The sequence below is a fragment of the Mixophyes fleayi genome, chromosome 4 (genome assembly GCF_038048845.1).
Source record: "Mixophyes fleayi isolate aMixFle1 chromosome 4, aMixFle1.hap1, whole genome shotgun sequence".
NCBI classification, from domain to species: domain Eukaryota; kingdom Metazoa; phylum Chordata; class Amphibia; order Anura; family Limnodynastidae; genus Mixophyes; species Mixophyes fleayi.
The window spans coordinates 21,140,150-21,284,328 of record NC_134405.1 but is presented as its reverse complement, the minus strand read 5'-3'; the positions used below and the strand labels follow the sequence as shown (position 1 = coordinate 21,284,328).

The 144,179-nt window shown below is 42.9% G+C and overlaps 2 protein-coding genes and 1 gene segment (V, D, J or C); 1 reads left to right on the top strand and 2 right to left on the bottom strand.

Annotated features, from left to right (window-relative positions):
* Nucleotides 1-66,220: 66,220 nt before the first annotated feature.
* On the bottom strand, nt 66,221-79,827 carry LOC142149707 (T-cell receptor alpha chain V region RL-5-like). The segment is given in 7 exon segments: nt 66,221-67,077; nt 67,234-68,109; nt 69,028-69,068; nt 70,850-70,884; nt 72,611-72,733; nt 79,029-79,385; nt 79,639-79,827. Coding segments are annotated over 6 exon segments (717 nt in total).
* A 15,664-nt stretch (nt 79,828-95,491) lies between these two features.
* LOC142149551 (vomeronasal type-2 receptor 26-like) lies at nt 95,492-122,012 on the top strand. The gene is made up of 8 exons (XM_075204881.1): nt 95,492-95,523; nt 96,189-96,277; nt 100,074-100,187; nt 112,513-112,594; nt 113,808-114,099; nt 119,370-119,597; nt 120,882-121,005; nt 121,087-122,012. Exons 1-8 carry the CDS (start codon nt 95,492-95,494, stop codon nt 122,010-122,012), a joined length of 1,887 nt encoding a protein of 628 aa, XP_075060982.1.
* A 12,189-nt stretch (nt 122,013-134,201) lies between these two features.
* Nucleotides 134,202-144,179, bottom strand: part of LOC142149550 (extracellular calcium-sensing receptor-like) — an 11,971-nt gene continuing 1,993 nt past the window's right edge. Inside the window, exons 3-6 of the mRNA XM_075204879.1 lie at nt 140,215-141,051; nt 135,409-135,636; nt 135,195-135,318; nt 134,202-135,115 (exon numbers count right to left, since the gene is read on the bottom strand). Of these exons, the coding sequence (XP_075060980.1) occupies nt 134,202-135,115; nt 135,195-135,318; nt 135,409-135,636; nt 140,215-141,051 (2,103 nt within the window). The remainder of the gene's footprint in view (nt 135,116-135,194; nt 135,319-135,408; nt 135,637-140,214; nt 141,052-144,179) is intronic.

Here is a 144,179-nt window from a genome sequence, read left to right as displayed (position 1 = left end):
TGTTCAGTCATTTATACATCTATATTGTGCATATTACTGTGGATCAAAGTCAAGGTGCCCGTGTATATATTGTGTTACAGTCTCTCCCCGTGCACCTCCTCACATATATATTCAGTGGTACAACTTGCTAGTGGCAGACCACTGACTCCTGTTTACAGTTTCGCCCGTTCCAGTATCCTCTCACATAGCAGTGGTACAACTTGCTAACGCAGACCACTGACTCCCCGGATACCTCCACTTGGATTCCATTCCTTCACTCAGACAGCGGTACAACTTGCTATCCGCAGACCGCTGACTCTCATCACCTCCTCGTTTCTGTTGGACATTCCTCCTCACTATAGCAGTGGTACAACTTGCTACCGCAGACCACTGACTACCTTCACGTGTCCTTTGTCCATACAGTTCCTCGTGTATTACTACTTCCATATTGCCAGTGCTGCTAGTCATAGACTTTCCTGAGCATCTCATCATCTGCTATTTCCTGTTCCGTGATCACCCTGCTACCAGAGTACCATATTACCACCTATACTGCTCTGGTAAGCCTATCACCTGGTGATCCCTGGGTAAAGACTCCTAGTGCCCGTGACAGTAAGATCAGGCCATGACAGACCCAGATACGGAACCTACCGCTAAAGAGATGCTGCAGCATCTGGTCAGCCGTGTGGAGCAACAGGATGCTCGCCAACAGCTGTTACTTCAATGTTACCAATCTTTAACCTCCCAAGGAACATCTGGACAGACCGTTACAGCTAATGTTGAAGCTCCTGTGCTTTCCTCCGTTTCCCCAGTGCCATCCCAGGTGTCTACAGTTCCTACGCTACACCTGCCTACTCCGTCAAAATATGACGGGGACCCCAAAACTTGTAGAGGTTTCCTTAACCAATGTTCAGTCCATTTTGAACTTCAACCTCAAAATTTTTCTACCCATCGTTCCAGAGTGGCCTATCTTATCTCATTGTTTTCTGGACAAGCCCTGGCTTGGGCCTCCCCTCTGTGGGAGAGAAACGATCCAATTCTACAAGATAGTGCCAAATTCATTTCCACGTTCCGAAGTGTGTTCGATGAACCAGGTCGTGTGACCTCCGCTGCTTCCAGCATTCTTCGTTTGCGACAAGGCTCCCATACAGTAGGACAGTATGTCATTCAATTTAGGATCTTAGCCTCTGAACTTCAGTGGAACTCTGAAGCATTAGTTGCCGCCTTCTGGCAGGGGCTTTCCGATAAAATTAAGGATGTACTGACTACCCAAGAACTTCCTTCGTCACTAGAAGATTTGATCTCTCTTTGCCATCGTGTAGATATGAGATTTCGTGAAAGAGAGTCTGAGAAAACAACGGTTGTCAAAGCACCTCTTTGTTCTAACCCTCAATTTCGTCCAGCTCCATCCTCTGCGATTCCCATGGAGATAGGACGTTCCAAATTATCTTCAGAGGAGAGGAAACGAAGAGTAAAGAATAGACTCTGTATCTATTGTGCTGATTCCACGCATATGCTCAGCTCTTGCCCTAAGAGATCGGGAAATGCCAGGCCCTAACTAGTTCTGGAGAGGTGAAGTTAGGGTCCCTGGAGTCCTCTCCATTGTCTATGAAATCTAAAGTCTGCGCTTTCGATGTTACGATTTCCTTTGCTACCAAATCCTTTGAGTCACAGGCATTGATTGATTCCGGAGCAGCAGGAAATTTCATTTCTAAATCACTAGTGAATCAATGGTCCCTACCAGTGATCACTTTAAAAACACCCATTACTGTGACGGCTATAGATGGATCACGCCTCATCAATGGTCTCATCACCCAGAGTACGTCTCCAGTAACCCTTCAGATTGGTGTACTACACCATGAAGAAATTTCGTTTTTAATTCTTCCAGTTACGACAAGTCCGATTGTCTTAGGCCTTCCATGGCTTCAGTGTCACTCTCCCCAGATTGACTGGCGCACCCCTCAAGTTACGTCTTGGGGGTCTGAATGTCACCATCATTGCCTCTCTCAAGTTATTCCTCTTAAAGTACAGCAATCTTCCATCTCATCTTCCTCCCCGGGACTCCCTCCTCAGTATGCTTCATATGCCGATGTGTTTGATAAAGCTCAGTCTGAACGTCTTCCTCCTCATCGTTCTTGGGATTGTCCGATCGACCTTCTACCTGGCAAGACTCCTCCCAGGGGTCGGGTCTATCCTCTCTCGTTACCTGAAACTCAAGCCACATCTGAGTACATACAGGAGAATCTCCAGCGTGGGTTCATTCGACCTTCCACCTCTCCCGCTGGAGCTGGGTTCTTCTTCGTCAAAAAGAAGGATGGATCATTACGCCCTTGTATAGATTTTCGTGGACTCAACGCCATTACTATCAAGAATCGGTATCCCATTCCGCTGATCACTGAGCTATTTGATCGCATCAAGGGAGCTCGGATATTTACTAAGTTGGATCTTCGTGGTGCCTACAATTTAATTAGAATCCGTTCCGGTGACGAATGGAAGACCGCGTTTAACACCAGAGATGGGCATTACGAATATTTAGTAATGCCCTTCGGGCTGTGTAATGCCCCCGCGGTTTTCCAGGGTTTCATCAATGAGATCTTTCGGGACTTATTATATGTATGTGTCGTTGTCTACCTGGACGACATATTGATCTTCTCACAGGACCTGCCTTCTCATCACCAACATGTGGCAGAGGTCCTCTCCAGACTACGGAAGAACTCGTTGTTCTGTAAATTGGAGAAATGTTCATTCGAGTTACCCCAGATTCCATTCTTGGGGTATATAGTTTCCGGAGTTGGCCTGAAGATGGATCCAGACAAAGTAAATGCTGTACTACATTGGCCTCAGCCAACTACTCTTCGTGCCATCCAGCGTTTTTTAGGTTTTGCCAATTACTATAGACGCTTCATTCAAGACTTTTCATCCATTGCATCTCCCATTGTGGCCCTAACTCGGAAAGGGGCTAATACTAAGCAATGGTCATCTGAGGCTCTCCAAGCCTTTCAAATCCTCAAAGAGTCCTTCTCGTCTGCTCCCATTCTGCGACAGCCTGATGTGACACTCCCCTTCTTCCTAGAAGTAGATGCCTCTAATGTGGGCTTAGGAGCTATTCTCTCCCAACGCTCGGAGCAACAAAAATTACATCCTTGTGCCTTCTACTCTCGGGGTCTTCTGCCCGCAGAGAAAAATTATACTATCGGGGACAAGGAGTTGCTGGCCATCAAAGCTGCATTAGAGGAATGGAGATACTTGTTGGAAGGAGCTCGCCATCCGGTGACGATCTTCACGGATCATAAGAACTTGTCATATTTGCAATCTGCTCAATGCTTGAACCCTCGTCAAGCAAGATGGTCTCTTTTCTTTTCCCGTTTTGAATTAATTATAACCTTCAAACCAGCCGCTAAGAACAAGAAAGCTGACGCTCTATCTCGAGCTTTTGTGACGTCCTCTGATGTAGAAGAGGTTCCCAACCATGCTATTCTAGACCCCAAATGTATTTCTCTGGCTGCTTCATCCACCAAAATGCTACCATTTGGGAAGACCCTCGTGCCTCCTACTCTGAGGAGGAAAATCCTTTCGTGGTACCATGCCTCTCGTTTTTCTGGACACGCCGGTGAACACAAGACCTTTGAGATTCTCTCTCGTAGTTACTGGTGGCCTTCAATGAGGAGAGACGTCAAAGAGTTTGTTGCTTCCTGTGATTTATGTTCTCAGTTCAAATCCTCCCGCAGAACTCCAGCAGGGTTGCTGCGACCACTACCCATTCCGTCCAAGCCTTGGACCCATATTAGTATGGATTTCGTTACTGATTTGCCACCAAGTAAGAATCACAATACTATTTGGGTAGTGGTAGACAGATTTTCGAAGATGGCTCATTTCGTCCCTCTGTCCGGTTTACCTTCCTCGTCTACTCTGGCTGAACATTTCATTAAAGAAATCTTCCGCATCCATGGATGTCCATCTGAGATTGTGTCGGATAGAGGAGTACAATTCGTTTCCAGATTCTGGCGGGCCCTTTGTAAAACCTTGGGCATACGATTAGCACTCTCATCTTCTTACCATCCGCAATCTAACGGACAAACAGAACGAGTCAATCAAGATCTTGAGACCTTTATTAGGATGTTCTCTTCAGCCAACCAAGACAACTGGGTAGAATTGCTCCCTTGGGCTGAATTCGCCCATAACAACATGTACCATGAGTCATCATCCAAAACTCCATTCTTTGTGGACTACGGTCACCATACGTCTTTTCCGGAATTTCCTGCCCTCCCGCCCACCCAAGTTCCTGCTGTGGAGACTGCTTGTCAGACCTTCAAAAATATCTGGTCTCAGGTCAAAACCTGTTTAAAGAAGTCATCTAACAAATATAAGTCTTTCGCAGATAAGAAGAGGCGGGCTATTCCACCACTAAAAATTGGAGATCGTGTCTGGTTATCTACCAAAAATATTCGTTTGAAGGTTCCATCTATGAAATTCGCCCCTCGTTTTATTGGTCCATATAGGATCATTCAAGTTATCAATCCAGTATGTGTTAAACTTCTTCTTCCTAAGAATCTTCGGATCTCCAATGCCTTCCATGTGTCCTTGCTCAAACCTCTCATCATCAACCGTTTCTCGACTCCTCCCTCAGCACCGCAGCCAGTTCAAGTTCATCAGGAGGAGGATTTCGAGATTACTGAGGATTTGGATGCAAAAATTTCGCGAGGAGTCCTCCGTTTCCTCGTTCATTGGAAGGGCTTTGGTCCTGAGGAGCGCTCTTGGATCAAAGCTGAAGATCTTAATGCTCCTGCCCTTTTGAAGAAGTTTTATTCCAAAAATCCGGACAAACCCGGTTCCAGGCGTTCTGTGCCCACCTTTAAAAGGGGGGGTACTGTCACTCACCGGACCGTGAGTGCCTCTTCCCGGACATTTAGGAACCGTGGCCGTCCTCCATCCTGAGGGACTGCGCATGCGCAGCCCTTTCCATACCTCCAGTGTATGTTCCTTTAACTAAATTGGCAGATCAGGCAACCTCCCTATATTAAGCACCTGTGGTCAACACCACGTGGCCTGATCTTGGAGTCTCATTCCCCATGAGTCTCTGAAGGTGTTCCTGTGTTTCCTCGTTTATTCAGCCCAGCTGATTCCTGTGGTTTCCAAACCACTTCTACCGCTGTGGTTTCCTAACCACTTCTACTACTGTGGTTCCCATACCACTTCTACCATCTACTGTGTTTCATCGTGACTGTGAGCTGATTCCTATCCGCTGCCTCCGTGCACTACAGTCTTCTAAGCACTTCAACTCTACCATGTATCATTGGGACTGTTAGCTGATGCCTATCCGCTGCCTCCGTGCACTACAGTCTTTCATTCACATCCACTCACCTGTTCATGATTGTGACTGCCAGCTGATTCCTATCCGCTGCCTCCGTGCACTACAGGCTTCAACCTGCAACCCGTCTGTGTTTCATCATCGTGACTGCTAGCTGATTCCTATCCGCTGCCTCCGTGCACTACAGTCTTCAACCTGCAACCCGTCTGTGTTTCATCATCGTGACTGTTTGGCTGATTCCTATCCGCTGCCTCCGTGCACTACAGTCTTCAACCTGCAACCCGTCTGTGTTTCATCATCGTGACTGCTAGCTGATTCCTATCCGCTGCCTCCGTGCACTACAGTCTTCAACCTGCAACCCGTCTGTGTTTCATCGTGACTGTTTGGCTGATTCCTATCCGCTGCCTCTGTGCGCTTCAGTCTTCAGCCCTTGTCAACTCTTCCGTGTTTCCTTGAGTCTGCTGCCACTATTGCTACCCGCTACTCTCCGTGACCAACTGTTCCAGTTCAACTCTGCTCCGGTGTCCCATCGTTACTGCACCTACTGGTTGTTATTGGCTACCTCCGTGTTCCCGCAGAGACCCGCTGCTGTTACTTCTCAGCGCTACTCATCCATCTACTACTGATCCGCTCTCCACGCCTTCCTGTGTTCCCTGCTGGTCTACCTACCTGTGCGCTGCACCTGCTAGACCACCGCTTCACCCATCCAGGGACTTTGGATCCTGCCGGCCTCCTGCCCTTCAGGTATCTCTGCACTCCTGTGTGACTGCCTTCTCCTGAACCACGGTATGCATACTTCCCATTGACTGTGCTGTGTATTGCATACCTTGCTGGACTGTGTTGGTTCTCCTCTGGAGTGTACTATCCGCTGAGTCTATTGCCATCATTGACTGTGTTGGTTCTCCTCTGGAGTGTACTATCTGCTGACTCTATTGCCATCATTGACTGTGTTATCTCATGCTGGATTACTTCAAGAGACTTTCTACATTGGCAGTGTTGTTCAGTCATTTATACATCTATATTGTGCATATTACTGTGGATCAAAGTCAAGGTGCCCGTGTATATATTGTGTTACAGTCTCTCCCCGTGCACCTCCTCACATATATATTCAGTGGTACAACTTGCTAGTGGCAGACCACTGACTCCTGTTTACAGTTTCGCCCGTTCCAGTATCCTCTCACATAGCAGTGGTACAACTTGCTAACGCAGACCACTGACTCCCCGGATACCTCCACTTGGATTCCATTCCTTCACTCAGACAGCGGTACAACTTGCTATCCGCAGACCGCTGACTCTCATCACCTCCTCGTTTCTGTTGGACATTCCTCCTCACTATAGCAGTGGTACAACTTGCTACCGCAGACCACTGACTACCTTCACGTGTCCTTTGTCCATACAGTTCCTCGTGTATTACTACTTCCATATTGCCAGTGCTGCTAGTCATAGACTTTCCTGAGCATCTCATCATCTGCTATTTCCTGTTCCGTGATCACCCTGCTACCAGAGTACCATATTACCACCTATACTGCTCTGGTAAGCCTATCACCTGGTGATCCCTGGGTAAAGACTCCTAGTGCCCGTGACACACAGGCTCAGGTGAGTGTTGTTCATGACATAATCTAAAAATCAAATAATCACCAATGCACATAAATGAAATAAAATGAGTAAATCTAAATAATAAAAGAAGAGTAAGTTTGATTGTTTGTAAGCGAATATATTCGACACTGTTTCTGAGCCTTCAGCTGGATGGATTTGGCACAAAATTTTCACAGTCTGGTAACATTGAATCCCAGAAGACATTCTAGGGGATTGAGGTCCAATTGGTGTACGCTGGGCAGAACTTTGACCTGGGGAGACTGTTCTGGGCCTTGAACTGGATGGAATTGGTTTGTTTGTCTGGCTAAGCATTTGGACTCCCCTGCTCCGATTGGGATGGAACCAGCGCGAGGTGGTCCAGTTGGATCCTTGCCAGGTTTTAGGAGGGATAAGGTCCTGGTGGGACCTTCTGTTTGTGTACACTGGGCAGAACTTTGACCCAGGAGCCCTGTTCTGAGCTTTCCACTGGATGGATTTGGAAAAAAACTTCACAGACTGGTAACTTTGGATCCCAGAAGACATACTTGTAGGTTGAGCTTCCGGTTGGACCTCTCGTTGCTGTACGTTGGCCAGAATTTTGACCCGGGGAGCCTGGTCTGGCCTTCCACTGGATGGGTATGGTTTGTTTGTCCTTCTGGTTGAGGTCCAATTTGCCAATTGGTGTACACTGGGCAGAACAATGACCTGGGGAGACTGTTCTGGGCCTTGCACTGGATGGAATTGGTTTGTTTGTCTGTTTGGCTAAGCATTTGGACACCCCTGCACCAATTGGGATGAAACCAATGCAAGGTGATCCAGCGGGATCCTGGCCAGGATTTAGAGGGGTTAGGGTCCTGGTCGGACCTCTCGTTGGTGTACGCTGGCCAGAACTTTGATCCGGAAGTCTGTTCTGAAACCTTCCACTTGATGGATTTGGACGAAAACTTCATAGACTGGTAACATTGGATACCAGAAGACATAGTAGTGGGTTGAGGTCCCATCAGTGTATGCTGGTCAGAACATTGACCCGGGAAGTCACGGGCTGACAAGGGGGTAGTCGTCTCAGATAGGGACGATTATATTAAAGAGTCTCTTAGAGAGCTGCAGGATGTTCAATTTTATCAAGTCCTTCACAAGGATCCGACTAGACTTTTTTAGTCTGAATTACAGAATATGTTGGATTTGGCTCTCACTGAGGGGGTGATGACAAAGACAATTTATAGTTTTCTCTTCACTGAGCACCCCATTAAACCAGTTTTTTATTAATTACCAAAAATTCACAAATCCCTTACCACACCACTGGGGTGAACTATTATTTCTTTAACTTCTAATCTATCTAGTTATGTTGTCCACTATCTTCAAGGCTGTGTTGTCTCCCAGAGAGCATATATCAGAGATATGATGCATGTTTTAAATATAATGGAAAATATTACTTGACATCTGGGGATGGGATTTCTTACCATGGATGTACAAGCCCTTTATGCACATATTCCACTCTCTACGGGTATCCCATTCCGCTGATCACTGAGCTATTTGATCGCATCAAGGGAGCTCGGATATTTACTAAGTTGGATCTTCGTGGTGCCTACAATTTAATTAGAATCCGTTCCGGTGACGAATGGAAGACCGCGTTTAACACCAGAGATGGGCATTACGAATATTTAGTAATGCCCTTCGGGCTGTGTAATGCCCCCGCGGTTTTCCAGGGTTTCATCAATGAGATCTTTCGGGACTTATTATATGTATGTGTCGTTGTCTACCTGGACGACATATTGATCTTCTCACAGGACCTGCCTTCTCATCACCAACATGTGGCAGAGGTCCTCTCCAGACTACGGAAGAACTCGTTGTTCTGTAAATTGGAGAAATGTTCATTCGAGTTACCCCAGATTCCATTCTTGGGGTATATAGTTTCCGGAGTTGGCCTGAAGATGGATCCAGACAAAGTAAATGCTGTACTACATTGGCCTCAGCCAACTACTCTTCGTGCCATCCAGCGTTTTTTAGGTTTTGCCAATTACTATAGACGCTTCATTCAAGACTTTTCATCCATTGCATCTCCCATTGTGGCCCTAACTCGGAAAGGGGCTAATACTAAGCAATGGTCATCTGAGGCTCTCCAAGCCTTTCAAATCCTCAAAGAGTCCTTCTCGTCTGCTCCCATTCTGCGACAGCCTGATGTGACACTCCCCTTCTTCCTAGAAGTAGATGCCTCTAATGTGGGCTTAGGAGCTATTCTCTCCCAACGCTCGGAGCAACAAAAATTACATCCTTGTGCCTTCTACTCTCGGGGTCTTCTGCCCGCAGAGAAAAATTATACTATCGGGGACAAGGAGTTGCTGGCCATCAAAGCTGCATTAGAGGAATGGAGATACTTGTTGGAAGGAGCTCGCCATCCGGTGACGATCTTCACGGATCATAAGAACTTGTCATATTTGCAATCTGCTCAATGCTTGAACCCTCGTCAAGCAAGATGGTCTCTTTTCTTTTCCCGTTTTGAATTAATTATAACCTTCAAACCAGCCGCTAAGAACAAGAAAGCTGACGCTCTATCTCGAGCTTTTGTGACGTCCTCTGATGTAGAAGAGGTTCCCAACCATGCTATTCTAGACCCCAAATGTATTTCTCTGGCTGCTTCATCCACCAAAATGCTACCATTTGGGAAGACCCTCGTGCCTCCTACTCTGAGGAGGAAAATCCTTTCGTGGTACCATGCCTCTCGTTTTTCTGGACACGCCGGTGAACACAAGACCTTTGAGATTCTCTCTCGTAGTTACTGGTGGCCTTCAATGAGGAGAGACGTCAAAGAGTTTGTTGCTTCCTGTGATTTATGTTCTCAGTTCAAATCCTCCCGCAGAACTCCAGCAGGGTTGCTGCGACCACTACCCATTCCGTCCAAGCCTTGGACCCATATTAGTATGGATTTCGTTACTGATTTGCCACCAAGTAAGAATCACAATACTATTTGGGTAGTGGTAGACAGATTTTCGAAGATGGCTCATTTCGTCCCTCTGTCCGGTTTACCTTCCTCGTCTACTCTGGCTGAACATTTCATTAAAGAAATCTTCCGCATCCATGGATGTCCATCTGAGATTGTGTCGGATAGAGGAGTACAATTCGTTTCCAGATTCTGGCGGGCCCTTTGTAAAACCTTGGGCATACGATTAGCACTCTCATCTTCTTACCATCCGCAATCTAACGGACAAACAGAACGAGTCAATCAAGATCTTGAGACCTTTATTAGGATGTTCTCTTCAGCCAACCAAGACAACTGGGTAGAATTGCTCCCTTGGGCTGAATTCGCCCATAACAACATGTACCATGAGTCATCATCCAAAACTCCATTCTTTGTGGTCTACGGTCACCATACGTCTTTTCCGGAATTTCCTGCCCTCCCGCCCACCCAAGTTCCTGCTGTGGAGACTGCTTGTCAGACCTTCAAAAATATCTGGTCTCAGGTCAAAACCTGTTTAAAGAAGTCATCTAACAAATATAAGTCTTTCGCAGATAAGAAGAGGCGGGCTATTCCACCACTAAAAATTGGAGATCGTGTCTGGTTATCTACCAAAAATATTCGTTTGAAGGTTCCATCTATGAAATTCGCCCCTCGTTTTATTGGTCCATATAGGATCATTCAAGTTATCAATCCAGTATGTGTTAAACTTCTTCTTCCTAAGAATCTTCGGATCTCCAATGCCTTCCATGTGTCCTTGCTCAAACCTCTCATCATCAACCGTTTCTCGACTCCTCCCTCAGCACCGCAGCCAGTTCAAGTTCATCAGGAGGAGGATTTCGAGATTACTGAGGATTTGGATGCAAAAATTTCGCGAGGAGTCCTCCGTTTCCTCGTTCATTGGAAGGGCTTTGGTCCTGAGGAGCGCTCTTGGATCAAAGCTGAAGATCTTAATGCTCCTGCCCTTTTGAAGAAGTTTTATTCCAAAAATCCGGACAAACCCGGTTCCAGGCGTTCTGTGCCCACCTTTAAAAGGGGGGGTACTGTCACTCACCGGACCGTGAGTGCCTCTTCCCGGACATTTAGGAACCGTGGCCGTCCTCCATCCTGAGGGACTGCGCATGCGCAGCCCTTTCCATACCTCCAGTGTATGTTCCTTTAACTAAATTGGCAGATCAGGCAACCTCCCTATATTAAGCACCTGTGGTCAACACCACGTGGCCTGATCTTGGAGTCTCATTCCCCATGAGTCTCTGAAGGTGTTCCTGTGTTTCCTCGTTTATTCAGCCCAGCTGATTCCTGTGGTTTCCAAACCACTTCTACCGCTGTGGTTTCCTAACCACTTCTACTACTGTGGTTCCCATACCACTTCTACCATCTACTGTGTTTCATCGTGACTGTGAGCTGATTCCTATCCGCTGCCTCCGTGCACTACAGTCTTCTAAGCACTTCAACTCTACCATGTATCATTGGGACTGTTAGCTGATGCCTATCCGCTGCCTCCGTGCACTACAGTCTTTCATTCACATCCACTCACCTGTTCATGATTGTGACTGCCAGCTGATTCCTATCCGCTGCCTCCGTGCACTACAGGCTTCAACCTGCAACTCGTCTGTGTTTCATCATCGTGACTGTTTGGCTGATTCCTATCCGCTGCCTCCGTGCACTACAGTCTTCAACCTGCAACCCGTCTGTGTTTCATCATCGTGACTGCTAGCTGATTCCTATCCGCTGCCTCCGTGCACTACAGTCTTCAACCTGCAACCCGTCTGTGTTTCATCGTGACTGTTTGGCTGATTCCTATCCGCTGCCTCTGTGCGCTTCAGTCTTCAGCCCTTGTCAACTCTTCCGTGTTTCCTTGAGTCTGCTGCCACTATTGCTACCCGCTACTCTCCGTGACCAACTGTTCCAGTTCAACTCTGCTCCGGTGTCCCATCGTTACTGCACCTACTGGTTGCTATTGGCTACCTCCGTGTTCCCGCAGAGACCCGCTGCTGTTACTTCTCAGCGCTACTCATCCATCTACTACTGATCCGCTCTCCACGCCTTCCTGTGTTCCCTGCTGGTCTACCTACCTGTGCGCTGCACCTGCTAGACCACCGCTTCACCCATCCAGGGACTTTGGATCCTGCCGGCCTCCTGCCCTTCAGGTATCTCTGCACTCCTGTGTGACTGCCTTCTCCTGAACCACGGTATGCATACTTCCCATTGACTGTGCTGTGTATTGCATACCTTGCTGGACTGTGTTGGTTCTCCTCTGGAGTGTACTATCCGCTGAGTCTATTGCCATCATTGACTGTGTTGGTTCTCCTCTGGAGTGTACTATCTGCTGACTCTATTGCCATCATTGACTGTGTTATCTCATGCTGGATTACTTCAAGAGACTTTCTACATTGGCAGTGTTGTTCAGTCATTTATACATCTATATTGTGCATATTACTGTGGATCAAAGTCAAGGTGCCCGTGTATATATTGTGTTACAGTCTCTCCCCGTGCACCTCCTCACATATATATTCAGTGGTACAACTTGCTAGTGGCAGACCACTGACTCCTGTTTACAGTTTCGCCCGTTCCAGTATCCTCTCACATAGCAGTGGTACAACTTGCTAACGCAGACCACTGACTCCCCGGATACCTCCACTTGGATTCCATTCCTTCACTCAGACAGCGGTACAACTTGCTATCCGCAGACCGCTGACTCTCATCACCTCCTCGTTTCTGTTGGACATTCCTCCTCACTATAGCAGTGGTACAACTTGCTACCGCAGACCACTGACTACCTTCACGTGTCCTTTGTCCATACAGTTCCTCGTGTATTACTACTTCCATATTGCCAGTGCTGCTAGTCATAGACTTTCCTGAGCATCTCATCATCTGCTATTTCCTGTTCCGTGATCACCCTGCTACCAGAGTACCATATTACCACCTATACTGCTCTGGTAAGCCTATCACCTGGTGATCCCTGGGTAAAGACTCCTAGTGCCCGTGACACACAGGCTCAGGTGAGTGTTGTTCATGACATAATCTAAAAATCAAATAATCACCAATGCACATAAATGAAATAAAATGAGTAAATCTAAATAATAAAAGAAGAGTAAGTTTGATTGTTTGTAAGCGAATATATTCGACACTGTTTCTGAGCCTTCAGCTGGATGGATTTGGCACAAAATTTTCACAGTCTGGTAACATTGAATCCCAGAAGACATTCTAGGGGATTGAGGTCCAATTGGTGTACGCTGGGCAGAACTTTGACCTGGGGAGACTGTTCTGGGCCTTGAACTGGATGGAATTGGTTTGTTTGTCTGGCTAAGCATTTGGACTCCCCTGCTCCGATTGGGATGGAACCAGCGCGAGGTGGTCCAGTTGGATCCTTGCCAGGTTTTAGGAGGGATAAGGTCCTGGTGGGACCTTCTGTTTGTGTACACTGGGCAGAACTTTGACCCAGGAGCCCTGTTCTGAGCTTTCCACTGGATGGATTTGGAAAAAAACTTCACAGACTGGTAACTTTGGATCCCAGAAGACATACTTGTAGGTTGAGCTTCCGGTTGGACCTCTCGTTGCTGTACGTTGGCCAGAATTTTGACCCGGGGAGCCTGGTCTGGCCTTCCACTGGATGGGTATGGTTTGTTTGTCCTTCTGGTTGAGGTCCAATTTGCCAATTGGTGTACACTGGGCAGAACAATGACCTGGGGAGACTGTTCTGGGCCTTGCACTGGATGGAATTGGTTTGTTTGTCTGTTTGGCTAAGCATTTGGACACCCCTGCACCAATTGGGATGAAACCAATGCAAGGTGATCCAGCGGGATCCTGGCCAGGATTTAGAGGGGTTAGGGTCCTGGTCGGACCTCTCGTTGGTGTACGCTGGCCAGAACTTTGATCCGGAAGTCTGTTCTGAAACCTTCCACTTGATGGATTTGGACGAAAACTTCATAGACTGGTAACATTGGATACCAGAAGACATAGTAGTGGGTTGAGGTCCCATCAGTGTATGCTGGTCAGAACATTGACCCGGGAAGTCACGGGCTGACAAGGGGGTAGTCGTCTCAGATAGGGACGATTATATTAAAGAGTCTCTTAGAGAGCTGCAGGATGTTCAATTTTATCAAGTCCTTCACAAGGATCCGACTAGACTTTTTTAGTCTGAATTACAGAATATGTTGGATTTGGCTCTCACTGAGGGGGTGATGACAAAGACAATTTATAGTTTTCTCTTCACTGAGCACCCCATTAAACCAGTTTTTTATTAATTACCAAAAATTCACAAATCCCTTACCACACCACTGGGGTGAACTATTATTTCTTTAACTTCTAATCTATCTAGTTATGTTGTCCACTATCTTCAAGGCTGTGTTGTCTCCCAGAGAGCATATATCAGAGATATGATGCATGTTTTAAATATAATGGAAAATATTACTTGACATCTGGGGATGGGATTTCTTACCATGGATGTACAAGCCCTTTATGCACATATTCCACTCTCTACGGGTACCCATGCTGTATAAGAAGCCCTCAGGCATGGAGGGAACATCTCTGGGAGACACCAGGACTTTCTTTTGGAAGCAATTATGTTTATTTTAACTATTTTTTATTTGAATCCACGTTTTATTTACAGATGCTTGGAACAACCATGGGCACCAGGTTTGCCCTGAGTTTTGCCAACATTTATATGGGGGCACTTGAAGATCACCATATATGTGGTGGCTGCTTCAGGGCAAATCTGGTATTCTATGTTGTATAGATGATCTCAATATTTGGGATTGGGGTTTAGAACTAGCTTTAGAATTTGTCACTTACTTGAATCCCAACACATTTAATTTCAAATTTACTCACCAGTTTAGTTATACTTCCGTCAATTTTGTGCACATCACCCTTTCAGTGGATGAAGATAACAAGATAGTATCAACTAATTATAATAAGCCGGCAGATTCTAGCTCTTACTTACACAACAAATGTGGACACTTTAGTCCTTGGATTAATAATATCCCAAAGGGACAGATGTGTAGAATCAGACGCAACTGCACTCTGGACAAGGACTTTATTTTGCAAGCTGATATCATGTATGAGAATGTTTTTGGGAGAGGTTATCCCAATCAGTTATTAGATGAGAGTTAGCACTTAAACAAGAACAACATAATATGTTGGTCCCTAATAAGAAGAACAAAGAGGGCCCGAAATCAAGAGATTCTCTTCTGTTTATCTCCAAATTTAATGATGAAGAGGATTGTTTGTAATAATTATAAGGTCCTACTACAAGTTCCTATCATGAATACCATTCTGGATATAAAAGCAAAAGTTGTTTATAAGAAAAATAACAATCTAAAAAACTTACTTGTTCCTATTATATTGAAAAAGCAGGTTAAGTTTAATAAAGATGTCTCTTGGTTGCATCTAGGCCATAAGGGTATTTCAATTGCAATAAAAAAGATTGTTTGACATTCAAATTTGTCTCAAATGGGATGTGCAAGGTTAAATCTCTGGTGAATGAGTCGGAATATCCTATTTCCCAATTTATCAACTGTGAGATAACTTATGTGTTCTACCTGCTGTAGTGCCATTGTGGTCTCCAGTACGTAGGGAGAACCACTTGTTCTCTGAAAACACATTTTAGGAAACATAGGGTCAATATTTTGAAGAATTTGTCAACCTGTAATCTATCTAGGCACTTTTCTGAGAGACATAATTGTAACCCCATGGGTTTGAAAGTATTAAAAGTCGAAAGTTTTGGTCTAACTATGAGAGGAGGAAATAGACAGGCTCAGACTGGCCTGCAGGGGAGCTGGGCTATGCACCGGTAGACCCTGTTGCGTTATAGCCCCACGCCCTCAATTGTTAGGGTGGAGCTAACAGAATAGCGTACTCCTGACTCGAGTCCCGAACACTTCCATCAAACACACTACCGCGCAGGTGCAGAGAGTCGCGCCTGGGCTCTCTGCACCTGCAGGGTAGTGTGTTTTTCACTTCAAGCGAAGGCGATGAGAAGAGAAGCCCATGGAGGAGGAGTTCCGGATATCCAGCCGCCCAGAGGAGCATGAAGGAAGGACGCAGGAGTCATTTCTTTGCACAGGTTAGTAACTAAAGGTGCAGCCAGCATGTCATTTCAGAGAAGGATGAGGAGAGAAGAATGAGGGATATCGTGGAATGAGGCATGTGGTATGAAAGAGGGTTATGTGGTGAGGGATGAAGTATGAATGAGGCATTGGGTATGAAAGAGGAATATGGGGTGTGGCATGAGGGATGAAATAGGGATGAAGCATGAGGGATGAAAGAGGGATATGTGATGAGGTATGAGGTATGAAAGAGGGATGAGGCATGAGTGTGAAGGGGGTCCAAAGCAGCATGGCAGAGTGTGAAGGGGGCCAAACAACATTGCAGAGTGAGAAGGGGGGCCAAAGCAGCAAGGCAGAATGTGAAGGGAGGCCAAAGCAGCATGGCAGAGTGTGAAGGGGGCCAATGCAAGAGAAGAGAAGAATGAGGGATATAGTGGAATGAGGCATGTGGTATGAAAGAGGGTTATGGGGTGAGGGATGAAGTATGAATGAGGCATGAGGTATGAAAGAGGAATATGGGGTGTGGCATGAGGGATGAAATAGGGATGAAGCATGAGGGATGAAAGAGGGATATGTGATGAGGTATGAGGTATGAAAGAGGGATGAGGCATGAATGTGAAGGGGGTCCAAAGCAGCATTGCAGAGTGAGAAGGGGGGCCAAAGCAGCAAGGCAGAATGTGAAGGGAGGCCAAAGCAGCATGGCAGAGTGTGAAGAGGGCCAAAGCAGCATGGCAGAGTGTGAAGGGGGCTAAAGCAGCATTGCAGAGTGAGAAGGGGGACCAAAGCAGCATTGTAGAGTGTGAAGGGAGGCCAAAGCAGCATTGCAGAGTGAGAAGGGGGGCCAAAGCAGCATTGCAGAGTGTGAAGGGGGGGCCAAAGCAGCATGGCAGAGTGTGAAGGGGGGCCAGAGCAGCATGGCAGAGTGTGAAGAGGGGCAAAAGCAACATGGTACAGGGTGATGAAGGGGGGGCCAGAAGAAGGGGGAGCTAAAGCAGCATGGTACAGTGTGATAAAGGGGGCTAGGAGAAGGGTGGAGCAAAAGCGGCATAGAGGGCGCAGTGTGATCATAAGTGGGCACAGCATGGTGATGAAGGGGCACAATAATGTGTGTGTGATGGCACAGCGGGCTTGTCGCAATGTAATGTGTGTGTGTGTGTGGTAGGTGGTCGCTAACTAATGGATACTATTTTGTTTGTGGGGTGATGATAGGGCAATTTAATTTAATAGCAGGGACTATTAATTTAAGATTAGTGAGTGGTTTTGGGGCTATTAATTGAATGTGGGGTTGAGTTTGAGGAGCATCAGGTTTATTTATTAAATGTGAATATGAATTATTTAATGGCAGTGAGGGTTGCAGGAAATGGGAATTATATGTAAATGCTATTAATTTATTGCTGGGCTGTTTGGAGGGAGGAAAATAGGTTTATTTATTAAATGGGAATACTATTACTTTAATGTTGGGGCTGGAGGAAGGCCTAAGAATTAATCGTGGGTCCTATTGATTTAACGTCAGGGCTGGTTGGAATTTTCTGAATGTATAAAAGAAAAAAGGGAACACTCCTAGATCTGTATTTAGAGGAATTATTGGATGCTTTAACGGGTAATATAAATATCGATATTCATAAGAAGAGGATATTATAAATAATCCATTACAATTTCAATATAGGCCAGGAGGTAAATTCAAAACTCTTATTTTGTACAATAAGGATAATGTAAGCAATGAAATAACAAAATAGACAGAGAAAAATAGCTGCCCTCTGTCGAATTTGTGTGTACCAATCCAATAACAGGAAAAAACAAAACTTTAAAGGAAATTTGGGCGCTTATTTTCTTGTCTATACTTCACACCAACAACACAATGTAATAAAAACAACAATTAAATTAATATAAGACATGATAAACTATCAATCTATATTGCCTCAACTCAATCTGTAAGCTGGACATATATTAAGAGGATTTTTTGGGAACAGTGTTTGAAGGACACCAATCATAAAGTCTGCAATCAGTTAGTAGTGGGATTTATACTGAAGTTTATTCTCCAGAGATTCTCGGCTCCTTTGTTTAACCAATAAGGATTTAATCTGGAGTGTGCACCTTCGGATCACTACTTAATTGGAGTGAGATTTTTAACAGAAACAGTGCTGTTTTGCTATATAAGGTGGAATGTTATTTGTTATAATGATAGTTTATCATGTTTTATATTAATTTAATAAAGTTGTTTTTATTACATCGTGATTGGTTGGTATGAAGTATAGACAAGAAAATAAGCAGCCTCATTTCCTCTAAAAAAATTTAAATGTACCCAATTTTTTTCCCCGATAGAGCCCCCAACATTCCAGGATCCAGACAAGCCGCAACTAAAGAAACCAGCAGCCACAGGTGGTGAAAGTGGCAAGAAAAGGTAGGAGAGAGCAGGACAGTCTGTCAAATGTTCTGATTCCAGTGGGACAATACCGATTTTTGATGACTGTTTTGCCCAATCTATGGGGCAGGTCAAGACTGTGTACTCTTCATATACACACTGCATTCTTTATATACTACATTATGGTGCTAGCTGTCCTTCGTGGGCCCCCTCTAGTGTCTGGTCTCGTCTCTATTATGGCTGGCCACACCCCCTCTGGTCAGCCCCTAGCATTGGGCCCTTCATGCCCCAGTCCAACAATGGAGATAGATATAGGAAACTTTACAGGGGAGAAATATTGTGGATGTTTAAACTCCAGACCTTACATCCAGGGGGTCTAAAAGAGACCATGGAGTTTAATGATTGGTATCATTGATAAATATTTATGCATGGAGTAACCCAACATTAATGTGGGAGCTACTGAGGATCCCCCTAGAGGTTATTTCTCATTACAACTGTTGGATAGGTGGAGATTTTGCAAATATTAAATTAATTGTTAGATATGTTTTAAAGAAGGTTAAGATTGTCTTTTATCTATATGTTTTTGTATTTATTTATTCCTTGATAATATAAATTTTACATGGGGAATCTCATGCTACAGTTGAGATCGTATCTGCATATTTCATTTTAGGTGTTAGGTGTTGCATTTATTGATTTTTTAGGTCAGCTGAATAGAAATGTTAGAATACTGTAAAGTTAGATATAATACATAAATGTAAAATAAAGTCACAATATACATAATACACATTTTTTAGTATAATTTATATCTATTGTAGTAATTGTTATATGTAAGGAGGGAACATTGGGTTGCAGCTGCTGTTATACATACAGAAGCTTAAGTTATTAAATATAACACGTTTAATATTTGTTTTCCTTTATGTGTGCTATTAGTATTTTCTTGGTTGATATTTTATTTATTATATTATTAGTCTTTTTACATAATTTTCAGACTTTGGATCTGGAATCGAGGCTAGCAATCAACGATGACACCTGTGATATACCTATGAATGGTGCTTCCCTTCCCTATTTAAGAATAGTCTACTGGACACTGACCATATAGCTTGAAAAAGTCCACATGAAATGGATGAAACGCGTCGCTTTTATCATGCCTAAAGCTATTGATTAAATCACAGGTCACCGATCTCGATCTACAGATTAAATAGGTGCACCTGCAGGAGTTGACTGCAAACAAATCGGAGTTCACAAGAAGTTTGCTAGCAGTCGATGATTCGGTTCAGCTTCTCAACATATGGATGAGTCCTCCATACGGTACTGATCACACGGACGATTCCATTTTTAAACACTTGCTTGAAATTTCTACATATGGTGAGTCTTCCGCTACGTCCTGAATATTGATATCTGTCTGAGAGGTCTGCAAACAAATAATCATTGCCACCCGATACTATTGGCTTTTCATACTAGTACACAATATTGTTATAACTGGAACCTTATTATACCAATTTCACTGATGGAACCTAGGATTTTTGGAGACCTGGATTATATATTAACATTTCTTTATCCGTTGTACTTATGGAGCTGAGAGAATACGATTGGTGTCTTAGTAGATCCTTTGTTTTTTTTATATGATAAACTTATTGTTGTTTTTATCTTTCGTTTCTGTTTTTTGCATGTATAATAGTTTTACAATTTGTGATTTTATTATCAATAGAATAAATGTTTTTATTTAATTTTTGCTTCTGTATGTTCCCAAACACTGATATCAGCAGTCATTTGTATCACTTTATTCTCTTATTATTTATATGTGTGGGTAGTGCCTGATTATTTAGGCTCGGACTATTTGAGTACCCTCTGCGCAGTTCTTTCTTTTTTCACGTATGTAAAAGAGTGTGGTTTATGTAGCTATTGTTGTACGCTGCTGTTTATGGCCAAATCTTCAGGCACAGCAATTTTCCCCCAAAATCTTTAAGATTATAGGCGCAGTCATGGGGCCTGATTCATCAAGGTACGCAAATGCATACGCATCTGTTTTTCATACTTTAAGTAACGCAAACCGTTATATTTGCGTTGGAGTTTCAGATTAAGTTGACTTTGAGTGCCGTATCTGCTCTGTTTGCGCTGCGTATGTGGTGTTTTACGTAGCTCAAGTCCCGTTTAGCAGATGCGTATGCGTTTGCGTACCTTGATGAATCAGGCCCATGATTATTGCTGAAATCCTAGACCTCCCCTGCACTAATGATGTTAAACTCATTGCACATTGACCTGCAAACAACATGTAATGTACCGCAGTTACTATTGGATGATGGAAAATAAATCGGGTGCACTATGGTTTTGTTAGATACTAGTTCCACACTCAGGAGAGCAGACAGGTAGGAGCATAATACTCTTACATAAAGTTGGGATTCTGTGTTAACTGAATAATTAAGCTGGATGTGTCACCAGTGATGAGTTAAGATTACTATAGGCCCTGGGCTTTCACCAAACTGTTGGGCCTTACCACTACCTGAGTACCAGCATATCGATAACATAAATTAACATTATCATTGGTTGAGCAAAAAAATTGAGTGGAAGGATTGTGACTTCTTAACCGGCATATAAAACCAGAAACGTGGCACTGTACAGTTATCTTTACACACATGATACAAACACTGAGATTTACAATCAACAAATGCACATAGAAAAGCAATCTCTGCAAACTTGGGAGTTGGGTAGACTGCATATATGCATTATGTGCATAACGGAAAGAAAAATTTGTTTTTACTTCAATATTTTTATTGAAATTTATATCTAATATTGAGGATACAGAAAACAAGATAGGGGATGGGGGAAGTTACATAAAACAGACAGGGAAAAAGGGGGGAAAGAACACAATAGTGTAATCACATCAAACAAAACCTATGACTAAAGAGGAAATCTCCGCCGGGAAAATCCCCCGTTTCACACCAGCGTTGTACAGTTGTTCAAGGATGGGAAGTAGTTCCTCTTGAAAGGTGGTGAAAAAATATTTATATACAGGGTGCCAATATTCTTGTCCATAGCTGTTCCTGGTCTGGAAGGCTGTCCAGAGGGTTCCGGTCGTGGTAGATGGATGGATGGAGACAGATGAGAGTGTTAAATGAAATTTAAAAGATATGAGAAGTGAAAATGCAAGATATAACCATGGAAAGAGATCTGGTGTATATGTAAGGGAAATACAGGGTGTAGACGTAATGGGTAAGGTTAATAAATGTGGGTATATGTGTATTGTGAGATAATGAGGATGTGATACAACATCGTGGCACTGCTATTGAGTCTTGGAGATCGGAGCTTATTACTCACTAATGTGCTGAGGACAACCTTCCAGATAGAGAAACAAGACCAACACCAACTGCACCCAGCAAACCTACAGTCACTCCAGCAAGATCTCCATAGCAACAGCAAGCAAAGTGCTATCTTTTATACTAGTTTACTAGGTGGAGGACCAGTGTTGTAGCGCACACCACACTTCACTAAACTCAGTCCATAGGTGTATCCTATAACAATAGTCTCGCAGTGTCTGACATTTATATTGCACTTCAGATTATGTCCGTCTGTCTTCTCTACGGTATCACACTGTACAGCTCCACTTCCTGGTAATGCTGAGGATGGAGCTTCTGGGCATTTTCTTGACATTCTGAGTACGAGTAAAGAGAGTTCTCCATGGTGTAATGATGCTTCTCTGTACTCTGCTAAAATATTCATCACATTATCAATATGACAGAGAACAAATAACTTGTATAGTCACGAATGAACATACTGACACAGTCACAGCCGGTAAAGGTGAAGCTACAGATATAATAGGTGTTACAATGGACAGTGAACAGCAGGGGAGTCCAGAGCCTCATTAATACATTTTCATTTTCTTCTGATTTCAGGCAGAGCTGTGTTACTTGTACAGTATGTACAAACTAAATATATTCTGTTATAAATAGTGGTCGAAGTGGCAATATGGAAAATGTAATGGGAATGTAAGTGAATGGATGATGATTGTTTTTCCATCAAAGCAGTAGAAGATGTGGCAGTATGTCAGACCACCGTATACACCCCCACTTCCACCACTGGCTATAAATCATATGCAAATATTCTATGGAAATGTATTTTCTTAACACATGTCATTTATACAGAAAATTAGCATAATAAAATGGAAATACATTATAATCATTTCAAAGCTGAACAAGAGTAAAGGAAACTGATTCAGAGTGCAAGGTAACAATCGCCACAATTTTCTGTTCATGAAACAGCGCTCAGTCAGAATTACATAGAAGAGAACAAAGAATGCTGTTCCCATTTCACACCATTGATTCCGTTGTTAAAATGGACCATGCAGTGCTTTGGCAACAGGAATCACTCTGGTGCGACATGTGAAGAGAATTTCCCATTCCCTTAAGGTTAGGCTGATTAAGCTTATCCTCGATTTAGAACACCGCATTACAGTTCCTAAAACTGCAGCATCGTAAAACGCTCATGTGATCTTACCTTTAACCAGGGCCCCAGATGAGAAAGGGTTGAATATATATTAATTCAAACACATGTTAATAGTAACTAACCCTGCTCACATGGATCAGATACCAGTGCCCGGGTTTCCTGCAATTACCTCTTTAACAGTTAACTTCTTGCTGCCAATAGTAGCAGAATTATCAATTTGTGACTGACCAATCAGTGCTCTGGACATGGGATGGAATTTACTATTAAAAAAAATTTGACCATTGGTAGGCATACATCTTTTAAATACACTGTACAGTATTACTACATATTTACTGTGCATTTTATACATATACAGACCAGAAAACAATGCTACCTGGAGTAAATCTGAACTGCGGAGACCATTTTGTCTTCTGTCTATAGATAATAATACAAAAAGTGGAGTGAAAGATGGGGTTCAAATGAAGTACAGATCCTGGTGCATTAAGATCATGTGAATAGCTGTAAAAAATAGTAGTAAAATTAAAATATAGCCAAATCTATTTAGTTAAATTGCTGTTTATGCAATCAAATAAAACAAGTTAGCGCTTCCACAGTGTAAAACTGTTTCCAAATGTTATTAAAAACAAGTTAAGACAAATTCACACATACCAGAGATCAAGGGCTATATTTACTAAAGTGAAAAAGTGGAGATGTTGCCTATAGCAACCAATCAGATTCTAGCGGTCATTTTGTAGAATGGACTAAATAAATGACAGCTAGAATCTGATTGGTTGCTATAGGCAACATCACCAATTTTACAAACCCACAGTTTAGCAAATATACTCCCAAGTGTTTTCAAGCATGAAGCAACGAAAGCAGTGTTTTCTCTATTGATCTGGTGGCATGCTCCACCTGGTTTATCGTAGAGTAAACTTTGTTGTAAGCCAAGCCCTTCGAAGTCGATTAAGAAACGTGAAGAGGACTTGGCTTACAACATTATGGAAGTGCCCCATTGTTTTGTTTGATTTTTAGAGTGTCCATTTGGAGATCGAGTATAGAGGGTAGGGCGCAGGGATCATGATCAACTTACACTTTTACATTGCCTGCTGGAGAAGAATAATCGTGGTGACTCGGAGCACATCTGATGACTTATGAAGAGACAATAATAGCTGCATGTGCAACCTTGACACAATATCTGGCTTAAAATCATACAATATTCGAAATGATCAGCAACAGGTACATGACTCAATAACACTTGAAGACTTGTCATGTAGAGAGGGAAAACTTTGACACAGTGCATCAAGAAGAAAAATAACTACTCAAAGCAGATATTGACCAAATATTACTCCCTATCCACCATCCCCCTAATGACCAGCATGATGCGAGGTTGGAGTCTCTCGGCCTGATTCATTAAGGAAAGTTAAGCGTAAGTAAGGCAAAACCATGTTGCATTGGAGAGGGAGGTAAATTTAAAATGTGATGGAAGATTTATATTTGGGGTAGGGCACGTCCTAAATCAACTTTAATCAGTGTACCAATAAGCTATGAAGTGTTTGTGTGCCAGATGAAAAAACAGCCAGTATGTGCACTTCTTGCATTGAAACATGGTTTTGTCCAGAAAACTTGAGTAAGGAAACTTACTCAATTTTTTTGCTTAACTTTCCTTAATGAATCAGGCCCTCTGACACTTGGGGTATATTTGGAAGTGACAAATCTGTTCTCCAAGAGTCTCCACCTGAACCATCAGTGAGATAAGGTTTTGTGGCACCTACCAGCTTATGAGGCCCAGGAGTTAGTGGTAAACACTTGCCTGACTGTACAGTGACTGGATTGGGTGGTAACTATTGATGAAGGACATGCATGAATACTTTAGGCTACTGTGTCTACCCTGTGAAGGTAATAAATTAATTACAGAGATGGCAGTTGTTCTTTGATGGAAAAGATGTATGGGGCTGAACTACGTGGAGGGGGCTTTTAAAAAGTTTTGCTCTATGACCCAATAACTGCTAGTTATACCTTTACCTTAAAATTTTGTTTTTGCGTTAACACTGAGGGTAGCGTCATGTCCTAGATAAATTCACTGTATTGGGTGGGAACTGTAAGAATACAGAGATGAAGGTTACAGTGGGTCCACCTAGAGAGTCACTCATATCTTACATGTCAGCCCTTTCCTTGAAAATGTTCCATTGATCTCACTTAATGCCCCACCCGCCCTGTCTCCATGGTCCATTCATTAAAACACTTGGCAAAGTTTTGAAGATTACAGCTCTTTCCTGAACCTTAACACACAAGGATATTTTCCTGATACAGATAGCGATCATCTCAAAGCCAACAGAGATGCTACAAAACGTGCTCCAAGCACAATCATTAGTAAAGTCAAAGTGTTGTACTTTGTCTTCAGATCTTACTTTCAAAATCGTTTTGAGTATGAGGTATTATACTTTACTTTTAGAACCATTATGATTAGAAGACTCAGGTGTTCCTAATGTAATGAAATTGTAGTAGGACATTGAACTGAAACCCAAACTTGACAGAGAAAATCACAGTTTTGTATTAGTTTGTAGGTACTGGATGCAGTTGCCATATATGAGGTATTGCACCAGAGTACACACAAAAATTTTATATACGCAATGTTATGTTTAAATACATCTTTTACCTGGTGTCAAAAAATCGGTGTAGATGATAGGGCCCCTGCAACAGGTGACAAAAATAAGAGATTAATTTAACCATTCAGAAAACTAACAAAATCGAATATCTAATATGGCTTTGGCTGGGCAGAACCTTATGGGGCAAACGTTGTTTCAATCTCTAATGTCCGTTACTAAAAGAGCAGAAATGGAATGAACAGAGGGGGGGGGGGACATTCAATGACCTATATTGGAACCTTTGTGTGACAATTTTGGCCATTGGCCTCACAGGGGACGGAACATATTCAACATTATACGGTCTATGTATTAAGACAAACATGGAGGAAAGAGCTGCGCATTCCCACTATTTCTTACATATTTCATGTTGGACAGCTGCTTTGTGAGGTCAGAGGAGCGAGGGCGCACACACGGTAATGTGCTGAAATCTTCTGTTACCTCTGTCTTAGAGCATGGACTTCCATGTTGTAACACTCCCAAAAGCATCTTTCATCAAGACATAGGCAACTGACACAAATGTCATGTATTCTGATAATATATGCATTTCATTAGAAATTGCCAACCCAATAAAACATAGATTAATAAATGCCACACTTCAAACCTTTAACTTTTTTGACAATTTACATTTAATTCTCTTTATTTTCTCCTTATCACTATTTACCACCTTTTTATCATCTATTTGTATTTTTAAGACTTTTAATACAAATATATAAAAAAGGCTTATTATTATTATAACTTATTTATAAAGCAATGCAAATTGTTGCAGCACCATACAATGGGGGGAGAGCAGATAACATAAAGTAACACAATGAACAGACAACCTACATAGTACATAGATAGTACAAAGCATATATCAGTTATATAGAAGGGCAGGATAACTGCCAGTGACATGGTGAACAAAAGAGAAATGAGTTGCATAGTAGAGGGGTTGGGGGTATGGAGGAGGGAAAGGTGCAAACAGTGAGCATTCAACCCTGAAGCCAGCCTGTGATCAGGAGCATGGGCAGAACAAACAGGGTCAGAGCACTGAAGGCAGTGACTAGGAGACTAGGTAGAAGGTGCCAAGGTGAGTAGGAAATAAAATTTAGGAAAATGCGAGGAAACTGGTCGTGTGTGCGTTCAATGTAGAGGGGAGTGGCAGACACAAAGAGGGTGGCACTTAGGGAGGGAGTAGGTGTACGTTGGAGAAGTAAGGGATGAGTTAGTGGGAGGGCTGGTAGGATTTAATGAAGAAAAGAGTTTTGAAGGTGTTTGAAAGCTTGGAGACTAGTGTACATTCTGATTGGGCATGGCAGTGAGTTTCAAAGGTGGGGAGCAGCACACAAGAAGATAAATATAAGATATACATACAGCTATGTTCAACTTACTCTTCGTTGTTGGATGCCGCTGCTGTAGGGAAGAGAAGTTAGAAGATATTAGAGCAGTCTATGTGTACATTGTAATGTTTATCACACCTGATAGACTTCTCTCCTGTCCATTAACTGCTGGTATTATTCTCTGGTATAATTGAGCATCATTACTACAACCAGCTCATTATTCCTGCATTTACTCAAAGTAATAAACCAGCTCTCAGTGTACAGAAAAAACTGACCTTGTTTGGTGTGACTCCAGTATCCGACCACTGAGAGAGCAGCAATGAAGACCCCTACTGCGATACCGAGAGAGATAAACCACCAGATAGACCACTGGCGGTTATCCCGTGTCTCTGCAGAAGCTGGAGAGCAAAGAAAGAGATAAAATAAGAGTAAAAAAACAACAGGTTTTAGAAGTTTTATGCTCAAACAATTGCAGACAGCAATAGAAACTGACAACCGACACATAGGGAACATGCTCCCAACTGCCGTGACTTTGGGGTGTTTGCTGTATGAGGTCATACATGATTGCACACAGGTTATAGACCTACTGAATCTCCCCCACACCGCGCTCTCACACCTCAACACACTTCAGGTTTGCCACCACCTATTGAATACGGGCAATAGGACCCAAATATACTGTCCCACACTGGCACACAAGGCTTCTGGCTACCCACAGGCTAGGAAGGTCCACACCAGCAAACAAAGGGTTCACACCTCCAGACTGTTACACAAATGTAAATGCAAGCACACACTAGGCTTGTTAGTCAAATGTATTAACAAATCACACACTGGCATTCAAAGGGTTAACTTGGTTAATAGGTTTTCTAAACAAAATGAAATTGGGTGGTCTTCACAGGGGCAGTGTTAATGCTAATAGGGGGGCAGGGATATCCCCTGGGTGTCACTTTAGTTTGCTCACAAATATTCCCAAACTTTTGACCTTTGGGTAATTCTTCACAGATATATCCCAGAGACATAACTCCCCCGTCAATAAACCGCTCATAATCTCCCACACATTTAAATACCAAACATGATGGAATTATGACAATGTGACATACCTTTCCCACAGACATGTGATTATAGCTGTTCCTGGATACCGCCAGTACTGGTCATTCACAACCCTGGTGTGATATCTGCTCCTCAGTATGGCGTCACACCCAGATTTCCCAAAATATGAACTTTGAAGAAATTTTCCTTTGAAGCTCATATTTCTATTTACCTGTATAGGCCTTCAAATGCCTTGTAGTTTTATATAGCAACATAACTCTTTGGTGACTTCTAATACCCTTATAATTGACAGTAGGGAGTGCATTATCTCATATATAAATCTAAAGAGGTGTAGTGACACAGACACTTCTTGGTGTGAAATTGTTGTTGAAAACAGGCAAAAGTAATGTTAACTGTGCCTAGTAATGTGCGTATAATTAAACATGTTGGCAGTGCAGGCATATCGACTGGACCCTCCTTAGATGCCATCATGATTCCCAGAGGGCAGATATGCTGCCGGCCAGAGCTCTCCATTATCATAGCTAAACCCACCAACTACTCACATGGATCTGCTGAGCTTATGCTGCAGAGCACAGTTCGTTATACTTAGTTAGGACCTCCGTGTTTAATATTTCTACTATTATTTGCATTGCCTACATTATACTGTTACATATAATACCAAGTTATAAAATCGATAAAAGCTATTCAGAGGAATGCTAAACACTGGTATACTGAGCTCCAATGGGGCAGGGACTGATGTGAATGAGTTCTCTATACAGCACTGCGAAATTAGTGGTGCTATATAAATAGATGGTGATGATGATGATGATGATACTATCTATGGACATCTGGAGGACATTATACTCACTTCCTTTATTTACATTATTAAATAGTTAAGCCCCTGAATATTTTTTTTCTCTTTTTTTGTGGGGCCATATTGTTTTTGTGTATTTATAGTTACAGTTATATAATTTACATGCACTGCATTGTGATTTTATCATAATTCAATACTAGTAGTTTATGCTGTAAGTAGTATTTTATGTTTGCTATATGCATTACAGTTTCAGGGCCTATTAATTTGTTCTACTAATTTAATATGGAGAAATTTTTCACAAGGGAAAGTCATTTCTATACTGACCACTTTTGAGAACAACTGGATCAACATCAAACAGCTTACAGAAATATACCTGCTAATAATGAATTAAGTAACTAGACAACCCCTTGGGGAAATTTCTTAAGAGTCACTTTTGTATGGCATGCACCTCATTGGCAAGGAACTGCTTTGGAGAATGGATTCTGTGGTTTCTGAAATTAGGCTGAAATTCAGAGATTCATCTTTGGTGAATTAACTTATAAATCAGTCCAAACTAGTCCAAAATGCAATGATAAAATAAACTACTGTAGAATAAGACCAATCATGGGACATAGGCCAATCAGCATAAACAATTGTCACATGTCTATAATTTTATGGACTCTCATTCGTCCTGAATTGTAATAGAGGAAAGCATCTGTGGATATCATTTGAGACTATTGGTAGCATAGCCTAGCGTATACCACTGCATTTGTTTTTACCCATGTTTCTACTCAGCTACTTAGCCATATGGTCACAATATATAACAACAATCCATATACTGTAAAGAATTTCAACATTCCTATTGACTACCCATTGCCTCTACTGCCACACAACTTCTTTCTCTTACTTCTTTGGTCTCTGCCATTGAAATTTATCTTTCACCCATTGTGATGGTCTCTCCATTGACCTTATATTTTTACAATTTTTTCTCAATCTCTTCTTTCTTCAAGTAGCCTTACCACTCTCTGATCACAAACAATTTTCCTTTTTCCCCATACCCCATGCTCCACCCTGTACTCAAACCTACACGCACACAGAGACACTTAGATACTGTCAACCCGATACCATTCTTGTCTTCAATAAACTACTTCTCTATCCTATGACTATCCTATTATGTCCTAATCTGGTTGCCTCTTTCTACAACAACATACTTTTCATCTCTAGATACAGCAGGAATGCAGATCCAGGTATCACACACTGTCTCTAGCTATCCAAACCTCAATGTTGGCACCCTCAACAGACTGGCTTCCTAAAAAAATTACTCCTACACTTCTGTATGTCATTAGAGAAAGTTTCACTTCAAAGCAAAATTGAACAAAAATAAGTTCATCCTTTCATCTAACCACACAACCCTTTCACCCATCAAGCAAACCTTTGTCACTTTTTTAACATGCACACAGTCTAAACCCTGACTCCTGTTTGCCACCTTCAGCTTGCTTCTATGGCCACCAGCACCACCACCCCTTCCTACCTCAGAGTGCATGATTTGTCACCTTCTTCAAAACAAACTGACAGCATTCAACAAGATAGCTCTTCATGTCAGACCTTGAAAACATCACTCACCTTCTTCTACACTCTCCAATCCACTTCTAGTTCATTCTCCCCAGTAAGCAAGAATGAAATTTCTGTACTGTTCTCATAATCTCACTCTACAATCTGTCCCTTGATTCTATCTCTTCACATCTTCTCCACTTCCTTACTCTTACTGCATATCTGCATGCTGCTCACCTTTTCAACCAGTCTCTCTCCACTAACATATTCCTAATGTTTAAAAATGCACTCCTGTAACTGATTCTAAAAAAATGATCTAACAAATACCACCCTATGTCTTTACTCCCATTTGTTTTCAAAATACTTGTGTGACTTGTGTACTTACTGTTGTCTCTCCTCTCACTCTCTTCTTGAATCTCTGAAATTGGGCTTCCGTCCTCAAAATTCCACTAAGACTGTCATCACAAAAGTGATCATTCATCTACTTACAGGAAAGTCTAATGATCACTTCACATCCTCCTAAATGTATGTGCTGCATTTCACACTGCTGATTAATCTTCTCTCGCACACCTTTCACTCCATGAGAATGTTCTTTCCTGGGTCACTTTCTGCCTATTTAATGGCTCCTTTGATGTCTCTACCTCTGGCACTTCCTGCCCTCCACTCTATCTGTTGGGCTCCACAAATTTCTGTTCTCAGCCCTCAGCATTTCTCACTGTACACTTGATCTATTTGGGGAATTAGCTAATTCAGCCTCCAGTACCACCTCTAAAGAAACCCAAATATACATCTCCACTGATCTCTTAATTTTGCAATAACTTGTGTGACCAATGGTCTCTACTATCTCCATATGGATGTCCGAATGCTACCTAAAGCTGAAGATGCCCCCACCAGTTTCCACAGTCTTCCAAGCCTGCTGTTTATTCCTCACATTCAGTCACTCTGATGGGAGTCTATGTATCAAGGAAAATATGGAAGAAAGTGCACACTCTTTTCTTCATATTGGGCTTGGTAAGCCCACATAGCGTGGTCAACAGTAGGGGTGTGGCCCTGAGGAGAGTTCAGGACAGAATGGGTATGTTCATGCATGATAATTGTTGCCATGCCTCCAATTATTTGCTCATATGCTTATCTTCATAGTGCAGAGATTCTTATATAAAACAAGCTCCCACGCTCCATCAGAACATCCCCCAATCTGTCCAGTTTTAAACAGGCTTTAAAAACCCACCTTTTTTTTAAAAGCCTTCCAGTTTCCCACTTAACTACCTCTTCCCCTTTTCTTCCCCCTTCCTTTATTCAGCCTCCGTTCCCCTTTCTCTCCCTCTCACCTTTGTGTCTCTGTCTGTCTACCCCTCCCCTTAGATTGTACGCTCCTTTGAGCAGGGCCATCTCTCCTCCTGTTTCCCCCACTTCTAACTCTGCTCTCCAGCTACTTAGCCCTCCTGCTCGAGGACTTATGTCCTCCACCACTATCGCTTTTCTCTCCACCCCACTGTGGCTTTTACCTGTCATCCGCGCCCTCCCTTTTGGGCTCAGTCTACCAGTGTATGCGGATCTTCCCTCTCCCCCACCCCCCCAGCCCCTCTCTATAGCTGTGCTTTGAGCTTCCTGAGTTACTGTGCTTATTGTTAATTGTACCATGCTGTGTCACCTTGTACTGTGATATTGTTTGTCCCTGTACGGTGCTACATTATATCCAAAAGTGATGGGAAATGTCTTTTCTCACCCAAGGCAATGGCAGCTGATGGAGAACCTTTAGAACTACTGTTCCTTTGACAAGGTGATCAAGTTTGGGAGCAGTGATGAGTGTAAGCAACGTTAGCAACATTTTAATTGCTGTTTTCTTGTTAGAGAAATTGTTGAGCTATATGTGGTAGGATAATAAGGGCGATCAGACGGATGAGCTGCTGCCCTCTCCTAACCAATGATGAGAATGCATCTTCAATCCATATCTGTATTAAGGATTGAATAGAAATCAGAAAGAAAAGAGCTCAGCAAAATATAAAAACATGGAAGACAGTCTTGAGAGAGAAGGGTTTATATCTCAGCATGTTTAGCAATTCTGAGGGCAGAGAGTAAGAGCCCAGAACACTGAGGGGCCCAAAAAACATCAACCAACTGATTATTTTTAAAAATATCTGCTCTTATGCCGGCAGCCATGCTCTGCTTTCATTAAGGTGACCACTAAAGATATTCATTCACAGGTGCTAGACACAGTGGTAACTAAATACCCAGTACACATACACTAGACACTGAGATACCCAGACCGCATGTACTAGACACCTCAATGCATGTTATTGAAGTCTAATGGCCAATAGAATCAGATCTCAGCCACAAGCAAAGTACACCTATTATCCCTGGACCCACATACAAGTTAGAAACTGCAATTTCCATAATTCCAAGCTGTGAGAAACCAGGAAATGACATCAGAGCTTTTAGAAATCTGGGCTCTGACACCATATTCACAGGAAGAGATGGTAATAGGTGAGAGAGGGGCAGTGGAGGAGGTAAGCATGGCCACATTCAGGACAGTAACAATACCCTAAGGAACCAATCCAATTACCCTACACCCACCGCCCAGGGGTGTAGGAAGAGCGCTAGTGCTATCAGCACTGGGTTGGGTGTCCCTAGGGGGGGCCCGCTCGTTTTTTCGGCGGCCCCACTCCCTAGGGAATCCAGCCCAGCACTGAACAGCCTGGGGTTGGTTAGTCATTATAGCATGTGTCCTCCTGCTATAGTGCCTCCAACCCCGGCTGGTTTGCCTAGGGCTGGTTCCGTGAAAATCGGGGGGACCCCACGCAAAATTTTTCCCCGATTTTCATGGAACCAGCAGTAGGCTGGCAGCACTAGGGTTAAGACTGAATAGAGGAGGCACCCCAAGTTTTTTTTTTTTTTAAATCACGGCACAAAACTTGGAAGTGGAAAAAAACGGCGAGATTTTGAACTTTGGATTGTTCCTAAATTGTCATTTTTTATTCTTTTTTTCTGAAATTTGGCAAGCGGCACATGTGGACAGTTCTCCATTCGCATGCCAAATTTCAGCTTAATACCTTTAATATGTTTTAAAATGTAGACCCTCAAACACCTTGCCCCCCCTCTCACAGATTTCCAATGGGAGAATGTCATTTTTTAGATGTAACCTTAATATAAGGGCACGACTGTGCCCTTATAATTACACACTAGCTGATGTACCTGGCAATGACCATGTTTAAATCTTTAAGTAAATAAGTTAACAATGAGTTGTGTGTAACTGTCAACGTTTTAAAAATAATTAGCAGCTTAGAAGCTCTTCCAACACACCCATTAGATGGCAGACCAGCGTACACCGCTGTGTGGTCTGACTGGGACCTCAACCCCTAGTAGGTCTTCTGACATCCAATGTTACCAGTCTGTGAAGTTTTCATCCAAATCCATTAAGTGGAAAGCTCAGAACAGGCTCCCCGGTTCAAAGTTCTGCCCGGCATACACCAAAAAGAGGTCCGACATGGACCCTAACCCTCTTTAAAAACCTGGCCAGAATACAACTGGACTACCTTGCGTTGGTTTCATCACAATCGCTGCAGGGTTGTCAAAGATAATTGCCAACAAAGAAACAATTTTATTTTTGTATATATTTATAGATGTTTTCTAAATCCATTCAATGGAAGGTGAAGAACAGACTCCCGGGGTCAAAGTTCTGGCCAGGATACACCAACGAGAAGTCTGACCATGAACTCAACCCAAAGTTCTGCCCAGCAAACACTAACGGAAGGTCTGACCGGGAACATAACCCCCCTTTAACCTATCTATAGTATCATAGAGAATCACCTATGCACTTTGCAGTATATATTCATAATTATTTCATTGTTATTCCTACTTATATATTACTATTTCCCTATAGAAGAGAATTCATGGTTTTTTTGCATACATAAGGTACAGATTACACCTCTAAGCATTGTACCATTTTTTTTGTATATTAAATTGAAATGTAATAAGTTCATGTCCTTATTGCTGTAAATAAATCCATACCCTGTTTAAAAGAGATAGATTGCTTGGCTGTGTTAAACCTAGAGATGAGCGGGTCCAGAATTAGTAAATCAGAACCACCCCCCCCCCGAAGAGTGCCGATCCGAGCCCGGATCCGAGCACTGTTCGGGGGTTTCCGCCGATCACGAACCTCAGAACGAGGCAAAACCTTGTCATCACGCCGCCGGATCTCGCGAGATCCGACGGCACCCACTCCTGAGATCCGTGCAGCACCCACTCCTGACCAGAATGGAGTTTTAGCTCTGCCCAGGTAAACTTTAATACACATTACTAAAGAGTGCAGCTATGCAATAACTGTAGTTGTATTATGATTTATTAGTTTTTCACGTGGGGATTGTTTTACTGAATATATTTTGTTAAATATTTTTGTTTTCTATGTTTAAATTTTTTTATTTTTTGCAACAAGGGGAACTGAAAAGTGGCATTAGAAAATCAGCCTTCTCACCGAAGATTAATATGTAGTGGCAGTATTTTCCTCTTAAATACATCATCTGTAGAGCAAATACTTTAGTGTTAATGATACAGTATTAGGGGTGTGCACCGGGCACTTTTAGTGTTTTGAGTTTTGGGTTTTGGGTTCTGATTAGCTTGAGGTTTTGGGTTCTGATTTGTTTTGCCAAAACACCTGACGAAAGGTTTTGGTTCTGATTTAGGGTTTTGGGTTCTGATTTATTTTTAAAAAAGCATAAAAAGCGCTAAAATCCAGTTTTTTGTTTTTTTTACACTCCTACGCTATTATTAACCTCAATAGCTTTCAATAACAATCATTTCCACTAATTTCCAGTCTATTCTGAACACCTCACACCTCACACCTCACAATATTGTTTTTAGTCCAAAACGTTGCACCGAGGCAGCTTTCTGGACTGCGTAGTGGAGTGGGCCGGGTACCCAATTTGGTACCGGGGCCACAATACCTCCTCCAACTGGTCTTAATTCCACTGCACATATGGCTGCTCCTACATCCTCTGCAGCATATAGAGGGTGGAGTTCTAGCCCCTCAATACCTCTTGTTTTCGATCATGACAGTGCATTTTAATTATTTTTGGATTTGGCCCCAACATTGAATGTAGTTTAATATCTGATACGCAGCTATCTGGACTGCGTAGTGGAGTGGTCTCGGTACCCACAGGTCCCTCTGTAGTATCTGGAGGGCAGTGCTGTACTTGATTGAGGAATTGATCATTATTTTTTATGAACATCCTTTTTTCAACGTTCTGCGGAAGCAAACTCCTTCGCTGCTCACTGACCAGGTTCCCCACTGCACTAAAAACTCTTTCCGAGTACACACTGGAGGGGGGACAACTCTGGTAAAATAGAGCCAGTTTGTACAAGGGCTTCCAAACTGCCTTATTTTCCTGCCAGTAACAATATGGACTGTCTGACATGTCTATTTGGAAGGTGTCAGAAAAATAATCCTCCACCATTTTTTCTATTGTGACAGCATCCAATGCAGCAACAGTAGACATGTCTGCAATGGTTGGCAGGTCCTTCAGTCCGGACCAGATGTTGTCTGCATCCCCGCTAGCGGGTCTTTTAGGAAAACTGAGTTTTTTCCTCGCAGCCACAGGTGTGGAAGAATATGAAGGTGGAGCTGTTGGCATGTCACGGTCCTTATCAGAGGACAATCTCCTGACCAGCAGGTCTTTGCACCTCTGTAGACTTGTGTCCGCCAGAAACAGAGACACAACATACGCTTTAAACCGATGATCGAGCACGGTGGCCAGAATGTATTCCTCTGACTTTAAAAGCGTGACCACCCTCGGATCCTGGCAAAGCGTACGAAGGGCTTCATCCACAAGAGCTACATGCTTGGTGGAATCGCAATGGTTTACCAGCTCCTCCCTCACTTTCTCCAGCTGCTTCTGCAACAGCCTGATCAGGGGAATCACCTGACTCAAGCTGGTAAATGTAATATAGATTGCAGTATCTATTCTCTGGAACTGCTTAAAGAATGAACGTAGTAAATGTAATATAGATTGCAGTACCTATTCTCTGGAACTGCTTAAAGAATGAACGTAGTAAATGTAATATAGATTGCAGTACCTATTCTCTGGAACTGCTTAAAGAATGAACGTAGTAAATGTAATATAGATTGCAGTACCTATTCTCTGGAACTGCTTAAAGAATGAACGTAGTAAATGTAATATAGATTGCAGTTCCTATTCTTTAGAACTGCTTAAATATTTATTTTTTTATTAATTTTGTATAATTTTTTAAATATTTTTTTTACTAATTTTTAAGAGATTTTAATAATTATAAAATTTGTATGGACTTAGCACAACAAAGAACAGGACTAAAGCACCACTGGACTCAGCAGGACATACACTAGAACACAGCATCACTGGACTGAGCAGAACACAGCACAGCACAGCACAGCACAGAACAGCATGAGAAATAGCAGGACAGAGGACCACCTAACACACCCTCCTTCTTCCCTGATCAATGCCTGAGTAAAGATGGCGGCGGCAAGCGGGGAATTTAAAGGATCCGAGTATCGCGAGATCCGACAGCGGGATTATGAGTCAGAGCCTGCTTTTGAGTTTCGGAATCGGCGGGAATACCCGGACAGTGCTCGGATCTGACTCGGATCCGCACTGTTCGGGTGGGCTCGGATTCCAGAAATCCGAGCCCGCTCATCCTTATACGTTCCAAAAACGTACAAAGATATCTGAAATGCCTCAAATAAATGATGTTTCATATCTATAACACTCTTTTATACCTTAACCAAAGAGCCTTTTCCATCTTCTATTTTTTTTACTTTGTCTGATAAACACCACAAACTAAAGCTGTTATGATACTTATATCTTAAAATGACATTCTAGCAGTTTTTAAAGTGGTCATTACATGGTTTCATGGTAAGCATCCACTTTTTTAAGTCTGGATCTGTATAATTCCCTGTATAACAGCCTTAAGTAAGCACCAATACATGAAAATGGACGTGACCTCATGTTTATTTGTGTCAGTGAATTGTGTAAGGGCATCCTTAAGTGCCTTTTTGTTTTCCAAAAGAGTGAGGAGGTTATTAGGGAGGTGCCACATTCTACGGGGTAATGTCTGGTTGGTAAAGGACCGTCCACAATAATGTGACATGGTGACATGGTAATCGAGATGATGGAGATAGATTTAGATTGCTGTAGAGTCCATTTGTTCGTGAATATGACTTATGGACAGGTGAATGATAAGTGAATACTTTTGCTCCGGGGGTGGGCACCCGCCAACTGTCATAAAGGTCGCTAGCAATTTTCTATATTGAAAGGAAGGACACGCATCATCAGGCTGTAGTGATGCGTGTGTAGGTGGGGGGGGGGTGTGAATTGAGCAAAGTTTATGAATATTCTTCCTCCTACACAAAGCAAACAAGGGTTCCAGTTATTCAGGATGATTTTTTCCTGCTCACTACATTAAACTTGTGTCGCTTAGCTTAGTCATCCAGCTACCTCGGTGCAAACTTTTGGACTAAAAACAATATTGTGAGGTGTGAGGTGTTCAGAATAGACTGGAAATTAGTGTAAATGAATGTTATTGAGGTTAATAATAGTGTAGGAGTGAAAAAAAACCAAAATAATGGATTTTAGCACTTTTCATGCTTTTTTTTAAAAAAAATCAGAACCCAAAACCCGAAATCAGAACCAAAACCTTTCGTGGGGTGTTTTGGCAAAGCAAATCAGAACCCAAAACCTCAAGCTAATCAGAACCCAAAACCTAAAACCCAAAACACCAAAAGTGGCCGGTGCACACCCTTAGTTAAACCTTGAAATGCAAGTGTGGAAGTGTAGAACTCTTTTAGCTATCAGAAAGCAGAATATACACAAATGGGTAATTTACCTGCTCTACCAGCCTTACAAAGTAGATGGTGGCAGCTATAGGTGTGTATAGAACTGCTTGCCTGTGTTGTGCAAGGATCCAGTTAGATCTGTAGTCTATGGGATAGGTGAGTGGAAGACTGAGTGCTGAAACCGTGTGTGACCCCTTACAGTGACTTCCAAGTGCAGTTTGTGACACATCAAAGTTAGCAAGGAACAGTTTTCTGACAAATTAGAGAACATCATTTGCTAAACTAGGGACTAGGGGAGTCTTAGGAGGATATTTACTAAGCTGCGGGTTTCAAAAAATGGAGATGTTGCCTATAGCAACGAATCAGATTCTAGCTTTCATTTATTTAGTGCATTCTACAAAATGACAGCTAGATTTTGATTGGTTGCTATAGGCAACATCTCTACCTTTTCAAACCCGCAGTTTAGTAAATATACCCCTTAGTCCATGACTTTCATACTGATGTACATGCCTTATTATTGAAATCAGTAACAAAAGATAGCTCAGCAAAAAAGAGAAACTTTGAGGATAGAGTGAGAGCATGTTCAACAATCCTGAGCTGTCTGAATCAGTGCCATATTATAATAAGTACATCTGCGAGTAAATGTATCAAGGTCTGATTTTTTCATCTATTTAAAATCGCGGCAAATCTCGGGAGACAACCGGCGATTTGAGTCCCCAAGTCGCAATATGTATTAAGTAGCGATTTTTAGTATGATCTCCCAAATCGCTGTTTATCTCTCATGATTTGTGCCAATTTCAAAGTCGCCTGTGTTTAGCAAACTTGCCGGTGTTTGGTAGAAAATCGCCATTTGCAAACCAATATTGATTTCTGATTGGTTGAAAGTTTTACATTGCAAACTCATGTTCAATGGAGACATTGTTTAGTTGCTGCTGGAGAAAATTATAACTTACGAAGGTTCAAGGTGGGAGCTAAAATGAGGATGTGGATACATACTACTCTGGGAATTGAATGCATGTTCAAAATTTAACGGAATACTTTTTCTAGATTAAATACTTGTTGTGCTTCTATTTAACACCATAACTTTCACATAATAGCTATGGTAGATTTGAGTTGCTCTTTTTAAGTGATTTACTGTAGTGAGATTTTTTCATTTCAGATTTTAGGTTTTCTAAACAATAAGCCATCAGTTATACTCTCACCTGTCACATTGAGGAAAGTCCCGTTGTCGTATCCGGATATTTCTTCAAGGTGCTGGAAAGTAACTTCACAGTAATACATCCCAGTGTCGGAGACATGTACTCTGTGCAGGGTGAAACTGGCTGATCTGTCATTAATGAATCCTGAGATTCTGCCTGTGAAATCCTTATTACTATCAGAGACCTCAGGTCCAGTCTTCACCGTATGTCTGTACCACCTGATCAAGACGTTTGTTGTATTCTCTGTACCACTGATTCTGTAGTTACATAGTAAGGTGACTGAGCTGCCCTCTGGGGTGACTATTACAGGGATCTGGGATACGTGGATTGTCTGGGATTTAAACCCTGATAGAGAGTGAAATACGGATTAATCAGTATCATAAAATTAGTTGTACATACAGGTCACAATCTGCAGGTTTTACAATAAGGTAAATCCTATTGTCACCCTGTGAATACAGGGTTACATATATTAGGTTATTACATGAAGCATTTATATTACACACATAATGATCTTCTTACATACAATAACCAGCAGATGTAACCTATAGCTGTAAAGAAAGAATCTTTGTTCTATACAGTACTGAGCCACAGTTCTCACCTTGCAGGGTCCCCAGGATCAGCACTAGTTGCACACCTCCCATCCTGTCACTGTGATCTGGTGACTGTGCACTGACTGCACCAGGGTGCACTCTCCTCAGGAAGACATGATAGTTGGTATTTTCTAATTTAAGCAACAAAAAGTGGTGTCAATAGCATAGCTGTAAAAACTTCCTAGGACACTCTAAGGACATCTGTATTTTAAACTAAGACATATAAGAGCAGATCTGTTCTGCCCATAAATGATCACTCTTTTATTACTATTTAGAAAGATTTTATATGTAGACATTACTGGCCACAAATCACAGAGATCCCAAGTACTACATGCTAATCACATACCTAGAACCCAACAACGGGACATCAAGCTAAAACACATAACCAAAACCCAATGACTAGTCACAGAGCCACTCAAATACCAGAACCCAGGATACAATCAAGAGGTGCACTGTGCAAAGTGTCACGAACGCCTGTCCCAGATATAGCAATCTGAACAGTTGGCTGTGACTGGTGTCACCTTAGTCACTTAGCAATGAATACATCTTTTCTGCCACCACAAAGGATTTATTATGGTGTCCTTACGTTCACCAGAACCACTTATTAATGTTTCACATTTAAATCATATACACATGTAGCATGAGCCTCCCTGGACTTTGTAAGTTCACAAAGAATCACGGAGAACACACTAGATTAAATTGATTTAGTCTGAAAAATGGTTCCAAGGCTTAGTTACAAAAATTAATAACACAACATACAATATGCTTGCACAAATAAGTTTCAGAAAAATAAAATAGGATATAAAATCAAAGTCATTACTTTCTAGTTAAGACCTGGGGGTAAATGTATCAAGCAGAGAGTTTTCCGGCGGGTTTGAAAAACCAATCAGATTCTAGCTATTATTTATTTCGTACATTCTAAAAAATGATAGAATCTGATTGGTTGCTATAGGCAACATCTCCACTTTTCAGACTCGCCGGAAAACTCTTAGCTTGATACATTTAACCCCTGGTGTGTTAGGAAACACAAATGAGAAATATGGGACATTTCAGTCTTGATAGACCCCCCCATGAAATGCTCACATTATTGTCTAAGGCAGAAGATTTTAAACATAAACCTTTTTTCGCCCTCACCCCCCACCTTTGGAGTTTAGCTGTCAATAAGGACAGATTGATCTCCCAAATGTCACAGGGCTTTCGGAGTGAGCTAGGGATGCCCTGAGATCGGGGATGTTCACAGGACCTTGAGTTCTCACCTATGCTCTGCTTGAGTGAATAGATAGTTTACAACTTTGGGGCTTCAAACTCCTTAGATCCTTTTCTATCCCGGGCCTGGCTAGTTTCAAAAGGTTTGCATAAGTTCAAAGTCATGTCATCTAGCAAAGCACACATTGAGATTACATTACAAGGTTACATAAAATATTCACATTGTCATACATGAATTCAACAGAAAAACAATCAGTCATTAGATATACTACAAAATCGTGAAAGGTATCCAACTTCCTACCATTAAAAAAATGAGTTTTATTAAATACATTTTTACCTCCTAAAATATTACTTGGTTTAACTTCATTTATATAATGAGCCGTCATACTACTCTTGACCGTGCTGTCTGTTCTTCCATACTTGCTAGTTGCTAAGCACCCAAGAAGTTACTTTCTACTGAGATCATGGCTCTCAATGTATTTCTGTCCTGACTGGTTGCTTAGCAGCCAGGACGCTGTAGATCTACTGCCAACCACATGACAGCTATTATCCTATTAACAGCAGGGTGGGAGGGGTCACCCCGATGGAACAATCTGATAGGCCCTCAAGAATTTAAATTGTAGGGAGGACTTAGCTTCTGTGCTGGTGATAGTGTTCATGCCGTGCAGTCTTGTGAAGCCTGCTGTGTTGCTGAAACCTAACGTGCTAATTAATTACTTGTTGCTAGATATTCTTGTATGCTGCCCGAGTCAACCTTTGGCTTTATTTTTGAACCTTCTATGCTCATTGCCCACCCTGACATTTTGGCCTGAACTTTGTATACCTGTTTGCTGTCTGCCTGGACCATTTGCTTCTCTAAGAATATTCTGTGTATACCATCCAATGTACTACTACTCCCTGCCTTTATATTGCATTGAAACCTGGTTTCTAAGATAAACGCTTACCACTCTGAGTACAAGACCTGGGGGCAGCTGAGTACCTGTGAATATACAATTTATTGCTTATATTAATCATGATAGTGACAGGACATCAGGGCTCACCTTAATGCAGGTGGAACTTTTGTGTGTTTTAAGCTTTTTTTATACTCTGAGCAAAGTATAGCAGAATTCCGCTTCTACTTCTAACTGCAACTGGAAAGCGTAGAATAGGTCCCGTTAAAAGTATAGGATGAAGCCAGGCCTCCACCAGCTCAGAGCTGGAGCAGAGACCTACACGCATATCAGTATATTAGTACACTACACACGACCAGTAATATTTACACAATCACCAGTCATGCTGGTACTTCAGCATGCAGAGTATATTTCAATTTATGTTTTTAAATTATATCATACTTGCCAACTTTTCCTCATTGGCTTCAGGGAGATCCCGGGGAAGTGGGCATGCGGGGGCGGGGCTTGGCGAATCTCATTGTTTTGTCCCCGCCCCCTAAACAATCGTCACAAATTTGGCCAATTACAGCAGGGAGTGGGGCTAAGATGGCACGATATTTGCGTCATTAAGCCCCGCCCCCACCACTTATCTATTGTGGGAGCTAGAAGCAGGAGGTTGCCTTGCTATGCCTGGAGCCCGGGAGGTCTCCCAGAAATGCGGGAGTCTCCCGGACATTCCGGGAGAGTAGGCAACTATGCGTTAAAGAACAGCAGCTAATGAATCTCTAGAGACTGAAGTGTCTTTATCATTTCTGTCTCCATTACTGAAGTCATGTTGTCTTACCTGACAGTTTTTGATTAAATCTTGGTCTCCATGAAAATGGCCACCTCCATAGGCATCAATACATGGACATAGGACACAATATCTGAACTGTGTCATCATGCCACAGATGGCGAAGCCAAACACGTCTTATACTGGCTCAGCATCAGAGAGAATGCCAGACTCTTCAGGGAGTGAGGGAGATCACCCCTATTTCAGGAAGTCTCCCTGACTTTCAGGGAGAGTTGGCAAGTATGAATTAGATGCGTATAGGTCTGTGTTATTTACCCTATATCATTTATAATCATGTCAGTGTGGAGATGGTGCCCGAGAAGCGGGCGAAGGTGCCTGCCATCGCTATGCCCCTGGAGGGGCTGAAGATGTGCCTGGCGCCCGGGGAGGGGATGAAGAGTCCCCTGGTAGCTGAGCCCTGCAAGCGGGTGAAGAAAGAAGAGGAGAAGTACTTACCCGTCCATCGATCCAGCGGCGGTGAGTATGACTTTCTTCCTGCAGGTCCAGTGCGCGGGGGAAGGATGAGCCAATCAGGGCTCATCTTTCCCCGCTGGCCAATCAGCGGCCGGATGCGCGAGCCAATCGCGGCTCGCGCCCGGCCATTCAAAAGATTGGCGCCGACGCGAGCCAATCAGCGCTCGCGCCGGCTGATGACGTCACGCCGGCGACTATATAAGTCGCCGGGTGGCGCCATTTTGCCAGAAGTCCGTCGGCGGAGAAGAAGGAGGACGTCTCTGCAAGACGTCCAGCAACAAGACCAGCGGCAGCGGCGGCAGGGGGCCCTTGTAAGGGCCGTGAGCTACCCTGCCGCCCGAAGACTCCAAGCAAGCGGTGATCGCCGGCGGGGAGCCCTTGTCAGGGCTGAGAGCGCCCCCGCCCCAGCTGCAACAGGAGACCCAGCGCCGAACCGGAGAAGAGGCGCCGCCGGCTGGAGGGTCTGGAAGACCCGGAGAAAGAAGCAGAAGACGGCGTGGTAAGTTGAGTATCCTGCGCAGAGCAGGTAAGTATACTCAACGTTGAATTCGGGTACTAGGCCCGGGGCCACGGTCGGGCACAAGGCCCGTGGGCACGCTAAATTAGGGGCACAAGGCCCAGGGACCTGGGCACTAGGCCCCAACGAGTTTAGTGGGCCAGTAGGCCATTAGTAAATATGATAAAGGGGACAAGCCCCTATTAGTTAGACAGGGGCGTGAGAGCCCAGGTACAAGGGCACAAGGCCCTTAGGTAGTTAGTGGCCTAGAGGCCATAGGAAGGCCAGAGGGCCTGGTTACAGGAGAACCGGATCGGAAGTGGGAGTGTCCCGGTGAGTATCACGCTCGATTCCCCCTTTCGGTTAGGCCCTCACCGGCAGGTGTGTGAGGTACTTGAGGCGGGATTAGTCCTCGGATTAGTCTTGGCCTTCAGTGCCTGTAGTCCCCCGCGTCTTGGCAAGAACAAAGTGAGGAGGCGGCAAGGAGCTTGGACTGACTGTGCCCTTGTTCTTTGCCGTTGTCACTCACCGGACCGTGAGTGCCTCTTCCCGGACATTTAGGAACCGTGGTCGTCCACCATCCTGAGGGTCTGCGCATGCGCAGCCCTTTTCTATACTTCAGTGTATACCCCTTTAACTCAATTGGCAGATCAGGCAACCTCCCTATATTAAGCACCTGTGGTCAACACCACGTTGCCTGATCTTGGAGTCTCATTCCTCATGAGTCTCTGAAGGTGTTCCTGTATTCCTCGTGTATTCAGCGCTGCTGATTCCTGTGGTTTCCAAGCCACTTCTATTCCTGTGGTTCCCATACCACTTCTACCATCAACTGTATCATCAGGACTGTTTGCTGATTCCTATCCGCTGCCTCCGTGCACTACAGTCTTCCATACCACTTCTACCATCAACTGTATCATCATGACTGTTGCTGATTGCTATCCGCTGCCTCCGTGCACTACAGTCTTCTAAACCACTTCAACGTTATTTTATATCAATGTGACTGTTTGCTCATTGCTATCCGCTGCCTCCGTGCACTCCAGCTTTTACTTCACTCACCTGCTTCTCATCAAGTCTGTTTGCTGATTTCTATCCGCTGCCTCCGTGCACTACAGTCTCCTGCTGGCAACTCGCCTGTGTTCATCATCGTGACTGCCAGCTGACTACTATCCGCTGCCTCCGTGCACTACAGCCTCCTGCTTGCAACTCGCCTGGGTTCATCATCGTGACTGCCAGCTGACTACTATCCGCTGCCTCCGTGCACTACAGTCTCCTGCTTGCAACTCGCCTGTGTTCAACATCGTGACTGCCAGCTGATTACTATCCGCTGCCTCCGTGCACTACAGTCTCATCTCATCGTTGCTGTGCCTTCCTCGAGACTGCCGCTTTCATTACCATCTGCTACACTTCGTGATCTACAGCTCCTGCCCTGCGCTGCACTCCTGTTTCCCATCGCTGTTGGTTCCTGTGGTTGCTACTGGTTACCTCCGTGTGCCGCTGAGTCCTGCCGCTGTGGTCAGCGCTATCGTCCATCTCCTGCTGATCCACTCTCCACGCCTTCACGTGTTCCACTGGTCTCGACCCTCCTGTCAGCATTGGATTTGTATTTCATCTACTACCCTCTGCTGGATCATCTCCATTCTCCTGGGTTCTCTATGAGTCCAGTTCCACGTGTTGCTGACTCCTGTGGATTCGTGCCCCTGTCGGTCTACTCACCTGGGCGCTGCACCTGCTAGACCGCTGCCTCACCTATCCAGGGACTTCCTATCCAGTCGGTCTCCAGCCGCTCAGGTACCGCTGCAATCCCATCTGACTGCTACTGCTGAACCACGGTATGCATACTTCTCATTGACTGTGCTGTGTATTGCATATCTTGCTGGACTGTGTTTGGTTCTCTCTGGAGTCTGCTATCCGCTGAGTCTATTGCCATCATTGACTGTGTTATCATTGTGCTGGACTACTTCAAGAGACTTTCTAGATTGCAGACCTGCTCAGTCATTTATATCTATATATATATCTATATTGTGCATATTACTGTGGATCGTGTATAAGGTGCCTGTGTATATCCTGTGTTGCAGTCTTCCCCTGTGCACCTCCTCACATATATATTCAGTGGTACAACTTGCTGATGTCAGACCACTGATCCCTGTTTCCGGTATCACCTGTTCCATCCTCCTCTCACATAGCAGTGGTACAACTTGCTACCGCAGACCACTGACTACCTGGATACCTCCACTTGGATTCCATTCCTTCACTCAGACAGCGGTACAACTTGCTACCCGCAGACCGCTGACTCTCATCACCTCCTTGTTTCTGTTGGACATTCCTCCTCACTATAGCAGTGGTACAACTTGCTATCGCAGACCACTGACTACCTTCACGTGTCCTTGTCCATACAGTTCCTTGTGTATTATTATCTCATTATTACCAGTGTTGCTAGTCATAGACTTTCCTGAGCATCTCATCGGCCATCATTTCATGTTCCGTGATCACCCAGCTACCAGAGTACTCTATTACCATCTACATTGCTCTGGTAAGCCTACCATCTGGTGATCCCTGGGTAAAGACTCCTAGTGCCCGTGACAGTAAGATCAGGCCATGACAGACCCAGATGCGGAACCTACCGCCAAAGAGATGCTGCAACATCTGGTTAGCCGTGTGGAACAACAGGATGCCCGCCAACAGCTGTTACTTCAGTGTTATCAGTCATTAACCTCCCAAGGAACATCTGGACAGACTGTGACAGCTACTACTGAAGCTCCTGTGCTTTCCTCCGTTTCCCCATTGCCATCCCAGGTGTCTACAGCTTCCACGCTTCACCTGCCTACTCCGTCAAACTACGATGGAGACCCCAAAACTTGTAGGGGTTTCCTTAACCAATGTTCAGTCCATTTTGAGCTCCAACCTCAAAATTTTTCTACCCATCGTTCCAGAGTGGCCTATCTTATCTCTTTGTTTTCAGGACAAGCCCTGGCTTGGGCCTCCCCTCTGTGGGAGAGGAACGATCCAATATTACAAGATAGTGCCAAATTCATTTCTACATTTCGAAGTGTGTTCGATGAACCAGGTCGTGTGACCTCCGCTGCTTCCAGCATCCTCCGTCTGCGACAAGGATCTCATACTGTAGGCCAGTACGTCATTCAGTTTAGGATCTTAGCCTCTGAACTTCAGTGGAACACTGAAGCCCTAGTTGCCGCCTTCTGGCAGGGGCTTTCCGATAAAATAAAAGATGCACTGACTACTCAAGAGCTTCCTTCGTCACTTGAAGATTTGATCGCTCTATGCCATCGTGTTGATATGAGATTTCGTGAAAGAGAGGCTGAGAGAACGACTTCTGCTAAAGCACCTCTTCGCTCTAACCCTCAATTTCGTCCAGTGTCACCTGCTGTGATTCCCATGGAGATAGGACGTTCCAAGTTATCTTCTGAGGAGAGGAGACGAAGAGTCAAGAATAGACTCTGTATCTATTGTGCTGATTCCACTCATGTCCTCAGCTCCTGCCCTAAGAGATCGAGAAATGCCAGGCCCTAACTAGTTCTGGAGAGGTGAAGTTAGGGTCCCTGGAGTCCTCTCCATCGTCTATGAAATCTAAAGTCTGCGCTTTTGATGTGACTATTTCCTTTGCTACCAAAACCTTTGAGTCACAGGCATTGATTGATTCCGGAGCAGCAGGAAATTTTATTTCCAAATCGTTAGTAAATCAATGGTCTCTACCAGTGATTACCTTAAAAACTCCCATTACTGTGACGGCTATCGATGGATCACGTCTCATCAACGGTCTCATCACCCAGAGTACGTCTCCAGTAACCCTTCAGATTGGTGCTCTGCATCATGAAGAGATATCGTTTTTAATTCTTCCTGTGACGACAAGTCCGATTGTCCTAGGCCTTCCATGGCTTCAGTGTCACTCTCCCCAGATTGACTGGCGCACCCCTCAAGTCACGTCTTGGGGGTCTGAATGTCACCATCATTGCCTTTCCCAAGTCATTCCTCTCAAGGTACAGCAAGGTTCCATCTCAGCTATTTCACCGGGACTCCCTCCTCAATATGCTTCATTTACCGATGTTTTTGATAAAGCTCAGTCTGAACGTCTTCCTCCTCATCGTTCTTGGGATTGTCCGATTGATCTTCTTCCTGGCAAGACTCCTCCCAGGGGCCGGGTCTATCCACTCTCGTTACCTGAAACTCAAGCTACATCTGAATATATACGGGAAAACCTCCAGCGTGGGTTCATTCGACCTTCCACCTCGCCCGCTGGAGCTGGGTTCTTCTTTGTCAAAAAGAAGGATGGATCCTTACGCCCTTGTATCGATTTTCGTGGACTCAATGCCATTACTATCAAGAATCGGTATCCCATTCCGTTGATCACTGAGCTATTTGACCGCATCAAGGGAGCCCGTATTTTTACTAAGTTGGATCTTCGTGGTGCCTACAATTTAATCAGAATCCGTTCCGGTGACGAATGGAAGACAGCGTTTAACACCAGAGACGGGCATTACGAATATCTGGTAATGCCTTTCGGGCTATGTAATGCCCCCGCTGTTTTTCAGGGTTTCATCAATGAGATTTTTCGGGACTTATTATATGTATGTGTCGTCGTCTACCTGGACGACATATTGATTTTTTCACAGGACCTGCCTTCTCACCACCAACATGTGGCAGAAGTCCTCTCCAGGCTACGGAAAAATTCATTGTTCTGTAAATTAGAAAAATGTTCATTCGAATTACCCCAGATTCCATTCTTGGGGTATATTGTTTCCGGAGTTGGTCTGAAGATGGATCCTGACAAAGTAAATGCTGTACTACATTGGCCCCAGCCAACTACTCTTCGTGCGATCCAGCGTTTTTTAGGTTTTGCCAATTACTATAGACGCTTCATTCAAGACTTTTCTTCCATTGCATCTCCTATTGTGGCCCTGACTCGAAAAGGGGCTAATCCTAAGCAATGGTCAACTGAGGCTATTCAAGCCTTTCAAACATTAAAAGAGTCCTTCTCTTCGGCTCCAATCCTTCGTCAGCCTGATGTGACACTCCCCTTCTTCCTAGAAGTAGATGCCTCTAATGTGGGCTTAGGAGCTATTCTCTCCCAACGCTCGGAACAGCAAAAATTCCACCCTTGTGCCTTCTATTCTCGGGGTCTCCTACCCGCAGAGAAGAATTATACCATCGGAGACAAGGAATTACTGGCTATCAAAGCCGCATTAGAGGAATGGAGATACTTGTTGGAGGGGGCTCGCCATCCGGTGACGATCTTCACGGATCATAAGAACTTGTCATATCTCCAGTCTGCCCAATGCTTGAACCCTCGTCAAGCAAGATGGTCTCTTTTCTTTTCCCGTTTTGAATTAATAATTACCTTCAAACCAGCTGCCAAGAACAAAAAAGCTGATGCCTTATCTAGAGCCTTTGTTACGTCCTCTGATATAGAAGAGGTTTCCAACCATACCATTCTTGACCCCAAATGTATCTCACTGGCTGCTTCATCCACCAAAACGCTACCATTTGGGAAGACCCTCGTGCCTCCTACTCTAAGGAGGAAAATCCTTTCGTGGTTCCATGCTTCTCGTTTTTCTGGACACGCCGGTGAACACAAGACTTTTGAGATCCTCTCTCGAAGTTACTGGTGGCCTTCAATGAGGAGAGACGTCAAAGAGTTCATTGCTTCCTGTGAATTATGTTCGCAATTCAAATCCTCCCGCAGAACCCCAGCAGGGTTGCTGCGACCACTACCCATTCCGTCCAAACCATGGACCCATATTAGTATGGATTTCGTTACTGACTTACCACCTAGTAAGAACCATAACACTATTTGGGTGGTAGTGGACAGATTTTCGAAGATGGCTCATTTCATCCCTCTGTCTGGTTTGCCTTCCTCGTCTATCCTGGCTGAACATTTCATTAAAGAGATCTTCCGTATCCATGGATGTCCATCTGAGATTGTGTCTGATAGAGGAGTGCAATTCGTGTCCAGATTCTGGCGAGCCCTTTGTAAAACCTTGGGCATACGATTAGCACTCTCATCTTCTTACCATCCGCAATCCAATGGACAAACCGAACGTGTCAATCAAGATCTTGAGACTTTTATAAGGATATTTTCATCAGCCAATCAAGACAACTGGGTAGAGTTACTCCCTTGGGCTGAGTTCGCTCATAACAACATGTACCATGAGTCATCATCCAAAACTCCATTTTTTGTGGTCTACGGTCACCATCCGTCTTTTCCGGAATTTCCTGCCCTCCCGCCCACCCAAGTTCCTGCGGTGGAAACTGTTTGTCAGACCTTTAAAAATATCTGGTCTCAGGTCAGAACCTGTTTAAAGAAGACATCTGTCAAATATAAATCTTTCGCTGATAAGAAGAGGCGGGCTATTCCACCACTAAAAATTGGAGATCGTGTCTGGTTATCCACAAAAAATATTCGTTTGAAGGTTCCATCCATGAAATTCGCCCCTCGTTTTATTGGTCCATATAGGATCATTCAAGTTATCAATCCAGTATGTGTGAAACTCCTTCTTCCTAAGAGTCTTCGGATTTCTAATGCCTTCCATGTATCTTTGCTCAAACCTCTTATTATCAACCGTTTTTCAACTCCTCCCTCAGCTCCGCAGCCAGTTCAAGTTCATCAGGAGGAGGATTTTGAGATTACCGAGGTACTAGATGCAAAAATTTCGCGAGGAGTCCTCCACTTCCTCGTTCATTGGAAGGGCTTTGGTCCTGAGGAGCGCTCTTGGATCAAAGCTGAAGATCTTAATGCTCCTGCCCTTTTGAAGAAGTTTTACTCCAAAAATCCGGACAAGCCCGGTTCCAGGCGTTCTGTGCCCACCTTTAAAAGGGGGGGTACTGTCACTCACCGGACCGTGAGTGCCTCTTCCCGGACATTTAGGAACCGTGGTCGTCCACCATCCTGAGGGTCTGCGCATGCGCAGCCCTTTTCTATACTTCAGTGTATACCCCTTTAACTCAATTGGCAGATCAGGCAACCTCCCTATATTAAGCACCTGTGGTCAACACCACGTTGCCTGATCTTGGAGTCTCATTCCTCATGAGTCTCTGAAGGTGTTCCTGTATTCCTCGTGTATTCAGCGCTGCTGATTCCTGTGGTTTCCAAGCCACTTCTATTCCTGTGGTTCCCATACCACTTCTACCATCAACTGTATCATCAGGACTGTTTGCTGATTCCTATCCGCTGCCTCCGTGCACTACAGTCTTCCATACCACTTCTACCATCAACTGTATCATCATGACTGTTGCTGATTGCTATCCGCTGCCTCCGTGCACTACAGTCTTCTAAACCACTTCAACGTTATTTTATATCAATGTGACTGTTTGCTCATTGCTATCCGCTGCCTCCGTGCACTCCAGCTTTTACTTCACTCACCTGCTTCTCATCAAGTCTGTTTGCTGATTTCTATCCGCTGCCTCCGTGCACTACAGTCTCCTGCTGGCAACTCGCCTGTGTTCATCATCGTGACTGCCAGCTGACTACTATCCGCTGCCTCCGTGCACTACAGCCTCCTGCTTGCAACTCGCCTGGGTTCATCATCGTGACTGCCAGCTGACTACTATCCGCTGCCTCCGTGCACTACAGTCTCCTGCTTGCAACTCGCCTGTGTTCAACATCGTGACTGCCAGCTGATTACTATCCGCTGCCTCCGTGCACTACAGTCTCATCTCATCGTTGCTGTGCCTTCCTCGAGACTGCCGCTTTCATTACCATCTGCTACACTTCGTGATCTACAGCTCCTGCCCTGCGCTGCACTCCTGTTTCCCATCGCTGTTGGTTCCTGTGGTTGCTACTGGTTACCTCCGTGTGCCGCTGAGTCCTGCCGCTGTGGTCAGCGCTATCGTCCATCTCCTGCTGATCCACTCTCCACGCCTTCACGTGTTCCACTGGTCTCGACCCTCCTGTCAGCATTGGATTTGTATTTCATCTACTACCCTCTGCTGGATCATCTCCATTCTCCTGGGTTCTCTATGAGTCCAGTTCCACGTGTTGCTGACTCCTGTGGATTTGTGCCCCTGTCGGTCTACTCACCTGGGCGCTGCACCTGCTAGACCGCTGCCTCACCTATCCAGGGACTTCCTATCCAGTCGGTCTCCAGCCGCTCAGGTACCGCTGCAATCCCATCTGACTGCTACTGCTGAACCACGGTATGCATACTTCTCATTGACTGTGCTGTGTATTGCATATCTTGCTGGACTGTGTTTGGTTCTCTCTGGAGTCTGCTATCCGCTGAGTCTATTGCCATCATTGACTGTGTTATCATTGTGCTGGACTACTTCAAGAGACTTTCTAGATTGCAGACCTGCTCAGTCATTTATATCTATATATATATCTATATTGTGCATATTACTGTGGATCGTGTATAAGGTGCCTGTGTATATCCTGTGTTGCAGTCTTCCCCTGTGCACCTCCTCACATATATATTCAGTGGTACAACTTGCTGATGTCAGACCACTGATCCCTGTTTCCGGTATCACCTGTTCCATCCTCCTCTCACATAGCAGTGGTACAACTTGCTACCGCAGACCACTGACTACCTGGATACCTCCACTTGGATTCCATTCCTTCACTCAGACAGCGGTACAACTTGCTACCCGCAGACCGCTGACTCTCATCACCTCCTTGTTTCTGTTGGACATTCCTCCTCACTATAGCAGTGGTACAACTTGCTATCGCAGACCACTGACTACCTTCACGTGTCCTTGTCCATACAGTTCCTTGTGTATTATTATCTCATTATTACCAGTGTTGCTAGTCATAGACTTTCCTGAGCATCTCATCGGCCATCATTTCATGTTCCGTGATCACCCAGCTACCAGAGTACTCTATTACCATCTACATTGCTCTGGTAAGCCTACCATCTGGTGATCCCTGGGTAAAGACTCCTAGTGCCCGTGACAGCCGTAGTCTCGGACAGCCCTTACCTGGTAGGCACGGCCGTAATCCCTGTCTCTATCTTAGAGGGACGTGATTGGAGGTGACTGCGGCTGCGGATCTGCTGGGATTGGATCGCAGCTGGGAAATAGGAAGCGGACTGGAGGTGACCATCGTTTTCAAGGTGAGTTCTTTTGTGTTGCGTCTGTCCCTGTCTTTCCCCGCAGGGGGCGTTACATTTTGGCGTAGTCGGCAGGATCAACGATGGCTCATCGGGGGATCATTCCGCTGTACGAGGGATACAGCTGTGTCATCTCTCGTGACGAAGTGGCAGCGTTCACGAAGCAAATCCTGGAACGTTGTGAGACAAGGAAGAAGAAGAACAGAGGTACTAAACGGCAACCGGTGGAAGAAATGCTGTGCTGGAAGTGTGGGTTGCCTGGACACTTCGCATACCACTGCCCAGTTGCCGAGGAGCTCTTTGGTGAATGGGAGGACGAAGAAGTCTCCGATGAATGGGAAGACGTAGAAGTCTTCGAGTGGAAGGACGAGGAAGTCTTCCATCAATGGTCTCAAGAGAAGTCGGAGTCTGGAGGGAAGGATCGGCAGAGCCTGCTGACTGTTGGATCGCAGGAGATCGTCTCGTCCAAGCAAGATTGGCGACAGGAATACCCACGACAGCCGGATGCTGGAGCTGGGGTATTGGAGACGTCGGATACGTCAGACGACTTGTCCGTGGCTGTGGAAGAGTTGGTCCCTGAAGACGAAGGGAGAACTGAGCAGACCCTCCACGGGGCAACGTTGTGTCCGGAGACATGTGAAGATGTCTGCCCGGTGGTACCTGAGAGGATGGAAGCCATCAGTACCCCGGAAGAGAGAGCTGCTGAAGAAGTACGGCCTGAAGAAGACTGTACTTTAGAGAGCGCAGCTGGAGAGTGGTGGATGTTGTCACCTTCTGAAGAAGCTTCCCGCACAACCGAGGAGGTATCGGACGGATGGGAGGTTCCGGCAGGCGCCGAGGAAGAGACTCCCTGGATACCGACTTCGGGCGAGGAAGTTGCCAGGATGGTGTGGATCCTGCGCGAGAAGGCCTTACCGCGAAGGACCCGGTGGACGCAAGTCAGGGATGCCGGTAAGCGACCCTTGGAGGTGGACGTTGAGGAGAAGACGTCGATTGTGGGGACCACAATGGAAAAAGGCGGCGGAAATGTGGAGATGGTGCCCGAGAAGCGGGCGAAGGTGCCCGCCATCGCTATGCCCCTGGAGGGGCTGAAGATGTGCCTGGCGCCCGGGGAGGGGATGAAGAGTCCCCTGGTAGCTGAGCCCTGCAAGCGGGTGAAGAAAGAAGAGGAGAAGTACTTACCCGTCCATCGATCCAGCGGCGGTGAGTATGACTTTCTTCCTGCAGGTCCCGTGCGCGGGGGAAGGATGAGCCAATCAGGGCTCATCTTTCCCCGCTGGCCAATCAGCGGCCGGATGCGCGAGCCAATCGCGGCTCGCGCCCGGCCATTCAAAAGATTGGCGCCGACACGAGCCAATCAGCGCTCGCGCCGGCTGATGACGTCACGCCGGTGACTATATAAGTCGCCGGGTGGCGCCATTTTGCCAGAAGTCCGTCGGCGGAGAAGAAGGAGGACGTCTCTGCAAGACGTCCAGCAACAAGACCAGCGGCAGCGGCGGCAGGGGGCCCTTGTAAGGGCCGTGAGCTACCCTGCTGCCCGAAGACTCCAAGCAAGCGGTGATCGCCGGCGGGGAGCCCTTGTCAGGGCTGAGAGCGCCCCCGCCCCAGCTGCAACAGGAGACCCAGCGCCGAACCGGAGAAGAGGCGCCGCCGGCTGGAGGGTCTGGAAGACCCGGAGAAAGAAGCAGAAGACGGCGTGGCAAGTTGAGTATCCTGCGCAGAGCAGGTAAGTATACTCAACGTTGAATTCGGGTACTAGGCCCGGGGCCACGGTCGGGCACAAGGCCCATGGGCACGCTAAATTAGGGGCACAAGGCCCAGGGACCTGGGCACTAGGCCCCAACGAGTTTAGTGGGCCAGTAGGCCATTAGTAAATATGATAAAGGGGACAAGCCACCATTAGTTAGACAGGGGCGTGAGAGCCCAGGTACAAGGGCACAAGGCCCTTAGGTAGTTAGTGGCCTAGAGGCCATAGGAAGGCCAGAGGGCCTGGTTAGGGGCTAGTAGCCCGTAGGCTATTAAGGGCACAAGGCCCTCAGTCAGTTAGGGAGGCCACAGGCCTCAGGCAGGGGCTAGGACCCCTAGGTAGTAGGGCACAAGGCCCTAGTTAGTGGGCTCAGAGCCCTGAGGTAGAGAGGGGGCTGAGGCCCATTAATCAGAGCACAAGGCTCTGTGTGTAGCTGGGCAGAGACCCATGGTGTGTAGGGCACAAGGCCCTGGTGGTGTGTGGTAGAGGCGTGGGAGCCTCGTGAGTGTAGGCGCGGTCCTGTGTGAGGTGAGCACACGTGGTTAGGAGGTACAGTAGAGCGTAGGCTCCTGTGGTGCTGTAGCAACCTGCTGGTTGGCTAGCAGCGGTGTGCTCGGGTAAGTAGCGTGCAAAGTACTGTATACTGTATTTATTCTGTCTGTGCGGCGAGTATAGTTTACATTACGGTATTTTGGGGGTGTGCTACATAACTGTGTCCAGGGGCAAGACGTCAGGCCCCCATTAAAGGTAGGCTCTTGTTCCTGTGGTTTTCCTGTGCTAACCCGTGCTGTGGGGACAAGTGTAGTTACCAGCATACACATAGTCAGGGGAGAATACACGTAGTTTTCCTGTCCCTTAGGTCCCCGGGGTCACACTGGTACCCAGAGGGGGTGGCTGAGTGAGTTGGTGGCAGTGCAGCACACCTTGAGGCAGTTCCAGGGGCGGCCGTGGTTCTGATCAAGGGTCCTCAAGGCCGGTTCCGTGCAGGTGGACCTGTGGTTCCGGACGTAGGGACACGTGTGAGATACCCGAGTACAGGCAGTCGGGCGGTTCAGTTCGATCGGCTGTTCCGTGCGGCAGTCGGCCCGCGGGTTAGTGTGCTGTTCTACTGAGCCTCAGCCGGGCTTAAAGAACCGGTCCTTAGGGTCCGTGGGTGACCCCTAGCAAGAAGGCAGCTTCTTGGTACGACCTGGGTGAGGGGGTTAGGAACCGCCCTCCGGTTTAGGCTGTGAACACCGGCTGGTGTTCCCCGTAGTGTGTAAGTGAGCAGTTCCGTTAGTGCACCACACCTAGTTAGTCATAGTGTTTTGACTAGTTGCGTTGCCGACCATTAGAACGTTGTTAGGGTCGGGTCGCTGTTGCAGTCAGTCCAGTTTTGTGGGTGCCATCTTAGTCTCACGGAGAGCGTAGAGGGAGGCTGTGTGTTCTTGTCATCCGCAGGAGTCGGGAAGGTGCAGGAGAACCGGATCGGAAGTGGGAGTGTCCCGGTGAGTATCACGCTCGATTCCCCCTTTCGGTTAGGCCCTCACCGGCAGGTGTGTGAGGTACTTGAGGCGGGATTAGTCCTCGGATTAGTCTTGGCCTTCAGTGCCTGTAGTCCCCCGCGTCTTGGCAAGAACAAAGTGAGGAGGCGGCAAGGAGCTTGGACTGACTGTGCCCTTGTTCTTTGCCGTAGTCTCGGACAGCCCTTACCTGGTAGGCACGGCCGTAATCCCTGTCTCTATCTTAGAGGGACGTGATTGGAGGTGACTGCGGCTGCGGATCTGCTGGGATTGGATCGCAGCTGGGAAATAGGAAGTGGACTGGAGGTGACCATCGTTTTCAAGGTGAGTTCTTTTGTGTTGCGTCTGTCCCTGTCTTTCCCCGCAGGGGGCGTTACATCAGTACACCTCCAGTATTCCTGTAGACCTGTGCAATTTTCATATATCCTGTATCATCATGTGTCTGATAAGGTGAGTTCAATCCCTTGCTGCTTAATTAACATGTTTGGCTTGAGCAGTATCTATTCTCTGGCCTTAGGCCAGGAAATGGTTAGTGACACACACACACAAACACACATTTATGAAATGTTTTATTCTTCATACAAAAAAAGATGAGCTGATGTACCTTCACACAGGAAATGGAGAACATGAATACATAGCACTGTTTTTCTATAATTGAGAATGTTTTATTCACACCTAATGCTTCCTGTAGACTAATTTTAACCTGTGTGTGCTTTTACTATGCCTCTGCAGAGTGGTCTGCACATCCTGTAGCTGCGTACAATGCACCACATATCTTATTGTATGATGAGAAGGAATAAAACTAATTAGAGGCTGTGATTTTATGTCTGACAGCATCTTTATGCTTATTAGGGGGAGTTCAATTGACCGCGGGTTTTTTTTACACCGCGTTAAGTCATTTTAACGCGGTTTTCACTCTTTTTAGAGCTGGTTAATTAAATTTTTAATGCACCTTTTTTTTGCATAAACGGTCCTGTTGTGGACAAGTAGAAGATCCATTGAAGGTATAGGGAGGGAGGGAGAAGTGTTAAAAGCTATTCAATTGTTTTTAACGCGGCACGGTAAACTGTCAAATCTCCAGTTTTATCTTGCACCTCTCATGGCTGTGCAAAAAATTTAAAACAGAAGAAAACTATTTGAAATCATGTAATAATGTAAAAAAAAGATAAATTATGTTTATCAGTAATGCATAACATGAAAAGGTGATTTTCTTTTAGAAAAAGCATGTAAAAAAAATAAAATAAAAACAATAAAAACACTAATCACTAATGAATATCTTTATGTATGTTATATGTACTAATATGTATGTACTAATGTGTTTTGGCATGGTATAGATGATTGTATAGTAAAAAAAAGTTAAATAAAAAAATATAGTAAAAAAAAAAAGTACTGTCTGTAGATATTATACAATAGAAAGGTTGTGTAATGCAATAAAAATGTATGCCAATGCATTTTTTTTATTATAGACGACCGCGTTAAACCCTCCCCTTCACTCCCATTAAAATTTGAAAGCACCAATGATTAATGCGCGGGTGCTAGCTTACCTGTTTTAGAATTGAATTGCATGATTTTTGTATGCGGCGGTAGCTAAAAACGGTCGCGCCAGCGGGTCAAAACCCGCACGGATATTTTTTTTTCATCCCAGCGGAAAAACAAAAAACATGTGGTCAATTTAATTCCCCCCAAATGTCAAATATTGGAGGGAGAGGATCAATTTGGATCAGGAATCATTATCCAGATATGGTCTCTCTGAATTTTTAGGAGTTTCTGCAATTTCAGAATAGAGTAGACATCCTCTCGAGATTTAGTGGAGGCGGGGCTTAATGAGGTTATTTCTCACAGCCTCCCCTATATAATGCAGTTAATTTTGGCATTTTATAGCAGGGGGCGACGGCCTCGCCCCCTCCTGCACTTGTCACCTGATCTTTCCTTTGGGATCTCCCGGAGAGGAGGTCATCAAGCATGAAATAACCTCTAGCATGAGACAGGCAGCTGAATATAAGGCCATGTTTCTCAAGTACAACCTCTGTAGGCAGTGCTGTATCTAGGCTGGGGCAACAGGAGCAGTGACCCGGGGCCCCTGACCATGAGGAGCATCCAATAGACAGCACTTTAAAATCCTCAGTGTGTATGGATATTACCAACTAAATTAAGTGTTGTAAAGGTATTCAACTATCGTTTCTATGCCACCTCGACAATACACTAACATTATAAAAACTTTACACACCGGTGGCTGGATCACTTATATATAACTTATTTGTGGTCAGACATATCACCCAATTTTCTGATCTGGATGACTTACCTGGCTTCTCGAAGGGACAGTTCCACCAGTATCTGCGGGCTACTCATTTCTTCCACTTTATTATGTCCCGTCTATTGGGAAGACCGGCCACAGCAGTTGAAAACCTCCGTTATGGATGGTCTCCCAACTGATGTGATTTTGGGCAACGATGCTGGGGAAGGAATTGTGACCGCATTTCCCAAAACTATCACCCGGAGCCAAGCTGCTAAGCTACAGTCTTCAGGATCTACACCTGCAAAGCCCAGCCCAGAAGAAAAGACCACAGCTGCTAGACAACAGTCATCACCTGCAACAACAGCTTCAGCCAGCCCAGAGGAAAAGACCACATCTGGTATTTCTTCAGGAAACAGCCAGCCCTTTGCCTCTGGAAAGACTACGTCCCCTAGCAATGCAGAGGATGTTGTCTCTTGCCAACCAGATCTTGCACCCGGTGGTGCTCCTGTCCCTAGCAGTATGCCAGCTCCAGCAGTGAGTACAGCTGACCACAGTGACCCTCCATTGACTGACCCCACTTTAACTGACCCTAGTCACCCCAACATAGACCCCCCAGCGTATCCTGACTTAGACGATAGTGAGGGCTGCAGGGAAGAGTTCAGGGCAGCGCAGCTCTCTGATCCCTCACTGGAAGGCATGAGGCTCCAAGCTGGCGGCAGCCATCTAGCGAGGGAGGTGGGGAGTGTGACCTGGCAGAAAGTGTTTTTGTACTGTGTAGCTATGAAGGTAGATGGGGATAGACCAGTCTGGGAACAAGTTCACTTGCCCTGTCTTAACACTTTTGTAGATGAGTTGGACAAAGTTCAGGGTTACCTAGAGGACATTTCCAATTTCAGTAAGATTTGGGAAGATAATCTGGAGCAAATAGGGCTGGTGTTAGGGAAGATTGGTTTGGCAAGTTTGACTGTTAGCGCAGAGAACTGCCAGATGGGGATGTCAGAGGTACAGCACTTGGTTGATCGTGTGGGGGGAGGAAGGGTTAGGTCAGAACCAGTGAACTTAGAGGCAATCCGAGACTGGCCCCAGCCCATGACCCAGTTACATGTACATGTTACATTCTTAATGACTGCACGGGATTACAGACGTTCTGTCCCAGACTTTAGCACTGTAGTGAAACCCCTGACAGATCTCACTAAGAATAAACTCCCCAAAGTAGTTGACTGGACACCCGCTTATAAGCTGGCATTTCAGTTGTTAAAGGAAGACCTGGTTCATGCTCCAGTACTGTTGGCACTTAATTATGACAAGGACTTTATTGTGCAAACTGACGTGTCACAATATGGACTGGGAGTTGTACTTAGCCAGGTGGGGCCTGATGGGCAGGAGCACCCAGTGGCCTATTTGAGCAGAAAACTGCTAAATCGGGAGGTGGGGGTATGCCACAATTCAGAAGGAATGTTTGGCCATTGTGTGGGCAATGAAAAAACTACAACCTTATTTGTATGGACGACATTTTACTGTGGTGACTGATCATAATCCTTTAAAGTGGCTACAACACACCTCAGGGGAAAATGACCATTTGTTGCGCTGGAGCCTTGCACTTCAAATTTATGACATAATTCACAAGCAAGGAAAGACTCACAGCAATGCGGATGGACTGTCTCAGCAGGATGAGCCGGATCCTCCGGATCACCTCCGCTAACCCTATGAGCCGAATCGTCGGACATGGCACCATGGTTGCCGTGTAGACAAAGGGGGAGAGGGGTGTGACTGGATCACTGATAAATAACTTTTGGTATAAATTTATGTAAAGGAAATAGCGCAGGCCGCTTATTTATATAATTGCCAATGCACTTATTTTTTATATTGTGTATATTGTGGGATAGGAAATCATTATCTTTGAGACCAGGGTAGAAAAGTTGATTTTTCTGCTTACCCTTGCTAAAGGAAATACCTTATTTGTGATGTATATATCTGATACAATGAGCCTCTGTTTACAAAGCCTTTTGTGTATTGTGATGTTGGAAACTGGCTTGTTTTTGGTTTATGTTGTTCTGTGTGAATATGTATTCCGAACGGTCTGATGAAAGGCCCCATGTTAATTAGATCTTTTGATGCGTGAAGGTCCAACGTTGAAGGCTGGAACTTTTATTTAAGACTGGCTCCTGGATTCTCTGCATCTGAAAACCAGGTGTAGGACATCACAGCATTTCTAGAATTTCACATATAAGTGTAAATATGGCTAGCTTTACTATGCATGTAAATCCATGTTTGTGTAAATAGAGTACATCCTGATGCTAAAAATTGCCTGTATCAGAACTTTATAAAAGATGAGCTGTTGAGCATGTAATGTATTCTTCTGATTTTCATCTGACCTGATCACACTGGTAACTTCCAGTGTGAGAGCAAATAAACATCTTGCTTCAAGATCTGCTTGAAAACATCTTCAATATTGCTGTATTCCTGTGATCTGCAGATTAGACCCAAAATCTAATCCGTTCTCCGGCTGTCTGAGGTTTGGACCCAAGCTTTCCAGTGCCACCGCAGCTCTGGTCAGTGTGATAGGCCAGGGGGGATCATTCGACAACAACCCTGATCTATAGGGAGAGGTCAGGAGTATCAGCCCAGGTACACTAGCAGCGAGGAACGCTAGCAGTGTTAGTTACCCAGAAGGAACGTGGCTCTGAGTGCCATAGAAGGAGTTCAGTGGTGGCAGCAGCCCCCCTCCCCACTGTGGCAGGAGGGGTGTATTCGGAATAACGAAAGGGGACGGTGGCAAAGTAAGCCCAGCCGGTTCCAAGCAACAACAGACAGGGTGACATAGGCGGTCCATCCTGTCACAGCACCCATAAAAATAAACCCTCTTTACCCCTTTTTCTCATTAAATCCAAATTGTGTTGGGAAACCACAAGTATAACAAATTGTTGCAGAGTCTTAGCTTAAGTTTTGGTTGGATTAAGCTACAGATGCAGCAATCATTGACATGACACTCGGCGCATCACGCTGCCAGTGGCTGACAGAGCATGCTGGTGCTTGGTGCCATTATGCACTGGCAGCTGGGCCAGCTGGAATCTCTAGTTCCACACACTGAACTCATGGTACTTAATTGTAAATAAATATACACACATCAGCTTTCAAAGCACTTTTACCTAAATAGAAATTTCCGAAGCATCTTTAACCATTTTAATAAACAGCTACATCCTGTCGAAGTAATAATTAACAAAAACTCTATATTACCAATTATTTCAATAGAATGAACTAATGAACTTGAATCTTGTTTCTGATTGTCTTTAAGAGAACGTGTTGCTCAATACAGAATTGCATAACAAGAGACATGTTTTTCATTACTGCACAATTCATGAGAAAAACAGATTAGATCATGGTCATATGATTGAATTTCGCAATCATCGCCGGATATGTCCAAATAAATGACCGTCCAATAGCACATGTTATTTTAATGATAAAGTGCCAGCAGTGATGTAAGCTGGGAAGGTGTGTTTTAAAGTAAGAAGGAGTTTCATATCCTACAAAAGAATACGTTAATCAAATATAGGGGGTCAATTGGCATTTTGAGACCCTGGGCGTATGTCTGCTTCGTCCAGTATGGCTGTATCTATGTATTATATCTTTTTAATAAATTATAGAAATATTATATTTTGGAAACCTGCTCATCTCATTTATTATTTAAAGAGACGGAAAGAAAATAACCTTATTCCTGAAGTAGCCTACAGGGAATCTTTTCCCATGACATAAACTAAACGGAAAATTGAATTAAAAAACTACCTGGGCAAACTAAACTGCTCATTTTCTTAAATCCACAGTTAAGAAATAAACCACTGAGAAATGCCTGAAGCTCTGTTGCATTATATCTGAGCAATCTGTAGTAGATGGTGTAAAGAATTTAACTTATTACTAAAAATCTATTATCCACAGTTGCAGTGAACAGTGTATTTTAATTGCATTCATACTGAATGATGTTTTTAGTAATTTAAGGTTTTTAACTCATTCATATGGAGACCATACAGATTAGAGGGAGCATGCGAACAGTATCTGTTGATTTAACAGACAAAAAGACATCCACTCTCACAATTATTAGTATAGCTTCATCTTTACTCATCCTCTTTAACCTCTATAACCTCAATGACCAAACTTACCACACAGCAGGCACCTTCATTTCACATAAATTTACCTTTGTCAATAAATTCCAACATGTATGAGATACAGAACCTGATTGGGCCACATTTGGTGCCCTAAGCTCCACATACTCTATTACAAATGTCATTTTATATAAGACACTCTGATAACTGTCAGTTTTGGTGTAGAACACTATATACCAACATTAAGCAATGTTTTCGCCCTTTGAGTTGAATAATGTTTTTTTAATTATTTATTCCAGTTAATATATTTCCACATCAGTTGATTTTTCTCATTCCCTCTGATAATTTATCTATGTTGATTAATTAAAAAGAGGTTTGGCATATGTACTGCGATGAGCATCCTGGACTGTTGCCTGCTATCACATTTACTTATTTATAAAGTGACTGTGCTGTAATCAATGCATCTAATTGAACTAATTATTCCTCTTTTTCCTCAAGGTTTCATTTGAGAGTTATCAGCATCTCTAAGCCCTGATATTTGCTGTGGAGGAGGTCAACAAAAATGCCAATATTCTTCCCAGCATTTCTATAGGGATTCAAGCATTTGATTCTTGCACTATGCTCCATCAGGACCTACAAGAAACTTTACAATTATTGACAGGATGGGTTATAGTCATCCCCCATTACCAATGTTTAAAATATATTCCTCTTGGTTCTGTAGTTGGCCACTTGATCTTCACACACTCAATTTCAGTGGCTCACATATTTGGACTCTAGTGATTACTCTTAGTTATGAAATGCCTAAGCAAATATTTTTGTGACCTGGATGTAGCTGATATCACTGTATGATGATCTCCACGTGCTTGGTATAATTTATGAGAAAATTCTTCTGTGGAATTGTCCCATCAGATAAGTCATTTCTCCTCCAGCTCCCTCCTGAGTTCCTCTACTTCTCCTGAACTTTCCCCAGTGAAAATGATCAATCTCAGGGTCTGGCCAAGTTATTGCTGCATTTTAATTGGACACAGGTGGGGCTATTGGTGGTATACAATGACTATGGTCAAAATGGAATACAACTTGCGTGAAAAGAGATAGTTAAGGCTGGATCATGTGTGGCCTTTACAGAGACCATTCTGAGGAGTCAGCCAAAACCAAACACCCTACACATAGTTAAAGTAATTCAGAAGTCAACAAGCAATGTTGTGGTCTTCTCCAATTATATAGATTTGCTGACTATCTGGGATGAGATTTTGAGACAAAATATCACATCCACGCTCTTTACATCCTCCCATTCCTGGTTACAGGACTTTTTTCGGGCTGCACCGACTTTACGGAATTCTCTTCCTCGCACAATAAGACTCTCCTCTGGTCTACAAAGTTTCAAGCTTTCTCTGAAAACCCACCTCTTCAGACAAACTTATAATATTCCTCAACCACCCTCTTAAGCTCACTACATTACCCTATTACCATCCGTTACACAATTTCACAAAAGACAACTACCCCATGACATGTTGTGTCACAGGATCATTTAGCTTATGAATCACTTTTACCTTTGCAATCTGGCTGGACCGAAATGCAAAATGTGGACTTAACCTCATGAATCAAACTCCCATTGTCCAATAGATTGTAAGCTTGCGAGCAGGGCCTTCTCACCTCTTTGTCTGTTTTACCCAGTTTGTTTATTAGTTTACTGTGATTGTCCCCAATTGTAAAGTGCTACGGAATATGTTGGCGCTATATAAATAAATGATGATGATGATGATGTATTGCAAGTGAAACTTGGTCCACATCAACCTTTTGTATCATGGGAAGGTTTGTAGAGTTTTTATCAGGAACCATTGGTTTTGCCCTGTACAGTAAAAATATACCTGGATTTCAGGAGTTCCTTAACAAGATTCAAATTTCCATGTCTCTTGGAAAGTATTGGTTGAAACTGCTGTAAATTTTTAATCTTAAGAATTCTTTAGAAACCCCAAGAGTAAAATGCACTGGAGATGAAAATCTAAAAAGTGTCCAAAACAGCTACAATGTGGCACAAACGTATCCGTCCTCGCTCCAGCGCTGTCCCGCGCTTGTGCTGCTGTCCGGCACTTCTGGGTGTCGTGTCACACGACTTGCCTGTGTGGGCGGATTTTTCATATTCCTTCCACTACATAATCTCCGCTCTGACACTTGTCCTGTGTCAGAGGAACTTGTTTACTGTGCGTCTGACTCCGGCTGCTGCTCTTTGTGTCTCTGCTTGTCTCACTACTCGCTGCTGGATCTCCTGTGTACCAAACCCTGCCTGTCTGGCTATTCACTGCTGGATCATCTGTGTACCGAACCCTGCCTGTCTGGCTATTCTCTGCCTGACCGCCTGTGTACCGAACCCTGCCTGTCTGGCTATTCTCTGCCTGACTGCCTGTGTACCAGATCCATGCCTGTCTTTTTTGGCCACAAGGCTTGAGAGTAGATTTAGGAAATTCATCAAGATGCATTTTTCCTACATGATCATTTTGGTCTGTTTATTCATGCAATTTATATTATTCATCACATGGTTACCATACACACATCACTTTCCACCATATAGTATTCATGACCTCCCTGGACTGGTTATTATTGAGTGCAAGGAAGGCTCACCCTTTGCTTACTGGTTTATGTTAGCCTATTTTGGCCTCTTGGCCTTGATTAGTTTCACTGTAGCCTTTCTAGCACAAAGACTACGTGACAACTTCAGCCATCACCTACATTACTTTCAGCATCCTGGCCTTCCTCAGTGTCTGGTTATCCTACATCCCTGCTTTCCTTAGTTCACAGGACAAATACACTGTTGCTATGGAGACCTTCACCATCTTATCTTCCAGTTGGTCCCTGGTCATCTACATGTTATTCCCTAAATGTTCCATCATATTGTTTCAACCAAACATGAACCCAAGAAAACATATATAAAAGTAAAAAATAAAGATGTAAACCAAATATATAAAGTCAAATCAATGTAAAATAAAGTATTTATTACTTATTACATATTGACTACCCTAAAATTACCATTATTCTCAGGATTCTTGGGGAATCCCTATGGCTATAGTTTGTGCACAATTAACATATTGCTCTGAGAACTTTTTACTTAAACCTCACATTTAATAAAAAATTTAACCTGAAATTCTTACTTACATAAATTTGCAAATACAGTATATATTTAAGTCATCCATGAATATAAAGTGACATCTGAAGGTCCTAACTCTGAGTGTGTCCAACATGTTGTTGAATATAGATTGAAATTTGCCAGGAGCTTTCTCCATCCAATCAAACATTTAACACATCCCATGAGAGGTCCACAAACACCATTACACAGATCCAGATGTCCCATAGGTGCCTCCCTAAACAATGTTGCCAACAGAAAAACGGCAAGTTGCTTAGTCAATTTATAACCAGCAACGGGTACGATTTAGGATAGGAGCAATTCACTATAAGTGCAGAAATAATAATTTCCACCTGAATTTCTCTGTCACACAACTGAAAAGTTATAATAAACCCGTCCCTATTACAGAGTGTTTTCTTTTTGTGTTAATAATTTATAGGTTGTTTACTGACCTCTACTGGTGTTTGCAGTATATTTCAGTAAAGAGAACTATATACTGTATGTGGACACAAACTATACATATGCTGCTACTGGTTTCATGATTTATATTTAAATCAGGCATATGGGACTCTGTGATTGTATGTGACTTATTGTTACACATGATTGGACTAAGGAAGTTCGTCACTCATATTGCTATTTAACTCAAGAAGCAGGTGATGCTAACTAAGACAGGGAAATACTAACAAGATTAACGATGTCCCTTATTAGTTACTTGTATCAAGTTCATCTTATGTACAATATGTTCCTCTTTACACCAAATGTACTACAAGCTACATGGTTTCATACTGATTACTGATACTTCATCAAGATTATATAGCTAATGTTGGGAAATGTATCAGTGGTCAAAGATATACCATATACATATACCACTGTCAGGACCACAGAGTATCTGGGAATTGAACACTGAAAATGTGTTATATATTAAATACTTTAAGGGCTAGATTTACTATATTGCGGGTTTGAAAAAGTGGAGATGTTGCCTATAGCAACCAATCAGATTCTAGCTGTCAGTTATTTAGTGCACTCTACAAAATGAAAGCTAGAATCTGATTGGTTGCTATAGGCAACATCTCCACTTTTTCAAACCCGCAGTTTAGTAAATATACCCCTAAGTCTGAAACTGAGAGTAACTCACAAATGTGCTTAATATTATAGTATTTACATAAAAGAGACCCAGTATATATTCAGGTACTTAGTTATATACGAAACATACAAGAAACAAGGCATATATGTACTTGCAGTTCCAGAATCTGGTGGATCCCACTATTACTGTATCTCAGAATTCCAAGCAGAACAATAGAAGAAAAAAAAAATTGATACAGTGTAGTACTGAAAGTGGAAAGTAGCTGTTGCATGGTTTTAAGGGTAATAGGAGTGTCTGGATCAATGTGAGGGAGGGAGTCCTTTTGGGGAGAGGTAATTGGCAACTCTACAGAGGGGGAACGGTGGACTGCCCTTGACGATTGTGTGGTATTGGAAGAGGAAGGATTGGTCCCAGACATTCGTGAGTTAAAGAATTGTACCAGTGGAGTAGGTTGGCTCGGTTTTAACATTTTAGCACCCATACTGGCACATGCGTACTAGATAAACTTGGCACATAAAAGACCCGCAGGTGGACTGAGCGCTGTAGGTTGTATAGAGTGAAATATAATGGCCATTTAGGTTAACGTGAGAACATATTCACATCAGATGGGATGTGTCACAATAACATGCCAAGACCAGCGTAGCGGCAATACATGAGCGACAGATGTGCTCAAAACTTGACAATGAATCATTTCTGGAAACAAAAGTAGTTTAACATGATGTGGAACAGTTCTGAACAAACAGAGTTGTGAAACAGTTCTAGAGCACAGGATCCCTTTAGTGGTGTAACAGAGGTATGGCTACACTCTAGATCAGGGGTAGGCAACCTGCGGCTCTCCAGGTGTTGTGAAACTACAAGTCCCAGTATGCTTTGCCAGTAGATATAAAGCAGATAGGTGGCAAGGCATGCTGGGATTTGTAGTTTCACAACACCTGGAGAGCCGCAGGTTGCCTACCCCTGCTCTAGATCCTAGGAGTAAATAGAACACTGAATGGCTAAGACCATAGTAAATTAATGGTTGCCTGGAGGTGGGTGAATGTCACACAACTGACAAGTGAGGCCACTTAGAACTGCAGCTAGTGGAGAAGGGAAATAGATATGTCTCATGGTCTGCTTGCAGATATATGTAAAGACTTATAGGGTGCTCATCATGTGATGCTCCAGTCCAGTGTGCAGGTCGGCTTCTCTGTCACAGTTATCAGCAACAGCAGTTGCCACACTCAGAGATAGGTAGGAACAACAGGCTCCATTCCCCTGTCAATGAGGTATGGGACATGGAGCCACAGCGCTTGGAGACTCCAGACTGGACAGCACATGGCATCACAAGATCTGACTCTGTAAGGGCAGGGCCATGGTGCCATGCACAAGATCAAGGTACCCAGGCACAGATGTAGCACAGTAACCCCAAAACACCACTAAACCTCCCCCCGTATCTGACTGTAGGTGATGTGTTCTTTCCTTTGAAAGCTTCAGTTTGCTGTCTGTAAGTATAGAGATAGTGTGATTTACCAGAAAGCACTAATTTGGTCTCACCTTTCACAAAAGACATTGTCCGAGAAGGGATTTAGCTTGTTCAGGTGTGTTTTGGCAAACAAGACCACAGTGTTTGTAGTGCACACCACACTTCACTAAACTCAGTGCATAATGAATCCCGTAACAATAGTCTCGCAGTGTCTGACACTCCGGATCATGTCCCTCTGTCTTGTCTACATATCACACTGTACAGCTCCAATTCCTGGTAACGCTGAGGATGGAGCTTCTGGGTATTTTCTTGACATTCTGCGTACGAGTAAAGAGAGTTCTCCATGGTGTAATGATGCTTCTCTGTACTCTGTTAAAATATTTATCACATTATTAATATGGCAGAGAACAAATAACCTTTACAGTCACAAATGAACATACAGACACAGTCAACACAGCCCGTACAGGTGGAAGCTACAGGTATATTTGTTTGACAGGTGTTATAACAGACAGTGAACAGCAGGGGTGATAAAGAGCCTCATTAATAAATTTACATTTTCTTCTGATTTCAAGCAGAGCTGGAAGCTATAAATCATATGCTATAATTCTATGAACATGTAAATTATTAACATGTGTATTATATACCAAATTTAGAATAATAAAAAGGAAATACATTACAATGATTTCAAAACTGAACTAGAGTAAAGGAAATTGGTTCCTAGGGCAAGGTCACAATCGCTACAATTTGCTGATCACAGAACAGTGCTAAATCAGAATTATATAAAAGAGAATTAGGAACGATGTTCCCAAATCACACCAGAGCGATTCTATTGTACAAATGGACCATGCAGTGCTTTGGCACCAGGGATCACTCTGGTACTACGTGTGAACAGTGTTTCCTATTCCCTTAAGGTCACTCTGATTAAACTTATCCTCGATTTAGAACGCTGCATTACAGTTCAGAAAACTGCAGCATTGTAAAACGCTCATGTGACCTTACCTTTAACCAGGGCCTCAGATGAGAAAGGGTTAAATATATACTCATTCAATCACATGTTGACTAACGGTTCTCACATGTATCAGATATCATTGCCCAGGATACCTGCAATTGCCTTTTTAACAGCTAATTTCTTGCTGCCAATAGCAGCAGAATTTTCAATCTGTGACTGACCAATCAGTGCTCTGGACATGGGATGGAGTTTACTATTATAAAAAAGTGTGTGTAGGTTTAGTCTGGACAATATTTTTATGTATTTATTGTGCAATTTATACCAAAAAACAATGTTACCTGGAGCAATTCTGGACTGCGGAGACCATTGTGTCTTCTGTCTATAGATAATAATACAAAAAAGTGAAGGATGAAAGGTGGGGATCAAAAGAAGTACAGATCCTGATGCATTAAGAGCATGGGAATAAATGTAAAAATAGTAGTAAAAGAAAAAAAAATATCTATAAAAGTATAATCTAAATACTGTTTATACAAGTTTATAATGAGTAATAAGAGTGCAAGTAGTTTTATATTGTAAAAGGGTTAAAAGAACAACAATAATACACTATTTCTCCTCATATTGATATATTGCTCTCTTTACAAAGGATGCATAGCCTGTGGGGGAGCAGATACACATGAATATATATATATATATATATATATATATATATATATCTATAATATAAATGTCTAGTGGCGTGTGTTAGTCTGTCTGTGTGTGTGTGGAAAAAATAAAACCAAGCTGCAGCGCCACCTGCTGGGCGGAGTTATACACTGACCTACTAAATTCTTAGTGTGTGTGGAAAAGAAAATTCAGAAAGGGCTGAAATTTGGTATACTAAGATGTTTTTAATTTGTTAATTTAATTTGTTAATTGTTAAAAGTGTTTATAAAGATTTAAAAAATATATATATATATTTCTTGAAGGAGAAGTGACAGTTGGGAGTGGTTGGTGGTTGCCAGGGGTGACAGTGGGGAGTGGTTGGTGGTTGAGGCCTGGGCTATGGCCCAAATGCATGACAAGAACCTTTTTAACACCTTAAGTAGCTTGATTTGACTAGAATGCATGAGTATCATGCACGCGTTAACTTGTATATATATATATATATATATATATATATATGTTCACACACACTTGAAGACTTGAAAACTATGACAAAAAGCATCAGGAAGAAAAATAACTACTCAAAGTAGAAGTTAACTAAAAATTACTTCCTATTCACCTTCTCGTTAACTACCAGGATGATGAGAGGTTGGGGTCTACTATTGTTAAAGCAGCCCATGTATCTGGTTTCATCTCAGCACAGCTGCTGGCAACAGCAACCAGGACTGAGGAGCAACACCTGATTACTATCACAACTGCAGTGTTCTGTTAGCAATTAGCAACAATAATTAAGATTGAGGAGCAATACCAAATTGCCATCAATATATACCCTTCACTCCTACCGACCGACTCAAATGTGAGTGTACTTAACAACTTTTTGGTTCTGCCAACCTATAATAACTCCACTCATTGGACATGTTTGGAACCTATACGGACTTGTGAATACTTTTTCTTTCATTATTGGAGCTACCAATGCACGTTTGGATTAATCCTAGTTGGAATCCATACGGATCTGCTAATTCTTTCCACCCCTGCTTATGAGTCTATTCAGTTACTCCACAAAACGTTGGAGTTACTAGAAACACTATTGCTCTGTGACTTCTTTGCAATTATTACAAGCTATACCATACTGCAATTGAATATATATATATTTGCAAGTTGTACATTTTATATATATATATATAATATACTCTCTCTGAATTTATGTTTTTAATTGTTTTGGCCAGAACATGTGTATAGCACATTATTGAATACAACTATTATCTTTGATATTTACACATTGATATGCGACCAGGTACCTAATATACTTTTGTATTTATTATCATCTCCTTCCTCGGAGGGTGGAGAGTCCCCCCGAATTTTAGGTCCGTTTGTGGCAGCATCCACACATACCAGGAAGCGCGGCCTCACTCATCATTTTTATTCTCACTGGATACAGTTGTCATATATGAGGTATAGCATCAGAGTACATACAAAACTTTTTGTACATACAATGTTATGTTTAAATACATATATTACCTTGTATCGTATCATCGCTGTGGATGATTTGACCCCTGCATATGGTGACAAAAATAAGAGATTCATTTAACCATTCAGAAAACTAACAGAACATCTAGAGGTAAATGTATTAACATGCGGGTTCTTCAACACCCCCGAGTTCAGCGTCTTCGGCGATTAAATTTAAAGCGGCGCTGCCTTGTAAAGGGAGACTTCCCTTTACAATGCAGCGCCGCTTTAAATTTAATTGCCGAAGACGCTGAACTCGGGGGTGTTGAAGAACCCGCATGTTAATACATTTACCCCCTAATGTGGCTTTGGCTGGGCAGAACCTTCATCATCCCATAACTTAGAGGAGAAATTGGATGGACAGAGGGTCAAGTGGGAACACTGAATGACTAATATTTGCCCCTATGTGTAACAATTTTGGCCATTGGCGCCACAGGGTTCAGAACATATTTAACATTATGTGGTCTATGTATTAAGACAAGTATAAAGGAAAGAGCATTCCAACTCTTTCTTCCATATTTAGTGTTGGACAGCTTCTTTGTGCGGTAAGAGGAGTAGCGAGGGTGCACACACATGGTAATGTGCCGAATCCTCTCTTACCTCTGTTTTGGAGCATGGACTCCATGTTGTAACTCTCCTAAAAAAAATCCCAAAGAAAAATGGCGAAAAAAGTTTTCAAGTGTCGTACAATGGAGGAACAACCAATAACAGACAACATATATAGTGCATAGATAGTACAAAGCATATGAGTTATACAGACGGGCAGGACAACTGCCAGTGACATGATAAACATAGCATGGGGGTCGGGGGTACAGAGCAGGAAGGGGCAAACAGGGAGCATACCAGTGTTAAGGGCCAGAGACTCTGAAGGCAACAACTAGGAGAAAAGTTAAAAGGTGCTAGACATTGGTGCCCAGGTGGGTAGGATAGTAAAGGCAGGAAAAGATGAGAAAAGAGGGGATTGGTCATAAGAGCTTTCAATCTAGAGGGGAGTGGCAGACACAAAGAGACTGACACTGAGGGAGTGAGTTGGAGCAGTAAAGGATGAGCTAGGAGGAGGGCTGGTAGGATTTAATGAAGAGATGAGTTTTGAGATTGTTTGAAAGCTTGGAGACTAGTATACAGTCTGATTGGTCATAGGACTTAGTTTCAAAGGTTGGGACCTGTTATAATAGGGCCCTTTGCATGCTCCAGTACTCTTATAGAGACAACAAAGACAGAGATCACACCACTTCTGAGTTGTATAAGTGATGGAGAGCACTAGTTTTTCCACTACAGATTCTGGAACCCTTGAAGAGATTTAGTCAATGTCTAGATTTTCTCAAAAAATAGATATATAATAAAAGGGGGAATATAATAACTAGCACTAAATATATTGTAATATATACTATTTCCATATTTCTAATGAAGGAAAACAACATTTATAAAATTATATTTTAATAATTCTGTGACAATTTAACAATATCCCTAATATGAAAATGATATACACATACAACAGCTATGTCAAACTTACTCTTCATTGTTGGACGCTGCAGCTACGAGGAAAGGAAAATAGTAGATATTAGAGCTGTCTGTTTGTACATTATAATGTGCTCTCTGTACATTATAATGTGCTCTCTGCTTATCACACCTCATAGACTTATTTCCTGTGCAGTCACTGTTGGAATTAGTCCCTTGTGTAATTGAGCAGCATTAGTTAGGCTATAACCAGCTCATTGCTCCTGTATTTACACCAAGTAATAATACAGCTCTCAGTGTACAGAGAATACTGACTTTGTTTGGTGTGACACCAGTATCCGACAACTGAGAGAACAGCAACGAAGACCACTCCTGCGATACCGAGAGGGATAGACCACCAGATAGACCACTGGCGATTATCCAGTGTGTCTGTAGAAGCTGAAGAGCACGGAAAGAGACAGAGTAAAATAACAACAGGTTTTAGAAGTTTTATACTCAAACAATTGCAGACAGCAAAAGAAACTGGCAATAGACTTATAGGTGTCTCTCCAATATAGTGGATGAAGGAGCAGGTTGTGTTACATGTAGGGTTTACATATATAATGTAACATGGCAGTTTTCATTTTACTCTGAATCTATTTTTGCCTATAAATCACATGAGCGCAGTCATACAGGATACTGAAGATGGCTGCATATAGTTTGAGACGGCAGACCACTGATCCTAAATTCACATACCTATTTATTATTCCATGATAATACACAAATCACTTTAATATATCTATAATCTACTGTAAATTATTAGCGATATTAAACATAATCTCTTGTGGTCTGCAACCTTGTACTTTTATATGGTAACAGAACACTTCAGTGATTTCTTATAATATACCACAGGGAGTGCATTATCCCATATCATCATCATCATCAACATTTATTTATATAGCGCCAGCAAATTCCGTAGCGCTTTACAATTGGGAACAAACATTAATAAGACAATACTGGGTAATACATACAGACAGAGAGGTAAGAGGATCCTGCTCGCAAGCTTACAATCTATAGGACAATGGGAGTTTGAAACACAAGGGCATGTGCTACATCATATTGCACAATGTACCAGCTAAAATGCAAAGGTAAAAAGTACTGAGTGGACTGTGTGATCAGTCACACAGCAATGTTGGTCAGAGGGTTGTTGTCTTGTGTTAGCTGTGTTGAGGGTGGTAATGGGTACCCTAGGGAGATTAAGATGCTGGTTGAGAAATATTATAAGCTTCTCTGAAGAGGTGGGTTTTCAGAGAACGCTTGAAGGTTTGAAGACTAGATGAAAGTCTTACTGTGCGAGGGAGGGAACTCCACAAAGTGGGTGCAGCGTGAAAAAAGTCCTGTAACCGGGAATGAGAGGATGTGATGAGAGTGGAAGAGAGACGCAGGTGTCGAGTTGGTAGATATTTTGAGACAAGTGTGGAGATGTATGTCAGTGCAATTTTGTTGATGGCCTTGTATGTTAGTAGAGGTATTGGATGCGTTGAAAAACAGGCAACCAATTTAGAGACTGACAGAGAGGCTCTGCAGAGGAAGAACGGTTTGCAAGGAAAATCAGTCTAGCCCATATATAAATCAAAAGAGATTAAGTGACCCAGACACTGCTTGGTGTGAAATTGTTGTTGAAAACGGTCAAAAGTAATGTTAGCTATGTCTAGTAATGTGCATAAAATTGGCAACTGTTCCTGATTTCCAAATGTGAAACATGTTAGCAGTGAAGTGATATGGACCCACCCGGACTGCCATCATCATTACAGGAGGGCAGATGTGCTGCCGGCCAGAGCTCTCCATTATCACTGCTAATCCCACCAACTTCTGACATGGATCTGTCTGGATCATGCTGCAGAGCCAAGGTCGTTATATTTGGTTAGGACCCCTGTAACATTTCTACTATTAATTGCATTGCCTACAATAGACTGTTCACATAATACTGAGTGATACGATCAATCAAAGTGGTTCAGAGGAAAACTCTAGCATACAATCATTACCTATGAATGTCCATCTGGAGGACACTATACTTTTACATTACTGAGCAACAGTTAAGCCCCTGTATATATTTTTTTATAATTGTGGGGTCACATTGTCTATACTAGTAGGTTATGTGGTAAGTGGTTTTTTATGCTCACGACATACATTGAAGTTTCAGAGAAATTATTCACATGGGAAACTTATTTCTGTACTGTCCACTTTTGAGAACAACTGGATCAACATCAAACAGAATAATTTTCGGACGTTTACCAGCTAACGATGAGTTAAGTAATCAAGCACCCCCTTGGGGCAATGACTTAAGTAAGTGTACTAAATTCTGAAGTCACTCTTGCACTGCCCTTTGGAGAATTGATTCTGCAGGTTCTAAAATTTGTCTGAAATTCAGAGATTCATTTTGGTGAATTAATTAACAAATCAGTCCACACTAATCCGAAATCCAGCAAAAATTAAACTACTCTAGAAAAAGACCAATCACAGCACATGGGACATAAGCCTATCAGTATCAGTAAATGGCACATGTCTATAACTTTATGGACTCTCCTTCATCCTGGATTGTACTAGGGGAAATAATCTGTGGATATTATGTGAAACTGTCACTATTAGTAGCTCAGACTACAGTAGACCTATGTATTTATTTTTTTACACATGATTTTACCCAGTTACTTAGCCATATGATCAACATTTATAATACATTCCATATACTGTAAGGTATTTCAACATTGCCATTGACAACCCACTGTCTCTACTACCACAAAGCTTCCTATTAATTCCTGCTTTGGCCTCTCCCATTTAAATGCATCTGCCACCCACTGTGATGGACTCTCCATTGGCCTTATATTTTCCCACCTTTGCTCCATCTCTAGTTTCTTCAACTGGGCCGTACCACTCTCTAACCACAACCTCTTTCCCCGTATATCATGCTCCCGACTAGATTTCCTTTTCATCTCCACTAAATTACTTCTATTTCCTATAATTATCCTATTCTGCCCTGATCTGCTTGCCTATTTCTACAACAACATACTTACTTCAGCCCAAGACAATGCAGCTCCAGCTACCACGCCATCTCAAGCTATCCAATCCTCAATGCTGGCCTACTCAACAGATCTGCTACCTGAAAAAGTGGTCCCACAATGTTGGGTGCGATTGGAGGAAGTTGCAATCCAATGCCAAAATTCATCCACTGTAAATTCATACTTTCACCTTACCACGCCATCCTTCGATTGTCAAGCAAACCTACTTCACTTTTCTAATATGCACTCAGTCTAACCCCTGACTCCTGTTTGTCACCTACGACTCGCTTCTCTGGCCAACTACACAACCACCGCTTCCTACATCAGAGCCCATGACTTTGCCACCTACTTCAAAGACAAACTGACACCATTCAACAAAATATGTCTTCATAACAGATTCTGCATTCCTCACTCACCTTCTCCTATATTTCACAATCCACTCTCAGTTCATCCTCCCCAGTAACCAAGGATGAAGTTTCTGCACTCTTCTCATCATCTTATCTACAAGCTACCCCTTGATCTTATCCCTTCACAACTTATCCACTCCCTTACTCCTAATGCATTTCTGTCTGTTGAAACTTTTTCAACTGGGTTCTCTCTACTGGAACATTCCTATACTGCACTCCTCTAACTAATCCTGAAGACATCCTTTCTCGACTAGCACCATATATATCTTCTCCCCTTTGCCTCCAATATACGTGAGGGACTTGTGTACTGCTTTATCTCTTCTCAGACTGCAGATTTACAACAACCCTGCCAGCAGCAATAGTATTTGCATTTTTTTGCAATGAGGTTTAACACTGGAGCTATGGAGCTCTCCTGAATGTCACTGATTACTTTCTTTAACACTGCTACCACTCTCCTCTTTCAATTCTCTAACTTTGCCTGCCCAACTGCTCTACACTCTATGCTACCCCTTCTGTATCCCTCTCTCAAATGGCGCTAGATCGCCATGAAAGGCGGTATTTATAGATTCCAAAAGCTCGCGAGATCCGAGAGTCAACGACGTCACAATGACGTTTTGCTTCGTTTTAGAATCCAAAAAAGCGCGTAAGTCGCTCGGTACTCGGATCCCCTAAGTTCGGTGTGTTTGGATTCCGAGGAACTGAGCCTGAGCATCTCTAATTAATATTAGAGATGCTCGGGCTCGGTTTTCTGAGCCCATTCGAACTTATGGGATCCGAGTAGGCTCGCGAACCTGCTTGGTACTTTTGCGCATCCTCGGGTCTGAATTGAGGAAAAACGTCATTGTTGCATTGTCGGATCTCGCGGGTTTTGAATTCCATAAATACCTCCCTCCCCAGGAGATACAACACCATTGCTCACACAGAAACAAGGGTAGCAGTGTGCTTGACAATCTCCATTCTTCAGTGACATTGGTCAGCGCCATTGCTCACACAGAAACAGGAGTAGCAGTGATCTTGTCGCTCTCCATTCTCCAGTGACATTGCGCAGTGCCATTGCTCATACAGAAACAGGAGGGGTAGCAGTGATCTTGTCGCTCTCCATTCTCTAGTGACATTGCGCAGTGCCATTGCTCATACAGAAACAGGGGTAGCAGTGATCTTGTCGCTCTCCATTCTCTAGTGACATTGCGCAGTGCCATTGCTCATACAGAAACAGGAGGGGTAGCAGTGTTCTTTTCACTTAACAAAAATTGACTGGAAATGACTGGAAATTGATGTTATTGAGGTTAATAACAGTGTGGGAACAAAAAAAAGAGCGAAATTATGTGATTTTAGCAAAACAAATAGGGATTAAAAAAAAAAGGGGGATCCAATACCAAAGCATGCGAGGGTGGTTTTGCCAAAAACAAAACCAAAAACAAAACACAAAGTTAATCTTGATCTAAAACAAAAACAACAACAAAAACCCGGGGGTCAGTGAACATCTCTAGTTTATATATAATTATAACTTATAGTTATTATTATTTATTATTATTAACTTATAGTGAAATATTTGAAATGTGTTAATGAGATCTGACCAACATTGGAAAACAGAAAAAACGTAGTAATGCTACCTGGCTGCTTCGTTGTTTGTATTTTACTCTTTTTTATATAGTAAATCCACTCATATGGTAATGTTGTTAATAAAGTACATTGTTTCAAGATATGTCTCCTTATTCTTTATTTCTTAAATCAATTCCATATTAGTTACATTGAGAAGTATAAACATACAAAGAAACATTTATTAGTCAGTAAATAAAAGGTAGTCTAGTATTAATACAATAGGGATTCCTCAATTTGAGTATTAGATAATTGTTTTTTGTGGTTGCAGTACTGCAACTATTTGAAAGTATTTTAGCCACTTCTGATATTAGTACTCAGGTTGTTATACTTAAAGGGCCTGAGTCATTAACCCACTTGATTGGGATGGACCAATGTGGGGGCAGCACAGTAGCCTAGTGGTTAGCACTTGTGCTTCGCAGCACTGGGATCATGAGTTTGATTCCCGACCATGGCCTTATCTGTGAGGAGTTTGCATGTTCTCCCTGTGTTTGCGTGGGTTTCCTCCGGGTGCTCCAGTTTCCTCCCACACTCCAAAAACATACTGGTAGGTTAATTGGCTGCTATCAAAAATTGACCCTAGTCTCTACCTGTCTGTTGTATGTATATGTCTATGTGTGTGTCTATATTAGGGAATTTAGACTGTAAGCTCCAATGGGGCAGGGACTGATGTGAATGAGTTCTCTGTACAGCGCTGCGGAATTAGTGGCGCTATATAAATTGATGATGATGATGATGATGATCAGAGGGGCTCTGGGGCAGAGGTCAGAGGAGATATGTAAGCGTGCCCTGATAGCTTTAATTAAAGACCATAAATGTGTCATTCTTTGCTGGTTGGAAAATTTTAGCCCGGGGCTGAAACTCGGCTTAGCAGCCTTTTAGGGGACCGGCCCAGTGGGTACATGCCCCCCTCTTCCGCAGCCCAGCCAGCCCCTATGCAGTAGAAATGTACCCCATTCCATCAACAGCCACAATGCCACCATCTCCTTGGCTTGGGACAGTGGGTATGAGGTTGACAGCCATACAACATCTGTGTTCCTTCACTGAAGAAATTTTAGGGAAGATAATTTGTTAAATTAGAAATCAGGAGAGTCTTAGGGCTAGATTTACTAAACTGTGGGTTTGAATAAGTGGAGATGTTGCTTATAGCAACCAATAAGATTCTAGCTTTCATTTTGTAGAATGTACTAAATAAATGACAGCTAGTATCTGATTGGTTGCTATAGGCAACATCTCCACTTTTTCAAACCCGCAGATTAGTAAATATACCCCTTAGTCTGACTTCCATACTGTTGCCTCAGCCTGTAGTGAGAGGGATAGATTTATATCTCAGCATGTTCAGCTATCCTGAGGTGTCTGAGTCAGTGCCAGATTATAATAAGTAGATCTGGAAAGTGTCCGCAGTGCTAAGAAACTGGATGAGTTTATTGACATTAGTTAATGGCTGATGGAGAAATTTAAAACTTGCGAAGGTTCAGGGTGAGAGCTAATATGAAGATGTGGATAAATATTACTCTATGGGAATTGAATCTTCAAAAGTTAACAGAGTACTTTTGATAGATTATATACTTGTTGTGCTCTATATAAAACCATAGCAATCACATTGATTTTTTTGTAGTGATTTACTGTAGTGAGATTGTTTCATTTCAGATTTAACGGTTGTTATAACAATAACCCCTCAGTCAGACTCACCTGTCACATTGAGCAATGTCCCAGTGCCGTATCCGGATATTTCTGTACCGACTTGGAAAGTGACTTCACAGTAATACATCCCAGTGTCTGAGACATGTACTCTGTGCAGGGTGATACTGGCTGATCTGTCATTAAGGAATTCATCTGAGTCCACTCTGTTGATCCTGCCTGCGAAATCTTTATTACTGTCAGAGACCTCAGGTCCAGTCTTCACCATATGTCTGTACCACTTGTAGGATCCGACTTTTGTATCCTCTGCACCACTGATGCTGTAGTTACATAGTAAGGTGATCGAGCTGCCCTCTGGGGTGATTATTACAGGGATCTGGGATACGCGGATTGTCTGGGATTTAAACCCTGATGAGTGTGAAATAAAGATTAATCAGTAACATAACATCACTTATACATACAGCTCACAATATGCAGGTTGTACAATAAGGTAAATCCTATAGTCACCATGTGATCATAGGGTCACATACACTAGTTTACTACTTGAAGCATTTTCATTACTCTGATATACTGATCTTCTTACATACAATAACCAGCAGATGTAACCTGCAGCTTTAAAGACAGAAGCTGCGTCTATACAGTACTGAGCCTCAGTTCTCACCTTGCAGTGTCCCCAGGATCAGCAGCATATGCACCCCTCCCATCCTGTCACTGTGATCTGGTGACTGTGCACTGTCTGCACCAAGTGCACTCTCCTCGGTTCTCACCTTGCAGTGTCCCCAGGATCAGCAGTATCTGCACACCTCCCATCCTGTCACTGTGATCTGGTGACTGTGCACTGTCTGCACCAGGGTGCACTCTCCTCAGTTCTCACCTTACAGGGTCCCCAGGATCAGCACTAGTTGCACACCTCCCATCCTGTCACTGTGATCTGGTGACTGTGCACTGTCTGCACCAAGTGCACTCTCCTCAGTTCTCACCTTGCAGTGTCCCCAGGATCAGCACTATTTGCACACCTCCCATCCTGTCACTGTGATCTGGTGACTGTGTGCTGACTGCACAGGGTGCACTCTCCTCAGTTCTCACCTTGCAGGGTCCCCAGGACCAACAGCATTTGCACAACTCCCATTCTGTCACTGTGATCTGGTGACTGTGCACTGTCTGCACCAAGTGCACTCTCCTCAGTTCTCACCTTGCAGTGTCCCCAGGATCAGCATTATTTGCACCCCTCCCATCCTGTCACTGTGATCGTGCACTGTCTGCACCAAGTGCACTCTCCTCAGTTCTCACCTTGCAGCGTCCCCAGGATCAGCAGTATCTGCACACATTCCATCCTGTCACTGTGATCTGGTGATTGTGCACTGACTGCACCAGGGTGCACTCTCCTCAGTTCTCACCTTACAGGGTCCCCAGGATTAGCAGCATATGCACACCTCCCATCCTGTCACTGTGATCTGGTGACTGTGCACTGACTGCACCAAGTGCACTCTCCTCGGTTCTCACCTTGCAGTGTCCCCAGGATCAGCAGTATCTGCACACCTCCCATCCTGTCACTGTGATCTGGTGACTGTGCACTGACTGCACCAGGGTGCACTCTTCTCAGTTCTCACCTTGCAGTGTCCCCAGGATTAGCAGCATATGCACACCTCCCATCCTGTCACTGTGATCTGGTGACTGTGCACTGACTGCACCAGGGTGCACTCTCCTCAGGAAGTGGTGATACTTGGTATTTTCTCATTAAAGTAACAAAAAAAGTGTCAATATTATAGCTGTAAAAACTTCCCAGGACAAACTAAGGACGTCTGTATTTTAAACTAAACACTTACCACCAGGGGGTAAATGTATCAAGCTCCGTTTTTTTCAGCGTGTTAAAATCGCGGCAAAATCGCGAATGATAACCCGCGATTTTAGTCCAAAATTTCTGAAATGTATCAAGCTGCGATTTTTACCCTGATCTTCAAAATCGCTGGTCATCTCTGGCGCTTTGCTGTGATGTAAAACACTCCCTTGTTAGCTAACTCTGCTGTGTTGTAGCAGCGTGTAATATAAGAACATCACTGTTACACTGTTCTGCCTATACAGCCGGACGTCCCGGCAGCTGTAAAAAGTGTTAAAAATAGATAAAAGTTTGTTTTAAAAAAAGCTTGAAGTCCCCCCTCTATTCAGTCTTAACCCTAGTGCTGCCAGCCTGCTGCTGGTTCCGTGAAAATTGGGGAAAAATTTGGCGTGGGGTCCCCCCTATTTTCACGGAACCAGCACTAGGCAAACCAGTCAAGGGTTCGTGGCAATATAGCAGGGGGACACGCGGCAGGGGTCCCCCTGCCATAATGACAAACCAACCCCACGCTGTTCAGTGCTGGGCTGGATTCCCAAGGGAGTGGAGTCTGCCGAAAAAAACGAGCGGGCCCCTCATCTAGGGACACCCAGCCCAGTGCTGATAGCACTAGGGCTCTTCCTACACCCCTGGGCGGTGGGTGTAGGGCATACTTGCCTACCATTGGCAAGTAGTATCCATGAGAGGGGCGTGTCTAGAGGGCGGGAGGGGGTGTGGCACAGTGAATAACGTCAAATATGTCGTTTTGTGGCGGGGGGCCAAAATGAAGCGATTCGCAGCAAATCGCGTAATTTTAGCCCTGCATTTGCGGGATGCGGGAGATTTGCCAGCTCTCCCGGGAGTCCGTGAGATCGACCCGAATTTCGGGAGTCACCTGGACAGTCCAGGAGAGTTGGCAAGTATGGTGTAGAGTAATAACGGCAATTATAGGTGAAAAAAAAAAAACTGACGCCATTTTGTTTTGTGGAACTACAAGTTCCAGGCAGCCAGGGTGTCATAAATAATGTGGACATGCTGCTACTTGTATTACTACAAGCACCAGCATACCCATGGCAGCCAGGGCATGTTGGCACTTGGAGAACCACAAATGCCAACATGCCCTGACACCCACGGCTGGCTGGGACCTGTAGTTCCACAAAACAAAATGTTTACAAAACCACAACACCCTCCTTAAAACCACTAACATTTTATAAAAATAATAAACCCACAATAAATTGTCGTGGATCAGTCGGAATTTTATACACACTACACAACGGAAAGGAGATTAGAACGAAAATATTGAACGGTACGGTACGACCAACCAAATGAGGCGACAATCGTCCATTTGGGCAGACTTTTGACCATCGTGTCACTACACACACTGACCCGACTTTCTAACGAGCGGTCGTATGTCGGCTGGTTGAGCCGATTATTGGACACAAACCCTGTAGTGTGTACCCAGCTTTAGACTGCTGATACTTACAGAATAACGTTTTACTTCAATGTGTGAGTTTAGTCTGCTTGGACTGGGTGCTCTCTGCAAACTGTTAATGCCTTCATTCTCCTGTGGCAGTGCTATGTCTCTCTCTCTGTCTTTCTGTCTCTCTGTCAATGTCTCTCTCTGTCAGTCTCTCTCTGTCAGTCTCTCTCTCTCCTCTTTCTATTTCTGTCAGTCTCTCTGTGCTTCTTTTGTAGTGATAAGTCTCTGCGCTTCTGTTGTGGTGCTAAATTTCTGTATCTTACTGTCTGAATAACCCTTTTACAAACTGAATCTCCTATGAACCTAATTACTAAGCACACTGGACTCATGTTCTGCCAGAGCCAGAAAGTAATCTTGCTCTATCATGATTATTGGAGCATAGTTACATCTATATCATCATCATCATTTATTTATTTATATATATAGCGCCATTAATTCCGCAGCACTGTACAGAGAACTCACTCACATCAGTCCCTGCCCCATTGGAGCTTATAGTCTAAATACCCTAACATATATACACTCAGACAGAGAGAGACTAAAGTCAATTTTAATAGCGGTCAATTAACCTACCAGTATGTTTTTGGAGTGTGGGAGGAAACCCACACAAACACGGGGAGAACATACAAACTCCACACAGATAAGGCCATGGTTGGGAATCGAACTCATGACCCCAGTGCTGTGAGGCAGAAGTGCTAACCACTAGGCCAAGAAAAGTTTGTTTGTTTGTAGGCGAATATCTTCGAAACAGTAGAAGTGGGCAGCACTTCTCTATAAGTCCTAACCTAGAAGTTGTTGGTAGTGGTAGCAGTAAATACACCCACTTGTTTTTCTTTTCCACCTGAAAAAGGAAAAGGGACATTACTGACTTCAGAGTGAGAGTGGCTGGCACTGTTGGATACAATTTGATCCCTCTCTGGTGCATCTAAGGGCTCCGGTCAATCTGTTGCAAATATCTGTTCTGCCACCAGCAATCACCTTAAAGCTCTGGAATCCATGATGGTGTTTTTGGCCTCTAAAAAAGGCAAAAACCAGCTTTAATGTGTGATGGTTGGGAAATAGAATTGGCTCAGCAGGAGTTTCCCAAATATGTTTCCCCCATCACATTCAGGAAAGCAGTCTTGTACCACTAGGTTATTCAATACTTTCCTGTGGGAAGTATTGAACGTGCCAGGACACCATCAGTGGTCTCTATCTCACCACTAGACATGTTCGTATACTGCACACTACCAGTAATTATTATACTTATTATACAATCACCAGGGTGCCAGGATGCCACCAGTCTTCTCCATCCAATTGTCAGACACAGTAGGAACTATTATTATTACCCCAGTGCCAGGACACCACCATACTCCTCCATTAGAGATCCAGCCACATCAAGAAACAACACACTACCAGTACTTGTGATACTATTATTGAGGTGCCACGATACCAGCAGTCCTCTCTACCCCACCATTGGGCATGTCAGTTCACTGCACACTACCAGTACTTGCTATATTATCACCAGGGTGCCAGGACACAGCCAGTCCTTTCTGTCCGAGAACCAGGCACACCAGGAAACCATACACTACCAATGCTTGTTATACTATTACCGGTTTTCTTCATCCAACCACTAGGTAGGTCAGGAAACCACACACTACCTGTGCTTATTTTACAATTACCCCAGTGCCAGGACACCACATGTCCTCTCCATCTGAGAACCAGGCACAGAGGCGGAGTGGCCATAGACCTTACTAGGACTTTTCCAGGTAGGCCAATGGCTTCCTGAGGCCGCCTGGAGGCAGTGAGACAGTGACAGCAGCAGCATACCCTGCTCGGCAGACCTGCAGGTCATGTAATCAATTGCAGAGCCTGCAGCCTTTATTTATTGGTCATGTGCCTGAGGCTGGCTGACTGCATGATCCTTTTCTCTGGGTTTGACTAGCTATGTCTGGCCAGCCCCTGCGGAGTGACACACAGACTGAGAGATGAGAGGGGTACAGGCTGACAGGTTAAAGAGAGAGACACAGGCTGAGTGAGATATGAGAGAGACACAGGCTGAGTGAGACGGGCTGAGAGCTTAGGTAGAGACAGGCTCAGACAGAGTGGGAGGCTGATAGGCAGCTATGAGAAATACAGGCTGTGAGGTATAAGAGAGTAAGGCTCAGAGAGAGACAGGTTGGGAGCTTAGAGAGACACAGATGTCAGAGACAGGCTGAGAGAGAGAGAGAGAGAGACAGGCTGATAGAAAGAGGCAGCTATTAGACAGGCTGAGAGGTAAAAGAAAAACCGACTGAGAGAGAGACAGATTGAGAGCTTAGAAAGAGACAGTTTAGAGAGACAATCTGAAAGAAAGGGGCAGCTATTAAAGACAGGCTGAGACATAAAAGAGATAGCTGAAAGAGGCAACTACAATAAAGACTGGCTAAGATAGACAGACTGAGAGATAAAAAAAAGACAGATTGCGAGCTTAGACTGGCAGCTGTGAAAAACAGATTGATTGATAGAGAGAGATAGGATGAGAGAAGCAGCTATGAGAGAGACAGGCTGAAAGGTTAAAGAGCAGGTTGAGAGCTTAGAGAGACAGCTGTGAGAAAGACATGTTGTGAGAGACTGAGAGCTGAGGAAGGCTGAGAGAGGGAGATCCCTGTGAGAGAAACAGGCTGAGAGACAGAAAACTGAGAGAGAGAGAGAGAGAGAGATGTGCTCAGATCTGAGCCATGAGATGCAGTATGAGTGTTGAGAGACAGGCTGAGATCTGAGAGAGAGACCCCTTCTTGGCTCTGCTGAAGGTCTCCCAAAGAGCACAGTGACATCCCTCCAGCCCCAACCCTTCCTACGCCAGCCACTCCCTGGCTTATTATACTTTCTCCAAACTCCTGCGCCAGAGAAGCATCCCTTCCCCCACAGATTAAGTTCCAAGCTGCAGAATCCCCTCTTCCTCCTCCTGTCCGACAGCCAAGAAAGGAAATTCTCCAGAAGAGAACTAACTCACTCCAAAAGGTTGCTTAGTTAAAGCCTGACCCTCAACAATAAAGGGGGCTCCACCATCGATACTGTGCAACTAGGCCTCAAAAAGAAGAGGCTGGGACAGCCCAAGATGGACGTCAGCATCTGCACAGCCTCAAGTAAGTATTTGAGTGGTGGGTGATGTCTTCCTACAACACCCTGATCAATCACTGACGCTAATAGACATTTCAATGACCACGACCCTACACTATACTTGTCTACTCTCCCGGAATTCCCGGGAGGCTCCTGAATTTCTGGGAGTCCTCTCCAGGATGCTATCTGTATTACGCGGTGGTCACTGGGATGCACGCCGTATTGTATATCAGTCAATGAAATGCTTCCTGTATTGTATATATAGCTTCCTAAAATGCCTGCCTTTGTTGTGACTTTGCTAACATTGGGTGTTGCATTGGCCTTGTCTACCACCGATGTAGCTAGGGATAATGGTTTCCTAACCATGCCTAATTTTGTATTGGCCCCGCCTACCATTTAGTTGGTCCTTCTTACATGAGGCCACTTTCAGAATTTTTTCCAGGGCCACTTTAAGTACACAATCCAGCTTTGACCAGGCACATCAAGAAACTACAGACTACCAGTACTTGTTTTACTATTACTTTACAGGACCCCACCAGTCCTCTTCATCCGAGAAGCATCAAGAAACCACACACTACCAGTACTTTTGATACCATTATCGAGAAGCCATGATACCAACAGTCCTCTCCATCCAACCATTAGGCATATCAGTACACTGCACACTACCAGTAATGTTTTTTACAATCACTAGTCATGCTGCTACTTGTTCATTGAGGAGTATGATGCAATTTCTGTTCTTAAATGACATGTGTGTAGATCTGTGCTATTTAGCCTATATCATTTATAATCATGTCACCCCACTAGTTCTCTCTATCTCACCACCAGAACACCATGTCAGTACACCCTCAGTATTTCTCTAGGTCTGTGCTATTTTCTTACATCCTGTGTCATCATGTTGACTCCCTGTCAACTTCTCCGGTTACTTTTTTAACACGTTACCTTGAAAAGTATCTGCTCTCTGCTCTTAGGACGAGATAACAGTTAGAAACCCTCAGACACCTCTGAAGTGTTTTATTCTTCACACACAAAAAAGATACGCTTGTGGTAGTGATGATATTGTTGTAACGTCACCTTCAGTTGCAGTTGGTTATTGTCCAGGAAATGGAGAACACGAATACATAGCACTGTTTTTGTAGCATGGAGAATGTTTTCTTCACACCTATTGTTTTCTGTAGACTCATTTAATCTGTGTGTATTGTCACTATCCCTCTGCTGAGTGGTCTGCACATAATATAGCTGTGTACAATACAGCATAGAACTTCTTGTGTGATGAGAAGGAAAAGAACTGATAACAGGCTGTGATTTTATGTCTGACTGCGGCTTCTACTTATAAATGTAAATATTAGAGGGAGAGCAATTTGGATCTGGAATCATTATCCAGCCTACCAATAATCCACTTAACCCTTACCTTGTTGCACCTTCGCAAACATCCTTCTCTCGTTCCCCCCTCTCTCCACCAGCCCCGCCTTTCTCTCCCTTACCTTAATGGCTCCCTCCTGTGCCTGTTTGTCCACCCTCCCATAGGATGTGAGCTCGTATGAGCAGGGCCCCCCTCTCCTCCTGTCTCCATATCTGTTCTTCTACTCCATCTTCGCTCATATGTCTGCCCGGAGTTCTGAAGTATTGGTACTTTGTGTTTATTGCTCTGTACTATGTCACCCTGGTCTCCTGTTTGTATTATGTACGGCGCTGCGGAAACCTTGTGGCGCCTAACAAATAAATGATAATAATAATAATAATAAATATCCAGACCTGGTGAATATAGAAAATAACGCCTACTCTCCCGGAAGTTTCGGGAGGTTCTGAAACTTTAGGGAATCCTCCCAGGCTCTGGCAAGAGTAGGCATCATCCCCAGTCTTAGTGAGGTGGGGCTTAATTAGGCAGTTCACCTCGTCTCCCAATATCTTACATGTCATTAATTTCTGTATTTTATAGCAGTGGGCAAGACCTCGCCCCCCTCCCCCCCACACTTGTCACCTGATTCTCCCTTCGGCAAGTATAAACTGCCCTCTAGCATGTGACAGGCAGCTGAATATAAGCTCATGTTTCTGAAGCACAACTTATGTAGGCACTGCTTTATCTAGGCTGGGGCAGCAGGAGCAGTGACCCGGGGCCCCTGGCAAAGAGGGTCCCCAATAGACAGTACTTTTAAAATCCTCAATTAATTTTATAACCATACTTGCCAACCTTTAAATAGTTAATTCTGGGAGATCCCGGGCAGGGGGCGTGGTTGGAGGGTGGGAGGGGGCGGGCGCGGTCAATCGCGTCATTTTGGCCGCGCGACAAAAACGTCATTTTGTCTCAGGGGGCCTGTTCACCCGGGAGTCTGGGAGACCTACCTGGATTTCAGGAGTCTCCCGGACATTCCAGGAGAGTTGGCAAGTATGTTTATAACATACATCTTATTTAGTAGCAGCAGTACAGTGTATTTAACATGATGGGAGGTGGTAAAATAATTTTCATTTATTGAATTTTTAAAGAAAAAATCAAAGCAAATTTGCACCAGGACAAACAATGCTGCAATGCAATGAGATGTAAATTGATTTATTTGTTTTTGTATGCAGGGTAAATACTGGCTACTTTTGTTTATAGCAAATATAGGCCTATGTGTCACTAATTCCCCATAGTTCCTTGTCATCATGCTATCCAGATGTATGTAATGCTTGTTTCATGTACATAACTGTGACTATAGCAGAGACAGAGAGATCTTTTTCAAACTCAAACTTGAAATGATCAAAAAACGCACAGTTGAGCTCTTTGGTGCTGTTATATAGAAAATGACAGAGCTAAAAATAATTGACTTTAACAAAACTATTAATGAATTTGCTGCATAAGTCTATGGGTGTTAGGACCCTGCTCCCCAAAGCCCCAACAATCTACAGTACGGCACTGAATATGAGACTAAACATTACAACTAGAGATGCTCGGGTTTGGTTTTCTGTAAACCGAGCCCACCCGAACTTAGGGGATCTGAGTAGGCTCGTGAGCCGGCTCAGTAATTTCACGTGTCCTCAGATCTAAATCGAGGCAAAATGCCATCTTTGCGTTGTCGGATCTTGCGGGTTTTTGGATTCCATAAGTACCTCCCTCCCCAGGAGATCCAGCGCCATTGCTCACACAGAAACAGGGGTAGCAGTGTTCTTGTCACTCTCCAGTCTCCAGTGACATTGCTCAGTGCCATTGCTCACACAGAAACAGGGGTAGCAGTGTTCTTGTCACTCTCCAGTCTCCAGTGACATTGCTCAGTGCCATTGCTCACACAGAAACAGGGGTAGCAGTGTTCTTGTCACTCTCCAGTCTCCAGTGACATTGCTTAGTGTCATTGCTCACACAGAGACAGGAGGGGTAGCAGTGTTCTTGTCACTCTCCATTCTCCAGTGACATTGCTCGATGCCATTGCTCATACAGAAACAGGAGAGGTAACAGTGTTCTTGTCACTTGACTGAAAATTACTGGAAATTAATGTTATTGAGGTTAATAATAATGTAGGAACAAAAAAAGAGCCAAATGATGTGATTTTAGCAAAAAAAAATAGGGATTTTAGAAAAAAAAATAGGGATCCAAAATCAAAACACGCAAGGACAATTTTGCCAAAACACAAAGTTAATCCGAATCCAAAACCAAAACACTGGGGTCAGTGAACATCTCTAATTACAACCAGACATTAATAAAAAACAGCTAAAATAACATAGTGTTTGTTTGGATGGCTTCGTCTTTTACTTAATTAATATGACTTCTTTTTAATTTAAATCATTTTTTTGCACATTTATGTACCGACTACACTTTATATATTGTGTTTGACACAGTTGCTGCAGACCAGTCTCATAGGATGCAGATTGCCAATGCAGCCAGGACAATGCCGTCTGATACCAACAGGCTTTCAAGGTAAATTAAAAATAAATGGAAAGTGTTTCATTGTCAATTTCTAGAACATTGAAAAAGCATCTGGAATGACTCACTTCTCTTCATATGGAACCTATAATATAACATCCGACTGCCTATATATAGTATTAAATACAGTGAGGAGCATTTTAGAACTACTTGGTAAATTCATTTATGTATAGCTTAAATTATGTTTGCATAGTTTATCTTTTTTTAAATAAACATTCCCCAGTTTCTGTACTGATCAGTAAGGCTGTGTACACACTGCAGGGTTTTCAGTCAACTATCGAGCCTATCACACGATAAACGACTGTTCGGCCCGATATGGCATTAGTGTGTTCACTGCAACGATGAACGATGATCGTTCCAATGCACATCGTATAGTTTCATTTGTTTTTTAAATCAGACTAAAAATCTCATTCAAAGATAAAATTATGTTGTTCCAATCCTGCAGTGTGTACGCACTCACAACTAGCAGTGTCCATAGATCATTTATGGAGTGTGCAGAGTCACACACTTTTCAGCTGATGGATATGACAGATGAAGAGCACAGATCTGAAGGTAAATCATGTAAAATGTGTTTAGTGTGTACACATGAATCGGCATGCCGATCGATTTGTATAGTGTGTCTCCAGCCTTCCACAGGCCGTGTGATTCAGAAAGGTCACTCTCATCAGGGGTGCACGTAGGGGGGGTTACTGGTTCTCCAGAAACCCCTCCCCTCTGCGAAGAATGGGGACTAAACAGTGCCCCTACATAGCGACACTTTACTGTACAGCAGCCGCGGCGCTGTCAAACAAGCGCCTGCGGCGGTGCTGTATTGTGCAGAACCGCCGCGGACACTTCTTCGACAGCGCCCCGGCTGCTGTACAATATAGTGCCGCCGAAATGCAGCTGCTGCGCATGTACGGCCGCATGCGCAGCAGCTCTCTATATTTTTAAAATCCTGCGTGCGCCCCTGCTCGTCCTCTAGAGATTTAATCAGTGAGCACCGTTTACACTACAACTTTTATTAGTTTAGTGATTTTGTTTGACTCAATATTCACATTAAACAATATAAGGATTCAGGGTGACGCACAGAGCAATCCTTATGTTAACAATAAAGTATTGATATAATTTAAATCGTGCAGAGAAATATACTATATTAAGTGATATATGCAAATATTAACTAATCTCTCTCTTATTAGCAGCCTTGTTATCAATAACCTTAAATTCTCAGCAGTGGCACCTATCTATAACTATATTGTGCTTTTGTAAAAATATATATGTTTATACATATATATTTTTTTACAAAAGCACAATATAGTTATAGATAGGTGCCACTGCTGAGAATATATATATATATATATATATATATATATATATATGAAAACAGGGATACTCTGCACTCTCCAAACACATAATTAATGCTATATCAAGTACTGTTCTATATCAAAAACAGGGAATGTTAGTTCCACATATTGCAATATATGTTTAAGCTGACCAACTGACGCCAAAGTCTTCCCATTCTGGTCAGTCCTAACATGATCAAATGCTATGCTATTTTATCTGGGCTTAAGGCTTACCTGCACACAGCTTTTAAAGGCAAGTCTTTCCCTAGCACCCCATTCTTTACATTAATTAATTCCAACTTGTGTCAGGTGAGTCCCAGGTCTCCCATGGCTGCTAGTGCTAGGGAAAGACTTGCCTTTAAAAGCTGTCTGCAGGTAAGCCTTAAGCCCAGATAAAATAGCATAGCATTTGATCATGTTAGGACTGACCAGAATGGGAAGACTTTGGCGTCAGTTGGTCAGCTTAAACATATATTGCAATATGTGGAACTAACATTCCCTGTTTTTAATATAGAACAGTACTTGATATAGCATTAATTATGTGTTTGGAGAGTGCAGAGTATCCCTGTTTTCTTGTCTATACAATGTGGGCAACCCCCTCTTGCACCCCAGTCTGTACATGGTGAGTGCAGAGAACCTATGTCTGTTTTTGTTTATATATATACATATATATTATATATATCTATATATATTATATATATCATCATCATCAGCACTAATTCCGCAGCACTGTACAGAGAGTTTACTCACATCAGTCTCTGCCCCATTGGAGCTTACAGTCTAAATTTCCTAACACACACACACACACAGACACAGACCGAGTTTTAAGTAGATTATTCCTATTTACTAAAACAAATCCCTGAGAGGTGAGAGGGACAAAGTTATTCCTAAACAGTAGTAATGAGTCACACACATACACAAGCAATCACCATGTTGCAATACATACAAAGAAATAAATTTGATATAATAATGAAGACAATAATATACTGTTGTAGTAACAAAAATAATCACATACTTGCCCGCTCTCAGATTCCTAGGAGAAGCAGGCCACCCTAGTAAAGTGGGTGAGATGGAGTCCTCCATGACACGATTCGCTGCTTATTTCGTCATTTTGGCCCCTCCTTCTGTGGAAAAATGACGTGATTGCGTTGTAAGGCCAAATTGACGATTTGCTGTGCCCCGTCCCCCTCCACACTCTCACCTACAAAAAAAAATTAGGCAAATATGTCATAACCTAGAAAGAAACTTTGTCCTATTAAAAGTGTAGGACGAGACACAAAGACCATGGGCTCTGAGCTAGTGTTGAATTTAAGTCCTTTGTGGAGAGGAAATGACCATTCATCCCTTTGAAATGCAAAAACTCCCCGGAAAATGCACCCTCTTCACCACCTTTTCTCATACCGATAAACTTTTTTTATAAAACAAAATCTAGATTGTGCACTGGTCCACAGATCTAGGTGAATTGGAATACCTACCTACTCAATACTTTGCAAGGAAGTCCTCTCCTTCGACCTGGGAAAACATCTACTCCTCCACAAATGGCACCATCTTGCCCCATAAACCTATGTGCTTTGGTGGAATTATAGGTACAAATGGAGCCAATCGGTGGTAATCGGTATCCTCATCCTCGGGATACAGTACCCCACCCGAGCCAATAACAGTCTCTCTGTCACTCAGTCCTAGCAGAGAGAGGTGACATCTCTTTGAGTGATAAAATGGGTATGTCATAACAGATTGTTGTAAAGAATGTTCTTGTGATTTGATTGGATTGAGCTACAGAGGCAGCAGGCATTAACATGACATGTAGGCATTACTTTTACACACTCTGACTCTACGAAACATCACATTGCATTGCCAAGGTTTCAATTCATAATTAAATGATTTACATACAGTACAATTTCCTACCACAAGATGTTGTAGCCCTAGATTCCCATTTATATGCTATATAAGTCCCTTTGCGAAAGTCATTCAACCATAGAATCCAGTTCCCCGTTGAAAATTCTTAAATAAACTCTGCAGTAACCCCTAAATGAATAATCACCACCAGTGCTTATAGCCTGGGCTAGTTATCGCTAATGCAGTGGGACAAATAGTGTCAAGGCTATGCTACTCTATAACAGGGAGCCCGGCACAGTGGGTTGGATCCCCTAGGGGAATTGGACCAGCAAAAAAAACCTGCCACCTCACTGCAAGAAAACCAGCCCCGTGCTGACTAGCCATAGGGCCCTTCCTAGTCTCCCTAGTTTAGATGGCTGTTGGGGTAATAAGTTAAATTAATAAAATAATTTGTCTAGCATGTGGAACAGGTCCCAGGAATCCCTGGCAGCCATTAACTGCTTGGGTATGCTGGAGCTGCTTGACATGCTGGCATGTAGGGTATACCGGTGGCTACCAGTGACTGACATAGCATGCTGGCGCTTGCTGGAATCTGTAGTTCCACACACTAAACTAATGGCAGATAATGGTAAATAAACATACGCACCAACTTTCAAAGCACTATTACTTAAATGGATTGTCCCCATAGCGCTTGTTAACCATTTTAATAAACAGATAAATCCAAAGGGAAGCTTATTCCTGTAGTAGTCTACTGGGAGTCATGATCCACAACCATTACAAAAGGAAATAGAATTATAAAACCACTTGGGACAAACTTCACTGCTCCTTATGGAGCTAAATATCCTAATAATCAATGGATCTACCAAACTGTAGTGTTGTTCTGTCTATGATGCAATTTGGTTTAGTACAACATTAAAGTATGGATATTCTACCAAAGTCTACTGTTATGTTCTGCATATGACGCATTTGAAATACTCTGTCTGATAACTGAATGACACTGAACTGAATGGAGACACAGAGAAGCCTCATTCATCTGCTGGTGCAACATTCAGTTCCACAAATGATTTAGGTTTGCACAAGATGCAACCATAAGCCAGTATCTAAATACTATAATTAGTGTGGGTAGGTAGACACATGGAGAAAAAGATGTACTCTTGCTCAACTCTAACTACTGTATAGTCAGGTATACCAATGCTCAACTCTAATTATAGTGTACATCATCATAATCATCATCACCATTTATTTATATAGCGCCACTGATTCCGCAGCGCTGTACAGAGAACTCATTCACATCAGTCCCTGCCCCATTGGAGCTTACAGTCTAAATTCCCTAACATACACAGACAGACCGAGAGAGACTAGAGTCAATTTTTATAGCAGCCAATTAACCTACCAGTATGTTTTTGGAGTGTGGGAGGAAACCCACACAAACACAGGGAGAAGATACAAACTCCACACAGATAAGGCCATGGTCCAGATGTACCTACTACCAACTCTAATTATAGTGTACATCAGATGTACCTATGCCTAACTATAGGGCACAGATTCAGCTAGCTTAAAATGCTGCTGATTTAGAATGACACATATCTCTGCAAGGTACCTAATATTGAGCATACACAATTAAATAATACAATAATAATACAGTAAAACATACTGGAAGGTAAATTGGCTGCTAACAAAATTGATCCTAGTCTGTGTCTGTCTTTCTCTGTGTGTATGTTAGGGAATTTAGTCTGTAAGCCGAATGGGGCAGGTACAGATGTGTGTGCGTTCTCTGTACAGTGCTGCGGAATTAGTGCCGCTATATAAATAAATGGTAATAATAATAATACAATAAAGGCTTCACACTGTAAATGCACTATTCTTCATTTGTCACTTCCTTACATTGTATTGTGTACAAATAAGGTGATGCTACATTAACAGTGTGTATGACTTGTCTACTCCAAATTCTCCATTAAAATGCAAAGCAGGGAAGTTTTTCTCCAAATAACACACACTGTGACATAACCTTTTACCAAACTCAATAACGACACGGACACCATATTAAAGTTGGAATGAATGACGGATTTATTAATCGGACGAAAACTTTAAACTAAGTAGTGACTTATGACAAGATCAACCGAGCACCATATGCACAGTTACCGACTGCACTGCTCTCCTACACTGCAACAACTAATAAAAAAGACCTAGCCCATAAAACTTGCAGGGAGGGCGGGAGGAATCCGGAAGCAGGAAGAACATTATCCTGTCTGCACTGACTTATAACTGTGTATAAGTCCCATCCCCTTCCTGCTCCGATTGGCTGGAACTCCAGGCATCCACAGATAATAGGTTCTTTGGTAAGTCACTCACCCGCATGATTTTAACTACGTTTAGTCTAAAGGACACACTTCTCTAAAATGCATAGCGGGGAAGTTTTTCTCCAAACAACACACACTGTGACATCACCTTTTACCAAACTCAATAACGACACGGACACCAAATTAAAGTTGGAATGAATGACGGATTTATTAATCGGATGAAAATTTTAAACTAAGAGGACTGTAAGGCGGACGAGAGTAGGGCAGTCAGGAACGCAAAACCAATAAAGGTGGAAAGGTCAGACCATAGTACCACCAACCCAGGATCATAGGTTATCTATTGGCCGGTGCTAAAATCATGTCCAACAGCAAGACTACGCTCCCTATTATAACCGCCAGTTTAAACCATACAATATCGGCCCAAAGGTCCTCATAACAGACGGACCAACCATGGTATGACACCATAACCACAGAGGGGTAGTGACCTATGACAAGATCAACCGAGCACCATATGCACAGTTACCGACTGCACTGCTCTCCTACCACGCCGCATGCCTAACTATACATGCGGCCCGCCAACACAGACCTAACAACACCTCTTAATCTCCAACATATTTGGTCTATAAAGTAACGAACACCTTCACCCGACAAGTGAACACCGTCAACTCTGAACAAGAAGGAAAACTCCGTCTTCAACAAAGGGAGAATTATAACAGAACCACCTAACTCATGAAAAATATTACTAGCAACCTGATATATTTTGCGGACTACCGCCGCTATATTAACCGCAGACATGGAAGATCTCCACCGACGTAAAGGGATAATGTAAGACCAACTCAATTTAAGGTTAGGCCAACCAAGGGCCACAGCTGACATGTCTACCCGAATTCTAATAATAAGCTCCAGGTATTTCATTTGGCCCACATCATTACCACCAACGTGGACAACCAGAACACTAGGAACCCCATGAATGACAATCTCCTAAGAAAGAAAAGGGAAAAATTGTGACCACTTCAATCCTCTCTTCCCTATCCATCTAATGGAAACAAACTCTGGTAACCAAGGAAAATCCTCGAGACAGGGAACCTGCATCACAAACTACGAGACAATATACCAAACACTACTATCTTATGATACACCTAATACGAACAAAAGAGCGACAGCTAAAAGGAACATGCCTATCCCCAAACATAACTGAAAAACCGCTGCATGAATATAAGGGGGGGTGGGGAGTTGGGGGGGATAGAACATTAATTCCAACCTTAAACCTAACAGAACAAAAGGAAAAGTAGCAACCCAGGTGAAGGCAAAACCTGTGAGGAAAAATCCCTTCAACGCCCCCGCAAAAAGCGGCGAGCAGCAAAGCGCCCTGGGTTAACTAGCTTAGGAGAGAAAGAAAAGGTAGAGAAGAGCTGCATAAAGGAAAAAACAACATGGTTAAACATCAGGACGAATATAGGATTATAACAGTCTGACTTCCATCTTCCTAGAAATTGTCTTGAAGCTACGGAAGCCTCACTTGCTGCAGCCGCCGTGGCAGCTCCAATCCGAAACGAATGTGTCCCGAATTCTGATGCTGGTAAGCTTAAAGAATTTAAGGCACTACACATAACTGCATGAAATTGGAATTTGGTAAGGGGGAAGCCATCTTTATGAACAAGCCAAATCTCTGCTCTATGTGGCCTATATTGGCTAAATGGTAACAAAGCTTAACCGGACATATAACTGGATCCTGATGTTTAATAAGCGTAAACCAGTGCCCTACTCCTGTTTGATCTGTTTTGGAGCGTCTAATTTTAATTGAATGCTGACGTCCGACAACACCACGTGTTAAGCTAATATAGCTGGCTCCACCCTGTTTTTGGACTGTGCAACTATCTCACTGACTCGTAGAACGCCGTGAAAAGCCATAGAGAACGCTGCGGCAAACAGTGAAGCTTCAAAATGGTCTGATGTCACTACAGGCAGAATTAAAATTATACAGGACACTAATACAGGGTCTATGGGCCTTCTATTAACCTTGGGGGCGGGGTGAAGCCTTGACCATCCTTTTAAAGCTTTGCTGATGAGGAACAATTTAGTGGGATCCTGGAGACCTTGCAACCTAGCCATGAATGATATACCTGTTAGAATAGTTGACATCGATGCTTTTCCAACCCCCTCCTGGTAACACACCAACATGAAGTCGACAATACCGTTAGGAACCCCCAGGGCACGAGAGGAACCAGACAACAGAAAGCTCTCCCATCACTTTCAAGCTGACAGATAGGCCTTCCACGTGGATGGAGCTAGAGAAGCTTCTGCCCAGAATCTTAAACCGGACCGACCATCTGCCAAACATAAGCTGGACCGGCTGTATCCATGGGGTCAGCACAAGGGGCAAGGGATCGAAACCGCTCCCACTCAAAACGTGAAAGGGAGTCAGCTATGCAATTGTCTCTATTTCTATCCCTAAGAACAACAAGCAAGATGTTGAGCCTTCCATTTTATCCTAGACTACTGGTACCCCCATAACCAAGAAAAGAGCTAGAGCTGAATACAGCGTATCTGAACACACTGAGGAGCTAGCCGGACCTACAAACAGCAAATCATCCAGATAATGTGCGATGCCCTCGTGACCTGTCCCTGCTTGAATTGCCCAGTGGAGAAAAGAACTAAAGGATTCAAAGTAGGCACATGCGAAGGAACACCCCATGGGAAGGCATCTATCAATGTAATATCAATCAATGTAATATTTGCCTTTGATCTTAAATCCCATGTATCGAAATGATTCTGGGTGAAGGGGAAGCAACCTGAAAGCTGACTCAATATCTAATTTGGCCATAAGTGCTCCCATCCCAAACCCCTGAATGAGCATTAAAGCCTCCTCGAATGACTGGTACTTATGTCCTGGTCTATGGCATCATTGACCGAATTGCCTGTGGGATGTGACCTGTGCTGTATTAACCTAAATTTACCTGGCACTTTTTTAGGGACTATACCTACTGGGGATATGACTAAATCTGCCAGAAGGGGGGAGTCAAATGGGCCAATCATGCGCCCTAAACATATCTCACCGCAAATTTTCTCGCCAAGGATTTCAGGAAATACGTATGCTGATTTCAGTTCCTAGAGGCCCTGACACTAACCGTTGTGCCAATAGGGAGCCTAAACCCGTGATGAAAACCCTCACAGAGAAAGGAAGCCTGATCCGCATTCGGGTAAAGTCTAATCCATTTTTCTAAAGCCTCGTTACATATGTGAGACACCGCTTTAAGGAATGCTGTTGTCATTGCCGCGGTTTCTGGCGAGGCCGAGGCCACACCTCGGACACTCTCTGGTTGATTGTGCACCCCTGCAATTGGAGCAGTTGTGCTTGCATCTACATGACTCCCCTCTACTTTTTTAGGAAATTGGGGAGCACCACGTCATCCCCCCTTGCTGAAACCGATAACCCCCTGGCCCCTTGACTCCCCGAGAGGCTAGCACGGTTAAGCTTCATTCAGATCTCGATGTCTCTATATCCTAAATGCATTTCCACCTGACCGCTGACTTTCTCGCGGAATAACTCATCATATTTCCGCCATGTACACGATTTGACAAATACATTTCTTTTAAAAGATGTAAGTATTTCCAACCCCCTTCGCTCGCCTCTGGCCTCGTCTCTATATAACACGCCGCGAACACGCAATATCCTGATATCCAGTTGGGGAAAGATTTATATGCCTCCTTGATTCAAACATATTCACAAATATACCCCTCCTGATCTTATCTCTCATGCTGTGCCTAAGGTCTGCCAAAAGGGCGGTGTTCTCGCAGCGCACCATGAGACTCTTAGCTGCGTTAGATTTCGCACCCGCGGCTCTAGTTTCCGCTCTTGCCTTATTATGACTAAAATGTGTGTTCAATATCTTTATGAGCTTACGGGGATCTCTGTCAGATGATGAGGAAGAGTCATAGTCATCACTAGTAGTGACAACTGGGGACCTAGGACTAATAACCCCTGAAACCCCCACATCAGGTAACTCACCCCTTGCCGCAGCCGCCTAAAGATGTAGCGCTGTTCCCCCTGAAGCGGATGGCTCCATTTCTGCTTGTGCTTCGACCGACTGAGTAGGCCCCGGTCCGTCTGCAGCCAGAAGGGGAAGCCGATGCGGTCGGACCTTGCACTGGCCTCAGGGGCTCCACCGTCTTCACTGCCCCTGGCACCGTCTCTCGCCCAGGTCCAATCGGACCACACGGTTGTGTCCCAGGCCTTTCCATGGAAGCCTGAGGTACTGACAAACGAAGCAAGTCATATGATGAAGACAAACCATGGTCAACTAGCGGCCAGCCTGACCACACTCTATCAGTATTGCCCCAGGCCTGTCTCCGTCCTCCTTCTAAAAACCTGGGGGAGGGGGAGCCCCACACCCTACCCCTCTGACTTCAGCCCTTGTACTAACTATCCCTATATCCGGGACCGGGTAGAAATGTGTATACCGCCCCAAGGGGATGGGGTACGGGGGGAGGTCTGATATGATGGCCCCATATGTCGTACAGCGATCCGGGGGAGGATAAGGCATTTTCCATGGGGTACCCGGACTAGTATGATCCGCCACCCTGGGGAACCTACTAAGGAACTCGGTACGTCCAGAGGTGCTGCGGGAGAGCTTCTCGTCTCTAACTGAGTTGGACGGAATGTATTGCTGCTTAGGTCTTGGGAAAATAATAATGGAGATATATATCCTGGTAAAGTTTCTGTTACCCCCCTAGACCCGGCTAAACCCGCCCCGTCTGACTGCATCGTGATGTTCCTGTCCCTGAGTGTAACGGGGGGGGGAATTAAGCTGCTGGCTATAAAATAGGGAGAGGGGTAAACAGGAGCCCCTGGCTGACCTCTATCTCCTTCACTACCAGCAACCTCATGCGACTGGAGCCCCTGATATACGTTTATTGATGGCGGATCCCATATTATAGGTCCCAGGCCCCTATAAGGAGATCCCTGGTTCTCATCAACTACGGAAATGGAGGAGACCCGCGTGACTTCCGAAGATCTGCCCTCCCAACTTCTGAATATAGGCCCCACTACTGACGCGGCTCCCCCTGCTTGATAATGGGCTGAAACACTCACCGCAGACCTTTCTCTCTGTGCTGTCTGATCTGCTGCACTAGATCCTGCATTACTTTTGGGCACCACTAGAGGGCTCACTGCCTGATGAAAGCTGCCTGTCCTGATGTTCCTAAGCCCACAGTACCGGAGGACGCCACAAGAGGGCTCCCTGTCTGCCGGAAACCTGCCTGACCTACAATACCTAAGCCTGCCATACTGGAGGCTGCCGCTAGAGAGCCCGCTACCCGCCGCCCGCCCACGCTATGTGCCCAACGGACACGTGGAACACCCCTACCCCTACTAGGTCTAACTGAGGGGGAAGAACTGCTGGATGACCTAGCGGACACGCCGCTAGGACCGGGACATGGACCAGAGGGGACGCTGGACCTCGGAGAACCAGGAAGCGCCCGTGATGCAGGTAAGGACTCTGCATAATGGGCTGGGGCGCTGCGGACTCTACTGGGCCTAGACATGCTGCGGGGGACCTAGGAGGAGCCAGAATGTAAAACAGGGTAAACGTAGCAGGACAAGAGGGAGCAGGAAATGGAAAGAAAAATAAAATACACCTAGCAAGAACAGAGGGAGATGACAGAGGGGGTTGGGGGGGGTGAAGGAGAGAGAAGGGGGATAAGAATGTAGGGGAAAAGGGATGAGAAAGAAAACAGGAAATATGTAAAGAACCTGTAAAGGGGAAAAATCAGTTAAGCATAAGACAAAATAAACAATAAGAAATCCATAAAGCAGACAACCGAGCAGTTACAGCAAGGGAGAACATATACAAGCCTGACTCTCTTGCTGGGAATCCGGAAGCAGGAAGAACATTATCCTGTCTGCACTGACTTATAACTGTGTATAAGTCCCATCCCTTTCCTGCTCCGATTGGCTGGAACTCCAGGTATCCACAGATAATAGGTTCTTTGGTAAGTCACTCACCCGCATGATTTTAACTACGTTTAGTCTAAAGGACACACTTCTCTTTAATACTACACTTAAAACACACTTGTTCCCTTGTATATGCCTTTTAGTTCCTAAACTAATATTAAATCTTGTAAATGAAACAAGATGCTAATGAGATCACTGTAAGACACATGTGTGTCTTAGACTCTGGAATACTGTTATTTCATGTTTTAATAGAAAACATGAGGATCTTAGTCCCAATTTTGAACAAACTGTGAAGATGCATCTGGAATGGCGAGGAGACCACGTTCTGATGGATCTCTACACTAACAATTCCATTTCAAAACAATAAGTTTGTTACAGGGTCATGATATTATTCACACATTGTTTGTCTTATGACAAGTCACATTATGGAACACACGTATAATGGTAGCTTTTGTAGATGTGGGTGTAGAAAAACTAAAGTGACAACTCTCAGGAGTGAAATAACGTGTTTACTCAGCATAACATACATAACAAGAATGCAGAACAGAGAACAGGAACTGCCCAGCATGCATAGCTAATGACCTCACTTCCTGCCAAGCTCTGGCAGGTCATACATTTACATACTTCCCTTCAAGAAGCAAAAAATGGGTGAGACCTAAAGTGGCAGGGGGGTTGGATAGAGCAGCAAACTAATGGGAGAAAAGGCTGTGGAAGAGTTACCACTAAGTTACATAGTCCTGGATATTCGGGTAAGGCTTGGACACCCTTTCTAGACCTCGTGACAATAGGAAGCATCACTGGTTCATGATTTCTCAAAAGTCCACCTGAGCATTCAGGCAGGTCAAGTGATAATTTTGAGTCTGAAGGTATGGTCATGGACTCAGCAGATCTTTATTCCTGTGAAGTGTGAAGGAGTTCTGGATCAACCATAGTTGTATTGGTTGCTGGAGGAACTTTCTCAGGCACACTGAGCAGGTGGTGATGGTTACACTCACAGGTGCCACCCTCAGCTTGCACCACATACCTGTTGTGGCAAGCAGATTCTCGGAGGACTGTGACAGGTCACATTCTAACAGCTTGACCTGGAACAAGATGTGGAAGGTGATGTGCTGCTCGGTCATAGCTTCTTTTGTTGGACAGTCTCTTTTAGGTAAGTACCGTTTGTAGCTGTGTTTGTACTTGTGTTTGTACTTGCTGTTGCAAATGTAGTTTTATAAATGAGAGTAATGGTGCAGCATTACAATAACTGCTGGGCAGGTGAGGACAAACCATCCCGTGGTGCATGTCTTAAATTAAGCAATGCTGCGAAGCTATCGGTGTTATCATGTGTGCATTTTTCCAGCATGTGTTTCACTAAGCGGGCAGCTCTTTCTGCTAGTCCATTGCATTGAAGATAGTGAGGGCTCCTGGTAGTATGTTGAAAGTCCCAGGTATTTGCAAACTCTTTAAACTCTCTACTCATTAATTGCCTGGCATTGTTCATGATGAGATGTTGTGGGATGTCATGTTTAGCAAACTATATCTTGAGATTGGATAATAACAGTAGTGCTGGTGACATTGGGTAGGTAGTCAATCTCAAACCACCCTGAATAAGAGTCCACCAAATCTAGATGTTCCTTTCCTCTTCATACAAAGACATCTGCAGCAGTTACAGACCAGGGCAAGTCAGGAATCTTGTGTAGGTTCAGAGGTTACTTTGGTTGATGTGCTTTGAGAGCATTGAAGGGACCACATATGGAGAATTTTCTTTCAAAGTCACTGAACATTGTGGACCAATATAGTGACTCTCTGGCCCTACGCTGGTGGCTTCAAGACCCGGGTGGAGCTGCTTTGCATTGCTCGTCTGCAGAGTAAGCTAATCTCTCACGGCAAAGAAGGGTCACAAATCTTGTGAACTCTCCCTAGAGGACTAGGACCTCCCTTGTAATATGATTTGACACAGCCATTGGCACAGATCGTCCGCCAAGGTTTCATGCTGTAGCTCATCCATTCGGTTGGAGGATAGTATTTGAACAGACATGACGTTAATTCATCCTCGATTTGTGGGCACTCAGTGTGGGGTAAGTAGGCTCGGGAGAGGGCATCAGCCACAAACAATTCTTTGCCACTCTTGTATACGACATCCAAATGCAATCTCTGTAACTTGAGCATCTTTCTTTGTGTGCGGGCAGAAGCATTGTGCAGAGTATTCTTCAGTAAGATGATGAGTGGCTGGTGGTCTGTCTTAACAGTGACAGGACGCCCATATATAAAGTCATAAAACTTGTGACAGGCAAACACTAGCGCTAAAAGTTATTTTTCAATCTATGCATATTGTGATTCAGTCAGTGCTCTGGAGAACAAAGCTATGGGCCTGTTCTTTTGGAGGCAAACAGCACCCAGTCTGTATTGTGAAGCATCTGCAGAATCACCACCAGTAAATGCACATTAAAGTACTAAAGTACTGGAGCACTTGTTAACATGTGTTTTAATTTTGTAACTGCAGCCTGCTGTGGCTCTTGCCAGCACCATTCTGTATTTTGGTGTAGGAGTTGTCTTCTTAGTGCAGTCACTGTAGTTGGGAAGAAATTTCGACAGGTAGTTAGTCATTCCCAGGAATCGCTAAAGACTGAGTTTGTCCTCAGGAAATGGCATTTGCTGAATGGCCACTTATATGCTTTTAAAACCATTAAAATGCAGTTAAAATCAGATGCACTCACCTCCCAGGTATAGAGGTTTACATCTAACAAGGGCTGGCTTGTGAGCCACACCCAAATGTGCTTTAAATAGGTTGATGGACAGCTGCTATGACAATAAGCAAATATTTTGAAACAAAACCAGAGAAAAATAAGCCCGCGCTCGGTATATCCCACATTATATATGGTACCAGCTGCTTGGCAATAAGCCCGCGCTCAGTATATCCCATATTATATGTGGTACCAGCTGCATGGCAATATAAATGCCCATATATGTATGCAAAACAGAAAAGACAGTTGTCAGTGCTTATCCTTTACACTGCATATCTGTGTGTGTCTAGCAAAATGAAAACATGAGGTATTAGTTTCTATTTTGATCAAAAGATTTAAGCCTGCATCCCAGCGTCAAGGGCACCTCATTATATGCAGGTCCTACACTGACCTATATGCTTTAAACACCATTAAAATACAGTTAAAATCAGATGTACTCACCTCCCAGGTATAGGGGTTTACATCTAGCAAGGGCTGGCTTGTGAACCACACCCAAATGTGCCTTAAATAGGCTTTATGGACAAATACACACAGATATGCAGTGTAAGGGATAAGCGCTGACAACTCTCTTTTTGTTTTGTAAACAAACAAACTCCATCCTGGTCAGAAATTTAACTTATGACCCCAGCAAGTGCTAACCCCTGCGCACCATCCATGCTAGCAGATATACATGTAGAAATGTCACCACTTGTGTTTATAATGAGATATGTTTGTTTATGTGTCCCTTTGGGGTGTGTTACATAGTATAGACAAGTAGAATTAACACTCCATGAACATAAATTCAAATTAGGGCTTATAATCCAGAAATAACAATAGACTATATCAATTATGTTTCAACAGCTTAGATAGCAAGTTTAGGAACATCTGCATTCTATTGGGCCGCTGGGGGGTGGGGGGGTCGGATAGAGGAGCGAATTGAGAGATATTGCTTTAACAGCGGGAAGCCAAATTAATAGATCATTTAGAAATTCTGAATGGACAGTGAGTGAGCGTGAACTAGGCCTGGGCTCAAGAAGACAGGGCTAGGGTAGCAGCCTAGAGGTAGGGAGAATAATGGAATAGTAGAAGGAGACTACAAGAAAAGAGGTCCTTGCTCGTAAGAGTTTACAACACCCTCTCTTGATAGGCAGCCAGGGCCTACATTGCTCTATATTAAATTAAGGTAGTGGATGGTATTAATACTGAGAGATCACTCACAGCACAGCAACAGAGCAGAGATGCAGGTAATTGGAGTTATTTAATAATCCCGGACATACCTTCCAAAATCAATTGCATGGCAAAATAAGCCCCGCCCCATTCTGGCCAAAACTTTGCCCATACACGGTCTAATTAGTTTAACACTCCGCCCAATTTACTGTTAAGGCGCGCCTCTTTTGTGACCTGCAAATCGGGGTATCATGCCAAAAACAGGACAGCTGGGAGATATGCGCTGAACTCTACTAGGGTCCACTCTCCACCAATCTTCTTGTCCCGTCCCACCTCATTCAGCCCTGGTATTATGGCTCTCGCTTGTTATATTTCACATTTGCCTTGCCACTCTCCTAGGGTTAAAATTAGAAGACATAGCTTTGCCCCGTACTGCAAATAAAGATATAGTATGCTTTATTTTTCTTCCTGTATCCGTGTCTCTAAAGTGCAAGATTTGGAAGGAGAACAATAATGTATATGTTGAATAAATGCTCAAATTTAATATATTTTCTATTGTACATCGAGATACAAGATAGAAAAAATTAATGCTATATATTATGTTGCACAGAACGTTGTCAGTTCAGGGGGCCGAGCAGAAGTGGGGGGTAGAAGAGGAGGCTGGCCCTCCATAAGCGGTGGCTCTTCCACCCCAGAAGAAGAGGCTCTTCCCTCCCAGACGAAGAGGCTGTACACCCAGAAGAGAAGGCTGGCCACAAGGATGTAGCTCAGATGTGAGCTCTCTGTTTAACACTGATGTGCGCACCCTGCCTGTGTTTGCAGAAGATAAACCATACATGCCAGGATTGAGTAAATAGTAGAATTAGATAAAATACAAACACTTCTCATATTTAATTCCCCTGTTGAGCTCATATATCAAATGTGCTCCTTAAAATTATTTATTAAAACTTTCCTTTAACAACAAACTACTTGTTATTTTATCTCAGATCTTTGCCAGAGTCGTTTTGTACATTTTACCTTCATGACATTAACATGTCTCCAAACATGTCAGTCCCCGGTAGCGGGACAGGGGGCGTAGCCTCATCTCGATGGGAACATGGCCGCTCCCCCAAAGGACTGCCTAGCGCTGTAAAGAGCTAGGCTGCCCATTAGATATCTCCCTTCCCTACAACATTCCCAGCAATGGGACAAATATGTCCCCTGGCAGGAAATCAGGACAGTTGGGGGTATGCGTTAATATGTTCAGTGAGTGAGAGCGTAGTTTTGATTTATAATTTATGGAAAGTAATGTGACTACTGAAAGGTAATTGTCTACACCCACTAATGCAGTTTACAGGTGGTTTATAGACCCTGTTGGGTACCTGGGCCACGAGAACAATTCCACCATTACTTAGACAGGCCTTGCTGATATGAAATGCATTGAAGGGGAAGTTAGAGACTGTGGGAATAGATGCTGACACTCCGTTATGGGCTAACTCTAATCTCCCTAAACTATATAAATTAAATCAATTCCCACAGTGGCAAACCGGGGGGATAACCTCTCTTGGACAGATATACCATAGTGGCAGTATCAAATCATTTGCTAAGTTACAATTAGACTTGCCTCTACCAAAATGCCTATTCTATACTGACCTTCAGGTCCGATATGCCTTGGTGACACAGTTTGGCAGCACTCCTCTTGTCCTCGGTCTAGATCCTTTCCGCTCACTCCTTAGACAGGTGAGCACCACCAAAACCATTTCTATACTTTATGCTAAAATCCTCTATCTTCTTACCACTGATAACTTAGAGGGACTACGCCGAGGATGGGAGACGGATTTGGGTCCTGAAACTGACGAAGATTGAAGTTATATGTTAGACAGCGCTAGGAAAGTTACCTCATGTACCCGATGCAGAAAAGTTCAACTGTATATCCTACATAGAGTATATTACTTCGAATGGGTGCCAGATCGGATGCTAGATGCCCAAAATGCGGATATGCTTATGCTACCTTCTGGTACTTACTATGGAGCTGCCCTATCGTTGGGGAATTTTTTTGCAAGTAGTAAAGGGTATAAGAAATATAGGTATCAAGATCCCATTGCTGTTCCCTAGGACATGTATCTTTGGTCTATGAATGAATATTTTGCTGAATAGAAGCGCTACTAAATATGTTCTCAATCTTCTTGCCCTGGCCAAAGTAATTATTGCTAGAACGTGGATGGCCCAAGAGAAACCTCAATTTACTAGCTGGCTGGGTGGCCCCGGTCAATGAAGCTGTAGGGCATGAGAGATTCATGTATCATTCACAAAATATCATGCCAAAATACTTTGAAGTGTGGTCCAGATGGCAATCTTTGTCCGCCAACTTTAATCCGGGTTAAGTGCTCCCAAGACCCACTCCCTCATCCTACCCCTATCCCTCTCCCTATTACTAAATCCATAGTCATAAACATGTTCTATAAGACTAAGCTATACTAAGACACTTGGCTTATTGTCATTCAAGTTTTATTTCTTTTTTTTGACATCTTCCCTCCAGGGCTCAAGGCACCCAGGATAGATATAAATGTATCTTTTAACACATCACATTTCAAATCTACTCTGATATTAATACAAGGTTTAACATCCAGAATTGATTTACTTGTTATACTCATTAAGTGTGGAATACGATACACAATGGAACTATATCTGTTATTTTGTTATTTTTATTTCAGTTTTGTCTGGAAAAATTTTTATAAAATATTTGATAAAATAAAAAAGATAAAGAGACAGTAAAATAAAAAATAAAAAATAAAAATAAAATAAGGCCCAGTGAGTACAATCGGTAGAGTAGGGTTTGTAGATTGCACACTGTGTGTTGTGTGTTGCAGAATGAATACAGACTGTAGTGGAGAGTGTGCAGTGTGTTGCAGAGTGAGTACAATCTGTAGAGGAAAATAGGGTGGAGGAGGGTGTACAGTGTGTTTTAAGGAGTGTACAGTCTATGTAGAGTGCACAGTATGTTGCAGAGTGACTAAAGTCTGCAGAGTGAATAGGGTGTAGAGAATGTACAGTGTGTTGCAGAGTGACTGAAGCCTGCAGAGTGAATAGGGTGTAGAGAATGTACAGTGTGTTGCAGAGTGACTGAAGCCTGCAGAGTGAATAGGGTGTAGAGAATGTACAGTATGTTGCAGAGTGACTAAAGCCTGCAGAGTGAATAGGGTGTAGAGAATGGAAAGTATGTTGCAGAGTGAGTTCAGTCTGTAGGATGTAGAGTGTATTTTGAGTTCAGTCTGTAAGGTGTACTGTGTATTGTGAGTACAGGCTCTAGAGTGTACAGTGTAGATAGTTTTGTGTGTATGTTGTGGAGATTATTTGTTGTGGTGTGGAGTGAGTAGAATGTTGAGAGTATGCTGTGTGGTGTGGAGGGAGTAGTTTGTGCAGTGACTACACCTTGTAGATTGTGGTGTGTGAACAGGTTAAAGACAGTATACAATGTGATGCATAGTAGATTGTATGCAGTAGGTAGCGTGTGGAGAGTGCATAATGTATAAAGTATAACGTGTATGTAGCAGGGCCGGACTGGCCATCTGGCACTTCTGGCATATGCCAGATGGGCGGATGGCTCTGTGGGCCGGTCCGGCTTCCAGCTCTCTGTTCTCGTCGCTTTAAATTCGCGAGGCCGCGCGACGTGACGTCATGACGTCATGCACGGCTGCGTAGGACCACTTGCAATGTGCGGTTCAGCTGTGGAGAGCGGCGCAGAGTGAATGCCAGCAAGGTGATGAGGTAAGTGTTTTCGATTAACATTTTTATTTTCAGTATCTGAATTCCTTTCGGGGGAAAGGGGAGGGGAGGAAGAATATGGAATGACTGCACTGGGGGAATAAGTGGACATGTGTACAGGGGGGCTGAGTTAGCGGACATGGCTGCTCTGGAAAGGGAGGGCTGAGTGTGCGGACACGGCTGCTGTGGAAAGGGGGGGCTGAGTAAGGGGAGATGGCTGCTGTGAAAAGTGAAAAGTGGGGGCTGAGTGAGCAGACATGGTTGTTGGGGAGGGGGGCTGAGTGAGTGGACATGGCTGCTGTAGGAAGGGGGCTGAGTGAGTGGACATGGCTGCTGTGGGGGGGGGCTGAGTGAGTGGACATGGCTGCTGCAAGGGGGGGCTGAGTGAGTAGACATGGCTGCTGTGGGGGGGCTGAGTGAGTAATCATGGCTGCTGTCGGGGGAGTCTGAGTGAGTAGACATGGCTGTTGTGGGAGGGGGGCTGAGTGAGTAGACATGGCTGCTGTGGGAGGGGGGCTGAGTGATTGGACATGACTGCTGTGGGGGGAGGGCTGAGTGAGTGGACATGGCTGGTGTGGGGGAGGGCTGAGTGAGTGGACATGGCTGGTGTGGGGAAGGCTGAGTGAGTGGATATTGCTGCTGTGGGGGGGTTGACTGAGTGGACATGGCTGCTGTGGGGGGCTGAGTGAGTAGACATGGCTGCTGTGGGCGGGGTTGAGTGAGTAGACATGGCTGCTGCGGGGGGGAGTCTGAGTGAGTAGACATGGCTGCTTTGGGAGGGGGGCTGAGTGAGTGTACACAGCTGCTGTGGAAAGGTGGGGCTTAGTGAGTGGACACGGCTGCTGTGGAAATGGGGGGCTGAGTGAGCGGACATGGCAGGTGTGGGGGGGCTGAGTGAGTGGACATGGCTGGTGTGGGAGGGGCTGAGTGAGTAGACATGGCTGCTGTGGGGGGGACTGAGTGAGTGGACATAGCTGGTGTGGGGGGGCTGAGTGAGTAGACATGGCTGCTGTGGGGGGAGACTGAGTGAGTAGACATGGCTGCTGTGGGGGGGCTAAATGTGAGTAGACATGGCTGCTGTGGGGGTGGGGCTGAGTGAGTAGACATGGCTGGTGTGGGGGGGGCTAAATGAGTGGACATGGCTGGTGTGGGGGGCTGAGTGAATAGACATGGCTGCTGTGGGGGGGGTTGAGTGAGTGGACATGGCTGGTGTGGGGGGGCTAAATGAGTGGACATGGCTGGTGTGGGGGGCTGAGTGAATAGACATGGCTGCTGTGGGGGGGGCTGAGTGAGTAGATATGGCTGCTGTGGGGGGAGGCTGAGTGAGTAGACATGGCTGCTGTGGGGGGAGGCTGAGTGAGTAGACATGGCTGCTGTGGGGGGAGGCTGAGTGAGTAGACATGGCTGCTGTGGGGGGGGGGCTGAGTGAGTAGACATGGCTGCTGTGGTGGGGGCTGATTGAGTAGACATGGCTGCTGTGGGAGGGGGGCTGAGTGATTGGACATGGCTGCTGTTAGGGGTTGGAGTGAGTGAACATAGTTGCTGGGGGGGCAGTTAGTGAAAGTGTATGTTAATATAGTGTGTGCATGCTATGTTAATATAGTATTTTAAACAGGCCTGTGTGTGTGGTCGCAGTATTTTAAGCATGTACCCATTTATTTCTAAATAGGGCATCCAACATCCCAGGATCAAGACAAGAAGGAACTGAGCTAAAGATACCAGCTGCTACAAGTAATGAAAGTGACCAAGACAGGGAGGGGAAAACAGGACAGTCTGCTAATCGTCCAGAATCTGATGGGAAAGCCCTGAATTTGGGTGGCAGTTTCGCTTAGTCAGGATTTGGTCCAACTACAAGAACAGTTGGGAGGTATGTCCCGCTTCACCACGTACTGCTTGTGCAGGCAGAGCTGTGTGCATCTAACAGTAGTGCACATAGTATTGCCTGTGTATTTGTCTAAAATGATAACTATGTTATGTATTAGGGGCTCTGCTGTCTTTAATACCCCGGGAATCCTGAGCCTTAATCCAGCTCTGGTTATGGGAAGGGACACAGCCTGCAGAGCAAGCCAAGGAGCTCTAAGTATCACAAGATTTGGTAATCTCGTGAGACAAAGAGCTTCCCTGCTCACTCTACAGGAAGTTCCCACCCTGATGGATGTCAGCAACACCAGAAGCATAGATAACTACAGTGGTAATTTTATTACAATATATGTATCAATGCCCCATGTTGACCACACCCCAGCACAATGTGGTCACGCCCTTTGCGGCGGCACACAGTTTATTTGCTACTCGTCTTTGGAGGGGGGCCCCAAAAGTTCCCAAATTTCACTTGCTGGTTCTGTACATACCATTTGCTGATACTGGTAAGCCCTATGCTACAAATAGAGAGTCAAGCTGCACATAATACATTTGTATCTCATGGGACACTGTATAACAATGACCTTTGCAAAAAGTACTGTAATATTATCTGGAATAGGGGTGGGCCTGTGTGGTTTAAATGCCAGGGCTGATTTTAAGTCCCAGTCCGGCCCTGGTATGTAGTGTGTACCATGTGGGGAAAGGATAAGGCTCTCTGGATCATGTGTAGGCACAATGATTACTCTACAGGGACAGACCTGTGGGATACATCACTATATAAAAAGGAGATTTTTTTTGTGGTAGAGTGAGACGGTTGTGACAGAGAGAAAAGATGAGGTAAGTTTTCATACTAAACAATAGAAAACAAACTCCTGAGAGTATTTCCCGAGATTTTATTAACTTTAAATACAATATTCACAGCATCTGCAAGCACATGATATTCTATATAAATGTAGCAGTAGACATGTAAGTTTTGTAGATCAAATGTATTTCTTATGCAATGACTTCTGAGCTTAATATGATCAGTGTATAGATACTCAGTATCATTATACAGAGTAGTGTGACCATTATCAGTGTATACTCGGTATTATTATACAGTGCAGTGTGACTATTATCAGTGTATACTCGGTATTATTATAAAGAGCAGTGTGACCATTATCAGTGTATACTCAGTATTATTATACAGAGCAGTGTGACCATTATGAGTGTATACTCAGTATTATTATACAGAGCAGTGTGACCATATCAGCGTATACTCAGTATTATTATACAGAGCAGTGTGACCATTATCAGCGTATACTCAGTATTATTATACAGAGCAGTGTGACCATTATCAGTGAACACTCAGGGCTAGATTTACTAAGCTGCGGGTTTGAAAAAGTGGGGATGTTGCCTATAGCAACCAATCAGATTCTAGCTTTCATTTATTTAGTACCTTCTACAAAATGACAGCTAGAATCTGATTGGTTGCTATAGGCAACATCCCCACTTTTTCAAACCCGCAGCTTAGTAAATCTAGCCCTCAGTATTTTTATATAGTATAGAGGGATCTGTATTGATACTCTTTATTATACAGTGTGTTGTGATCATTACCAGTGTATAGATCTTTAGCAGTATAATACAGAGTATTATTAATGTATAAATAATGAGGTTTATTATTTAGTGCACTGTAATAATTATCATGACATAGATATATCAGATAATGACTCCCTGCTAAATTATAAGAATATTGTAAGTCATCAAGTATTTCACTTACGTAATATGTACTCATTGTTATTAAAAATTTTATTATTATTATTATTATTATTATCATTATTATTATTAGTATTACTGAACCGTTCTTTGTGACATGTAAATTATATAACATACCTGTTTGCATTAATTCCGACAACACTAAGAAGACAACTAATATAAAAAGATCAGTAAGTTTTTCTATTAGTAGTTAATCTAAGTCGCCTTCCACTATCCTCCTCTTGCCCTTGTTGCTAGATGTCTACATCCAGCAAGCAACGCCTGTAATGTAATGAATGCAAACCCAAATGTTTAACAACCAATCAGATCTTTGTTTAGAGATGCAAATAGAAAACATTTCTAAACAAGTTGTAAACTGTGAAGAGTCTAACTGCAGCATTCTGCTTTCTCCAGAGTTAAGGACAGAGGTTCAGGGAATATTCACAATATTTAATTGCTGGAGCAGAAATGTCCCAAGGTCAGTATGGCCATGTATTCATTGCAATTTGTTTTATTTTAGGCCAAATACACATTTTTACAGGTCGCTATGGCACCTTGCCATCTATCTCATTCCGGTGTCTCATGGTAGCCAGGCGGGCTGCAGGCTGGGTGCTTCAAACCTCTCCTTGATTTCTGAAGCTGGTGATATCTTAATAGGAGCTGTGATCCCCTTTCATACAGATAGGGTTACCCCGACAATTACCTACACGGAGACCCCTCCACAGGACGTCTGCACCTGGTAAATATGATGCTATTACATTGTATGGAGAGAGTGCAGAGATCAGAGCCTTGTCTACTGTACAATTCAGGGAATGATGTTCCCAGATCAATGAAACCGAAAATGTACCCTTGTAAAATGACAATAAATGGATGCATTCTTCAGTGTTTTCATATTACATATACTTGAATATTAGGGATGAGAGACATTCCAACAAAAGTTGTGGCGTTTGGAATAAATCGGTCGTTTTTAACTCGGGCATCTAAGGAAATGTCGTGTCAAACTACAGATGAAATAAAGCAAAAAATGTATAAATGAAAAAGCAGCAATTTGAACTTAGAGTTGTGGTAATATACAAAGTGCAGAATGGGCGACTTGTTGAGGTCCACTTAGATTTGTAGAGTGAGGTGGTAATGCTTACAGAACAGCAGACGTTGGCAATGGCTGATGGGTGTAGTTGGGCAAGGGGTGCCCTCACTAAGTGCAAAGTAGGGGCATCAGTAAGCCAAGTTTTGTGGAACAGTATAAAAACAAAAAAGTTCAGATTATTAAAATTAGAGAAAGGGATTTAGGAGGTGTATTTTTAGGGGTGCTCCTTGTTTTTCTGAAGATTTTTCCACTCTGCAAGAACACTTGGGGAGTTATGAAGGAGAGCAAATCATAAAAAAGAAGTAACTTTGCATCCGGGCAAAACCATGTTGCATTGGAGGGGAGGTTAATTTAAAATGTGGGGACAGATTTATAGCTGGGATAGGGCATGTCCTGAATCAACTTTAAATTTCAGTGTAAAAATAAAGCTATCAAGTATTTGTGTGCTAGATGAAAAAACAGCCAGTATTTAACTTATGTGTAAAACAATAAACTAATTTGCACCCCTTGCATTGTATCATGGTTTGTCCAGGAGCAAACATACTCCATTTTTTTTGCTTTGTTCTCCTTAATGACTCAGGCCCTTGCAGTTTGCACCAGCTCAGATTTGGCAGTGATTGGGTGTTGTCCTATAGTTTCAACTGGATGCATTTTGCATGTTCCTGTTGTGCTTCGATGGACAAAGCAATTTCTATTTCACTTTATCCAATATTAAAAATACATATCAAACACTGTTTGGCAGATGTTTCTTACTTTATTGAACCGCTTTATGGTATTAGAAGATCAGTGGTGTGTAAGTTCTTTGTTGTCTTCCCACTTATGACGGATAGAACGCCCGCATTAGATCCCTCTTTTGTCTGTCCAGGTTCTTATTTGAAACTTACCAGCAGTTCCAGGCATTGAGGTTTGCAGTGGAGGAAATCAATAGAAATCCAGAAGTTCTTCCAAACGTCACCCTGGGTTTCCTGACCTATGACTCCTGTTCTGAGCTACACAAGGAGCTGGAGGGAACACTTGGAATGATCACCGGACACCGTCAGGCGATTCCAAATTATTTCCGGTTGGGAAGGCCACCAATGGCTGCGATCCTTGGGCACTCAATGTCCACCTACTCCATTCTCTTGGCTCATATCCTGGGGCTGTACAGATACCCACAGGTAAAGATCCAAAATTTATTTAAACATACCATCCATGTTGTAACGTAAATATGGGATACTTGCCTTACTGTAGATTTGCGCTGGCGGGCCGGTGGTGTGGAGTCTAACGAACCCCCTGGTGTTCATCAAGAACCGTCGCAAGGCGGGATGGGCTTAGCTGCGGAGGCTCGCAGGTCACGGTCTGCTGGTCTACCTTTAGAGGTAAGGCTGAGGGAGATATCTGAGGGCAAATACCAGAGCAGGCACACAGAATGTAGGCAGATATAGTGGTCTGGGTAGCTGGTACTAGTGCACAGGAGTAGGCAGAACATAGTTAGGCAAGCCGGGTTCGGTACACGGGTAGACAGCAGAGCGTGGACAGGTAGCGGGTTCGGTAAGCAGGGATTGAAGAGAGAATCGTAGTCAGGAAGTCGGGTCTGGTTCACTGTGGTTGGAGAGCAGGGGAAGCCACAAGCTGGTCTGGTACACAGGAGAAGTTAACACAGGAACACCGAACTGAGTCAGGAACAGAGAAAGTTGCTCTGACTCTGCCCAGGCGTCAGAGCAGAGTTTACATAGAGGCAAGTTTGAATTCTCCGCCTACCGCGATCATGTTACACAACCGACATCCGGAAGAGAGAGACAGAGTGCGGCGATCGCGACGCAGGAATGGGGAATGGTGAATGTAACACATGTCCTGTTAAAGGGTTTCCTATATAAATGGGCAGATTTCCTAAGACTGAACATCTGTCAATTTTAAATGACACAGGCTTCCATTTTGCCGGCTGACACATGTTCAGGAAAATACATCTTATCAATTCATTAAAAATCTGTGATATTGCTCAACTTCTTGACCAAAATGTACGATGCATGACTAATATGTACTTGTTCATGGTGATCTGCCTTATTTCTCTTGCATATTGGTTCGACCTTCATATCGGCTGCCACCACAATACAATGAGTAGATGCTCCTAGGCCTACTTTCTGACATTGTATTGAATTAATGAGCTTAATATCATGGTTGTGATACAGTCTTGGTTTAATTAACAGCATTCTTGTGGCATTTCGGTTTCATACCTCATGAGGTCCACTACTGTATATTTCATGGAGCTCTGTCTTTGTTATATTATTTCAGATAAGCCACTATGCAACAAGTGCTCTACTAAGTGACCGGAGACAGTTCCCTTCCTTCTTCAGGACTGTCCCCAGTGATACATTTCAATCACAAGGATTGGCTCAACTGGTACTGCATTTTAATTGGACGTGGGTGGGGTTGGTGGCAATGGGAAATGACTATGGACAGCAGGGAATTCATATTATTACACAAGAACTTCTGAAAGCTGGAGCTTGTGTGGCCTTCACACAATTCATTCTTCTCAATCGAGCAGATAGGAATGCCCCTTATATTACTAGAATCATAAAACAGTCCACAGCCAAGGCTATAATTGTATTTTCCATTGATGTCTACTTTATCCCACTCATTGATGAGATGATCAGGATGAATGTCACTGGGAAGATCTTTGTAGCAAGTGAGGCTTGGTCCATTTCATCTATACTTCTAGATGATAAGTATTCCCACATACTCTCCGGCTCTATTGGGTTTGCATTCCATAGCTCAACAATACCAGGATTTAGAGACTATATTAAAAGAACCCAGCCATTTCAAACAACAGGTGAAATGGTGACTAGGATATTTTGGGAAAAGACATTTGGATGTAAATTCTTTGACCATAAAAATCTAATTTGGACTAATAATACAAAGTTGTGTACAGGAAATGAAACTCTAATGGCTGTTGAGAATGCGTACACCGATGTGTCCAACCTTAGAACTTCATACAATATTTACACATCTACTCACATCGTAGCCAACTCATTGCACAACCTTCAGTCATGTCAACAGAGGAGAGGACCTTCCAACAATGGCAGCTGTGCAATTCTACATAATTTCAAACCTTGGCAGGTACCATGTTCCAAGCTGTTCTATTTTAAATTGAGAACAGAAAACTAGTATGAAATGGTTCTGTTGATAAAGATTAATATGGTAGACACAGTTCTGGTGTAGTTATAGGGATGGCTGAGTCAGTTTGGAATGTGTCCATATTTGACCTACCTGCAAGGATGTTGCAAAGTTCCCAGATGATAGTAGTAGGATTGTAGAATTTGTGGAAGAAAGGTAGAGAATTCAAATATTTCCTGAAGTTTGGGATGGAAAATAGAAGTATGACTTTGATTAAATGAAAGTTTGGTGGTCTTCAGCATTGACATTAAGGAATATGTTGACTCTGACATTCAACTAATGCTGCCTCAAGCCTCCAATTCCCCTTTCCAGTTTAGAGCTTCCAAACCTGCTGTCTGGAAGCTCATAATGCTGGAATCAGATAGTTTTGTTTGACAGAATTGCCTTCAATAGTATTACTAGATAAGAGATTAGGAATAGTGTGAATATGATTCTATGGGTCTCAACTCATGAATATAGCTGATAATCTGATAGGGTGGTTTGGGATGGGATTTCCGTATTTTGCTCCAAAAAAACTTTCTAGATGTGTTTAGTAAGTTGGAATTAATGCAGATTTAATTTACAATTGTATTAATGTATTATACCGTTTTAGCTTTCAAGCATATGAGTAGCTACTGTGTGGCATCATGTTCTTCTTCTAAAATGAATGGCTGATGAAATCTGAAAACTAAAAGTAAAAGTCAACAACGCACCAGGTCATCACATCCTCGATACATCATTTTATCTTTATTATATTAGACAAATATTCAGGCGCTGTACTCAAAACATAAAAGATTACATACACTAAAAATGGGAAAGGAAAGAAATGTTCAAGACGGGGCACTCACTAATACAATTGATAGTAGAAACATAAAAATCCAAATTTTATTAGTATTAATTACAGTTGATAACTGTTATTAGGGCACTGTAATGTATATACAGTGTTTTATAAGGACTGCACATTATCTATCAAACATGTTTGATAGATAAGGTGCAGTTGTTATAAAACACTGCGCTAATAGCAGTTATCAACATATTACTATGGACTAGGAATGTATGTATGTATGAATGATATCCAGACGGTGCTAACTTTCCCTTACTGGTACAAGGTGATAAGCCCTGCAGTAATAATGCGTACTAACGAGATTTTGTTCCTGATATAATAGTAATGTAGTAACATAGTTGAGGAGGCTGAAAAAAGAAATCAGTCCATCAAGTTCAACATATTTTGGATCTCCTGCGATCCCTCACTTATATTTAAAATTGATCCAGATTAAGCAACCGCCAATCTGTTTCAATCGGGAAAAATCCCTCCAGACCTGATATTGCAGTCCTTTTTTTGACCCTTAATGTATTTGTACATAGTAATCATGTCTCCTCTTAGACGCCTATTTTCTAAAGTAAACATGCCTAAACTGGCTAACCTTTCCTCATAACTTAATGACTCTGTACCCTTTATCAATTTTGTTGCCCTTCTCTGAACCCTTTCTAGTTCCAAAATATCTTTTTTTATAGAGTGGTACCCAGAACTGTACTGCATATTCACGATGAGGTCTTACCAAGCATTTATACAGTGGCAAAATTACACTGTCTTCCCTTGCATCTATGCCCCTTTTTATGCATGCCAATACTTTGTTTGCCCTTGCAGCTGCTGCTTGACATTGAGCACTATTGCTAAGTCTACTGTCTACGAGCACTCCCAAATCGTTTTCCACCATAGATTCCCCTAAATTTATCCCATTTAATTTATAGATTGCCTGCTTGTTTTTGATCCCTAAATATATAACCTTAAATTTATCTATGTTAAACCTCATATTCCATTTGGCAGCCCAATGTTCCAGTTTATTTAAGTCCCTCTGTAGAGAAGCTACATCTTGCTCTAATTTTATTACCTTACAGAGTTTAGTGTCATCTGCAAAAATTGAAACTTTACCCTCTTACCCATCCCCAAGGTCATTAATAAATATATTAAAAAAGAGTGGCCCCAGCACAGAACCTTGAGGTACTCCACTTAAAACTTTTGACCAATTAGAAACTGTTCCATTTATCATAATTGTCTGTTTTCTATTCATTAACCAGTTTTCGATCCAAGCAAAAATGTTGTTTCCTAGGCCCAGTTCCCTTATTTTGTAAACCAACCTCATGTGTGGCACTGTATCAAAGGCCTTTGCAAAATCTAAGTAGACCACATCTACTGGGCTGCCCTGGTCTACGTTCCCATAAACTTCCTTGTATAAACTAATTAGATTAGTTTGACATGACCTATCCCTCACAAATCCATGCTGATTTCCACTAATAATCTTTTTGCGCACCAAGTACTCCTGAATACTATCCGTTAATAGACCTTTCAGTAGTTTCCCCACTATTGATGTCAGGCTTACTGGTCTATAATTCTCTGGTTGTGATCTTGTCCCCTTTTTAAAAAATGGCACCACATCTGATATTCACCAGTTCCTTGGTACTGAGTCCCTTGGTACTGAGCCTGATGAGATTGAATCTATTAAAATTAATAATAGCGGTCTAGTTATTTCTGAGTTTAGCTCCATAAGAACCCTTGGGTGTATGCCATCTGGAACTGGAGCTTTATTTATCTTAATATTCTTCAGTCACCTTTGGACTTCTTCCTTCCTCAGCCAAGTATTAATTAATAGTATGATTTCATTTCCGTTTTCATGTATTATACCTACCATTTGTTCCTCTCTAGTAAATACTGAAGAAAAGAAAGTGTTTAATACCTCTGCCTTTTTCTTAGTATCAATTATCAATTCACCCATTTCACTTCTTAGGTATCATATATTATCTTTTTTAACCCTTTTGCCATTTATATATTTAAAAAACTTTTTGGGGTTTGTCTACTTTCTTTTGCAACTTGTTTATCATTTTCTAATTTAGCCAATCTAATTTCCTTTTTGCATGTTTTATTACATTCTTGTACCTACGGAAGGACTCCTCAGACACCTTAGACATTTTAATCATATTTAATAAATAAGAGAGATATATTGTGATTGACAAATACATTATATGATATTTAAGGTTTGTATACACAGCGAGGCCTTATTCTATCCTTGCTTTCAATAAATATTTCGCTACAAGCTATCATTTTGAATTAAAAGAGAATTTTCTTTCGATAATACTAACGAAATCTGAAAACTGTCAATGGTTTCTATATTCAGCTAATACATGTAATTATATTTAAATTTAATTTACTCAATTATAATTGTTTTTCACTGATCCAAACACAATGTTACCACATCATATAGGTAAATTATACAGGTTGATCTCTTTAAATCTACAGGTGACACACTACATCCAGAATGTCCGTGTAAAACTGGAATATGGAAGAGAGGTCTTTTTTGATAAAAATGGGGATCTCCCGGCAGTGTACGATATTGTAAATTGGCAGCAAAGTGATCATAGAGTCATGAAGCAGGTCAAAGTTGGAAGCTACGATACAGCAGTCAATAACGGTAGCATCCTGACCATCAACAGCAGTGCCATGATGTGGGTGAACCAACAAAATCAGGTACAGTATTGAAGTCTAAAGAGAAAGGGCCTGATTAATGTTTGGACCTGGGTCTTTGCACATGCGTCGGATCGGGGTTTTTCGCCAATGAACTCAACTGCATGCAATTCATGTCCAAACACAAATGACACTTACAACTGCTTATGACTTAAAGGGTTTATCGGGGGAGGGAAAGGGTGGATGAACGTAGGCAATGTACAATAAAGGCATGCCAACGGGTTGCCGAGTGTGTTCCAACGCAGATGCGGACAATTCAAGTCCTGGGTATCTCATAAGCAAACTTTTTTTGTCGTATTATTCGCACCAGCTACAGGCCAAGTGTGAGGGCAACTGATAGTGATGACTGTCACGTCATCATCTTTGTATTGAAAACTAGACATATTTGTTCCCCTAGATAACAAAAACATGTGTGTGCATGCAAGAGAGACTATAAAATCATATGGTGTAATCTCAGTATGCATTAATAGCATCCTAATTTATGTATATAATATAAGCAAAACATTTTTTTTTTGTATAAAGCTCATATTTGTATTAATGATTATAGTATTATGTGTTGTTCACTTATTTGCTAAAACATTTTGTAAATGCATTCTGCATGTGCCTATCCTGCACTCTGCTCTGTCTGTTAACATACGGCACGTAACGTTTAGGCAGAGCGCACTGTCACTCAAATTGAAATCGAAACGCATCTCAAGACTTGAATACGGATGGAATTACACTCAAGTTCCGTGCTCTTTTTTTAACCACAAGTTGCGTGTAAGTTGCATATGCTTTTGAATCAGGCCCAAAATGTTTTCATTTTTAAAAGGTAAATTTCCATGTTAATTTTTGGAACGCATAGAGCACCAGTTATTCCAAATTGCTTTTTCAGGTTATTCAATATAATTATCTCCAGAACCATTGAATAATGTCTATTCCATAGGTGTCTCATTTTGATAGATATATAAACATCTACTTGTAAAGCAATGCAGAGTATGCTGGCGAGTAAATGTTTAGAATAATAGTAAACTGAATTCTTTAGGGATAGCTAACGCTTTCTCAGTAGGGTTTAGTAGAATTACAACGCCACACTTTTATTTCATTGTAACAGCATTTCTATTTACTCTAAAAGTAATATGCCCGGACATAACAACTGTTCTGCTACTATCCGCTTAATAGAGTCAGGGTATGCAACTTCAAGAATTTACATATCACATGTTTTAAAACATATTTAGAATTCTGCTTTTTTCAAAATAACTGCCTTACATTTAATAAAACTAAAATAAATTATCTTGTTTTCTGTAGGTTCCTCCATCAGTCTGTAGCGAGAGCTGTTCTCCAGGTTTAAGAAAGGTCCCGATAAGGGGACTACCTGTTTGTTGTTATCAGTGTGTCCCCTGTCCACAGGGAGAGATCTCCAACCAAACTGGTAAGTCAATCTTACAACACTTGAAAATCTTAACAAAATAGTTCTGGCACTAATACATTTTCTACATTTTTTTATCCACAGACTCCCTTGACTGCTTTAAATGTCCATGGGATGTGTGGCCAAATTTGCAAAGAGACAGATGTGTTCCAAAGAGCATAGAGTTCCTCTCCTATGAGGAGCCTCTGGGTGCCACACTCTCTGGTTCTGGTATCACCTCATTCACAGTACCACTCACCATCTTGGGCCTCTACCATAAAAAGAAGAACACCCCTATTATTAAAGCGAACAACTACACTTTAAGTTGTCTCCTCTTGGTATCTCTTTCCTGTTGTTTCCTCTCCTCTTTGACATTTATTGGATACCCCCAATCTACGAAGTGTTTTCTCCGGCAGGCCACCTTCGGCATGGTTTTTGCTCTTTGTATTTCATGTGTTTTATCCAAAACTGTTATGGTAGTTTTTGCTTTTATGGCCACAAAACCAGGAAGTAGCTTAAGAAAATGGGCCACACCACAGGTATCCTACATAATTATTATTTGCTGTTCCCTCTTGCAGTTCATCTTATGTGCTTTATGGATGTCCATTTCACCTCCATTTCCAAGAAATGACATCCAAACTTACCCAGGCGTTATAATTGCGGAGTGTAATGAGGGTTCTCCAACTGCATTCTGGTGCATGGTTGGCTATCTTAGCCTCTTGGCCTCCGTTAGTTTTATTGTTGCCTTCTTAGCTAGAAGACTTCCTGACAGTTTTAATGAGACCAAGTTCATCACCTTCAGCATGTTGGCCTTCCTCAGTGTCTGGGTGTCTTTTATCCCGGCCTCTCTCAGTGCTCAGGGAAAATACACAGTGGCCATGGAGGTCTTTGCAATAATATTCTCTACATGGGCTCTGGTGATCTGTATGTTTCTCCCTAAATGCTTTATCATATTGTTCAGACCGGACATGAACTCCAGGGAATCTCTCCTGAGGAAACAGACAAAACTGAACTCGATGAACACATGCTAGGGTAGATAATATGCAATCCATTTTTAGAGGCAAGTTTACCTGGATTGTTTTAAAGAAAATCCACAGCTGCTGCATTACAACTTTTGGTCAGTAGATATTTACATATAAGCATTCTATTGCTTATTAACGGGTCATAGTGGCTTATAGACTATATTATGTCTACATATATTTGTGTACTGCACATATTTTATATCTTCATCTGCTCTATATGTTTTATTTATGACGAAATAAAGGTGTAGCATTTGCTTGACAAAACATTAAGGAGGAATCCGGCATGAGAAGTTACTAATGATATAGCACATAATAAAATGTCTTTGTTGATGACTGATTTACAATCTATTATATTTTTAAGGAGATGCCTAATGGCTCAGTGGAATTTTCTGATGGACTAGAGGTTGTGTCTTGTAATGGTCAACTTGTCACAACTCATTGGACTGGAGCCTCAAGATGGCTTACTAACCAGGTTTCATTTTCAAAGGCATCTGCTCAAAAATCTATAATTTATAGGCACCTATTTGTAAGGAAGAACCACAATCAGTTCCTGCTTGAAAAATAGTGGTTATTCATTCAAAACATCGTAATGTTTAACACAACTTGAATGTTATCCAAAATAGCAAATGAGTAAATGTAACATCCTGCGGACGTGATTGACAGAGTGATAGAATATTTCATGCAAATATAATATACTACTCTATACTCACTTATTATATAGAAACAATCCTTACAAATTAAGTTTCAACAGAAGAACAAACTAATAGTAACTCAGCACCCGGAAAAACACATCTTGTTTCAAAGTAAAAATCGTGACATATATTCACACGATGAATAATCTGATCACCAACATGGATTTGGGACACATCGTTTAGTGATAATAACCTTGTATGTCTCTGTAGTCTCTATGTAGACATCTAAAAGTCTTATCAATCCATAGAATGGCTGCTTAGCTAGTGTGTATAGTTCTAATTGTGTTAGTTACAAGTGTATTAAGATTTAAATAGCATAATTTGAAGTTATACTGTAGTTAAACATGAGAAGAACATTCTACACTTTACCACAGCAACACAAGGACAACAGTCAGCATTCACCTGAAACTTCATATTCTACTGCTGATGATTTCATCTCTCGCTGGCTGCAAGCTTCACATCACAAGAAGCCTGTTTCAGACTCTGATCTTGTTTCCTTCTCAGCTCATGAAAGTTTGTTTTTTCTGTCAGTTTATGTCCCTGCAATGTCCCCTCTGTTTAAATAGCCTGCTGTACTACTTGCTCAGTCACTCCGTCCCCCTGCTACAGCTGCTTCACTCTTCTATCTCATCAATGTGCTTTGAAGCCTACTCTAGGCTTTGTCTACCATCACAAGTGTTAAGAGTTGATACTGAGTTTGAACTAAATTTGACCCTCTTTCCTATTTCATGACTCTGCAAGAACTCAGTTATTACTCTCCATTCAACACTTCCACCCATTCCCCCACATGGCTCCCAACATCATTATTCCATACTACATGCCCATGCCTATCCCCTCTCTCAGTTTTGCTCCCCCCTCCACCACATATCACCTTGTCCCCCCAGGACATCCAATCCCACCAACCTTATTCCCATCCTTGCTCTCACACATCTTCCTCTGTCCTGCACACTTATGAATGCATAATCTGTCTGCAATAAGCTCACTCCCATTCATGACCTCTTCCTCCCCCACTCCTTTGGTCTCCTGGCCCTTACAGAAACATGGATCTCCCACTCTGATACTGCTTCCCCCACTGCACACAGGGGTTTCTTCTTCTCCCACACTCCCCATCCTGGGGACCTTGATGTAGGTGTCCTACTTTCTCCTGGCTACATCTTCAGTGTTATACCCCCTGAATCCTCCCTCCCCTTCTCTTCCTTTGAAGTTTACTCCATTCGCCTTTTCTCCCTCTCCACCTTTGTGTTGTCATCTATCATCCTCCTGGCCCTTCCTCCCAATTTCTGGACAACTTCCTAGCCTGGTTTTTACATTTCCTCTCTTCCCACGATTATTATCTGGGGTTTTAACTTCCCTACCAACTCTTCTATTACTACAGCTGCCTCTAAACTCCTAACTCTCACTTCTTCCTATGGCCTCTCCCAATGGACAATTTCTGCTACCCACCATGATGGTCACTCCTTGGAGCTAGTGTTCTTATGTCGCTGTGACATCTTAAACTTCTCCAATTCTCTCTTCCCACTCTCAGACTACAATCTCCTTTCCTTTACCCCCTCTCTACCTCCTGCCCCCCCTCTCCCACCCAAAGTCGCTTGCACACTGTGTCCCATCAACAGCATTAACCCCATCATCTTTGCGTCCTCCCTCCAGCTCCTCCTTGCTCCCATTTGTTCCCTAGCATGCCCCAATGTTGCTGTCACTCTTTACATTATCTCACTCTCTGTTGCCCTTGACACTGCAACCCCAGCCACCCCACTCCATCTCCACCAATCGAAACCCCAACCCTGGAACTCTCCTCTTACTCGTATCTTCCAAAAGTGCTCCTGCTCCTCTGAACGCCAATGGAGGAAATCCCAATCCATTGCTGACTTCGTCAACTTTAAATTCATCCTCTTCGCCTCCTATTCTGCCTACCTATCTATTGCTAAACAAACCTATTTCACATCCCTCATCTGCTTCCTATCCAATAAACTACAATGCCTCTTCACAACCATTAATTCTTTACGGTGTCCTCCCCACCTTCTCCCCCTTCATCCATCGCCACTCTTGACTTTGCCACCTACTTCAAAAACAAGATAAACTCTATCTACAATGATATTTGCTCTCGCCAGACTCATCTGCCTCCACCCCCACCCAACCTCTCTATCACTCATTCTGCCACCCTTGGCTCCTACCTACCTGTAACTGTGTCTGATATGCTCTTTCTTCTCTCCTCCTCTTCTTCTACAACCTGTCCTCTTGACTCTGTCCTCTCTAAGTTCCTCCGCTCCGTCTCTCCCAATGCCTGTTGCAACCTTGCTCACTCATTTAACTTCTGCCCCCCACTGGTATCTTCCCCTCGGCCTACAAGCATTGCTCTCATCTCCCCTATTATCAAGACCCTTCCTCTCTCTCCAACTATCACTCTGTATCTCTCCTTCCATTTGCTTCTAAAAATCTCGAACGACTTGTCTTCAATCGTCTGACTCACTTTCTCTCCTCCCACTCTCTTCTTGACTCTCTCCAGTCTGGCTTCCATCCCCTTCACTCAACTGAAAGTACCCTCACTAAAATAACAAATGACTTACTGTCAGCCAAGGCCAAAGGTCACTTCACCCTTCTCGTACTTCTTAATCACTCTGCTGCTTTTGACAGCGTCAATCATTCTTTTCTTCTCGCCACCTTTCACTCCCTAGGATTTTGTAAAACAGATCTCTCCTGATTTGCCTCCTATCTATCTGGCCACTATTTTAGTGTCTCTGCTTCTGGCTCTTCCTCCGGCCGATCTTCCTTTTCCTATTGGGGATCCCCAAGGCTCTGTCCTTGACCCTCTGCTTTTCTCTCTCTACTCCACCTCTCTTGGTGAACCTATTGAATCATTACCACCTCTGTTCTATTGACCTGCAAATCTATCTTTCCTCCCCTGACCTCTCTTCCACCTTCCTAACCCAAGTATCTATCTGTCTCTCGGCTGTAATTATCTGGTTAGCACAGCGCTTCCTCAAGCTCAACATCTCCAAATCCGAGCACATAATCTTTCCTCCTGCCAATGTTGCTGTTCCTGCTAATATCTCCCTTTTGGTTTACAACATAACCCTCTCTCCTGTCACCCAAGCCCACTGTTTGGAGTTACCCTTGAATCTACCCTTCGCTTTACTCCTCATATCCAGTCCCTCATCAAATCCTGCAACTTCCTCCTCCGTAACATCACAAATATTGTCCCTTCCTGTCCCTGAAAGCACCCAAAATCCTGGTCAATTCAATCATCATTTCTCATCCTAACTATTGCAAAGGCCTTACTGACACTTCTCCCTCTTACATCTCTGACATTGTTTTGAGGTACATACCTACCTGTCCATTCTGCTCTGTATCTCACCTCCTCCTCAATTCACCTCTCATTACCTCCTCCAATGTTCGCCTCCAAGACTTCTGCCATGTTGCCCTCATTCTTTGGAACTCTCTACCCTGCCTCACTCAACTCTCCCCCAACCTTCAGTCCTTCAAATGCTCACTGAAAACTCACCTTTCAAGCTCGTCTATCCAACCAACTCCTGACCATCTTATTCATTTCTTTCTTTTCCTTCGCCTGTCATCTCCATTTTCTCCCAGATGGTCCTACTGTTTCTCACCAGCCCTCCCTCTAGAATGTAAACTCTCATGGGCGGGGTCTTCTCTACCTATTGTCCCATGTCGGTCTACTGACTCCCTCATACTTCCTATCATGTATTTTGCTGCACTCCGTGTGAGTTCCCATAGCATTGCTCACACTCAACTGTGATACTTATGTGTATTACCTCATCTATTTGTTACTTGCTTAAATAATAAATAATGATACCAATAATTATAAATGTAGAATGGGCCACAATTCTCTACATTTTGCAGGATTAGAGGTTGTTCCGCCAACCCGCAGAGGTAGTAACTGCTACAATTTATTATTGTGGAGCTAATGGGTTTCTGTTGTTTCAGCAACTGGATCACTTGGCTTCAATGATAAAAAGTAATAATGTGCGTTTTTCTTGTAACTTATAATTTTCTCCATTAATATATTCTCATTATTATACAGTGTGGGCCTGAGTCATTAAAAAACTCAAAAGAAACATAAAGTGCGTTTCTTTAAAAAAAAGTGCACGTATATGGGGTTTAAGCATGTTCATATTCAAAAAAGAGCTGTTTTCAAGAAATATTGTTGATGAATATGGGTCTCAGTCTGCTCTGCTCTAACACACAATACACTGAAGGATACGTCCAATACATACACTATATGGACAAAAGTATTTGGCCACACCTCTTAATTATTAAATTGAGGTGTTTAAATCAGACCCGTTGCCAGAGGTGTATAAAATCAAGCACTTAGCCATGCCGGTCTCCATTTGCAAACATTTGTGATACAAAATGGGTCCTTCTGAAGAGCTCAGAGACATCAAGCGTGGTAATGTGATAGGATGCCACCTTTGTAATAAGTTGGTTTCCATGGCCAAGCAGCTGCATGCAAGACTCACATCAAAAAGACCAATGCCAAGCATCGGATGGAGTGGTGAAAAGCACACCGACATTGGACTATGGAGCAATGTCATTGTGTTCTGTTTAGTGACAAATAACGCTTCTCTGTTTAGCAGTCAGATGACTAAGTCTGGGTTTGGTGGATGCCGGCAGAACATTACCTGCCTGACTGCATTATGCCAACTATGAAGTTTGGTGGAGGAGGTTTAATGGTATGGGTCTGTTTTTCAGGGCTCGGGCTAGGCCCCTTATCTCCAGTGAAGGGTAATCTTAATGCTATGGTTCCAACTTTGTGGAAACAGTTTGGGGAAGGCCCTTTTCTATTCCAACATAGTGTGCCCCAATGCACAAAGCAAGGACTGCAAAAACATGGTATAATGAGTCTGGTGTGGAAGAACTTGACTGGTCAACAGAGAGCCCTGACCTCAACCCCATCGAAACACCTTTGGGATGAACTGCGAGCCAGGCCTTCTCGTCCAACATCAATTCCCACAGAAACACTCCAACATCTTGTGGAAAGCCTTCCAAGAAGAGAGGAAGCTGTTATAAAAACTATTTAATTAATGTTATCTGTTAATAATATAAGCATCAATGTCAAAACATTTAAAAATAAAAAATGTTTCTTTTCCCTACAATAATATATATATATATATATATATATATATATATATATATATATATTTATATATATATATATATATATACAATATACTATGAATAACTACAGTACAGTTGCTCCTGATTGTGAGTACATGCTCTAGCATGCATACACTGCCGTCATCACTAGTACTCAGCACTTACACCAGACTTGTAGCACGGGATACAACAGAAAATCACATGCTTTTGAGATGCTCAAAGCTTCAATAAGACACCACTGTGTGTACTCGGTTTTGGCACGCCATTACTGTACATTGACAACGTGCATCTGACCAGTCCCTCCTCCTTCCACCCCTGAAATCATAGGCTGTAGTAAGGGTCCTTTACACTTAAAGATGAATTATACATTGCTGCATTCTCTGGTGGATGGTTCGTTTCTGAGCATGCACAGTGCTATTTTACAAATAGTACGGCACTTATCGGCATTTACATTGCTTAATGGTTTAGGCCCTATATGTCTATTTGCTGATTACAGGGCTCATTTAGTGTTGGTTTAATATGCACTCAGAGTGTGTGCAGTGAAAAGATGCAATTTAAGTAATGTAAACAGATGGCTACAACTTCATATAATATAGCTGCCACGGTAATTACCATCAGCTGGAGGGGTAAATGCGCATTTAACCAATCAGAAGTAGCTATATAGTGCTGCTAATAGTCATCATCATTATCATCAATGAGTAGTGTTGTGCTCACGAAAGATTCGGCTCCTGACAAGTGTATCTGCATAAGCATCCACGTCTAATTGAAAATCATTTCCGTGAACACTTGCCCGCACCTTCCCTCCCCATTCCCCCTCCCCACCTCGGAAACCACTGCACCGATTGGGATGAAACCAACACAAAATGGTCCAGTTGGAGCCTGGCCAGGTTTCAAGGGGAGATAGGGTCCCTTTTGGCACTTCCATTGGTGTACGCTGGACAGATCTATAACCCAGGGAGCCTGTTTTGGGGCTTCCACTGGATGGATTTGGATTATATATAATATAAAAACAAAAGCGACACTGGACAGCAACCTCATAGGTGTGGTGGAAGAGCTGCCAAGCTGCTATTTCTTTGGAAAATAATGACACTTACATCCAACTCATTTATAAATAATTAACTTGAAGATTTAAACCAAGGCAATGCCGTGTACTTTATCTAGTCTATATATATAAATATAAAAGAAGAAGTTTTTGCTGGTGAATATCTTCAACATCCCTGCACCGACTCAGATTAAACTAATGCGAGGTACACCATTTGGATGCTGGCCAGGTTTTAAGGGGTTAATATCCCAGTCGGCCCTCCTATTGGTGTGTGCTGGCCAGAATTTTGACCTGGGAAGCCTGTTCTGGGCCTTCCACACAATGGATTTAGTTTGTTTGTCTGTCTGCACCGATAAGAATGAACTCAACATGATGTGGTCCAGTTGGATCCTGGTCAGTTTTAGGTGGGTTAGGGTCCCAGTCGGACCTCCCAATGGTGTACGGTGGGCAGAACTTTGACCCAGTGAGCCTGTTCTGAACCATCCACTGGATGGATTTGGATGAATGCTTCACAGACTGGTGACATTGGATCCCAGAAGACATACTAGGGGTTGAGGACCAGGTTGAACCTCCCATTGGTGTACACTGTCAAGATCTTTGACCCGGGGAATCTGTTCTGGGCCTTCCACTGGATGGATTTGGATGACATTTAGTATGTTGGAAGAGCTGCTAAGCTGCTGATTATTTTTTACATTTTGACAGTTACATCCAACTCATTGATAACTTAATAACTTTAAAATATAAACCTGGGCAATGCCGGGTACTTCATTAGTGTGTATATATAAATATATATATATATACAAGTTAACCCGTGCATGATACTCCTGCATTCTAGTCAAATCAAGCTACTTAAAGTGTTAAAAAGGTTCTTGTCATGCATTTGGGCTATAGCCCAGACCTCAACCACCAACCACTCCCCACTGTCACCCCCGGCAACCACCAACCACTCCCAACTGTCACTTCTCCTTCAAGAAATATATATATATTTTTTTTAAATCTTTATAAACACTTTTAACAATTAACAAATTAAATTAACAAATTAAAAACATCTTAGTATACCAAATTTCAGCCCTTTCTGAATTTTTTTTCCCACACACACTAAGAATTTAGTAGGTCAGTGTATAACTCCGCCCAGCAGGTGGCACTGCAGCTTGGTTTTATATTTTACACACACACACAGACAGACTTACACACGTCACTAGACATTTACATTATAGATAGATATATATATATATATATATATATATATATATATATATATATATATATATATATATACAAGTTAACCCGTGCATGATACTCATGCATTCTAGTCAAATCAAGCTACTTAAGGTCTTAAAAAGGTTCTTGTCATGCATTTGGACCTAGCCCAGGCCTCCTCAGGGGAAGAGCGTTAGTTCCCGACGCAAGCGGCCTTTTTAATGTGTGTTCATTAGGTAAAATTACCTCACGAAAATGAGTTTGACCCCTCAACTCGTAAATTTAGCCTTTACTACCCCTCCCACGGGGGGAAGGAGGGATGATGGAAGTTAACTGACTTGACTATTCTAATTTTTTTGTCAAATAATGTCAGTATACCAAATTTCAGGTCAATTGGATGAGCCCTTTCTGAGAAAATAGTTTTTTCCACACACACACACACACACACACACACACACACACACACATACACACTAACGCACGCCTCTACACATGTGTGTTCATGAGGTAAAATTACCTCACGAAAATGAGTTTGAGCCCTACCAAATTTCAGCCCTTTTTGATTTTTTTTTCCCCACACACACTAAGAATTTAGTAGGTCAGTGTATAACTCTGCCCAGCAGGTGGCGCTGCAAATTGGTTTTTTTTTTCACACACACACACACACACACACACACACACACACACACACACACACACACACACAGACGCCACTAAGCATTTATATATTATATATATATATATATATATATATATATATATAATATACATATATATATATATATATATATATATATATATATATATATAATATATTTATATTTATAATATATATATATATATATATATATATATATATATATATATGTTTATATATGTGTGTGTGTTTATGTGTGTGTGTGTGTGTGTGTGTGTGTATATATATATATATATGTATATATATATATATATGTGTATGTATATATATATATATATATATATATATATATATATATATATATATATATATGTTTTGTGACCCTCAACAATAAATAAATAGAGGCCAGCTCTTTAGACACTGGCCAGCTTTTCTAGCATCGGTCAAACTCAACAGTGAAACAAACTGGTTTTCATACTTGACACTCCTCCCACAGCCCTTGTTTGATGGCCAGATGACACTCCCACCTTCCCTTTAAAAGGGAGTCCCCATCAGCTGCTCCTGTTTGATTACTCTTACTGCAGACAGGCCCTGTAGCTGTGGGAAAAGGCACTTCCAAACCATGTAAGGTATATTAGACTCTAAACCAATATTTTGCCACACATATGTCCTCCACCTGTTTATCTTTAAACTAGGTGCACTGTTGCACAAATGTGTTACTTTACTTGCATCCTTTCACTACAGATTGCCAGATAAATGCCCACCTTTTTTACTATGTATATATATATATATATATATATATATATATATATATGTATATATATATATATATATATATATATATATATATATATATGTTAACATTCTTGCTTTGCAAAGGGATATGGTAAATGTTTCTGGAGGTGTAATAATGCTGCAGTAATAAACTGACATAAACTGACAGGTAAAAAAAATGCATGTCAAGCTTAGCTATGGTAGTTACGATGTTTGCGGTCCATGGGCACTTTTGTTATTCTTACCAACAATTTGAGATTGGACATACAAAGTGCCACACATTGACTAAAGCAACAAATTTAGTCAGGAGGAAGCGTGCCAGCTGGTCTAATGCAGACTAAAGCTTAGAAATCCATACATGTGATCTTTGCCTTGGGACCGCTAATACCTTCAATATATATTATATCACAAAACTGTCCTCTGTCCGTGGACAAAAATGAGTCAGTACTTTCCTTGGGCATTAGGGGAAGTCGATAACTATATTGGTGTATTTCTGTCCATCTGTGTGTTTTCCATTAGGATGTCCACATGGGTCCTGGTTGAAGACAGTTAATAACATCACCTGTGAGCAGACATTATACCAAGGCTTGTTTCTTCTCTGAAAGAGCTCTGCGCTCCAATACAAATTTGGAGACATCTTAAAGTTTTCCCCTAACTCATCCCTTCATTGTTTACTATAACATCTGAGGCACCAAAGGCGATTGATTCTATTTTCTCATTTTATACTCTAACACAACAAGGGTTACATTTTCCCCAACATGGTCAATATACATAAGGAGTACACCAGGGGGTAAATGTATGAACATGCGGGTTCTTCAACACCCGCGTGTTCAGCGTGTTTTGGCGACTAAATTTCAAGCTCGCTGCATTGTAAAGGGAAGTTTTCCTTTACAATGCAGCGCCGCTTGAAATTTAATGGCTGAACACGCTGAACACGCGGGTGTTGAAGAACCCGCATGTTCATACATTTACCCCCAGGGGGTAAATGTATGAACCTGCGATTTTTTTCAACTCGGCGACTTTGCAGTGAAAATTTAAAGCAGCGATGCAAACTTGCCTTTACAAGTCATCGCCGCTTTAAAGTGAGTTGAAAAAATCGCAGGATCATACATTTACCCCCAGATGCAACTAATTGAGAGCAATCCTGTGCTCTTTTGGAAAAGTTACCATATAAGCTATAAGCCCAGCTCTATGACAAAATTTTAGACACAGAATGATAAAAATCGAGAAAAACAGAATTGAAGCCTCTCTTTTCTACACAACTCATAATTTACCATGATAAGGGCTCATTTAATAACATAGCAAGTTATACGTAGCTCACAGCAACCACTTTGACATTATCTTCCATTTATCTGACTTTCTCAAAGTCAGCAAGGCTGTGAACAGTTGCTGTACATTTTGTACAGATGTTATTAAAATGCCTTAAATAAAAAAGTGTAACATATTGTATGGCCCAAATAAATGGGACTCTCATTGTTTAGAGTAGGACCACCCTATTAGCAAAAGCACCTTGGCGTGGTGGGTGGCTTCAACATACATTTGCAAATGTGTGCAACTGAGACTTTTGCATTTTTATCTTCAGTAGAAATAGCAGATCTGTTGCTGGCTATAGCAGTGTGCTGGGGGAATTTGTCTCTGTTTTTTCCTTTTAGGATAACCCCACCCTTTCATGCACCTGTTATAGCCTATAAATTGATTTGAGCAACTACCAGTTATTTATTTGTCCGAGAGGCATGTTGGTGTCAGTAGCTGAGGGGGAGTACTGACATTGGATTGCTATTTGGAGGTCTCTGGGGTACCTCTTTGGTAAGTTAGCTCTCAATTTAAAAACACATATGTATGGCCCAAATATATGGGACTCTCATTGTTTAGAGTAGGACCACCCTATTAGCAAAAGCACCTTGGCGTGGTGGGTGGCTTCAACATACATTTGCAAATGTGTGCAACTGAGACTTTTGCATTTTTATCTACAGTAGAAATAGCAGATCTGTTGCTGGCTATAGCAGTGTGCTGGGGGAATTTGTCTCCATATTGTATATTTTGTTGCCTGATCATAATAGAATCAGCAAGCAAATGGCTGACTTCAGACATTGTCAATAATTTATATAATTGCAATAATAATATGTTATGTTGCTTAATAAAACATCATTTAATTTCATCCATTGGTGCACTAACGCATTTCACAGCAAATATATACATTTAGTTATGTATCTTCCTTTTTCCAGAACCCATCCAGAGCAATAATCACATGTACTAGCCTTGGCCAATCCTCACTTATTTAATTGATGATAATTGACAACTGATTATTCATTTACCAGCTGGAACAACTTGTTGACTGTATGAAGTCCCTCTCTTGTATCTAACTTTAAAATGGCTGCATGAGTAATCATTCTGCATAGAAACAACTCAAGCACAGATAGAGGAACAATATTTTAGCCTGAAGATGCAATCCAATGCTTGCAATGAACTGAACCAATCATGCAGACTGCCTTCTCCTGTATAGGGTGGAACTTAATTGGCCAACTCTAGTACATTTTCTTCTAGTAAGTGATGGATCATGATGACCAGCTAAATAAATCCTTCCCTATCTGTACAAAGTGTAAAGGTGAGCATTGGTTCTGTGAGTGAATGCTTATCTTGTAGTGGCTGGCTGCATATGACTGGCTTTTCAGTTGCAGAAGGTTGTTTAGGCAAAACGTACAGTAAATTCTGACGAATAAGTGCTTGTGTCCAGTTAGTTTTCATTTTATTCCTTCTCTACCATTGCTCATTAGATTCTCCTTGAAGTTTACATTGGGGTGGAACAATAGGATGAAACATTTAGGGAGAAACATACAGATCACAAGGGCCCAACTTGAAGATAAGATTGCAAACACTTCCATGGCTATAACATATTGGCCCCGAGCACTAAGAGTTGCTGGGATGAAGGAAAACCAGACACTGAGGAAGGCCAGCAAGCTAAAAGTGATGAACTTGGCCTCATTGAAACTGTCAGGAAGTCTTCTTGCTAAGAAGGCAACAATGAAACTTATCAATGACAGCAAACCAAGATATCCCAACATGCACCAGAAGGCAAAAGGTGAACCCTCGTTACACTGAGCTATGATGATTCCAGGTTCAGTTTGGGTGTTGTATTCTGGAAATGGAGGGGAGAGAGCCAGCCACATAACACATATCAACAATTGTATAAATGAGCACAGAAATATTATCATGTAGGACACCTTAGGACTTGTCCATTTCCTGAGTCTGCTATCAGGTTTGATAGCCATGAATGCAAATACAACCATTGTGGTTTTGGCCAAAATTATAGATATACATATTGCGAAGACCATGCCAAATACTGTTTGCCTCAATAGACATTTCTCAGCTTGGGGGTAGCCAATTAAATTTAAAGAGCACATGAAACACAGAGATATAGACACCAGAAGAAGGCAACTTAAAATGTAATTGTTTGCTTTAACTATTGGAGTACTCCTGTAGTGAAAGAAAAGACACAAGATGAAAACTGTGATCATGGAAGAGATGACAGCAGTAACAGTCAGGGAACTGCCTAATGCTCCTTCATATGAGAGGAACTCAATTGTCTTTGGGATGCATTTGGTCTTCTGAGTACTGGGCCACAGGTTCCATGGACATTTGTAGCAATCGTCTGAGTCTAAGACATGCAAAACAGTAAGAACATTAGCAGTCAGCATTTTCACTCATAACATTGGAACAAACTGGTTTCCACTCACCTGTTTTATTGGAGATTTCCCCATAGGGACACAGGACACACTGGAAGCAACAGACAGGTTCTCCTCGTCTCACGACCCTTCTGAATCCTGGAGGACAACTCTCACTACAGACAGATGTTGGAACCTTTAAAAATATGGATATTAAACAGGATACATCAGATACATTATATCCATAATCCATAGACCATGATCCTGTGGGCTTTCCATAATATACCTGATCTGTTCCTGAAGGCCACATGATTGCACTTATATTAATTGTGAAGATGTTTCCATTAGTGGCTGCTGTATCATAGCTTCCCACCTTGACTATCTTCATTATCCCATCAGCTCCAAGCTGCCAGTTAACAATATCATACACTGCTGGCAGATCTCCATTTTTATCAAAGAAGATCTTTCTCCCATTGTTCAACTTTACTTGTGCATTCTGGATGTAGTATTTTAGCTGTAGTGATAAAAAATACAATATATGTTTCTTTTTTCATTACATTGTTGCCAATCAAGTAAGCTTAAATACAATACATCCTGCTTGATTTGACTCATTTATAATAGTAAGGGCCTATTGTCTATATCTAGATTATATCAAGATTCCACAACTGGAAGAAAATACAATTTTCTTATTACACTGTTACTTATGATAAATTATATGTAGCTCTTGTTTGTCAGTTATTACCAGAACCATTATCTTCCCTGACACATTGCACAGACTTCCGCCTTCCACATTGAATAGACTCCAATCTAGCCAGGCTGCACAGACTCCAAGAAGCACCCCAGACCTTACTTGCTCTGGTGAGCTTTTTCTTGGAGAAAAGGTGTTTCAAGAGGCACGCACATTCAATAAAGCCCACTGGGGATCCTCTTTCATCATCAGTAGTACATGATTGCTTTCTTAAATGTTCCATGTATAGAAATGTGGTGTATGCCCTGCCTTATGTTACCAAAACACTAACAGAGCAAAGTCATTGTTCGGTGCCAATAGTGGTGAACAGAATGCCGATCTCTAACCTATTCCTGAAAAGAACCATAGCAACCTGTCACCCAGCTTATAGCTTGGGATTTCAGGAACCAGAAGCATTGCTCTCAAAGGGACTGACACAAATGGGCTGCACAGAGATGGAGCCTCAGCCGTAGGCTGGGTACACACTACAGGAAATTTCTCTCATAGCGATATCGTTAACGATTATGCCAACGACTGAAAAAAAAGTCGCAATCAGCATGCCGGTTCATGTATACACACTAAACATGTGATTTACCTTCAGATCTATGCTTTTCATCTGCTATTCATCTGTCATAACCATTAGCTGAAAAGATTGTGACTCTGCACACTCCATAGAGATCTGTGGACACAGTCGGTGGTGAGTGTATACACACTGCAGGATTGGAACGACATCGTTCCACCATTGAACAAGATTTTTAGTTCAGTTTAACAATCAAATGAAATTAATATATGTGCTTTGGAACGATAATCGTTCATTGTTGGAGAGTACACGCTAATGCGATATCGGGGAAAAATCCTATAGTGTGTACCCAGCCTTATCTGTACTGTTAGTCATAAAATATTGTTTAATTGCTGTGTATCTTATTGTCTTCAAAACTTATCTGTAGCATTTGTGGAGTTGACTCCATCAGGAGATCTCAGGGATTAAGGATCTAAAGATCCCCGACACCATTCCCTCCAGATAAGAAGAGCCAATGGACACAGTCTTGGGATAAGACCTCCCCCTGCTGAATCGGGGAAGGAGTGCATGAACCAGGGAGACTATGAAGAGTGAGACTGAAAGACAAATGATAGTTTCAAAGTTCATGCTGGGGACTGAAGCCTGTCAGGCACTATCCTGCTTCTGCCTCCAGATGGGCGCCTGTCTCCATGCGATGCCTGCGTCCCGTTGCATAGCGTTGCACATTCTCCATTCTATTTGCATGTGTACGCTGAGCTTGGCTACCCGTTGTTTAGCGACTGGAGACTTTCTTCATGTTCATGATCCATACGCATGCGCAGGGCACCACGGTCCATCACATAGCGACTAGTCGGCGATTGGCTGCGTTTCTCCCGCCGTTTGTGGAAGCACCAATCAAGGATCTCTTTCCTCTATATAAAGAGCACTTGGACACCATTTGCTTGTATTTGGTCTTAAGCCTTGCTCCAGCGTTTGTTCCTCTGTCATTGCTTATTTGGATTCTGACCCCGGCCATATTCCTGATTTCTCCTTTGGTTCCTGATTTTGGTTTAGAGTGACTCTTGGTTCTGACTTGGCTTCCTGATCATTCTACTGCTACTGATTTGGCTGTATTTCGTCTCTATGGTTTTGACCCGGCTTGCTAACTATTCTGTGCATTACTGCCTCTGGACTACCATTCTGGATCCTGGTTCCCCTTCACAGCTGCCTTATTTGATACCTTGCCAACTAACTGATACTGAGGGCCGCGACCTGCACACCTCTTGCAGCGAAGTCCATATCTCCTTGTGGGGGTCCCTGGTGATAACCAGGGGCATGTTAGACTCTGCGCCTCAGTGCTCAGTAGTACCAACTGCTGGTAGGTGTCATCAACTTCACCTTCATGATTGTGACAAAGTCACTGATAAAGAAACGATCACTGTAGAGCTGCTGCGAAATACAGGAAACCTCTGGGTCACTGCAAATTTGTGTGCCTGCTGTTTGGCCACTACATCACTGGTAGTGTGGCAACAGTCTTAGGATATCTGTTGGAAGACCCTGATATCAGATCCAAGGTAACTGGTCTAGTTGTCTTTTGTTCTCTCTAGTTCTCTCTTGTATGTTTACTCTGATGTCTAATTCATATTTGTTTTCACTGAAATCTCTTCACGTAGAGATTCTTACCCACATGATTTTACTGAAGAAAGGGACAATTACTATATATCCCAAACAGGTGCTGCAACTATATTCGTAAGAGCCAGGGGACTACACAGGGTAATTATCCATTGATCTACCTGGTTTTGTGACAAAAGGGTGTAGGAATCAAGGACATTGACAGAGCAATAAGTATATATAGTAAGAAAAATTAGACACCTAAGTCTAAGGAAACTTATCCAAAGTTGCCTTTAAAGCTATTGCCTCTTTAAATTTCCCCTGCAAAGTCGCCAAATGTCGGCGATTTGCAAAAAGCACTGGTTATTTTAATTGTCCCCATGAATAAAAAAAAAAAAGAAAAAAAGAAAACAACATACTTCAGAATCATGCAGTACCAGATATCATTGTTAGCTATTTGCATTGTGTTGTTAAATAAAACATCCTTTACTTTTATCTATTGGTTATACTAGCGTACTTGCTAGCAGATAGATAGATTTAATTTTTTATCTATTTTCCAGAAGCTTTTTTGAGCAACATTATTATGCATTTTTTTATTGACCAATCCCTGTTTAGCTATTTAAGGATAATTAATTGATTACTGATAATTAATTGATAAGTCAGAGCTACTATATAAATACTAAACTACTGCACTATCACATTTAAATTATTTGAGGAATTCTAAGTAATGATCTCATTGAGGTTCCGGATGGAGAAAAACTTCCATAGTTCAATATGATCACTGGAGCCTGCTCCTTCCCTCCCAGCAACCACATTAAATGCAAGGAGGAAGAGTATATCTTGGTGGCCCACTGATGGCAGAAACATTACTAAAGCTGGGTACACACTGCAGGAAAAGGTAACGATTAGCGATTTACTATCGACTGAAAAAAAATAAAGGCCCGATCAGCATGCCGATATGTGTATACACACTATAGTAAATATCTTCAGATGTCTGCTGTTCATCTGTCATGACCATAGGCCTGTCACTTTCACTGCACTTTGGACATGCTCAGCCTGCACGGAGCTCTGCTGCTGCCTGGAAGTCTTGCAGTGCACACACAGCTCAAAGGTCATCATCAGCACAATGGCCACCCTCCCCCTCCCCTACCTGCAGCCTCTGGGTTCTAAAAGTGAAAGCTAGAAGCACCAGCAGGGTCTGCAGGAGGATACAGAGGGAAGATGACAGAGGAGCCCCGGACACTTCCAGTGACAGGTAAGTGCTGTTTCAATCAATGTCTGTCCAATTCTGCATACACACTGCAGAATTGGACCGACATAGTTCATAACTGAACAAGATTTTTTTAAGCAGTACGAACAAACCGTTCAAACGATGGTCTGTGCTTTGGAGCGATGATCGTTCATCGTTCCAGGGAACACAGTACTGTGATATCAGACCAATCAGTTTTTTATCGTCTGATTGACCTGAGTATTGGCTGAAAACCATACTTGCCAACTCTCCCGGAATGTCCGGGAGACTCCCGAAATTCGGTTCAGTTTCCCGGGCTCGTTGGCATTTCTCCCGCATCCTGGATTTCACCGAGAATCGCGTCAAATGGCGCGATTCTCAGTGATTGACGCCATTTTGGAGGGCGGGAGGGGGCGGGACGAGGCCAATCGCGTCATTTTGGCCCCGCCCCCCGCAACGGAAATTACGTTTTTGCGGGGGCGGGACCAAAATGACATGTTTGGCCTCGTCCCGCCCCCTCCCGCCCTCCAGTCACGCCCCCTCTCCCGGGAACTTGTTTCCGAGAGTTGGCAAGTATGCTGAAAACAGTGTAGTGTGTACCCAGCTTAAGGCAATACAGACCTGTGGGCCCGTAAGAATTGCCTATCATGGTATTCCACTGGTTCATTTAAATATACTATGAGAATAACAGAACTGAAAAACCTTTCTAGAAAACATAATTTAATGGAAAATCGTAGTAGATGGCTAGAAAGGAATGGGACTACAAATTATATCCGTAACCTCTCAATAAATTTCATGAATCCACTCATTAAAGGATCGGTAAAGCTCAAATACAAGTTACACTATACAAATGTGTTTCTAACACCATTTAAAAATATATATAGCAACCATATATAGCTAGTATTATTTTTATTATACCTACCAGACACGTGTATAATTATTTTCTTATTGAAAAGTAAACTTACACAAAGCTTTAATCAGTTTAGTAACTAACTTTACAGAACTAAATTTACTACTTTATGATTACCACCTGCCAAGGTTGGAAGTTCTGTAAGTTCGCACAACTCGCGCAGTGGAAAGGTCCTTTTCCTTCCGAACAGGTGGTCATGTCATGAAAAGCTTTGGCAATGACTTGAACAGAAGTGTAGATACTAAAAGAACCTCTTAAACTGGATACATCAGTGTAGACATTGTCAACATCAGAGAGGTCCTCAAATCCTGTACACAACTTGGTTGAATTAAGTCCTGTTTGAGGACTCATCTGTTTGGGGAATCTGCACCCAAACATTTTTTCCCAGAATATCTCATTCAAGCTTATCTCTGAATGATTAAGAGAATGAGGACGGATAAGTTTCACAAAGTCTTCAAACCCTGGAATGGTTGAGCTGTAGAAGGCCAAGCCAATAGAACCTGACAGTATCGTAGAGTATTTATCCACTTTTAAAAAAGTTGAAGTAGACCAGGCTTCACTGGCCACAAAGATCTTCCCAGTAACTTTCTGTCTCAACATCTCATCCAAAAGTAGAGCAAAGTACAGGTCATTAGCAAAAACAAGCACGACCTTCGCTGTTGACTCCTTTATGACTTTAACGAGATAAGGGATATTTCTATCTACACTATTAGCCACAATTAACTCTGTGAAGGCCACACAAGCTCTAGCCTTGAGAATCTCTTCCTTAATGTCTTGAATACCCTGCTGTCCATAGTCACTTCCCAGTGCAACGAGACCCACCCATGTCCATGCAAAATGTAGCATCAGCTGGGCCAAGCCCTTGGACTGAAAAGCGTCACTGGGAACTGTCCTGAAGAAGGAGGGGAACTGGGTTCGGTCACTCAGCAAGGAGCTAGTAGAGAAATGACTTATCTGCAAAACATAATGTAAATAAAATATGTATTTTCTTAATACATATGTTTTCTTAACAAATTTCAACTTAATAAACACTCTCATCAAAAAGAATTATAACATGTAATTATATTTATTCATAGATTTAAATGCAATATCATTATTATCTGTGCAGCAAACAAGAGTCAGCTGTATTATATGTGTCTATTAGTTAGATGATAGATAAGAAAGTTAGATGATAGATAAGGAACCTAAACATAGGACCCTTTACATAAATTGAGCAAGATACATTACCAAGTGAGAACTAGCTGCGGTGCAAGAATATTACAAATACATCTCAATGCATAGAAGACCTCATTTACAACGCATACTAGATGTATAGCACTTTCGTTTTGCATCTAAGCATCTAGAAGGTCCACCCAGAGCACATTAAGATGCATGTATATTCTCCTCTCTAGTCAGCATGGCAGCTCATGTAGGGGGGAAGGGAAGCACATGTCAGGGGGCCTATGATCTCTGGGGGCCCATGGCTAATATTGCAAGAACTTACATTATGAAGAAACTCTTGACCCAATAGTTGCCCTTAAGAGGTCAAGGGGCCTATTATCTACTATATAAATGCCTAGTGGCGTGTGTGAAAAAAAAAAACCAAGCTGCAACGCCACCTGCTGGGCAGAGTTATACACTGACCTATATATTTCTTGAAGGAGAAGTGACAGTTGGGAGTGGTTGGTGGTTGTTGGGGGTGACAGTGGGGAGTTTTTAACACCTTAAGCAGCTTGATGAAGGATGTGGTGATGAAGATGAAGGATGATGGAGAAAAATGATGAGGTGGTGACATGTGGACAAAACCACGTTAAAAAAGGGCGCTTGCGTCAGGAAGTAATGCTCTTCCCCTGAGGAGGCCTGGGCTGGGCCCAAATGCATGACAAGAACCTTTTTAACACCTTAAGTAGCTTGATTTGACTAGAATACATGAGTATCATGCACGGGTTAACTTGTTCTTATTGATATGTTGGTTTTGAGATGCCTTCACAAACTAAAAGTTCACCTAGTTGGCAAAGAGGTAGAATAATCTGACTGGAACATTTAAAAGTTTAGATGTCACAGCATAAGTCCAAAGTTCTACCACTTTAATACCAACCCTTTGGTCAAACAAAGCATTTCAATCTTTCTCCAAAAATGCTTCTCAGTTTGGCCTCATTTAAAGATTAAATTAGCCATGAGCGTGAGCGGATGTGGAATGTCTTTATTACACATGGCACATTTGTGTGTTTGAAGTTATTTCCACATTGGGCAAAGTGGTCCTAGATATGCGCATCTCCGTCATAATTGAATTGTAAGGCACAAAATGCGTCTCGTTAAAAACATAGGGAGAGAGCGGATCTCTGCCAGCTCAGTGCTGGTGCCATACCAAATCCTTTAGTGGAGTGATGCTGCTTCTGCGCCTATTCATAGAGCAAGGAACGTCCCTAAAATATGCCCTCTCCATTCTGTTATCTCATTTTAATATAGAAGAGGATTTCGTCCTTTCCCTTGGACAGTTGGCGAGTACTAAAGGAGGACTGGTAACTGCACATTAACGAAACAGGGCGTTAACGTGACATTTTATTAAAACAAAAAAATTAGAACACAATTCCTTTTTTGTTACATTGATATATTTTTAAAAACATCCTTATTTATTTATTATGCACACTTTAAAAAAAAAAGGGACATTAAACATAAGCTAGATATTTTTCACCGACACTGCCAAAAATGACCCAGCCCTGATCGATCGACGGTTGAAATTGGCAAGTGATATGATTATTGAAGAGATACATGTAAGTACATGAAGGGAGCAACACTGATTTTTACAATTCTTGCTTAAGCTCAAGAGTAAAAACGTTCTTCTAAAACCGCTTCTAGAAATCTGTAAGTGCAAGCAGGAATAGTGTGTTCTTTATACTCAGTGGTAAAATAATCATAATTGAAGCCACAAACTCTAACTGCACAGAATTTCTGGTTGGTCCCTTAATCCAAGCTCACTTGTGCTGTAATTTAGAGTAGGAGGCAGTTTTGCAGCCCAAAAGTAAATGTAAACATTTTGAGTTGAGGTATCTCTTATGTCTCACGTACTTCTTGTAAAGAAATTGGGCTTGAACATCCTTAATATACCTCTACAGACGTAGGCACAACTTATGTTGCAAAAATCCACATTGTTTTGCTGCAAATATGCATGAAAACTAAGTTTATCGCGTGTAACTGCTCTGCACATTTTCAGAAATGGATTTTATGCCAGTGAGCGCAATTGCATGCAATTCATATCCAAGCGCATTTTATGCTTCAGACCACCGAAGACTTGAAAGGCGGAATGAGGGCATTCCTGAGGTCCAGTTAATGCGCCTTTCTCTGAATGCAGCGCTGGGCATCTCCTAGGCATGGCCGGATTTACCATTATGCAACAAAGGCAATTGCCTAGGGCCCAGCGGTCCCCAGGGGGCCCTCCCAGGGCTGGCGGTAAGACCACCCTTTAAAAATGGGCCACTACTTATGGGCCAGTGAAATGTGCTTGCTCCCCCCAGGCTAAAGTCTGCCAGCCAGCCCCTGAATAGGTGTATATGTTATGCTAAAAAACTATAGTGCTATGAATTTTTTCAGGAGGGGGCCCCAAACCAGTTTCTTGCCTAGGGCCCAATGAGGTCTAAATCCGGCTCTGCTCCTAGGTACATATTTTTAAGCCGTATAACTTGCTCCAGCTACAGGGCAGGTGTAAGTGCAGATTGATAGTGATGACTGACATGTATACATGCCAGAACATGTGTTTGCAAGCAAGGGAAATTGTAAAAATGCATTTTATGTGCAGTAGGAATTAAAAGCATCCTGATTTATGTAATTCATATAAAAAAAAATAAAAAAAAAATTATATTTTTTAAATGCATTTTTATTAGTGATTACACTAGAGTTGTTAATATATTTACTAGATTTTTTTTAGTTATGTGTTGTCATGAGCATATTGCAAGTTAATTATAGCCAGAGCATAGTTACACCCATAGTCAAATGGAAACATTTTTTGAGATGTACTTGTGCTTGTATACGGGCAGATGTGCATGCAAGTGCCGTCCAATTTATTAAACGCGTTAAATTGCGTTCACATTGTGTTGCAAGATGGA

Excerpts from the sequence above, each read along its gene's own strand:
- LOC142149551 (XM_075204881.1), top strand. The coding sequence starts at position 95,492 with ATGGAAGATCTCCACCGACGTAAAGGGATAAT. Across the intron at positions 100,188-112,512 it reads AGGAAGCGCCCGTGATGCAG|GAGCTGTGATCCCCTTTCAT; the intron begins GTAAGGACTCTG and ends ATATCTTAATAG. Across the intron at positions 114,100-119,369 it reads GGCTGTACAGATACCCACAG|GTGACACACTACATCCAGAA; the intron begins GTAAAGATCCAA and ends TTAAATCTACAG.